Source organism: Somniosus microcephalus, chromosome 6 (assembly GCF_052327205.1).
Source record: "Somniosus microcephalus isolate GS21.2 chromosome 6, FLI_Smic_1.0, whole genome shotgun sequence".
Lineage (NCBI taxonomy): Eukaryota > Metazoa > Chordata > Chondrichthyes > Squaliformes > Somniosidae > Somniosus > Somniosus microcephalus.
Genome location: NC_140992.1, coordinates 228,058,372 through 228,177,395, shown reverse-complemented (window position 1 = coordinate 228,177,395; position 119,024 = coordinate 228,058,372). Strand labels below are relative to the sequence as shown.

At 42.6% G+C, this 119,024-nt stretch overlaps 2 protein-coding genes across 5 annotated transcripts; one reads left to right on the top strand and one right to left on the bottom strand.

Annotated features, from left to right (window-relative positions):
* Positions 1-36,854: 36,854 nt before the first annotated feature.
* Positions 36,855-73,463, bottom strand: hdip1 (HDAC and MIER1 interacting protein 1). 3 transcript variants are annotated; one of them, XM_085991523.1, is made up of 5 exons: positions 73,364-73,454; positions 48,945-49,053; positions 47,628-47,727; positions 40,198-40,380; positions 36,855-37,592 (listed from the first exon to the last, which is right to left on the bottom strand). In XM_085991523.1, the coding sequence occupies exons 2-5, from the start codon at positions 49,011-49,013 to the stop codon at positions 37,474-37,476; spliced, it is 471 nt and encodes a 156-aa protein (XP_085847649.1). In that variant the 5' UTR covers positions 49,014-49,053; positions 73,364-73,454; the 3' UTR covers positions 36,855-37,473. The 3 variants fall into 3 exon arrangements, with proteins under 3 accessions (XP_085847649.1, XP_085847647.1, XP_085847648.1); XM_085991521.1 differs by lacking the exon at positions 48,945-49,053 and having other exon boundaries at positions 73,364-73,463; XM_085991522.1 differs by lacking the exon at positions 73,364-73,454 and having other exon boundaries at positions 48,945-49,193.
* A 134-nt stretch (positions 73,464-73,597) lies between these two features.
* On the top strand, positions 73,598-112,603 carry gpt2 (glutamic pyruvate transaminase (alanine aminotransferase) 2). Of its 2 annotated transcripts, none has more exons than XR_015078823.1 (11): positions 73,598-74,019; positions 85,571-85,660; positions 92,673-92,781; positions 93,795-93,928; positions 94,099-94,342; positions 96,007-96,086; positions 96,238-96,374; positions 98,597-98,771; positions 99,706-99,861; positions 102,614-102,782; positions 104,276-104,365. XR_015078823.1 is itself a non-coding variant. In XM_085991517.1 (11 exons), exons 1-11 carry the CDS (start codon positions 73,732-73,734, stop codon positions 104,364-104,366), a joined length of 1,617 nt encoding a protein of 538 aa, XP_085847643.1. In that variant the 5' UTR covers positions 73,599-73,731; the 3' UTR covers positions 104,367-112,603. The 2 variants fall into 2 exon arrangements, 1 of the variants encoding a protein (XP_085847643.1); XM_085991517.1 differs by having other exon boundaries at positions 73,599-74,019; positions 102,614-102,726; positions 104,276-112,603.
* The last annotated feature ends 6,421 nt before the right edge of the window (positions 112,604-119,024 follow it).

Here is a 119,024-nt window from a genome sequence, read left to right as displayed (position 1 = left end):
TAATGTACTGCATTTCAGGCAGAGAACATTTCAGGACTGGGGAGAAATAGAAACCAGAAGCTGTGTGTAATCGAATACCTTTTTATAAATAGTACAACCAAAGTGTCAACAAAATCATTGCAGCAGGGGTGTCTCAATGGGAAGACAGGGAGCTGCTCCCAGATTGGGCTTGATAACACAGCCAATAAGACCTGGCAACAGCTAATACTGAAATTGTTCATTTTTGGAGGCACGCATTGACACGTTTAAGCATACACACAACTACAAAATCTCTGACTATAACAAACTAATCTGCCATTCCTGTAGGAACACGCCTGACATTTACAGTTGCAGCTCCCAAAGCTGGCCTGACAGCATTTCATGGAGAATAAGAATGATTCACATATTATTCACCAAACCAGCTGTGTATAATCGATTCAACTTGATAAACCTTGTTTCAAATACAAAAGGTTAAGATGTACAAAAATAAATGGCTGTGAAAACTAAGCCTGGCAAAACAAAGTAAATATTATCTGCTCTCTGTTACTGGTGGCAAACTTCAAACACATTGCACACGGGCAAAGTTTAAGCACTCTGACACCGTAATAAGTCTGTTAATTTCCAACACTGGTCACTAGGCTGTTACTATTTCGGTATTATATTTTTATATATTGTTATATTTTTGGTCTTGTTGTATAAACTGTTTCAAATGTTGCCAAATATTCTTATTACTGTGCTGTTTATTTGACGGATTCCAATAAGAGATTTACATATGAAAATCTTAGCCAACTGGCATTTTTCATTTTGACAGCTACTTAATTTAAAATAAATTGCCATGAAGAATTGTCAGATAGTTCAATTTGATGTGAGTTTGCTCCATTTTACATTCTTGCAGTGACACAGATGCACATTCAACTGTGATGCCCTCCATCATCAGATAAACGTCCAACATTCACGGCCTAAGTTCATACATGAAGTGTGGTCAGTTGAAGGAAGGTACGAGAGGGCTACCAGGGCCTGTGAGCCCATTCCCAAGCAAGAATCAGTGCCTACAAGAGGGGAGAAAATTAGCAAAAATAAGTTGGTAGGGATATAGGAGCTTGAGGTAGACAACATCATGTAACTGATACAAGAGTAATCTCAGTTTATAGATATAGAAAAAGTACACTATTGTGTACTGATATTGATAGATTAAGTGGGCAAAACTATGGCAAATGGATTTCAATGTAGGCAAATTTGAGGTCATCCACTTTGGACCTAAAAAAGATAGAACAGGGTACTTTCTAAATGGTGAAAAGCTAAAAACAGTGGATGTCCAAACAGACTTGGGGGTCCAGGTACATAGATCATTAAAATGTCATGAACAGGTACAGAAAATAATCAAAAAGGCTAATGGGATGCTGGCCTTTATATCTAGAGGACTAGAGTACAAGGGGCAGAAGTTATGCTACAGCTATACAAAGCCTTGGTTAGATCACACCTGGAGTACTGTGAGCAGTTCTGGGCCTTAGGAAGGATATATTGGCCTTGGAGGGAGTGCAGCGTAGGTTTACCAGAATGATACCCAGACTCCAGGGGTTAAAATACAAGGAGAGTTTACAAAAACTAGGGTTGTATTCCCTGGAATGTAGAAGGTTAAGGGGTGATTTGATCGAAGTTTTCAAAATATTAAGGGAAACAGATTGGGTAGATCGAGAGAAACTATTTCCGCTGGTTGGGGAGTCAAGGACTAGGGGGCATAGTCTAAAAATTAGAGCCAGACCTTTCAGGAGTGAAATTTGGAAAAATTTCTACACACAAAGGGTGGTAGAAGTTTGGGACTCTCTTCCGCAAATGGCAATTGATGCTAGATCAATTTTAAATCTGAGATTGATAGATTTTTGTTAATCAAAGGCATTAGGGGATATAGGCCAAAGGCAGGTATATGGAGATAGGTTGCAGATCAGCCATGATCTCATTGAATGACAGAATAGGCTCGAGGGGCTGAATGGCCCACTCCTGTTCCTATGTACACTGTGGAGAGCATATTTACCAAAACATGATACATTCATTTTCACAATAATAATATTAGTTAATTATATTACTGTAAGATGATAATATTTTAAATCCAGTCTTTTCTCCATTCAAAAAATCTGTTAGACAAACATTGGCACCCATGGAACCATAAGGGCTGATTTTCCACTCCTGGCTAGGTTTAGGCTTTTCTGCCCAGCTACTGGCACAAAGCTAGCTAAAGCACAGTCTGCCTTCAATAGTGAGCTCATTGGCCTTTTTTTTAAATGTTCTTGAAATGAGGACAACATTGGTAAGGCGGTATTTATTGCCCATCCCTAGTTGCCCTCAGGAGATTAAGAGTCAACCGCATAGTGTGGAACTGGAGTCATATGTAGGCCAGACCAGGTAGGGGAGCCATACTCCCTTTCCAGAAGCACATTAGTGAACCAGTTGGGTTTTTATGACAAAGCATCAGCTTTCATGATCATTTTCTGGTGCTAGGCCACAATTTATCAGATTTAGGGAATTCAATGTCACAACATGTGATGCTGGGATTATGAACTCACAGTCCATGGGTTACTAGTCCAGTACCACAACCACTAGACTACCAGACCAATGCAAGGAGTTGGTCTAAAGCAGAACGCTCAAAATCTTACTGCCCGTCAAATGTAAAGGGGCGTCAAACTTAAAGTCAAGTGGCTGCATATGGGTACAAATATTGGCTTCTGCCTTTATAAAGGTACAAAATTAATTTTAACTATTTGTCAGACTTTCCAAGGCTGGGGAAGGGAAGGGGTAGGAAAGAAGAGCCAAGCAAAACTGAAATACAAGTAAACCCAATTCAGAGGCAAGTGATAAGAGTGGTGCAGCACCTGACCCCGCTTGATTGTTGGTCAAATGGACATGCAGCTGCATGAGATGGGTGGTCTTTAGCCCAGCCTTCTCATCATTCCTGGCAGCACCAGTCCGAGCAGCAGCCTCTCTGATGAAGTGTAGGTGGCAAACAACATGCCCAAGTAGCTCTGGGGAGATCTGTGGACCTAAATATTTGAGTAATGATCAGTCTATGCAGCGCCCCTCAGGTGCAGGTAGACTTTCCTCTGCTCATTCCTGTGGACCTCCTCCTTCTCCTCTAACTCCATGAAGGCAAGCGGAATTCCCCACAGGAACGTCCATCGTATCAGAGGAGGCTGTTTCAATTGACAGTGAAACTCCCTTGTGGTGAAAAAAGAAAGTAAAATGCACAAATTATATTTCTAAATGCAGAATACTAACAATGCACCAAACAGAATACAACAAAAACAAACCATGAGGCAAAATTAATAGTAGCTCTCACTCACTCAGAAATCAGCTAAACACACCTTTAAGAAACTCAATTCTGAAGACCAAGAAGTGAGTTTGTTGTTTTATATGACAACAAAGAATATAGGGGATGGAAGTCCAACCCCTATTTGCATTGCTCACCCTATTTTTTACACACTTCCACCACCATCAATATAGCAGCCCTGCTAGAAAATAAGGGGCAGCACATTGCAGGTGCCCTTTTTGGAGCAATGATTTCCCTCCCTGAATTTTCCAACCTCTCATGCTGAGTTTGCACATATGTCACCAGTGCAAACTAATGGGTAAAATTCCCTTCTCCCAACAAGCATTAGCGGCTTCAGGTGAGAATTAGAGAAAAATTGGGGGAAAAATATTAAATTATTGCTTTTGAGAAGATTCCAAAAAGACCAATATGCGTTTTTCTCTTTCCTTATAATACGGTGGCCCAATTAAAATAAAAGCTTGTTGACAGTAAGCACTGCAGACTAGGGTGCCGTGCGAGCTTCAGCTGTGTAGCCTATGACTCCATTCAGAGAGCATAATCCCCACCTCAAATCTCATTCAAACTTAACATTTCTCACTCATTATTTTGACAATTTTGTGGTAAAACTGGCAGGACCAGTGTTACTGTTTGTCAGCCAATCACAAAGTAACATTCATGGCAACCTGCCTTCCCAGAAGCCAGGGACATTGCACAAAACATTGGTTTAGATTGCTGTCAAAACAACAGTAGGGAACACAAAGGGAAATAAATGAATAAATATAAAAACATACAAGGTGCATTAGTGACATGGGGCTGGATTTTGGGGGGGGTGGTCAGCAGGCGCGATCGGTGGCGGGTCGGGTGGGAAAGTGTTTTTTCTCCCCAGCGGGCTGGGACCCCACTGTGAACCCATCACCACGCACCTTTACCAAATGTCGGGCCTGTCAGCGCTGAGCAGACCTGACACGCAGTGGCGGGGGAGGCAATTAAAATCATTAGTGGCTTGTTTACAGCCACTTATCCATGGTTTTGTCCCAGCTTTTTGGATCTGACCGGTTGCCCACCGGTTTCCCACAGTGCCTAGACCTCGTCTGTGAAGCTGAGGCAGGAGGTCAGTGGCCATTGAATCAGCTGATCAGTTGACAGCTTCAAATGTCAAGTCAAAGCTCCCAGCTGATTGAGAAAAGTTCCCTTAGTCACAAGCTTTTCTAAACTGCATTTCCACGACAGATTCAGGATGCTGCAAGTCTTTACACAAGTCTCCATCCAGTCTGACCTCATCACCTCGCCCACCATTGACAGATCGCTTCTGCAATCTCTACTTCACCTGCCATCTATTCCATCAACATAGGTACCCTTGAAACTCTCTCACCTTGGTCCTCAGAAACCCACCACGATCAGCCCCAACACTAGCATCACCAGGCACACCAGCAGCACCAGGCACATTAGCTGCACCAACAACAACACCAACCTTCTCCGCAATCAACCGATGCTGCACAGGACACAGGGCATCAGCACCCGACTACAATGCTGCCCGGGAGGCCAGGGATGGCCTCGCCATGGACAGATTTACTTCACTTGACGCTGTACACCCTGGCTGCCACATGATGCGCCAGGTTGGCACCACCCCACACCAGCACCATAAAGCATCCCTACAATGCCCAAGCCATTCCTTTCACACACATCGCCATTGCAGGGGGTATCCTTATGTCTCACCATTCACTGCAGCTCACTAAGCCACTTCCAAAGGTGCACACAAATCTGTCTAAGAATGCAAAGTGTTGAAAATAAAGGTTTCAATGTTTGACACCACATTAACAGAAACTTTACATGAACATTGCATAAAACACCCAAGTGCCTACCCTTGTGTGTAGTTAGTTGGTATGATTGCATTAGGATGAGGTGAAATGGGGATGTAATAATGTAGATAAAGGGGGATGGGCGGAGGTGCAAGGTAAGTTGGTGTGAGTAAGGATGTGCAGGAGTAGGGTAGGGAAGGCAGAGTGATGGGGATGTGATGAGAGGCACAGCAGGATGAAGTTGGTGTGGCTTTGTACTAACGTTTCGTGATCTACTGAGATCATTGAAACGTTTGCGACACTGCACCTAGATCCTCCTGACCACATCCCTGCTTGTGCCCTCCTGTGCAATGTGCAACCAAGCTGTGTTGATCACCTAGGGAGGTCTCTTTCGCCTATGGGAAGGGAAGAGGACCTCCCTGTGCGCTGTGACTCCCTCCATCAGCATATGGAGGAAGTCATGGGGGAGCCTGGGTGCAGCCCTGCACATCTGTGCAGTGCTTGTCAGTGTTTGCAGCACCTCAATGCTGTAGAACACTACCAGCACAAATGTCAAAAGAAATTTGGCCATGGTCCCTTTAAGGAAACTGGCTGATGATGCGTCATCAAATGACATCATCAGACCTGCTTCCTCTAATTGGCCGGGAAATGCACTGGGTGGGCTTAACTAGCCCCATCACGGTAAATTCATTTCAGAGGCCGGGATGGAGACAGCAGCGGGGTCGGGACCCGTCACCAACATCGCCCGCCACGGACCCGCCGAGGTTCGTAAAGTCCAGCCCAAGGATACTGTGGTTGTCCCACCCAAATAAAAGTACAGAGAAGATGACATGAGGGACACTGTGCAGTCTGCAGTCTATTAATGTTGTATATCATTACTCAGAGAGAAATGAAGCAGGTGGCCCTTTGACAGGAGAAATAAGTTTGAAAATAATGGGCAGAAGAAAACCATCTGATGCCTTCCAGATTTCTACCTTCAAGGATAATTATAGCTACAGCAAAGTAATTAAACTCAAGAGCATACTGTTTAATGTCAAGAGTGGGCACATTGCAAGAATCACCATGATATGTTCTGAGATGTGACAGTGTACAGCAAAATCAGAATTTAAATCACACCTTCGGACATAAATAATTTCTTCAGCTGGAACTTACAGCAAGTTTAATTATATCTTTTAGTAAATAGTAAATTACATAGAATTATATAGAATCTACAGCACATGAATAGGTCATTCGGCCCAATGATCTGAAAAATGAGTAAATCACCCAACAACACATCTAATGGCCAGTGGAGTCTGCTGCGCCAAAAAAGTGTAAAATTTGATGGGAATAGTGGGGAACATTGCACATCATTGCAGCCATTTTATGGGCGTAAAACGGGCGCAATGATGACAAATTTAGCAGTGCGACGGCCCGCGCCCAATCTGCGCATGCATTTAGGTGACTGTTAAATTTGTCAGCAACATTCTTTAGGCAACCCTGGCTCCTTGAATATGTTAATGAGGGGCCTAATGCCTCTTCAAGGACCCCTTGGAGAAATCTGTTACCTAGGTTTTCAGGAGTTTGCTGTGGCCTAACCAGCGGCCACCAACAAACAGGTAATTTTGTTTTTGAAAAACTTTAGTGGAGCTTGGAGTAGCACCAAGGAGCCCCAGTAAAACTGAAGTCAACGGGAATCAGAGGGAAAGTTCTCCAGTGGCTGGAGTCATACCTGGCACAAAGGAAGATGGCAGTGGTCATTGGAGGCCAATCATCTCAGCTCCAGGACATCACTGCAGGAGTTTCTCTGGGCAGCGTCCTAGGCCCAACCATCTTCAGCTGCTTCATCAATGACCTTCCCTCCAATTCACAATTCCTGAGATAATCAAGCAGTCCATGACCGCATGCAACAAGACCTGAACAACATCCAGGCTTGGGCTGATAAGTGGCAAGTAACATTCGGAATTACAATCAGCAAGAGAGCAGTAGCATAGTGGTTATGTTACTGGACTAGTAATCCAGAGGCCTGAACAAATGATTTCAGTGAGTTCAAATCTCACCACGGCAACTGGGGAATTTAACTTCAGTTAATTAAATAAATCTGGAATCGAAAGCTAATATCAGTAACGGTAACCATGAACATAAGAAATAGGAGCTGGAGTAGGCCCTTTGAGCCTGCTCTGCCATTCAACAAGATCATGGCTGATCTTCCACCTTAATTCCCCAAAATTTATCAACCTCTGTCTTGAATATACTCAATGACTGAGCATCCACAGCTCTCTGGGGTAGGGAATTCCAAAGATTCACAACCCTTTGAGTGAAGAAATTTCTCCTCATCTCAGTCCTAAATGGCCGACCCCGTGTTCTAGATTCCCCAGCCAGGGGAAACATTTTCTCAGCATTAACCCCGTCAAGCCCCTTAAGAATTTTATATGTTTCAATTAGATCACCTCTCATTCTTCTAAACTCTAGTGAATATAGGCCTAGTCTACACAATCTCTCCTCATTGGGCAGTTCCCTCATCCCAGGAACCAGTCTAGTGAACCTTTGTTGCACTCCCTCTAAGACAAGTATGTCTTTCCTTAGGTAAGGAGACCAGAACTGTACACAGTACTCCAGGTGTGGCCTCACCAATGCCTTGCACAATTGTAGTAAGACTTCTTTACTCTTATACTCTAATCCCTTTGTAACAAAAGCTAACATACCATTAGCTTTCCTAATTTCTTGCTGTACCTGCATGTTAACTTTCTGTGATTCATGTACAAGGACACCCAGGTCCCTCTGAATGCAAACATTTCCCAGTTGCTCACCATTCAAAAAATATTCTGCTTTTTTGTTTTTCCTACCAAAGTGGATAACTTCACACTTCCCCACATTTTATTCCATTTGCCATGTTCTTGCCCACTCAGTCAACCTGTCTATATCTCTCTGCAGTTTCTTTGCGTCCTCCTCACAGCTTACTTTCCCACCTAACTTTATATCATCAGCAAACGTGGCTACATTACACTCAGTCCCTTCCTCTAAGTCATTAATATAGAGTGTAAATAGCTGAGGCCCAAGCACTGATCCTTGCAGTACCCCGCAAGTTGCAGCCTGCCAACCTGAAAAAGTCCAGTTTATTTCTACTCTCTGTTTTCTGTCCATCAACCAATCCTCAATCCATGCTAATATATTACCTCCAATCCCATGAGTCCTAATTTTATTCCATGAGATATCAAGAAATGGCTGAGCGCACTGGATACAGCAAAGGCTGTGGGCCCCAACAACATCCTGACTGTCGTGCTGAAGACTTGTGCTCCAGAACTAGCTGCGCCTCTAACCAAGCTGTTCTGGTACAGCTACAACACTGGCATCTACACGACAATGTGGAAAACTGCCCAGGTATGTCCTGTCTACAAAAAGCAGGAAAAATCCAATCCCGAATTAGTCTACATAAGAACATAAGAACATAAGAAATAGGAGCAGGAGTAGGCCAATCGGCCCCTCGAGCCTGCTCCACCATTCAATAAGATCATGGCTGATCTGATCCTAACCTCAAATCTTCTATCACTCTGCATCCACCCGAACCCATGTGATCTCCCGGGAGAGGCGAAAAACCAGATAAAGACCCAATGGCCAATTTGGGAGAAAAAAATCTGGGAAATTCCTCTCCGACCCATCTAGGCGATCGAAATTCTTCCAGGAGATCACTCTGTCCCTATATTTTCTACAGTACTTACCTTCTGTAAAGGCGATCTCCACCCCAGCCAGGAACAGGAATAAAACCATCTCCTGAAATCTAACAGAATTAGAACACAGTAGGAGCAGAACAAGGCTACACGGCCCCTGGGCCCGCTCCACTACCCACAGGGCCATGACCATTCCGAACCCAGACTCATGTCCAATTTCCTGCCCGCGCCCCGTAACCCTTTATTCCCTTTACTTCTAGGAAACTATCTATTTCTGTTTTAAATTTATTTAATGATGTAGCTTCCACAGCTTTCTGGGGCAGCAAATTCCACAAACCTACCACCCTCTGAGTGAAGAAGTTTCTCCTCATCTCAGTTTTGAATGAGCAGCCCCTTATTTTAAGATTATGCCCCCTAGTTCTAGTTTCACCCATCATTGGGAACATCCTCACCGCATCCACCCGATCAAGCCCCTTCACAATCTTATATGTTTCAATAAGATCGCCTCTCATTCTTCTGAACTCCAATGAGTAGAGTCCCAATCTACTCAACCTCTCCTCATATGACCACCCCCTCATCCCCGGGATTAACCGAGTGAACCTTCTTTGTACTGACTCGAGAGCAAGTATGTCTTTTCTTAAGTATGGACACCAAAACTGTATGCAGTATTCCAGGTGCGGCCTCACCAATACCTTGTACAACTGCAGCAATACCTCCCTGTTTTTATATTCCAACCCCCTAGCAATAAAAGCCAACATTCCATTGGCCTTCTTAATCACTTGCTGCACCTGCATACTAACTTTTTGAGTTTCGTGCACCAGGACCCCCAGATCCCTTTGTACTACAGTACTTTCCAGTTTCTTGCCATTAAGATAATAACTTGCTCTATGATTTTTCCTGCCAAAGTGCATAACCTCACACTTTCCAGTATTGTATTCCATCTGCCAAATCTCTGCCCACTTACTTAGCCTGTCTATGTCCCTTTGCAGGTTTTTTATGTCCTCCTCACTCACTACTTTCCCTCCCATCTTTGTATCATCTGCAAACTTTGATATGTTACACTCGGTCCCCTCCTCCAAATCGTTAATATAGATTGTAAAGAGTTGGGGACCCAGCACTGACCCCTGCGGAACACCACTAGTTACTGGTTGCCAATCTGAGAACGAACCATTTATCCCAACTCTCTGCTTTCTGTTAGAGAGCCAATCCTCCACCCACGCCAGAATATTACCCCCAATCCCGTGATTTTTTATCTTGAGCAATAATCTTTTGTGTGGCACCTTGTCAAATGCCTTTTGGAAGTCTAAATACACTACGTCCACTGGTTCCCCTTTATCCACCCTGTATGTTACTTCCTCAAAAAACTCAAGCAAATTTGTTAAACATGACTTCCCCTTCATGAAACCATGCTGAGTTTGCCCTATTAAATTATGTTTATCCAAATGTCCCGTTACTGTCTCCTTAATAATGGACTCTAACATTTTACCAACCACAGATGTTAGGCTAACAGGTCTATAGTTTCCAGCCTTCTGCCTACTACCCTTTTTAAATAAGGGTGTTACATTAGCAGTTTTCCAATCTGCTGGGACCTTTGCTGAGTCCAGTGAGTTTTGGAAAATTATTACCAATGCATCCACAATCCCTACCGCTACTTCCCTCAAGACCCTGGGATGCAAGCCATCAGGTCCAGGGGATTTATCCGCCTTGAGTCCCATTATTTTACCAAGTACCACTTCCTTAGTGATTTTAATCGTATTTAGTTCCTCCCCCCCTAGAGCCCCCTGTTTGTCCAGTGTTGGGATATTCTTAGTGTCCTCTACTGTAAAGACTGATACAAAATAATTGTTCAGTGTTTTTGCCATCTCCATGTTTCCCACCATTAATTTCCCGGTCTCATCCTCTAAGGGACCAACATTTACTTTAGCCACCCTTTTTCTTTTTATATAACTATAGAAACTTTTACTATCTGTTTTTATATTTTTTGCTAATTTACTTTCATAATCTATCTTCCCTTTCTTAATCAATCTTTTTGTTATTTTTTGCTGTCTTTTAAAGACTTCCCAATCTTCCATCCTCCCACTAGATTTGGCTACCTTATATGCCCTTGTTTTTAGTCGGATACTATCCTTAATTACTTTACTTAGCCACAGATGGCTATCTTTTCTTTTACACCCTTTTTTCCTCAGTGGAATATATTTTTTTTGGAAGTTGTAAAATAACTCCTTAAATGTACACCACTGGTCATGTACCGTCTTACCCTTTAATCTATTTTCCCAGTCCACTCTAATTAATTCCGCTCTCATACCTTCATAGTCTCCTTTATTCAAGCTCAGCACGCTTGTTTGAGATCCAACCTTCTCACCCTCTAATTGAATATGGAACTCAACCATGTTATGGTCACTCATTCCAAGGGGACCCTTTACTAGGACATTTTTAATTAATCCTGTCTCATTACACAGGACCAAATCTAAGGTTGCTTGCCCCCTGGTCGGTTCAGTTACATACTGCTCAAGAAACCCATCCCTAATACACTCAATGAACTCTTCCTCAAGGCTGCTCTGCCCAATTTGATTTGTCCAGTTAATATGATAATTAAAATCCCCCATAATTATAGCTGTTCCCTTATTACAAGCCTCAACTATTTCCTGATTAATACTCCGTCCAACAGAGTTGCAACTGTTCGGAGGCCTATAGACTACACCCACTAGTGTTTTTTTCCCCTTATTATTCCTTACCTCCACCCAAACTGTTTCACTATCCTGCTCCTTTGACCCAATATCATTTCTCTGTATTATAGTGATTCCTTCCTTTATTAACATAGCCACCCCACCTCCTCTCCCTTCCTGCCTGTCCTTCCTGATTGTTAAATAACCTGGTATGTTTAATTCCCAGTCATGGTCACCCTGCAGCCATGTTTCTGTAATGGCCACAAGATCATACCCATATGTCATTATTTGTGCCGTTAACTCATTCATTTTGTTACGAATGCTACGTGCATTCAGATAAAGAACTTTCAAATATGTTTTGTAACACTTAGTTCCTGTTTTTTCCCTTTTTAGTACTTTACTTTTTACTCCATACCTTCTGTCCCTTCCTGACACATTCTGTTTTTTAATTCCCCCACTGCTACCTAAGTCTATGACCTTCTCTGTTGTCATTTCTATTATTTGCTCTCTAGAAACCTCCCCCCCACTAATTAGTTTAAAGCCCTCTCTACAGCCCTAGTTATATGATTCGCCAGGACTCTAGTCCCAGCACTGGCCAAGTGGAGTCCGTCCCAACAGAACAGCTCCCTCCTGTCCCAGTACTGGTGCCAGTGTCCCAAGAAGCAAAACCCATTTCTCCCACACCAGTCTTTGAGCCACGCATTTAACTCTTTAATTTTATTTACTCTCAATCATCAGCAAAAATGATCGACAGTGTTATCAAGCAGCACTTACTCACCAATAACCTGCTTACCGATGCTCAGTTTGGGTTCCGCCAGGACCACTCGGATCCAGACATCATTACAGCCTTGGTCCAAACATGGACTAAAGAGCTGAATGCCAGGTGAGGTGAGAGTGACTGCCCTTGACATCAAGGCAGCATTTGACTGAGTGTGGCGTCAAGGAGCCCGAGTAAAACTGAAGTCAATGGGAATCGGGGAAAACTCTCCACTGGCTGGAGTCATACCTAGCACAAAGAAAGATGCTGGAGGTCAATCATCACAGCCCCAGGACATCGCTGCAGGAGTTCCTCAGGGCAGTGTCGTAGGCCCAACCATCTTCAGCTGCTTCATCAATGACCTTCCCTCCATCATAAGGTCAGATGTGGAGATGTTAGCTGATGACTGCACAGTGTTCAGTTCCATTTGCAACTCCTCAGATAATGAAGCAGTCCATGCTCACATGCAGCAAGACCTGGACGACATTCAGGCTTGGGCTGGTAAGTGGCAGGTAATATTCACACCACACAAGTGCCAGGCAATGACTATTTCCAAAAACGAGAGTCTAATCACCGCCCCGTGACATTCAACGGCATTACCATCGCCGAATCCTCCACCATCAACAACATCCCGGGGATCACCATTGACCAGAAATGTAACTGGACCAGCCACATAAATACTGTGGCAACAAGAGCAGGTCAGAGGCTGGGTATTCTGCGGCAAGTATCTCACCTCCTGACTCCCCAAAGCCATTCCACCATCTACAAGGCACAAGTCAGGAATGTGATGGAATAGTCTCCACTTGCTTGGATGAGTGTGGCTCCAACAGCACTCAAGAAGCTCAACACCATACAGGACAGAGCAGCCTGCTTGTTTGGCATCCCATTCACCACCTTAAACATTCACACCATCCACCACCGGCGCACCATAGCTGCAGTGTGTACCATCTGCAAGATGCACTGCAGCAACTCGCCAAGGTTTCTTCCACAGCACCTCCCAAACCCGCAACCTCTACCACCTAGAAGGACAAGGGCAGCAGGCACATGGGATCACCACCACCTCCAAGTTCCCCTCCAAGTTACACAGCATCCTGACTTGGAAATATATCGCCGTTCCTTCATCGTCGCTGAGTCAAAATCCTGGAACTCCCTCCCTAACAGCACTGTGGAAGTACCTACGCCACACGGACTGCAGCGGTTCAAGAAGGCGGCTCACCACCACCTTCTCAAGGACAATTAGGCCTTGCCAGCGATGCCCACATCCCAGGAATGAATGAAAAACAACAAGAGCAAGCATAACCACCTTGAGCATGACATTCAATGGCATTACCATCACCAAGTCTCCCCATCATCAACATTCTGGGGGTCACCATGGACCACAAACTGAAATGGACCAGCCACATAAATGTTCAAGAATAAGGCCCACCACCACCTTACCCAAGGCGACGAGGAATGAGCAATAAATGCTGGCCTTGCCAGTGACGCCCACATCCCGAGAATGAAAACAAATATATTGGGCCTGTAAAAACTGTATTGTAATAATTTCATTTTTAAAACACATCAAAATTATCTATAGTATTGTTTCTTGTTATTGGCCAGAGCTATACTAGATTATTTTTAAATGAGTACTAGCTGTGCTCATACTTTTGACATTTTTTCTTTGTATAACCAATCCCTGTTCTGAATATGAATTTATTTTTGATTCACTTCCTTCCCCACCCCTATACAATTCAGCTTCATTTTCGCAGCATGGGCCTTTAACAAGATCGTAACAATCCTTACCAAGTAATATTTTCACCATTAATTTCCTTATACTCATTTTAGGATGGGATCAAGACTCGGAATTACACTAATATTGGACAAAAAGCCCATTCCCGCATTCTACCAGTCTTGCTCACCTGTTTACTCACATATACTTTTTGTTAAACTTAGCACCCAGAGGAAAATATACCCCACAGTATCTAGTCTGCAGCATGGATGATAGTGCATAGCATAGAACAATTTCATACTGCATCAACAGGAGTAAATTCTTTCTCTGTATGTTTAGCTCCCAGTGTACCACAAGACTGGGATTTCAAATTCCAGTACAAATTGTAGAAGAGGGCCTTGTATAATTAGTTGTAATTCGAGCTATTGCCATTCTTGTGATAAGCTGCTGGATCTTTCCTCCTGGATTTTAATATTACGTTTTATGATGTATCCCGTGACAATTAGTTTGTGTACATTTCACTATAACGAGCATATCCTTTGATACTTTGTGTGTGTTTTATAAATTCATTTGCATTTTAACTTTAAATATAGATTTAAAAACACACAAGGCCCATGATCATTCAGTATGGTGCAGTACCACATTTTTTACTGACTACATGTACCTAAAGCTACTTTTTCAAAAATATTTACGCTAGCACATAAAATGTTTCTCAAGTTGCAGCCAGTTATAAAGGCTGGTATATGAACAGTTCATTAGCTGTGAAAAGCCTACAGACTGTCTTGCTTCATGCAATTCAGCCCCAATAAATAAAAAATATATATTTTATTTAATAAATCCTATTCATGTATTTTGTATCTGTGTGCACATATATACTTGCAATGAGATTATAAATGTTTAGTTCATTCTGACTTCATTGTGAACTGAGAAATCTTACCTGCTTCTAAACATGTGCGGTACTGAGCATTATAAAGTGCTGGCCCTTTACAATGTTCAGCAAAATTATCAACTTGTCGAAAATTATTTTATTTATGTTGTGTATTTTATGTGTGTTACGGCAAAATTTATTTTGGATTTTGGAAGGAAATCCCATTCAAGCCTAGGCTTTATTAAAATAAACCTGAGATATCTTCCTTCCCCCTCCCCCCCATGGCTCAGTGGATAAATGCACCACCACGTCTTAATCATATCGATCAGAAAGGTCAGGTTTCTATTCCTGACCTGTCCTAAATTAGGTGTTTTCAGCCAACATGGCAGTCACTGCGCTATAAATGACCTCAGAATCTCTGGCCTAGGGAGAGGAAGAATCAGCCAAGTTCACACTCGATACAAAACCAGAAAATGCTGGAGACACTCAGCAGGTCAGTCATCATCAGTGGAGAACAGACAAGCCAATGTGTCAGGTATGGATCTTCATCAGATCTGGAGACATGGAATGTGTGTGTGTGTGTGTACGTGTGGATTTCCGTGTGTGTGTGTGTGTGTGTGTTTTGATGTCAGGTGGAAACAGCATTGGGCTTGGTTGTGATGGCCTCATTGGGTGAATAGCCCATGGCAGTTACATGTGAAGAACTGTCACTTGGATGAGGTACTGGATGACTGCTGGTGCCTGTAATTGCCTTCAGGAGAAGAGATGAGAAAAATGGAGAGAATTAATCTGAGATTATTGCAAATGATGTCTCTCTTTACAATTTTGTATAAGTTTGTATTTTACAATTGTTTTCGAACTGTAGCATATCATGACTTGTTATATGGTTGAAGGAAAGGGGAATAAAAGGGAATTGAGAACAGGATGGGCACATAGGATTAGGCCTACTGTTTGGCTGCAGGATAAACACCAACACAGACTGTTTGTGCCAAACGGACAGTTTTAATGTTGTAAATTCGATGTAATTCTATGTGTCCTTCATCTTATATCATTGAGCTGCCTTACATATAAAAGTTAGCACCAGATATACAATTTAAATTGGCTAGCAGATAACTCAGGTAGTTTGAGTAGGATGTGAGGCAAGATCTCTATCCCGATGCGCTATTTTTCTGATTATGAAGTTAGAGATCTGCTAATTCAGCTTCTCTTTCTATTCACTTTTATTAAGATATAATGACTGATTGTAGGAATGTGCTGGTGGGGAGCTTCACCAGCTGGGAGCACATTACAATTGGTCATTAGAAAACTGTGGGGAGCGCACCTGACCTGCGATTTCCCAATATGCAGTTCAGCAGGCGAGGCTCCACATTATAGGCAAAATCAGCCCTATAAAATCCAAAAGGTTCACCATAAATATATAGGGCATAGATTATGAATGCCAATCTGAAGAAATGTATCTGCTCCAGGCTCTGGATTGTAAAAATGTTTCCATGTAAACAACAATATTCTCATTATATAAAGCAAGCACACACTGCCAACAATTTATATTTATAACTAAACCTCTTGTTGGCATGTTCTGTGATATCATGGAACCCTTTCGGTATTATCTGTGTCTCGTACAGACTGACATCTTATGAAGAAACAGCAGTGTCTTTGCTTGTTTTTGTAGATGTTCAACATGCATTTGCACATGCTACTTATTTGTGAATGTCCTTTTAACCACGCTTTGTATTTTTACCTGCTGGAACCTTCCTGTTTTTATTCCAAGGCAGCACATGTCACAATTGGCATTTTGCTTTATTTTCCAGCACAGATTCTTAAAATAGGCAGAATGGAAATGTCCTTAAAATATGACCTTATATACAGCACATCACAGCTACACCGTGTCAGTTAAAGCAACTTGGTACTTGTCCAACATTTGATCTCAGCAGCATTGCAAAGTATGCTGTCTTGCATCAGAACGAAAACAAACCACCAAATGATAAGTAACTCTGTCACTTTTTTTCGATGATCACGTAGGAGGTTTGCTGCACTCCGAGTCAGGTGGCATACAGGTCTGTGCAGCCATTTACTGAGAACATACAGTTGGTCATGAAGATTGTTCTACGACATGTTGACGTTGTCATTCACTGTCAGTGAAATAATTAAAGTTAATTTTGCCACTGAATGGACTTTGTGGGTTTTATTAGAAATGTGCAATTGGCTTGGATTTGATTTATCCCTTTAAGGAAATAGTCAATTAATCGCATTCCAATGACACTTTTCCGATGTAACAAAAGCACATGATTTTATATCAGAGTACAGTATATAGCTCCAGCGTTAAAGAACTAACATTGGCACCAGCACAATGGGTCGTCAAAACAAAATAGATCGTCCTTCACATTCTACAACAGTGTAATGGTAAGGTATTGTTGTCAGAGCTTTCACTCTTTCACGTCGGGTTATTATGCCTCCTGTAAAAATATATTCGACCAGCAAGTGACACTGCTTTCCTAAAAACACCACCACAGCAGTTCCCCTTTCACTGGTGTTCATTTGTAATGGGACCAAAGGGATGAGCCTGAAGAAGTTGCCACGTCAAAGCCCAAATTCTGCACATTTTTAGCTTATGTTGTGCAAAATTAAATATAAATTGTCTAGTTTGTAAAAGTAATTCATGACAGCAATGAGCATTGCAAATATTCCCAAACCTGCTCTTTCTAAGAATATTCCTGCAAATCCCCATTCACTCATTATTTGTGGCCTAATGTGGACCAATATTATAGATAATTGCATTTTAAATCCTTTATACTGTTCTGCGATGATTATATTGAGTCTGGCCATCACTGACTTTCTCCCATTGTGTACAGATTTCAATTAATGCAATTGAGAGAAGAAACTTAAATTGATAAAATATCATGGAACTGGTACAAAATAAGCCCTTAAGAATCAAAGGTATTTAAAGCAAATAAACTGCTTTTCTAATGTGTCCATTAAACTGACTGTTCCTTCCTATCTTTCTCTTTTTCTTTAATTAGGCAATGTGAGATTTATTCTTCCCTTTCCACCATTGCCCAAGGTTTACTATTACAACATGCACCACCTAGTGGTCTGAAAATGAACAAACAAAATTCATTCCTAGCAGTTTGAAACAGTATACAGTCCTAGCAACTACAAAGCACTTGAATTTATATAGCGCCTTTAATGTAGCTAGACATTCTAAGATGTTCATAAAGATATAAGGGATAAAAAGACGCCATGCCAAAAAAGGAAAGATTAGGTGGGGTGACCAAAAGCTTGGTCAAAGAAGGGTCTTATAGGAGGAGTGGGAGGTGGAGAGGCAGAGGAGTTTAGAAAAAAACTAGGCAGCTCAAATCACAGCGACTAATAGTGGAGCAAAAGGAGTTGGGGTTATTTAAGAAGCTGAAGTCAGAGACATGGCAAGTTTGGGGGAGGGAGGGTTGTAAGGCTGCAGGAGATTACATAGATAGAGAGAGGCAAAGCCAGGGAGAGATTTAAACACAGGGGTGAGAATCTTAAGTTTGAGAAGCCAATGTAGGTCAGCGAGGACAGAAGTGAAAGGGACGGTGCGGGATAGGATGGTCGCAGCAGAAATTTGGATGAACTGAAGTTGATGGAAGGTGGAGAAAAGGCCAGTCAGGAGAGTATTGGAGTAATCGACTCTAAAGGTGACAAAGGTATGGGTGAGGGTTTGTGCAACAAATAGGCTGAGGTAGGGGCAGAAGCAAGGTTGTGAATAATCTAGTTCAGCCTATGGCAGTGGCCAGGGAGGAGGATTTAGTTGATAACAAGGAGACAGAGTTTATGCAGGGGGCAGGTTTGTGGGAATGAGGATGATGATTTTAGTTTTCCTAATGTTTAGATGGAAGAAATTAAATCACGTCCAAGAATGGATATTGGATAACACAGAGACAGTAGAGGGGTTGAGAGAGGTGGTGGAGAGGTAGAACTGGTGTCATCATATAAGCTGACCCCATGTCCATGGGCAACATGTTCAGAGATCTTGCAGCAACTTGTAGCTTGTAAAAGGATTATCCTGTCATTACCCATTGTGAAAAAAATAAACTGTATCCACTTATCTCTGCCAAAAAAGAGGTATGCTTCCTCAAATTTACTGAATCATGTACCACAAAGCTTATGTCAGGGGTTTAAACGGCACACACAATAAATGCCATAGAAAGGAAATTTTTTAACATTGATTTCTTTTTCATCACTTCTGTTATTTTGTTTAGTGAAGACTGGAGCCACTGTCTTCGGTCCCCATCACAAACTCTGTTCCCTAGCCACCGACTCCATCCCTCTCCCTAGCAACTGTCTGAGGCTGAACCAGACCGTTCACAACCTCGGTGTCATATTTGACCCCAAGATGAGCTTCCGACCACATATCCGCTCCATCACCAAGACCACCTATTTCCACCTCTATAACATCGCCCGCCTCCACCCCTACCTCAGCTCATCTGCTGCTGAAACCCTCATCCATGCCTTTGTTACATCTAGACTTAACTATTCCAGCACTCTCCTGGCCGGCCTCCCAACTTCCACCCTCCATAAACATAAGCTCATCCAAAACTCTGCTGTCCATATCCTAACTCGCACCAACTCCCGTTCACCCGTCACCCCTGTGTTATCGACCTACATTGGCTCCCGGTTAAGCAACACCCCGATTTAAAAATTCTCATCCTTGTTTTCAAATCCCTCCATGGCCTCGCTCCTATCTCCAGCTCCCCCCCCCCCGCACCCCCCGAGATATCTGCACTCCTCCAATTCTGGCCTCTTGAACATTCCCGATTTTAATTGCTCCACCATTGGCAGCCGTGCCTTTAGCTGCCGAGGGCCTAAGCTCTGGGATTCCCTCCCGAAACCTCTCTGCCTCGCTTTCCTCCTTTGAGACACTCCTTAAAACCTACCCTTTTTCTGTCCTAATATCTCATGTGGCTCAGTGTCTAATTCTGTTTGATAATCGCTCCTGTGAAGTGCTTTGGGACATTTTACTACATTAAAGGTGCTATATAAATGCAAGTTGTTGTTGAATGTCCATTAACACAGATATTTTGAGGTCATTATACATTTAGGTGTATATTGCCATATATAATTTATGAAAGAGAACATTTCCACATTTATTTTATGAAAATGGATATTCATATATATATATATATATATATATATATTACTAATTGATCTCCCAAGACCAAGGGACCTTTTAAAAGTCAAGCAGAGTTAGAGGGTGGGAAGCTAATTGGCCCAAGACAGGGGAGGAAAAAAAGGAGGGCGTGGGACTAGTGATGGGGTGAGGTAAGAGGAGAGAGAAGAGAGGAAGGAAGAGGAAGTGAGAGTGGAAAGGGAGGAGGGGAGGGGAGCATACGGGAGGGGACGCTAAGGAAGAGGGAAGGAGAAGGAGGGAGAGGATGGGAGATTAGAGGAGAGAAGAGATGGGAGGGGAGAGAGGAGGAAGGGAGAGGAGCTGGACAGAAGGGGAGAGAAAGGGAAAAGAGGGAAGGATGGGAGAGGAGTGAAGGGGGAAGGGAGGGGAGAGAAAGCGTTTGTGTGCAAGAGAGTGACTTTTGCTTCATTTTGTAAGAGCCAGAGAAGGATTTTTGCCTCACGAGGGTGCGGGCAATATGAGATGCTTTTCTGCCTCAGTGGTGGGGTGGGGAGGAAAGGGGGGGAAATGGAGGTGGATTTTTGCCCCCTCTGTGGGTTGCAGTTCTGGTGCCTGATTTTAGCCTCAGTGGGGATGGGAGGTTGGTTCCTTGAGGTGGAATTTTGCCTCATCGGAGCGAGGGGATGAGTTTTCATCTCGGCAGTGTGGTTTGGAGAGAGATTTTTGCTTGAGCATCACAAGGGTCTAGATTTGGGACTCAAAGGCGCCAGGGTTAGATGATGAAGAGACTACTGACCATGTTTGTTATTCTTTTGGTTAATGCGTCTTCAGTCTTTTGAGATCATAGACTGTCTGCCGGAGATTACACATTCGGCTGTTTGCTTTCTTTTTCATTTGCATGTATATTCTTTCCTTTTTCATTCATATATATACTTTATGAAACTGTACATGCACCCATTTATTTTATTACAGTGCACATTCACATACATATTTCACAAAAATGGGCATTAACTAATTTATTTTATGAAAATGTGCATTCTCACATTTAATTTATGAATGTGGAAATTCACAAACATGTTTTATTAAAGTGTACATTTACACATTTTATAAATCTTTTATTAAAGTGGATATTCACAAAAATTTTATGAAACTGTACATTCAGGTACTGTATATATTTTAAGAAAGTCAACATTCAAAAATATCTTATGAAAGTATACATTTGTACAGTTACTTTATGAAAGTGTGTATTCTCATATATTCAGATATATATTTTATAAAATGTGAATATTTACATATATATTTTATGAATGTGTAAACACACATATATATTATAAATATGTACATTCACACATTTTATGAAATGGACAGTCACATACTGTATATATTTTATGATGCCACAGTACATTTTTATTGCGTGGTGCTTGTATAAGCAATGTATAGATGCATTAATGAGTCATTGAAACTATTCTCGGGTAAATACATTTGAATGTGACCATTTTAATATTTCTAAAGAAGAACAAAATAAATAAGATCACATGCCGCTTAACCTACACTATTCAGTTATTTAATGTTTTCTATCAGTAAGATATGAAGTTTTCACTTCATAAATAATGCTTAGTGAGGATGGCAGGCTGTAAAAAGCTTGGAGGCAGTGCAGATAAGAGCCGTAAAACTGATCCCCAGTGTCAGTGGTCTGAGTTACAAGGAAATACTGAAAAGACTAGGGTGGAGAAATTCAGTATCGCCCCATTTGAGGCGGTAACTTTTGAAAGCTGGGAAACTGAGCGCCAGGCGCTAATGATTGCCAGCTTTATCTAAAATCAAGCGCTCCACTTCCTTTCTGGAGCAGTAAAGGACACAGGCGGGGCAGTAGTGGTGCAGCGCTGCACAATGTCCCGTGCAGCGCTGCCGAGATCAGAGGCGCCTTCCCTCCCTTAAAGGGAAGGGCCATCGCTGCAGAATCTGCATTGGGACCAGTTAGCTGGTCCCTGATGGCAGCCGCGACCCGGCCCGATCAGCTCCATGCACTCCAGCAGAGTGTCGGGCTGATCGATTGTGGCCTTGGAGCAATCAAAAAAAATCACTTGAATCTCCTGCCCACGCCAACATCCCCTTTTATTTGTGCCTCTGAAGCTCCCGGCCTCCCGAAAAACGCCTCCTGCAGCTGTCGGTGTTTTCGCCCGGCGATGCTGTAGGGGGCGGAACTGAAGTAAGGGTCCGGGGCACTACCGGGGACGATGCGCAGGAAAATTACGTCACAATCTCCGGGCGCAGGAGATCATGCCGCAAAATTTTACCGCTGCCGCAAACCTCTCGGCCAAGTTAGCGGGAGTCGTTCATCTCGCCGTGACCGGTCGGTAAGTCATTAGCGCCCCGTTATTGCCTCTGGAGGCGATAATGGGAGGCGCTAACCAACCGAATTTCTCCCCCTGGGACTTCTCAGCCTGGAAAAAAAGCATCTGAGAGGTGATCATCAAAATATATTCAAGATACTGAATGGGATGGAAAAAAGTTATAGAATCTACTGCACAGAAACATGCCATTTGGCCCAACTGATCTATGCCGGTGTTTATGCTGCACACGAGACTCCTGCCACAATGTAATTCTATGAAAAAAGTTAATCTGGATAGCAAATTTAATTTAAACTGTAATAGTAGGACAAGAGGATACAAGCTCAAAGAAAGAAAAGAAGGAATGTGCACAGGATATCCCAAAGCACTTTACAATCAATGAAATACTTTTGAAGTGCAGTCACTGTTGTAATGTAGGGAAATGCAACAGCTAATTTTGTGCACAGCAAGCAAGGTCCCACAAACAGCAATGAGATAATGATGATATGATCTGTTTTAGGTGTTGGTTGAGGGATAAATGTTGGCCAGGACACCGTGAGAACTCCCCTGCTCTTCTTCAAATAGTGCCATGGGATCTTTTATGTCCAATTGAGAGGGCAGACTGGACCTCGGTCAAACTAGTAACAGGTAATATTAGGATTGATATCAGGCAGGTCTTCTTCACCCAGACGGTGATCAATACTTGGAAGTGACTTCTAGGCAGAGTGATGGAGACAAAAACCTTGGAATCGTTTAAGAAACAATTGGGTGTTGCAGTTGGGGGGAGGGAGTGTAAGATTGTCTTGGATGAATGAGTTAAGATGGACCAAATGGCCTTCCTCAGCCGTACATTTCTTGTGTGAATAAAAGGACAGTGATCACTCCAGCAGTGAACAGGAGGGATATCTTTCAGCAGGCACTCCTGCAGACTTCAAGTGCAGTTTCTAAATGTCGCCCTCTTGAGGCGAACAATCAAATAGCAAGCTGCTGTGTGAAGGTGGAGTTTCTTACAGGTGTAGCAGAATCGGAGGACAGACTTCACTTCAATCCTGCAGGTCATGGTTACGACTATGAAAATATTTTGTGTCAATACCATTGTACGGATCCTGGAAATTTATTATAATAAAAGTGTTTATATCGGCAAACCATCTTCACCAGGGGTTAACAGATCCTTTTTTTCAATTGCTCCATATGCTGTAATCTGAATGGAAGCACAGATTGTTTTCCCAGCTGGCTTAATCTGTAAGTGCATGGCCAGTTATGCTACTGAGACAGATATATAAATCCACCACCCCCCTCCCTGTGCTGAGCTATCTGATCTCAACTAGGACAGCAGTGGGGATGCTACAACTAACCTCACTGGCTTTGGGCTACACAGGGGAAATAATTAGCCAGGGTTTTGTCCTCAATCGCTAGCAAGTGACTCCTGCTGGAAAGTGTTCATATGAGGATACTGGTCAAGGGCAAAATCAGGCTCGGCAGTGATGTCCCAAATGATAGAACAATCTGTCGCCAGTCACTGTAAGGATTCACCTGTAAAGACTGGCCATTTTGGTGAAGTACTGGAGGGGCACCTAGCACCCATGAAACTATACCCTTAGATGAGCCAATACCTTGAGAGGAAGGGAAATAAAATACAACAGCTAATTTCCTTGCCCTAGAGATACCTTAATTTCTTGCTCATTTCTCTTTCTGTGGCGACAGCAAAAGTGAAATCAGTAATTATCTGCACCATGGCTTGCATTTACCCAGTTATTTAAAAAAAAGTGTTGGTGAGTTTGGAGCAAACACACTGCCAGTGACCTTATTACTACCCTGCCATTCTCCAGCAGTTGCTCTAAACTGAGTGGGGGAAGAGAAGTGGGCTTTACCAGCAGGAATCTCACATCTACCCAGCTCTGTGCTGCAAATATAGTAACTTACATCCATCTGCCTATTATGCATCGCTATATCCTTTTACCTCCTTGTTGGATATTTTTCTCTCTTTAAATATATAAAAAGAGTTTTGTTCTTCTGTAAGACCGCTTAATAAAACTGGCAAACTGGATTCATTAAAAGGAAAGATACATTGTATTTTGTACTAAGTGAGGATGTTGTTTTGCTGTAAATTATGGTGTTACTGCCCACTACCTCACTCCCACTCTTTCCATTAAATTTGGATACATAACTACATCAAGATGCATTGCAATACTTCAGTGATCAAAGTCTGTGCTTTACTAAGAGGTACAAAGAATACCATTTTCCAGTACGATAGCATTTTAAAACATCACAGGTTACTAATAATCAAAGATGCTGCACAATATCAATCATCCTGGCACTTTGCTTAAATAAGCTCTTGGCTCTAGAAAAAGGCCTGTTCCTTCGCCTAAGTCCCCATTACTCCACCAGATTTAATAATATCATTGTGGGTTTGCAATCATCTTTACTGGGTGGGGGATGGGAGAAATGAGAGTACAATTGTGTTTATATTTCATAATAAATTTGATATATGTTACATGGTCATATATTTGATTAAATTTTATGCCAAAGACACAACAATCGGTCACATCAAGGCATGCTGCTTATAGCCATTCTCCTTTTCTGTCTCCCCTTCATGAGGCCTCTCTCTTGCAATCCCTTCTTTAAGGCTGAACATTTACGATTAAACAGTTAGAGATACTGTGTAATTTCAGCTCAATTAAGGAAATTAGACAAAGGCAATATTCCAACTCCACTGAATTAATACTAAGAAAAGTTAGCCAGCATTTTGACATAACACAGGAACTTGCCAAACACTTTACCAAAAGGGAAGTAGTGTTATTACTATTATTAAGGCACGCAACAAATACTATTAAGAATCCGTATAAAATTGTTGGGAACATGAGAAGGGTTCTGACTGGCTGAGAAGATTTATAACATTTTATTTGCTCCCAGGAACTCCCATTGCTCTGCACTGAGCTGCTGCTTTCAAAGGGCGTCACACAACAAAGATATAATATAAAAACACCACTAGTTATAATATTGATAAATACTTCAGAATGCAAGTAGGAGATTGAGCTTTTGTGAGCACTTTTGTCCTCCTGTGTACAGTACCATGTGCCAATGTTGCCCCGAATTTTTTTGGGGGGTGCACAGCCTGTTCAAATTCCCGCGCATGCGCAGTTTTTCCATTGTGAATCCGGCAAGCGGCCTGTGCGGGAGCTGCAGAGCACGGCCGCGCGGCTTAACGGGAACATCGCCATGTACTAAAGCAATGCTGAGTTCCCAGTCTCACACTCTATGCGGGGATAAGCTGAGCAAAGGCTATATATCGCCACCTGCAGGAAGATAAAATCAAACAGGGAGTCTTCATTGCACCCTCTTGCAGAGGTATTAACAGCATGCAGTTCTGGTCACCATATTATAAAAAGGATTCAGAGGCACTGGAGAGGGTGCAGAGAAGATTTACAAGGATGATACCAGAAATGCAAGGGTATACATATCGGGAAAGGACAAACAGGCTGGGTCTCTTTTCTCTTGAAAAGAGATGGCTGAGGGCTGACCTAATAGAGGTCTATAAAATTATGAAAGGTTTTGATAGAGTGGATACAGAGACAATTTCCACTTGTGGGGAAGAGCATAACTAGAGGCCATCAATATAAGATAGTCACCAAGAAATCCAATGGGGAATTCAGAAGGAACTTCTTTCCCCAAAGAGTGGTGAGAATGTGGAACTCGCTACCACAGGGAGTGGTTGAAGTGAATAGTATAGATGCATTTAAGGGGAGGCTGGACAAACATATGAGGGAGAAGGGAATAGAGGGTTATGCTGATAGAGTTAGATGAGGAAAGACGGGAGGAGACTCGAGTGGAGCATAAACGCCGGCATGGACTGGTTGGGCCGAACGGCCTGTTTCTGGGCCATATATCCTATGTCTCCCTATGTAAGCTGGCTAAGAGCAGAATTAGCAGTGGAGCAGACCGACCCCTTGGGGCTAATTTTGACTTTGTGCAATAACGAATTAAGTCAATAGAAATAAAAATCAGGAGAGATGTAAAACGAGCTGCAGATTCGCTATCACCCAGTTTACATTATTGTACAAAGTCAAAATTACCTGCCCACCCCACCGTCTCGGACATAAGAGATACATGGGCCAGTACGAATCTGCAAAAAACAGGAAAAGGAGGGAAAAATAACTTAAAATGTTATAAATATTTTAATTGATCTTGATGATTATTGATATAAATGGTGCCAACCAACCAGCTCATATTTATGTAGTAAAAGAGTGCATTTTATCCTTTCCCTGGGCAATGTACCATCCTGCTCTGAAATAACAGATTGCCAAGTCTCTACCATTATCACTAGGTAGCACACAGGAGTGGGTATTAGTGGTTCACTCTGATTTTCCTTCTTGCCCTCTTGTTATACTTGCCTCCACTCCATGCCTCCCCACAACAACATGACTGAATTTAGTAACTCACCATTTGGGCAAGGGTACAAAGCTATGTTCCATCAAAAACATATTAGGCCATAATTGGCTGTGACAGGGCATTAACAGGGTCTACCAGTGGTTAGACTTGCCCTTGCACGTTTAGGTGTTTACATTTTTTGCGTGCCAAGTTGCTGAAAGCTCGAGCTGATAATGGGACAGCGAGGGAAACAGGGCACCTAGTGAACAGTCTGAACTGAGTGAACAGGGAAAGCAACTGTGCAACTTCTTAACCAATCAGATTGAAGGATCATGAAATAAACCGTGCGAGGACTGAGAAGGAAGTGTAAATTAGAGGGGGTGAATTCAATGTTAAATCAGGTACAAAAGAGAAATAAAGAGAGGGAAAGATAGATTGGATTAAGAGAGAGAAAAAGAGACGGAAAAGAAAACTTTTTTAAAAATTAATTTTTAATTTTTTTAAAATCTCCAACAATTAAAATCTATCGCACAAATACAGCAACTTCAGGCCATTCAATTCATTTCAATGGTGAGGCAGACAGCGAGATGCAGTTTTTTCAAAAGCTAATGGCAGAGTGGCGCAACTCGGACAGCAACTTCTGGATTTCCACATTTAACCGCGCAGCTGCCCCTCGCTTGAAGTTGCTGTGCTATTTGTGCATAAATTACAGCGAGTGCGATTAGCCTCACTACTACTTTGACAGCAAAATCTGGCCCAAAGTTTCATTGGAGTGCAATTCATACAGGAATTGCTAGGCTGTGGTGATGTCACTTACTCATAATTCTTAGCAAGAAAAATCAGGTTTCCCTGGACGGGGTAAATAAGTGAGCACGGAATGCTTTTCCCACAGCAATAAGAAACAGCTGATGAACGTTCACACTAAATAGAAAGACCAGTCAGTGATAAATTCTTGACCAGGGAAAAAGAAACTTGGTTATAAACTTGGGCCTAGAAATTGAGTTTTGGCGCAGCCAGGGCTTTAGCGCCGGAAGTTAGTGCCGGAGCTAAGTCGCGCTGGTCGGGCCCAAAATTCAATAGTTCTGCGCCCAAACGGCTGCCGGCGCTGCTGAGAGGTGTTTGCGCCTGAAAACTGGCACTACGTGCTGAATATCGGCGCTATTCTGGCGCTGCGGCAGGTTCGGGAAGTGCAGGCCTCCTCCTTCCCTTAAGGAGGAGCTGCCTGCACCCGGCCGCGGCCCGCGAAAATCGTTCTAAAAATGAGCCCGGCACCTCGGACAAGTGCCGGGCTTGCTTCTGTTCTGGGGGGGGGGGGGGGGGGAAGTCCGGGGAGGGAGCTGCGGCCAGGCGGCCGGTGGGAAAGCGGCCGGCCGCCGCGGGGCCTTTAATGCGCCGGTGCAAAGTCAGGTAAGACTCTGTTGCCAGAGTCTTAGTTGCGGCTGCCACGGGCGAGGCGGCCGCAACTGAATTTCGGCGCTGGGGCCCGTCGCCATGGCAACCGGGACGCTGCGCACACCGATGACGTCATCGGTGCCGGCGCAGCGCTACCGGTCTAGCGCGGCGGAAGGGCCCCAGGCAATTTCGGCACCGGCGCCAATTGCAGCGCTAGGCCCTCTAGCGCCGCAAAAGCGGCGCTAAGGCAACTCAATTTCTAGGCCATGGTGTTTTAAAGCGTCAGGTTAGAGAGAAATTGGATGATGCAGTTGGCTAGACATTTGCTGGTCACCTACAGGACCTGGGTTCGAATGCAGCCCAGAATGTCAAGATGAATGTCTTATTGCCTACTAGCTTTAAGAGTCCTATGTGAAATGAGTTTGGACGTATTCAAAGCAGTTCCTAGATGGCACCAGTTAGCAATATTACTCTGCCGGGGTATTGGGATAAAATGCCACTTTGGACATGGTGTTGTGCTTGGAGCTGGGGCATGTTACTGGAGGAAGAGTAGGCTGTGTTATATTTGGCCTCTTCCCCACCCATCCCTCACTTTGATAAGAACAAAAAATTATTTTAAAGGAGCAGTAGCACTTTCTTAGCTCTGATCGGAGTTAAGCTTTTGGGTTTCAGTTCCTGCTCCATTTTCAGGGACGGCATTCTTCTGAAATATTAAACTGTGGGATCATCTGCTCAGTGGCTCAGGTTGAGTCAAAAGTTTGTAGGTTCACAGTCCCACTCCAGGGACTTGAGCACATAATCTAGGCTGACACTCCAGTGCAGTGCTGAGGGAGTGCTGCACTGTCGGAGGTGCCATCCTTTGGAGGAGACGTTAAAATGAAGCCCTGTCTTCCCTCTCAGGAGAATGTAAAAGATCCCACAGCACTATTTGAAGAGGAGCTGGGGAGTTCTCCTGGCCAACCTTAATCCCTTAACACCTAAAACATATTAGTTGGCCATTTAAATAATTGCTGTTTGTGGGACCTTGCTGTGCACATATTGGCTGCTGCTTTTCCTACATTACAACAGTGACTATATTTCAAAAGTACTTCATTGGTTGTAATGCACTTTGGGACATACCAATGTCGTGAAAGACGTTATATAAATGCAAGTGTTTCTTTTTTTTTCCAGGTAGATGTAAAAAGTTCCATCCAAGGAAGAACAGGGAATTTTCCGTGCGTTCCGGAAAACATTTGTCCTACAATCAGTATCACCAAAAAAAAAAAAACTGGTTATTGATCTGTCTTTGTGGAATCTTGTCATAAATCATGGAGTGCTGAGTAGACCAATGCAAATCCAGTAATCTTTCTTTTCTTTATAATGTGGTTTGCCAAGCAAAAATGTTTTTCTTTTAAAAGCTGTAATGGTTCCATGTCAAAAATGTATCTTCCAGGTGTCATTTTATGCTGATGGAGATAAGGAATGTGTGGGTTGGATGCAGAGCGCTGAAACCGGACTCCATCTCTGGGTTTGGAATGAGTGAAGAGAACAGGTCCATGACACGAGTACATAACAATGTATTCCTAATCATGATATATATTACAAAACATTTAATATTTTCAGAATGAATAGGAAGATTAAATGAAATTTACATGTCATTAGATCAATTTATTCAGAAAATTGTAAATGAGACACACTGCAGCTTTTAATCATTTTTAGTTTTGGTATCACTAATCTGTGTTACTTTGGAGAACTGAAACATGCTATTTTATATATTGTACATTTTTGCATTTTTTGCAACAGGCGCTGGTCAATCATTTGATTATATTATTTACCAAATACTTTTAGGGTGAATTAACATCTTTGCTGGTTTTGATATTCTCAAAACTAATCCTAAATCTACTGCATTAACTAGAAAACCACCAAATTATTAATACTGTGGAAGTAGATCATTTCCCTTAAATAACTATTTTTGTCCTGTTAGAATTTGCATTCTATTTAAGTATCCCTAGTTGTTAATTTCTTTTATTTATTTTTTTTTAAATTAGTTTTACTCCAGGTTTTAATATGTAACAGATGTTTATAATTTCTTGAAAGCGAATAAAAAAAATATAAATTGGTTATTAACTTAACCGAGTGAGGAGAAAGGCTAGCTGTTTCAGCACCATATTAAAATGTTTCAGTTTTCCAACTGTTTTTGAGAGCACCTACTGCAACCCATTGCTCCCACGAGGGCTCGGTGAGTTTGTCCATGAGTAACACAGCTGTACAGACAAGGAAGATCCCAGATTTGAACCCTGGCCTTTGCTAAATTAAGCTGCTTTTACATGGTGCTCAAACTCAGGCTAGTGATGCCAGCTTTCGACATATGGTGCCCTCAGGCTGCGAGCTGAAATTTGGGTAGATAACTGCCAATTAAAAAAAAATTCTCATTTACCATTTCTACCATTGAAGTTTGATGTTATGTTCATAGATTTGCAGATAGTAATTATCTTGCTTTAATACAGAACATCTCAGTGAGCCAGTCCTTCAAATCTCTCATCCCAGGGAGCCCATTATATGTTAATTAGGACCAACACTTCCCGATTAGTAAGAGTTAATAGTTTTGTGGCTTGTTCAAAAAAAATAGCAAAATCAGGCAGCTGCAAGTATTTAATTTTCCAGAGCCACACACAAACTCCAATCTGACAGTTACTTTGCATATCATTAACAATGTTTCCACAACTTCATACCAACATACATTCACTGTTGCAGCAAGAACGAGCAGTTAGAATTACTAGCCGAGATCCAACACACTGCATCCTTTCAAAAATAATCTTTTTTTTTTTAAAAAGCACTCATTTCATGTTCTGCTCCTTTCATGGGTTCGAGTACATAAGTTCCCGCATTGGAAAATTTTACATTGAAAGTTTTCTCATTTACAGTGAATGTAAGAGGAGCCCAGGCACGTGAATTGAATGCAAACACTGCAGTGCTTTGTTGGCCTGGACTACAAAGTATAGCAGCTCTATCGACAGCAACAATGTCTCCTCCAGCACTTTCACCCTCTAATCTGTTTGCAAGGATTAGGCCCCCATATTGAGGCCAGCAATTTTAATGCAAAATTCCCTTTCCCTAGAGGTACAAACCAAAATCACTCACAGTACAGACATTTGTTATTAGTTTTTGTTCCTTATGAAATCATTCTAGTGTGAAATGATTTCCACTTGGTAAATGAAATGAATATAATCATTAACCAAATGGTAATGTTACACACTGTAAAGATCCAACTGGCAATGGGGGGAAACATGCTCTAAATTAGAATCTATTCTAACCTGCTGTGGAGGAGCTGTGTTTATTCCTCCAGTAGAGATTAAGTGTGTGTTTAAATACATTGTTCTATTTTCCAGAACATTCTCAAATAAGTCTGAAAATCTTGAGTGATGCAGTATCTGGATACCTTCTTCAGGTGTCCAATGGCAATTTGGAACTAGAAAGAAGTATCCAAGAGGTTTATTACAGTAAGTAAATACCAAAGAATACAAAAATAAAAATGAATTTGACTCAGGTATAGGGGGGACAATATCAAAATTTGCAGAAGACACAAAAATAGGAAATGAGGTTCATAGTTGCCAATCATTCACTTTCTAAGCAAACTGTCATCTTTTTGACCCTCTGTTCAAGCTACACACATGGTAGCACATGTTCAGGGGCCTTTAAAATCCACTCAATGCTTTGTGAGTTATCTTTCTGCCAATGTGCAGAAGAGATAGTTGGTGAGGCATTAATCAGCTCCTAGGGCTCCTACACAAAGGTAGATCATTATGGATTTCTGAAGTACGGCTCTATAATCTCAGATCTTTTCTCTACATGTAGATGTGCAAGATATTTATAACAGATCACAGGTAAGGCTTTACGTAAGTGTACAATACCAGCAATAAATAGAAGACATGGATCACATATCAATGGGATGTAACATTTAACACCAGAATAATTTGCAAATGCATTGTAATTTTTTTCACTAGCTTAATATAAATTTCAAACAGGAGTCCTTGATGTGCTTTCTGTTTATATCATTGGTATAACATAACTTCTTTTTAAAGAGTACGTGCTATAAAATAAACTCCTAATAATGAAATAGTAGAAACCTAGTAGTGAATTGTTTTTTTTTAATTATTATTAATTCACGGGATGTGGGTGTCGCTGGCAAGGCCAGCATTCATTGCCTATCCCTAATTGCCCTCGAGAAGGTGGTGGTGAGCCGCCTTCTTGAACCGCTGCAGTCCGTGTGGTGAAGGTACTCCCACAGTGCTGTTAGGGAGTTCCAGGATTTTGACCCAGCGACAATGAAGAAACGGCGATATATTTCCAAGTCAGGATGGTGTGACTTGGAGGTGGTGGTGTTCCCATGCAGCTGCTGCCCTTGTCCTTTTAGATGGTAGAGGTCATGGGTTTGGGAGGTGCTGTCGAAGAAGCCTTGGCGAGTTACTGCAGTGCATCTTGTAAATGGTATAAACTGCAGCCAGGGTTCGCCAGTGGTGGAGGAAGTAATTTAAGGTGGTGGGGCGTAGAGATGCACAGGGCACAGCTGTATTGTTTCATCAGATTCAACGGCAATTTGAGTATAACAGAGCTCCCTAAGGTTATCCAGTGGCTAGATATGACACAGACACAGTAACAAGGTCAAGAGTCTGAAGACCAACCTTATAGACTGGAATATCTGAGGTATTCACCCCTAGTACAAAGCACATTAACCAACTGGCAGGACATGGCATCAGAAATTGCTCGCAATAACCTTTTTATGGTTGAGCTGAGCCGAGGTGAAGCCAGGAAGTCGGTGAGGCTCCTCGAGCCATATAAGAGAACTAGATTAAAAATTCCCTACTAAAATTGGCTGTTGGCTCCATGTAACATGGATTTCATTAAGCCATTGATGTTATTTTCAATGGATTTTAAAGTAGCTTAAATATAAATTAAAAATATACATTTTAATTTTAAGCTTCAATTTGGATCGTAAGGTATTCATGCAAGAGCGCTGCAGAATTTTGGCTTTAAATTCAGTGTCTTGATGAAACAGCACAGGTTTTCCACAAAATCTAGCAACTTAACTAAAATCAAACAGATAAGTGTTGATTTTGCAAACTAAACTATTATAACAGGGCAACAGTTAATACTACTACACAAATAGACCATCATTATCCATGATGTCAAAAACAACCTGCTGTAGCCATACAATAATACAAATGAAAAAAGGCCAGTAGCGGACTTCAAAACAATCAGGTTAGCAGGCTCAAGAGCATAATCTTCAAACAAAGAGGCTGTTTAGCACTAATAAACTAGCAACTTTCTGTTGTAAATTGACCAGCAGGAGGATCAGGATCCTGTTAATAGCAATATATTCTGGGAGCAGCAGTTCTTGTAATCTGATCATCGTGCACTCCAAAATGCTGGAAAGTGCAACACAAAACGTGTCAAAAAAAAATCAAGATTTCATGGAAAATTTTCCCCAAATGGAGCTCATTTCCCAGTTCAAAACAAATTCTAAACCCACTGCAGCTAAAATTATGCTTTTTGTGTGTAGTTTTTTTCCTCCGCTAGTACAACTGATGGAATATTGGCTATAGCTGCAGTTTAAGTCAAGATTAGTTCATGTCCCACGGCACTCTTTGCCTACGTTACACAAGATATCCTTGGTTTTTTTTTCCTCTGAATGCTGAAACCCAAATTGTGGAACGTAATCCCAATACACAAATTAAAATTCTGAAATCCAATATAATAAAAAGGAATTTAACTTATTCAGTCACCTTGAAGCAGTGCCTTGGCCACGGGTCTCTATAAAGGGCAATTTTTCAGTTGCATGCATTTTCAGTTCTCAGATTTATAGGGACTGCCAGCTTTTCTGAGTTTTGCATGTTGCCATGTAGGATGGTCAACTGCGAGGACTGTAAGCAACTCAGGCACTCAAACAGGGTAGCAAATTGGGCAAAAAAATGTCAGATGAAAGTTAATGCAATGAAATGAGGCGATATATTTTGGAAGGAAGAATAGGGGTGAATATATACACTAACATTTTCAAAGTAGTGGGGTGGAGACAATCTTTAAAAGTGGGAGTACAAGTACATAAAGCTGTAAAAAAAAAACCTGAGATCCTATGTTTTATAAATAGGGCCATAGAGTGCAAAAGCTAAGAGTTAATGCTGAACCTATGGAAATCATTTGTTAAGCCACAGTTAGAATACAGTGTCCCATTTTAGGCATCCTACTTTAGGAAGAATATGAACATACAAAAATGTCAGACAGGAAAAGAGCAGCTGGCGTATCTAACCTATCCCATAGTCATGATCCCAGGCATCGTATTACAGACACTCCCTACGCGTAATCTCCTGGGAGGGGTGAAAAACCAGATTTTTTTAAATTCATACCAGTTAGGGAAACAAAAACCTGGAAAATTCTTCTCCGACCCTTTTAGGTGATCAAAACTAGTCCAGCAGACCACATTGACTCTCTTACACTATAGGGAACCTACCTCTTGTACAATGTGATCTCCGGCCCAGCCAGAAACAGTTCCAGCTCTCTCTTGAATATGTACAACAAATTAGCGTTCATCACATGGGCCAGCAGTCTGTTCCACAGGTCTTCTGTTCTCTGGGAAAAGAGTAACTGCCTAATATCCAACCTAGTTCTGCCCTTACATAAACTGTAAACAAGATCCCTGGTTCTTACTAACTTATCTGGTTGAAATATTCACATGTTCACTTCTCAACCAGTTGGCCAAAGGTATAATCTCAGGGCTGCCAAACATTCTTATGTACAGGGCACAGTTAAGTATTTTGCAAATCAGCCAAGCTGAAACAAAGTTTTCTTAAAATTTCAAACAAGCAGCATTTTCTACAAAATGTTCAAATGATAATTAACAAGAAAAAATTAACAGATCAAAAGGACAATCTGAATAGGGATATTTTACTTTTTGCAAGTGTGCAACCCAGTAGTTCTGACTGACTATAATTACTGTTTCCTGTGGACTAGTCAGGAAATAAAGGCCAATCTGCTCATCTTTTGGGTATAGGAAGGTTATTACCTTCCTATATCTGGATTAATTTTTAATTATTCAAGTGGCAAGTCAGCAATCATCATGCCTATATATAGGCAACAGGTAGCTGTCCTTCTGGAAAGCCCAGTTTTGAATGGAATGCAGTTGGATACAAGACCCACTCAAGTTTGTTGAAAATGGAGTGTGGCTTTTGCAAACTTGTTCCCATTTTCACCACAATGTCCCACTATCTTGCGGACATATCCTTGGACATTATCAATGCTGCTCCTTGGTAAGCCCACCAAATGTGCTCAAGGAATACAATCTCCCTGAGCCAACTGTGCCTGAATTGGGGAAGTAGAGTTTCAGGGAATCCCAAGTGAGACTATCATTGAGAGTGCAATTCAAAATAATCTCCTGGTTAAGAGTCAAATACTTCAACATCATGGCTTTTTAAAAAATCATTCTAGTGACGTTAGATGGATGTTATTACACAAGTTCCCCATGGTCACTCATACAGATTTCTATATTTAATTATGGATGAAACAAAGTGTTTGAAACATCACTGTGGAACATGGGTTTTATTCAGTGATGAATGACCTTCCACATGAGTGAAATACACCCCAATAAAACCCATAGTTCACAATACAAATCAAATATTCCATTTAAGTAGTTCCTCCAATGATTCAAGGATAAAAACCTGTTGTAATACCGAGGCATACATACCAATTAAATCCAGGTGTGATTCATCATCTCTAACTGAGCCAAACACAGCCAAAATAGCAACGAGCCATGACAATTGTCCTTAGTAGCTGCTGACTAGGGAACAAAAACAATCTGGGTTTCCTCCTCCTGATCACTATTCAGTGACCCCTGCTGGAAATTATGCATATGTGGATCGCTTAGAAGGGCAGCATTTTGCTCAGTTATGATGTCCCACAATTGAATCTGTTGCTGACACAAGGGACTGAGATCCAGATTCAAACTGCCCAGGCCTCACAGTGCCAGGGGTGGAGAGGGGAGAATGGTTGTGGCACTCAACCCGCTTCCTGCCTGCCTGAATCCTAATCCAGACAAAAATCAGGGCCTCTGACTCATAGCCAAGAGTCTTACCACTGAGCCAAGACTGATACTATATAGGTGCAACGGTGTCTATGATGGGGCGAAATTCTTCTATGGAAAGACTGGGCTTTTAGGGCCAAATAACCTTATCTTATTCCATGCTTTATGTTCTCATCTGGAGTTATTAAAAGTCAACAGACATAGCACAAAACCATTCCAGAAACAACTATAAGACTAAATCTACACCACCTTAATCTCAAATCCCCTCTTGCACACAGATCTAATGCTCTCCTCTCCTTAAATTATAGGTTTGTAGGTCACAAAAATCAGCTTTGAAATGCAACTTGATCAAATTTTACAGTAATTTTTCTATGTAGATTTCAGCTAAAACAGAAATAGATCAATATACTCTCAACTATATATAAACATAAAACACAGGCCAGATAAATGCAACATTTATACAATTTATGAAGCAAAAATAACAGATTTGTGACACCATCTCTTGTACACCATTTGGTTGGGCCCTATGGTAACAAGTATTATACCCATCACAGTCCCACCATGCCAGCAATACCCTCATGCCTATGATATAAATATGGTAAGACCCGAAAGTAAACATCCATGAGGGAGGCTGAACATACGGTTCACAAGTAGAATTTCCTATTTCAGTGCTCATGCCAATAGTCTATTTATCCCACACACTTATATCGTATATAAATGAACTATTTATTACGTAGGAAAGTTAATTATATGAAAATATCTCCAAAAATTCAGATCACATGTAAAACATTTCTGGGCTTAATTAATTTATGCTAAACAGATGTTAAATTATATTAGTTAAAAATAATAATTCAAAATGTACCATTTACACTGAAAATTGGAAAAGGAAGAAATGGTGTATGTAACATTTTTTATTGTAGTATTTTATGATCATTATTTGCAGTGTTTAGACTAATTACACAGACCAGAATAGAGAATACCTGTATGCACTCAATGTCATAAATAAGGTAAAATACCAAACGAAACGTGCATCTGGATCAGGAATTAACCATTTCTAGGTCCTTCCAAATACACCACAGGAACAGCTTCTGCTGCCTTTCCTGGCTTAACCTGTTCATCTGCTGAAGTGGATTGGGGAAGCAAGTGTTTCACACACTTTTTCCTGTTTCTTGTTTCAATGCATCGACCTACGTAACTCCTCTTTGTTCAACATAGCATAATTATTTCTGTACAAACAAAATATCTGAGATTGGAATTTAAAGAAAGAATTGTCTTCTTCCACTTTGGTGTACAAATTCAAGCCACTGCTTGTCCACATCCATGGCCTCAAAGAGTTTTGCTGTTAGAAACAGTCACCTGACAATTCAGCAGGATAAAGGAGTCTGACTGCAAGATTCGGGCTTCCACAATAATGCTGGAAAATGTCGCAGTACGAGGTCCATATTGGTGAAACAAACTGTGCAAGAGTTGAGTCCTGAGTTGTGGTTGTATTTCACTTTAGTGTGCTTTGTCAAAGAATTAATTTTTGATTGATTATTTTTCTGTTTATTTCTGCCAATGCCACTGAAAATACAAAGGCCCTTTCATCTGAAAGACTGGCATATACATCAACTTCCTTTTCTTGTCTTTCTATAAAACAAAAAGTATAGTACAGTAAATAATGATCAAGTCCAAAGAAATGCAGTTTCTCCAACTATCTAAATCTTACACTTCAACTTCATCATCTAACCCCACCCTCCCAAGTTAATAACCAGGCTGCGAGAGCTGAAAACACTTCCATCAACTACGGTGGGGCGAAAAGGTCAATTGTGAATTCAATCAGTGTGGGAACTTCCTAAGTAACTGCTCGCTTTCTTTTCCATCTGTAACTGAAAAAAAGTTCTCCGGTTTTAATAAAAGGAAATAAAAAAACAAAAGGCAACCAGGACTAGTATGTGGTCAGGATTATACATTCTCTTGGCACTGCTCAAGGAAAAACAATACTTTATGCAGCATTACACAACTCCAGTGTTTACACATTCATTAATAACAGTGGGTTTCTAGGCCTCAAGTTTTGTTTGACTATGATGTTTTCTTTACACTTTAGCTACAAAGCTACCTCAATGTACCCAAGAATTTGCGTAAAAGAATCGACTAACATTTGGCAACATAGGAGCTAGATGTTTTCTATTCTATTTGCATCTTTGTAAATGTTCCTGCCCAGCTGAAATCCTGAACCTTCTTAGAATCTCATATAAACACCAATCACTTCTGGACTGTAAACACGCAATGCCATTTTACAAATAAATACCAAGAAAACTGCAAATGCTATTTTACTATTTGTTAACCTTTTCACTGCCTGACTTTGATTTCAGCTTGATATTTTTTGGGCCAGTCTGTATGGCCAAAAGGAGATGGCTCACTGTTTGGTTTCTGTGCACAGAAACCAGAGTGCCTCATCAAGGGTTCAGACAGAATAGGGAGTAATCTTATTAAAAAAGTTTACCTCCCACATATGAAACATAGAAAAATAGGAGCAGGAGTAGGCCATTCGGCCCTTCGAGCCTGCTCCGCCATTCAATATGATCATGGCTGATCCTCTATCTCAATACCATATTCCCGCTCTCTCCCCATACCCCTTGATGCCTTTTGTGTCGAGAAATCTATCTATCTCCTTCTTAAATATATTCAGTGACTTGGAAATATATATATGCAGGTGCCTTTGGAGACTGGTATTAATGCTAGTTTATTTAGTATAAGATATTAGATTGATTGAAAAAAATTGGGCGAGGTCGACAACCAGGGTGCTGAAGGTATTGATGGCATGTGGCTATTCTTCATCACCTATTGAGAAAATGCCCAAAGAGACACTATTTTTACATGGTTTCTCAACAACATCCTACGGATGTTCTGTCAGTTACTGCTTGGCCAAGAGGAACGTATTCAAATTGTTTTATGGCAATGAAAAGTGTATATCTTTTACTGCAAGTCTGTTTTGCACAACGGATCAGTGGGCATCACCAAGCAGAGACCAAGTGCTTCTCCAGAGAAAGAGAAAGAGAGAGAGAGAGAGAGGGGGGGGGGGGAAGGCTGCAGAGTCACCCTGGACCCTTTCACAAAAGGAAAGATTGGATTTTTATAAACCCACTTACTAGTGGAGAAAGAAACCCAAATGTAATTAGTATGCATTCGTTTCTATAAATACAGTATGGAAAAATGGAAAACCAGATGATGGACATTAAAAATGTTGTCAAATTTCTCAAATCAATTATTCTTCATTTTTGCTGGAAATGAAAAACACTTTTTTTTAAGTTAAAACTGAAATACATCACTATAATTTTTTACAGGAAACTGGTATATTCAGCAATGGCAGTGAAAAGGTTAGCTGTTAATACAATGACTTCCACACAAATCAGTTGAACTGCCAGAACACTTTCAGCAGTTTTCACTGATACGAGTGAAACTCAATACTTATTTTGGCAAAAACACACCGGGCAGTCTTGGATTAGCAGCAGCAAATTCTAATAAACAAAGCAAAACTGTGTTTTGCCAATCTTCCCAAATTTGTAAGCTTTTACATCCAGTTCTCACCACTGCATGTTATTCATTATTAAAAGGGTAAAGTTGAACCCCCTCAATTAGCAAAGACAGAAACTTACAGACCTAATGTCCCAGATTTAAATTCCAGTTAGCCGATTATTACCTGGGTAACAAGAGATGTGCTACAATTGGCCTCAAAACCCCTGCGAGTCAAAAAATCAGCTGGAAAATGCATCTTTGTGGATGTCTGAAGACAGATCAGCTCGCCTCCTCTCCATTCAATTTACTTGCTGACACTCACTTTCTAGGCTCATTCGTGAATGAGAAAGGTACTGGGATGCAATTACTTCACATGGACCCATATCCCAGCATTAGTCAACCGCTTCAGGAAAGGAGGAGGGCTAAACAAGAGCAAATTGGTTAAAAATAATACCATTCACAAAGGGGGCAATACTGTAGTTGTAATGACCCCCATTCCCCCTGCTCCTTAAGATGCTGGGTTATGATTCTAAGAGCAGCACCAGTCCTCTGATTCTTCGCACAAGAGCCTGGCAGAACCCAGTTAGATTTTTTTCCCTCTCTAGCCGAGGCCAATTGTAGCATGTCCACCATGACTTAGCTGATGTAGCCAACAATAAAGGATTGAACCTGGTCTGCAAAAGCTCAATACCCCTCCCCCCGCCCCGCCCCCCCAGAATCACACACGTATTTTCACCTTTCTCATCATCGTGTTTTTTGCTCGGGGTGGTCTTGGGTCGCCCTCGTCGCCGCCGAATCTGCTCAGAATGGCTGTCTGATCTGGAACGTTTCCTGTTTTCCAAGTCTTTGGTCAGAGGAGAATTTGCTTTCTCTCGCCGTGCCCTTTCTGTTCTCCTTCTCTTAGCTGCTGCCTTGTTGTCTATCATAAAATAAAGGTTTGTAAAATCCCGTCAGACCCGCTGTATAGCAAATAAACTAATGTTTACGTTCCATTAAAACGGGGCACGTAAGGTGACATTCAGTCACAGATATTAGCTCCAAGTCCTTTCTAAAACTGAAGCTGCCCAGTTAGGATCAATCTGAAATTCAGGTGCCACCTCTGCCCATACCATGTAAATGCAACCATGGTGGCAGCAATAAATATTTGAAGCTAGCTGCTAATACAACAAACTCCCTTTAGGATTTCAGAATCTGGGTTTAAATTTCAAAAGCTAGATTAGAATCTCACTCACCATAATCTTGTTAAAACAGGACTCTAAAAGGAAGTAAGGAAACGCAAGAAGACTAACGATATGATTATTTGAACCCTGCAGATTTTTGGACCATTCCCAAATAAGTCAAATTTAAAATGATTAATACTGCCCTGTCCTTTTGGACAATATATATTTAGTAGAGTGGTTTCACTACAGTAATTTAGAAATACAATATATAATAATCTGTATAGATTAAAAATTACATCTATGCACATTTCCCGTCATCTTTTCCATTATAAATGCCTTTGTTTACATTTATAATGGAAACTGCCTATATAAACTTGTCACACTGTAAATACCACCTCTCCTTAATAGAGGTGTTGCAGCACTAACACTGACAAGAGGTTATAATTACAACATGTCAAGTCATATAGGCATTTTCCATTATAAATGTGGACACAGGAATTTATAATGGAAATATAAAAATAATAAGGACTGAATGTAGAACTTTAAAAAGTGACTGAATAATGTCTGCACACCCTGGTCCAGTTATCGCCTGTCCTCTAACCTCACTTCACTTAAAGACAACACCTAGCCTTGACTCATGTGCTACACCTTGGGAGCTCAACTCCTATACTAAAATTATGTTAACTTCCCAGGAGTGTATCTGTGCTTACATCACACTCGGCAATAACAAGGTTTACCCAAGCATGCAACTGAACGGTCTTGCATGATATACAAAAAGGGCTAAATTGCCACCATAAGAAGCTTAGAAGGACCACAAAGTACAAGGAACTGCATAGTAGAAATCCTAACAAGAAAGGAATCCAGGTGAAGCACAACTGCCCAGGAGAGTTGAGTAGTGCCCTAGGTTTCTACATAGCAAACAAGTTATATTTAGCAATCAACGTGATTTAGTAAACACCACTAAAAAAGAACTACACGTGTTATTGTACATGGATCTCTAAGGAACATCTGAAGGTAGCAATACTCTATGCTACAAATGACAGTGAACAATGCAAAGGGCAGGTTACTATAGAATGTAGTGTCATCTAGATTATGTTCAATTAACATATCTCCTAAATACAGATACACAAAAGTATCTGCTGTGCATTCACAAATGGAAATTATCAAACCAATACAGTAAGCACATAACAATCTGCAAGTGGCCAAAGACACTTAAGGATGCGTGTCATATCTTGCAGCACATAATGCAACTAATCCTCAGTACCAAACGATAATAAAATGTTTCCTTGCTGTTAGCGAGGAATAGGTAAATAGGCATGTTTTTTATCTTCAACTGAAAGGATTTGAGAGGGGATTGCGGTAATAGTGAAGAATGGGACTCAAAAGAAAAGGAGCAGCCATGACCATTTTGAGGAATAAGATCATCTGGTTGAGGGTCCAGATACCACCAATCAACAATGTTCAAACCAGTGGCAGGACCACACATCTATCCTTCCAGTTCATCATTAGTAACTAATCCCATTGAGATCAATGCACTGGGTCTTTCTGGCATACATCATAATCTTGAACAATTAATAGATAGTAATGACAATTGTTTGAATAGGTATGAAGCAATTGGCCAAGTAGGTATAATGTTCTGGACATTACCTAGGGGAGACTACTGATCACCTGGTAAACACTAGTGCTTTGTTTTGTAATATCGTACCACTATCCAGGTTATTTGTCAAAGGTCACCTGATGACTTTGAATAAAGATGGAATTTCTGGATGTAGAATAACACTAAAACAAGGGTATCATCAGAGGCTACCAAAGTAAATCACATTAAATTTACATCCTTCTGATCCAAGTAATGAAATTTAGAAAAAGCTATCAGATCATCCTCTGTGCCTTTCTGATCAAACAAACATCAGCTATGCAGTTTATGGCAACCTCAGCCCTTCTGCAGCTGAAATCCTCATTCATGCCTTTGTCACCTGCAGACTCATTAATCCAAAGCTCTCCAGACTGGCCTCCAATCCTTCACCATAAAATATAAAAGTCGAGATTTAATGGTGAATATATATAAAACCGTAGCAAGACTATTTAAGCATGGTGGTGAAACAGGGGCACTTCCAAAGGAGAAGCAAATGCTGGAGGGAGGAAAAGCTGGTGAATAATTGAATTCAATTCATCCTCTTCCACTTCCTAGCATTGAGGTATGGTGGTATAGTGGTTATGGTGCTGAACTAGCAACCCAGAGACCCTCAATTCAAATCCCACTATGGCAAATGTGTGGGCTATCACTAGATTAAATGTGCATGTGTGCAGTTCTAGGCACTACACAAATAGGATGTTGGAGGCGAGAGAGAGGAGATAGTGCAGGTTCACTAGGATAAAGCCTGGTATGAGGAGATACAAATACAAAGAAGGATTTGAAAAATTAAAGCTGTTTTTGTTAGAACAGAAGGGATTAAGGCATGATTTGATAGAGGTGTTTAAAGTTATGAAGGGATGGGACAGAGTAGGTAAAAACAAGCTCTTTCGAGTGATCGAGGGGAACAAGGGCACATCGATATAAGATTAAAGGTGAGAAAATTAGGACAATGAGCAGGAGAAACTTTTTCTTTTATAGAGGTTTGTGAAACTGTGGAATGCACTGCCAGACTTAGTAACTGAAGCAGAAACTGTGTCAACATTTAAGAATAGGGTACATAGTTGATTGAAGGAAAGGAGAATAAAAGGGATATGGGAACAGCGTGGGCACATAGGATTAGGATTAGTTTGTGTGGCAGATAAATAACAACAGGGGCTGGTTGGGCCAAACGGCCTGTTTCTGTGTTATAATCTCCATGTAATTCTATGTTTTTTTCAGTCCTTAATGAAGCCTTTATATGGTTTTTCTAACCTTGCTGCACTGATTTAAGGAGACCAGTTCTGTACCAGGCTTCCATTACCATCCTCCCCCATTCACTTTTCCACCTGGTGCTATAGTGCACCAGGCACCAAACAGCTGTAAAGCTGGAAATGGGTCGCCACTGCTACCAGAACAAGGCGAATTAGAATGTTTACATTCCGATGTGTAGCTGATCAGTCCTGTGTGCCACCTGCCTTACTTTCCATTCATGGCCAGAGAGAAGCAGAGAAGATAAAGAGAGTCAGTATGTGACTGGGTAATGAGGGAGAGAAAATAAAATGCAAGCATGAGTGCACGAATGAGTGAGAGATACAGAGCGCATCACTGTATGCAAGATGTTGCACTTTGTTGTGGAGATGCAAAACAAGATTTTTAAAAGGGGAAAAAAAGCTAGTTACTTAATGGTGTGCACATCAGACCTGGAACTGAAACTTACCAGCACTTCACAGTTTGCAAAGTTCCATGACCAGACAATGAAACTCTGAATGAGCGAGACTTAAAACAATTAGAATTTCTGGCCTTAAAGGGACAGGCCACTTAAAGCATTGCTCCATCTTAGCAGAAGGATAATACATACCGCATTACATGGCATCATTTTAATACAGGTCATCATCCAATTTACCATGAGCAACACTATGGGAGATTCGTTATCGATTTTGAAAAACAAGTCAGCGTGCACATGGCATACATCATACTGCAAACATACTTTGTTACAGATACAAAATAATCTTAAAAGGGAGAAAAAAAAAAGCTTGCTACTTAGCACTGGATGCACGGACCTGAAACTGACTAGCACTTCACTACTTGTAAACATTCCCTGACAAAATAAATTGCATTTCCTGTATATAGCATATTTAATGTAAACAACGTCTCAAGGTGCTTCACAGAAGTGTAATCAGACAAAAATGGACACCGACCCAAAGGAGCGATTAGGAGAGTTGACTAAAAACTTGGTCAAACAGGTAGGTTTGAAGGAGGCTCTTAAAGGACAAGAGGAAGATGGAGAGGCAGAGAGATTTAGGGAGGGAGTTCCAGAGTGTAGAACCTAGGTGGCTGAAGGCATGGACTCCAATGGTGGGGCAAAAGGGAGTGGGGGGGATGCACAAGAGGCTAGAGTTGGAGGAATGCAGAATTACCAGAGGATTGTAGGGCTGCAGAAGTTTATAGAGATAGAAAGGGGTGATGCAATTAAGAGATTTATAAATCTCTAAGAGTGAGAATTTTAAATTGGTGGTGTTTGGGGTCCAGGAGCCAATTGGATCAGTGAGCATATGATTGATGGGTGAGCAAGGCTTGGTGCAGTCTAGAATATGGGCAGCAGAGTTTTGGATGTGCTGAACTTTATGGAGTGTGAAACATGAGCGGTCCCATTGGAAGATTGAAATAGCAGAGTCTGGAGGTGATAAAGGCATGGATGAGGGTTTCACCAGCAGATGCACTGAGGCAGGGTGGAGGTCAGAAGTAGGTGGTCTGTGACAGAGAGAATATGTGATCATAAGCTCAGCTCGGGGTCAAATAGCACGGCGAGGTTGCAAACAGTCCGATACAACCGGAGAGTGGCTGAAGAGAGAGATGGAATGCGTGGCAAGGGTTGGGAGATTGTGGTGGAAGCCAAAGCCAATAGTTTTGATGTTTCCAATGTTTGACTGGAGTTAATTGTGTCTGATCCAGGACTGGATTTTGGACAAATAGTCTACCAACAGAGGCAGTGAAGCAGTTGAGAGGGGTTGTGGAGTAGTAGAGCTAGGTGTCATCAGTGTATATGTGAAAGCTGACACATTGGCCCAGAAATTCCGTTTGCAGGCCTCCCGCGGGCGGAGGGCTGCGATCTTGAAAAATCTGCGACTAGGCTAGAGGGCTCCCAGGAGGCGCAGAGTTCCGTTGCTGGGCCTCTTCAAACTGCCAGTGTGCAGGGCCCACGTATCCTAGAGGCGCAGGCGGTTCGCAGTGTCACTGGGATCACGTGGGCTATGGGGAGCCAATCAGAGAAGGGAATCTCCCTTCACACATTTGACAGGAAGACCTGTCAAATATATGAATGGAAATCACCCCCAAAACATAGTAAAACTTTAAATAAAAAAAATTTAAAATCACATTTTAAAAGTCACTTTAAATTACATAAATTAAGTATTTTAAACAAAAATTTTATTTTTTGAAAAAAATAATTAAAGTTTGTAATGGGGCTAAAAATAAACTTATCTTTCTTTAAAGTATTTTTAAATGATAAATCAGTGGAAATTTTTTATTTTTTCAACTCTTTTCCTGGTAAAAGCAGGCCGTGCACCTGCTTTTCCAGGTGCAAGAATTGTAAGTGTTTTCTGCGGGCGGAGGGTCTCCAAAAAACGGAACTCTCCCCCCGCAGAGGCCCTGCACCAGCGCAGCCGGAGGATCTGTCAAGAGCTTTCTTGACAGATCGGAAATGTCGGTTTCCAGCGCATGCGCAGTGCATGCCTAAATCCGGCATTTCCGTTGGCCCTATGGGTGAGTACACAGCGCGTACACACCCGTAGGGAACGGAATTTCTGCCTCAACGTGTCTGAATGATGTTGCCAAGGGGCAGCATGTAGATGAGGCAACAATTGAACGGTGAGTGACCAAGCTTGTGCTTACTTAACAATTAGATTTAGTTGCCTTAAAGGAACACAGTTCCCCCTCAGTAGGATAATGGCCCTGAATTTGCGGTCAGTATGACGGCGTACTCTCAGAGTACGCCATCATACCGCCTTTAAAATTGACCGCATGTGCTAAATCCTGAACTTGCAATCGGTCAAATTCCGAATAGACAGATGATCTGCTGCAACTTTCAAGTCCTCATTCAAATGATGCGCTGGCGAAAAGTTGGGCTAATTGCCCACCAACTGCACGTTAATTACCCTGAAATTTTTTATGGCTGGTGCAAACAAGCGCAGGAGCCTGTTGCACAGTGTAAGGGGGAATAATAAAATTGTATGCATACTAATTGAGTTTTATGGTTCCTATCCAGAAACATTTAACTATCTTCTAAAGTGCACGGAAGTATTAAAATTACTTTAATATCTATGCTTTTAGGTTAAACTGTACAAATCAAAATAACTTCAATTTACTGTGTTAGGTAAAACTTCAGGCTTGTTCATCTTGCCAATCCTTTTTATTTAAAATGAGTATTTTTTAATAGTCATCAATTAACAAAATGCATATAACTTGCATTTACTAATCACATTCACTTCTTTTGTGATTCACAAAGCACATTATTAAATGAAAACATAAATGTTTTAATATCATGCAGAAAGTCATGGATACCCACAAGCTAAGGAAAGGGTCTTCAATAATCAATTAGAGATAGCAGGAGCAATTTAATGGACTTTCTGCAAAGCTTAATGCTGTCCCGTCGGAGATTTCTAGGTTTCCTGATTGGCTAAGAGTCAGGAAGTGAAAGGAGCACCGCGCCCACGTGATCCCAGGAACACTTGCGCACAACGATGTGCCCCTGGGATCCCTGGGCCACTATGCTGCGTGCAACTCCGCAGCGTTTCAAAGCAACTTCTCGAAGGGGGGTTTGCAGCAGACAAGTGCAGATTCCGTTCGGAGGTTGGCAGCGTGCTCTTTAGCTACTCCACTGACTGTAAATTCAGGGCCATTCTTCATTACATGCTATATTACTCCTACTGTTATGAAACAGATCATCATACAATTAACCATGAGCAACACTACAGGAGATCCTACTAGTAATATAGTCGTTAGAGATGCAAAACAATCATAAAATGCTGGGCACTTCTGAACTGCACTTTCAACTCACAGCTGGAAACTGGCAAATACAGTCCAATTTGCAAAGTTCTCTAATAAAACAATAATTAAACTAAATGTCGAGTTACTCAACAATTAGACTCAGGGGCCTTAAAGAAGGACAGCTACATCTTACTGGCATAATGATACATTGTGCTTTCATAAAACCTTTGCTGAAGGTTTTCAATCCAGTTGTGTTTCTACAGTCAAAATAACAGAGCAACTAAAACAGATACCAATTTGTAATCTAACAATGGATGGATGATGCATTTGTATCGCTTACTCATTTCTTTGCTCCCACCCCATACAGTTTTTCTGCTCGGCAGTCTGACAGGTTTTCTTATCATTTACCTAAATTAGGTGGCGGTGATTTCTCAGACTGTTTAGCATTCAGTAGTCTTCTACTTATAAAAATGAATCCACAAGGGCATGATTTACAGGCGACAGGAATCTGAAAAATTAAACAGTTGAAATTAGATGACGTTTTTCTGCAGTCCATCTCAGTAAACATTTTAATCACAAGGGAAATGCAAACGTTCACATATGTAGACGTTTTTCTATATTTAAAAAAATATTTTTTAATCGCAAACCGATAAACTACTCAAAATTATTGTAGATTCTGGTACATTTTTTATATCCAACTCATACTAAAAGGATTACGTAGCACCGATTCATTTGAAAAATATTCGTAATGTTAGGAAGGTTATATACTAGGCAAGGCAGTTTGCCAAGAATGCAGTCTTTTGCATTTTCCTTTTGATGACGAACTGACATTTCTTATGCAAATATTTCTAAGAATTGCCGTCCGTGCGTCCTACATGAAACAATTACTGTAAACCGCCTACATAATCAAACGACATTAATAACACCGAGCTAAGAAGCAGAAATCCTCAGCCAATTGATGTTGAATACAAATGGCTGCAAGATTTGCAGCGTGAACTCAAAGCTCAAAAAGCAAATATGTATTTTGAAAGTCGAGGCGTAAACCCATGAATGTCTCCGTTGTGATTAAGCCTTTGGCAACTCGTCATCACTTTACCAGTATTCATGTTTGGGAGAACTGCCCGCACTGCATATGCCACATGACAACAAAGATTAAATTCTACGTTCAAAGAGGTCTAAAAATGTCTAATTTCCCCATTAAAAGTTTATTTACGACTATGTCGAATAGGAGACTTAGAGCGCGACTATTTATCAACGTGGAAGTAATATGTATTTTTGCAAATGTGGTATTCGGCTGACGCCGAAGCATTTTAATCACTTTCAGATGAAAGACATTTGCTCAAGGGCTCTATTCCACAGTCATTTACAACCCAAATGCCATCCTTTTATTGTCTTACATCTCCAAATAGAATACGTGACCATACCGTAGCAAAGACAGGGGGGTTGATATTATGCAATATTCCTCACGCCTAAAGCTTGCTGAAAGGTCCTAAAGTCATCAAAGGTGTAAATTCATTTCTTTAAAAAAAAAATTATAAATCGTGTCAGTAGCGAGGTCACACAAAAAATAATCGAAAATATTAGGCCAGTGTCTCTGAATGATGCTTCAAAAAGACAACCTCAATAATGCACCCTATCAAACCGCACAAAGAAAGGCTCGCTCCTCACCCAGAATCGCGAAATGAATGTGAAAAACACAAATATTTATAGTCTGATATATCCCACCTGTTGGTCGCATTCCGGACATGCTTTCGTAGCCATTTTTGTAACTTTCTTCGCCTTATTTGCAGCCATTTTCCCGGTTTGATTGCGAGCTCTGATTCATAAGGGCTGTCTGTGATAAAAAGTTCGAGTGGAACTTCATTACAACTCCAGAGTAACAATGTATCCGGCTGCCATCGCCCGCGAGCCCAGCGGCGACCTGCGCGGCAACGCTACGCGCGCCACCTGCCGCGGGCACCAGCACGTAACGCCGCACATGTGCGTGCACGCGCGCAAATTCGCAAACACACACACAGCTACCCGGAAGCATCTCTCATAGAATAGAATCATAGCACAGCACAGGAGGCCATTCGGCCCACAGTGCTTGTGCCGGCTTTCTGAAAGAGCTATCCTGTTAGTCCCACTCCCCTGCTCTTTCTCCAGAGCCCTGTAATTTTTTCCCCATCAAATACTTATCCAATTCCCTTTTGAAAGTTACTATTGAAAAAGACTTACATTTATATAGCGCCTTACACAACCATCAGACGTCTCAAAGAGCTTTACAGCCAATGAAGTACTTTTTTGGAGTGTAGTCACTGTTGTAATGTGGGAAATGCAGCAGCCAATTTGCACACAGCAAGCTCCCACAAACAGCAATGACCAGATAATCTGTTTTTGTTATGTTGATTGAGGGATAAATATTGTCCAGGACACCAGGAATAACTCCCCTGGCTCTTCTTTGAAATAGTGCCATGGGATCTATTTACATCCACCTGAGAGAACAGACAGGGCCTCAGTTTAATATCTCATCTAAAAGACAGCACCTCTGACAGTGCAGCACTCCTTCAGCACTGCACTGGAGTGTCAGCCTAGCTTTATGTGCTCAAGTCCCTGGAGTGAGACTTGAACCCACAACCTTCTGACTCAGAGGCGAGTGTGCTAACCACTGAGCCACAGCTAACACAGAAGCTGCCTCCACCGCCCTTTCAGGCAGTGCATTCCAGATCACAACAACTCGCTGATTTAAAAAAATCTTCATGTCTTTTACCAGTCGCCTTAAATCTATGTCCTCTGGTTACCGACCAGCGTAGTTTTTTGGGGGGAAACAATTGCCTCCCCTCTTCTGTTGAAGGCGCTGGTTTTCTGCTCAGGTACTGGCACCTTACCCCGTGACTAATCCTCATGCGTGAGCAAAAATCAACCAAAAAAAATCTCCAGGTGCTGGAAATATGAAACAAAAACAGAAAATGCTGGCAGCACTCAGCAAATCAGGTAGCATCTGTGGAGAGAACAAGTTAAGGATTCAGGTTTTGACCCTTCATCGGACCTGCAAGATATTACAGATGAACATAATTTAAAAGAGAATAAAAGGGGAAAAAACAAAAGCACACACACACACACACAAGAAATAGATGCAAAATACTGCGGATGCTGGAAATCTGAAATAAAAGCAGAAAATGCTGGAAATACTCAGCAGGTCAGACAGTATCTGTGGAGAGAGAAACCAAGTTAACGTTTCAGGTCGAGGTACCGGGGGAACTGTGATAATGGTCACTCCCAGGCCTGTATGATGGTAAAACTCTGTTCAAAATACAGCTGTCAGAGATTCATTTGTAACTTCAAACCAGTGATGAATTGTTTCATCAACACCTTCCTGCTAGTCTTCATCTGATGAGGACAAGAAAAATAAGCACTGTATCCCAAACATTAACGATGTTGGCATTTATGTAGCTGCACTTTTCTTAGAATATTCAGTAAGTTTTAACTAGGTATCAAAATCATGAGGGGTCTAGACAGAGTAGATAGAGAGAAACCGTTCCCATTGTCGGAAGGGTCGAGAACCAGAGGACACAGATTTAAGGTGATTGGCAGAAGAACCAAAGACGACATGAGAAAAAACTTTTTTATGCAGCGAGTGGTTAGGATCTGGAATGCACTGTCTGAAAGGGTGGTGGAGGCAGACTCAATCGTGGCTTTCAAAAGGGAATTGGATAAGTACCCGAAGGAAAAAAATTTGCAGGGCTACAGGGAAAGGGCGGTGGAGTGGGATTAGCTGAAGTGCTCTTGCAGAGAGCCGGCATGGGTTTGACGGGCCGAATGGCCTCCTTCTGTGCTGTAACCATTCTATGATTCTAGGTAACATTTGTATTTGAAAATGAACATTTATATTTGGTATTATTCCTTGATTCATTGACTGGATGCCTGCAGTACAGCTTAGTGGTAAGAATCTTTGTGTACTCTTCTGGTTGGGTGATTAAACGAATCATCTGTAAATTAATAAAAATTTAAAAGGACCTTAACAAATTAAATTAAAATGTAATTGGCCGCGGTGATGATGCACTCCAGTCCCCGCGGCGCCCACTGGTCATGGAAGGCCTCAAGCGTGCCAGCAGATACCGCGTGCTCCATCTCCAGGGCCACCCGGGTGCGAACATGGCCACGGAAGAGAGGCAGGCAATAAGAATATTTGTGTAAGGATTGAGAACAATACATTAGCGTAATGACAGGTGCCAAGCAGAAACACAGTGTTGCAAGTAATTGGCAGTCTTTTTTACCCCAGTTCATTAAACACTTGCCAAAAATGTAGATGGCCCTCTAGGGATTTACATTGTTATCATTCAGTGCATGTAGTTTTTCAGTATCTTTGAAACAATATGGGCTTTGCATTCTTCAAACAGAGACAGTTACATATATTTGTCTCCCATTCTGCCAGCGCATTTCACACCTAATCTAGAGCCGTCTTTTGTCTCCACTAGTCCTATCACCATCTCGTCTCGTTTTGAATACCTCTTAATGTCTCTTCACTTCTCTTTTGTTCTCTCCCTGCCCCCAAACTGGCCTTTTAATCTGTTTAATTTCCTGTGCTTTTTCAGTCTTGACACAGGGTTTCGACCCGAAACGTTGACTCTATGGGGTAGATTTTCCCGAACCTATCGGGAAGAAGGCAGGACTTCCCCTTTTGGGTTTTTGACCCACCTACTTTGACGTCTGGCCAATCCGTGCGATTTTCCCTTGATTGACCTTGTTGAGCCCACCCAGCGAGCTCAGCAGGCCAATTAAGGGCCACCCGGCAACAGGTGACGTCACAGACTGCAATTTCATCTGTCAAGAGTTTTTGACAGATGAAATATCAGTGTTTCACAGCTGTTTGAAGCTGTGAAAGACTGACACTCTGAGTTCTACCATGAGTCATTCTGCACAGACTCAGTTAGAACTCTCACCGGCACTCAAAGCTGAAGGCTGTCACTTTTGACAGATCGCAGCCGTTCAGCTTTAAGTTCCGGGTGAGTGATGGACTCCCGACGGCTACAGGAAGAAAGGCTGTGAAGGTAAGTACAGGTAAGTAAAAGTTCTTTACACACTTTAGACACACCAAACACACTTACCTTTACACTCATGCACCCATCACTCACCTGATCACCGACATCGCGACCCCTCCAACTCCTTCAACCCGACAGCCCACCTGCTCTAACCTGGTGTGGTTTGGAGCCATCGGGAAACCCACACGAAACCCCTCAAAATAGGGATTAAGCTAAAAACTGCCTGTTCCGCAGTTAATTGGCACTAATCCCTTCCCGCCTGGTTTCGGCGGGTCCCAGTGCGGGGCGGGTGCCCGCTGCCCCTGAAACTTACGTGGGGCGGGGTTTTGGGCGGGATGGTGTCGGGACCCCCAAATTCGAGATTTCCCCCCCCCCACATGCCTGAAACCCTGCCTGACGGCTCCACGAAAATCTAGCCCTATGTCTCTCTCCACGGATGTTGCCTGGCCTGCTGAGTTTTTCCAGCATTTTCTGTTGTTATTTCGGATTTCCAGCATCTGCAGTATTTTGCTATCGTACATATATTTTTCTGTTGTGTTGCTATATATAACCCTTCTCAAATTCATGCATGTACTGTAGTAATAACAAAAGACTTCTATTGAAACATGTAGAAAGCAGGTTACTTAACAGGATACCAGTAACATGCTAGTGTTATCAGTCCCCAGAGTTGCTATGGTGGTGATGACAGAAAATGTCTCTCATTACTACTTCCATATTTGATAATGCCAGAAGATCGCTAGGAGCCACAAATAAAGGGACCCAACAAGATAGATCCCCACCCAATTTTCCATCTCAACTCACCCAGATAAATTGACGAAACTCAAGACAAAAATTCTCACTTAAGTGTTATCAGCTGAAACTATGTCGGCTTTTCATAAGCACACACAATTGTAGTCCCAGATCATTGTACAGTAGCCAGGATGGAGCTTTTTTTTTATCATTAATTATCCTGTTGACATAAAGCAGTACATGCTCACCAAGCAGAATAATTGGAGCAGTCAGCAATGGTTCACCATTTTTGGGGCTAACGGTTTTATGTTTGGTTTACTTAAGCAACAATACAGTAGAAATCTTACTGTGTAATACTAGCTTAAAATAAACAAGTTAATCCTTTTGTTAAATTAGTGCTAAAGGAATTTTAAACAAATGCATTACTAATATCAACCATTCTAATTTTGACCCAATTTTTTGCAAAACAGTGTGGTTACCACTAACATATTGATGCTTGCCATTGTTGCAGTGGATGATGCAGTGTGCTGTGAAGTACTTGATTGAGCCTGTACATTACATCAGAGGAATGACAGAACCTGGCATGATGTCTCTCAGAGTGATGTCACATCTGCATCACCGTAACAGTTGCTGCACTCCAAGATTAATAATGCATTGTTTCTGAAGTGCTTTGAGACATTTTGTTGCAATGACGCACTGTAAAATGCATATTATTAATTTAATGTCAATAGATTATACACAGTAAACATTGGATGCATATTCTGCAAAAGCCTAGAGAAAATAAATTAATAATTCTCTGACGGTAGGATTCTCTGGAGAAAAAGATTCCACTTCTGCTTTTAAATAGGATATGGGATAAATTTTACAATGTTGTAGTCCTGATGCAGAGCTTCACGTAATGAGAATATATATCAGGAATTCAGGCATTGATGTCATCAGGCCTAATTCGTGGTTTACATGATTTTCCAGCCATTAGTTTTAGTGGATGAAAATGGTGCACGCCGCAAAGTTCATACAGGTAGACTATCCTTTATCCGAAAACCTCGGGACCAGCCGTGTTTCGGTTTTCGGAAAATTTCGGATTTCAGAAGGTATTTTATAAGACTGGGAAATTTGTCGGGGGCGGGGGTCGGGGTCAGCGTCGGCGGGGGGGTTTGGCGGGGGTCGGCGTCGGCAGGGGGGGTCGGCGGGGGTCGGGGTCGTGCGCACGACTTACGCTGAACGAAAAAACTTTCGGTTTTCAGAGGATTTCGGTTTTCGGAAGTGCGGATAAAGGATACACTATCCCTTATCCGAAAGGGTGGGGGTCGGGGGTCGGGGGGGGAGAAAAGAAAATCGGACAGGCCGCTGCAGCTATCGGACGGGCCACTGTATTGTTGGGTTCACTCTCCCGGTATACCTCCTTCACACTGCCCGGCTCGGCCTGCAATCTCCTACCCAGGAGGGAACTCAGTGACCCTCTGCCCTGCTCAGCGTAAGTCGTGCGCCACTCTGGTCATGTCGTACGCACAACTTACGCTGAATGAAAAAACCTTCGGTTTTTAGAGGGTTTCGGTTTTCGGAAGTTAGGATAAAGGATAGTCTACCTGTATAAGGCAAGTACAGATAAGGGAGGCTATTCAACACGTTTAACTTGATGTTCCATCGAAACCTATGGTTCCACCATCACAGCATCCAACTGCTCTGGAATCATTCCTGAGATTTTGTCTCTGCTACCCTACCTTCCTGCATTTCAATAACAGACTCCCTCACAGTGGCTCTGTTTTTGTGATGGTGCTTGTCATTGTAGCAGTGGATGATGCAGTGTGCTGCAAAGTGCTTGATTGAGTCTGTACATTACATCAGAGGAATGATAGAACCTGGCATGATGTCTCTCAGAGTGATGTCACACCTGTATCACCCAACTGCCCTGCTCAAATGGCTCCACATATGCCAGTTAGCGTGCAGGCCCAGTAGCCACTGCAGCAATACCTGTGGCGCCTGCAGTTGCAGAGCCACGTCCTAACCTAAGACAAAAAGGAATGGACTGTGATGAAATATATGCCTTCATCAGCCCCTGTGTTTTACCTGCTTTGTATTGTGTGTACCGCCCCCTATTTCCAATTGTGTGTATTGGCTACGCCCCTGTCTTTTGTCATATAAAGGTCTCAAGAGCTGTATGAGTCATTCTATCAGATGAACCTGATGTGGAAAGACCTGCAATGTTCTTAGTGATTAAAAGCCTTCAGTTGAATCCTTTAAACTCCTTGTCTTTGAGTTATTGATGGCACATCATGGACCACTTCCATCCCACAAAACAGACACTGACACACAGCAGCCAATCCACCTCACTTCCTCCTCCCACTCTGAAACCACTTAGAAGGAGCGCATGGTTAGGAGGTAGAAGACACACATCATGCATTTTTACTACGGGCAGGCACTGTAACAAAACATACTAAACATACATGTCAGGAGTTAATAAAAGTTGGGTTGATTGATACTGTAATGTGCTCTGACAGTTCTTTTGGTTTGATGCAGGTTAAGATCGTTAGAGAAAATAATGTGGCATTCATGGGTCTTGGTGTTTTAATCACTCCACCTTCAGCTGCCGGGGCCCTAAGCTCTGGAATTCCCTCCCTAAACCTCTCTGCCTCGTTACCTCTCTCTCCTCCTTTAAGATGCTCCTTAAAACCTACCTCTTTGACCAGGCTTTTGGTCATCTGCCCTAACATCTCTTTATGTGGCTCGGTGTCAAATTTTGTTTGATAACGCCCCTGTGAAGCGCCTTGGGACATTTTACTACGTTAAAAGGGCTATACGAATGCAAATTGTTGTTGTTGTTTGATTGATTTAACCCTGCCTAGTGACTCCTGCTGATGATACTGTCCTTGAGCATGAAAGTCTTGTCTTGTGATTAGGCTCATCATCTTCTGATGGCTGTTGTTGCTTGCTCCGTGGCTATGCCCCTTCATGGGGCAAAGTTGCACAGAACACAGGAGGTTAATCATTGAGACCTTTACTGGGCTGAACTGCAACACTCTCCCTGGTCTGTTTCGGCATCCAAATCATTGAATGAAGGTTGGAAAGGTTAGGACTGTTCTCCTTGGAACAGAGAAGTTTAAGAGGTGACCTAATGGAGGCTTTCAAAGAGCTAGCGCAGGCACGGCGAGCCGAATGGCCTTCTTCTGTGTTGTAAGTTTCTATGGTTCTATAAGCAGTGTTATGTGCACTGAGGATCGCATTATTGGCTCACCGAGTGAGAACAGGATTGGATTCAGCTGTAATGTAATGGACAATTAAATACCCTGTCAACACTCGCTGTATAGGCTCACACATGGGCAAGAATCTAGGGGACTGTTAGCACCTTACTCGAACATGAATAACCAGCTTTAGGAGAGGAGGGGCGATATAGGCTGGGGTGGAAAGAGGACAATAGATCCTCAAAGGGTTCGAGTAATTTGAGTTGCACTTTTTGTGTGTAAGCACTTTTCACATGTCGGAACAATACAAATACACAAAATTGCTAATAAATTTTGTATTCCGCATGAGTAAAGCTAAAAATAACAAATGAACTGCAAAATTCCAGTGAATAAGAAAAGTAATTTGAATTCCATGTGCAAGGATGTATTACCCTATCAAGCAATGATGCCGTTCAGAGAAGAGCCAAGGAGCTAACTCCTGGGATTTAAGACGTTACGAATTTGGGTCTGGCGTAGATACTTTCACGTGTTCAGTGGTGTCAGTCACTCCTCTAAGCAGTCCAAGTGTCTTGTGTTTCTAGGAGTTGAGTCACACTGACCAATATTTACTTGTACAATAGCAGGATCTGGGGGTGTAATAATGAACCTCCCCTTGTCTTTTGCACGTGTATTTCTTCAAGCTCTCTGAAGTTGAACCAAATTAACACTGGAGGAGGCAAGGCTTGGTTTGAATCATTAAGCAGCTTTATTTCCAAATAAGATGAACACACAATGGAATAGTTATGATCAGATTCACTTAGTTCAATCTCTGCATGACAGCATGAAAATAAAGCTCATGATGCACTACCCCATTTCAATGGTTCATTTTGCTTGACTTAAACAAATTAACTCCTCTACATCCTGTCCAATAGCCCAGGGCAAATCTATCCCTGCAAACCCCTGTCTTTTGCTGTCTGACTGTCTGTGCAGCATCTTCTTTTCAAAAGCAGCCTACCTTTTAGGTGTTTGACATTCTTCTTTATTTACTGCCTGTTCACAGTCAGAAAGAGATCAGAAACTTCCAACACAATGGGTGTGAGATGTTCATCATTTATGGAGACAAGCCTTATTATTTTCAGTCTATCAAGAAACATCACCAAGCCTATCTTATTAACTTAATAACTACCTACCAGCTCAGACCCCTTTTTGTTACTTGCAATAATACACTATGCTTTTAAAACACCATTGAAAATAATAATTTTTTCCAAATCCTTTCTATGGAAAATTGATCAAAAAAGTCCTGAAATCTGACAAAAGGAGTGAATTACAAGAAAGCACTGGAAAAGCTGGGGCTGTTTAGCCTTGAAAAGAGGCAACTGAATAGGAACCTCATAGAAGTAAAGACATTTTTTTAACTAGCATTTATATACCTTTCACACCCTTGTGACCCAAAGCATTTGAATTGCTATTGAAATGTCGTCATTGTAGTTTTGTAGGAAATGCAGCAACCAATCTGTGCATAGGAAGATCCCATGAACAGCACTGAGATGAATAACCAGTTAATCTGTTCTGGCGGTGTTGGGTGACAGAGGAATGCTGGCCAGGATACTGCGAGAATTCCCTTGCTCTTTAAAAAAGCATCATTGGATGATTATAGCCACTGAACAGGCAGACCGGGCCTTCGTTTAACATCTCATCTGCCATCTGAAAGACAGAACCTTTGACAATGCACCATTCCCTCAATGCTGCACTGAAGTATCAGCCTAAATTATATGCTGAAGTTCTGTAGGAGGATAAAGGACATTAAACGATATAGTAAAACTGTAGCGCCAATTCAAGAGCAAAAGGGAATCATCTAAAATTAGTGAAAGGACAATTTAAGATGAATGTTAAGAAGAAGTTCTTCACACAAAGAGTGATTAACACTTGGAATAGTATTTTTGGTAGTGTAGTCGAGGTGAAAATCTAAGGTTCATTCAAGATACAGTTAGATGATGTAATGAGGGGATGGTTTTGATAGATGAGATAAAATGCACCAAGTGGCTTCCCTTGTTTGTATTTATCTTGTGATTTTGCAATCTTATAGTGACATAGTTGCTATTTTACAAACTGAAGCTGTGATATTGCATCCTTACTCTTTAGGTTGCTATGCTGGTAATGAGCAATAGAGGGCACTGACTAGAAAGGAACACAACCGCCTCTGCCAACAGCTGTTCAATAAATAACCTATTCACAACATTTTATTTATAAGAAAGCATCAGTTATCAGGAATTCACTGTCAGAATTAGATAGAATTTTCTGTCTTAAAATACACCAACTTCCTGATAAATAAAAATGAGGGAGGCCATTTGGTGCATCTTAGCTTATCCATCAAAAAATGACTGCCTCCTCATCACATCATCGAACTGTATCTTGAATGAACCTTAGTGTTTAGTAAACGTTCTTTTGTTTGATGATGGTGAAGAGCCAGATGAACCACGCCACGTTTTCATTATTATAAGATCACATGCAAGCAACACAAGATGTGCCTCTGATGTAATTTGCACCATTGTGTTGAGCATTTGTAAACAAATGAAAACGGTTGCCAAACTAGAAAGGAACACAACCAACCCTGCTAACAGCTGTTCAATTACTAACCTATTTACCACAACCTTTTCATGAAGACCATACCCCTTAAACATTTATACCATTATTTTTAATTTTCTGGAGCTTGGTAGAAATAATAATCATTATCACATCATACAGAAGGTGACTGAGCTATAAAATATAGAAATATTTTCAAACTGGGCAAAATATTTAGTGAACAGAAATTACACCTGAAATCAATTTTTATAGCTAGAAACATAAAGAGCGCAGATCAAATTGTTTGAGGTCCTCAATTTCCTTTCTTGTAATATAACTATTCAGTTATCAGAAATTAATTTAAAGGTAAAGTAATTTTACAGATGCAAGTCATTCAAAGGTAATGTGTGGCCATCTATAAGTAATCTGCTTCAGAAGCTAAGAAGCATAAGAGCATACAAAATTCAGCACACACTTATTTTGATTGATAAAAAAAGTGAAGTAGACACACTGGGGAGGTCAAGCAAGAGGAATACTATCCGCATCTGCTATCAAATATTGACATGAATTTAGTTCATTTTTAGGCTAATCAGAAGGTGTCTTTCTGCTGAGCATTTGCTAAAAGGAGAAGTGCTGATGGCTGTAATCCATTGGATAAGTATTACTTCCAAGTCAATATGTTCCTTATGCCATAAATAAGCAATTCCATTCAACTGAATCAAAAGCCTTTTCCATGTTACAGTCCTCCAACAGTGTCTTCAAAATTACATATATTACATAGAGTTACATAGGATATACAGCACAGAAACAGGCCATTCGGCCCAAACAGTCCATGCCGGCGTTTATGTCCCACTCAAGCCTCCTTCCATCCTTGCTCATCTAACTCTATCAGCATATCCCTCTGTTTCCTTCTCCCTCATATGCTTATCTAGCCTCCCCTTAAATGCTTCTATACTATTCACCTCAACCACTCCCTGTGTTAGTGAGTTCCACTTTCTCACCACTCTCTGGGTAAAGAAGTTTCTTCTGAATTCCCTATTTGATTTCTTGGTGACTATCTTATATTGATGGCCTCTAGTTTTGCTCTTCCCCCACAAGTGGAAACACTCTCTCTGTATCTACTCCATCAAAACCTTTCATGATTTTAAAGACCTCTATTAGGTCACCTCTCAGCCTTCCCCACGTATCCATCCTTTCCTGATGGGAATAACCTCTCATTTCTGGTATCATCCTTGTCAATCTTTTTGCACCCTCTCCAGTGCCTCTAGACCTTTTTATAATATGGTGACCAGAATTGTGCACAGTCCTCCAAGTGTGGTCTAACCAAGGTTCGATACAAGTTTAGCATAACTTCTCTACTTTTCAATTCTATCCCTCTAGAAATACGGGGGGGGGGGGGTGGGTATCGTAGCATAGTGGTTATGTTCCTGGACAATCCAGAATTGGGAAGGATGTCATTCCCAGTGCTGGGATTCTGCTGCTGATGCTGTCTGCAGCTGGGTCTCTCTGTTCATTCCTCCTGAGACTTCCATTTCTGTTCTGCTCTTTAGCTGCTTCAACCTTCTCATTGCTCTGCCATTGCCTGCTACTGATTGCTGTTCCTGCCAGGCCTGCGTGCAACTGTTCCTGGTGCCACTAAACTGCCAGTTTCTTGTCCTACATGTGACTTGCCCTCAACTGACCAGCCTCTTCTGCTAAGCGAATTGTGGTATGGTAGCATATTGGTTATGTTACTGGACTAGTAATCCAGAGGCCTGAACTAATAATCCGGAGACATGAGTTCATAATCCCACCATAACAGCCAATTAATTAAATAAATGTGTAATTTAAAAAAAAGTTAGTATCAGTAATGGTAACCATCAAAATTACTGGATTGTCATAAAATTGTCCTTTAGGGAAGGAAATCATCCTTACCTGGGCTAGCCTATATGTGACCCACATACCCACAGCAATGTGGTTGACTCTTAACTGCCCTATGAAATGGTGGCTCACCACCACCTTCTCAAGGGCAATTAGGGATGGACAATAAATGCTGGCCTTGCCGGTGACGTCCACATCCCATGAACGAATAAATTAAAAAAAATAAACCCTAGTGCTTGGCTTGCATTTTTAATTTTTTTTAATTGTACCCCGTTTATTCAATAGAGTAACTTGCATGTTATAAGTTTATAAGAAAAATAAAGTATTGTACTTCTTGGGATCAAACACTGAAATAAGACTGCAGGTCACTTCCGTTTGAGCTGTGTGACACATATTTTTCCCCACATATTATATTGAACAACAAATATGTGAGCATGTTTCAAGCACAACTGCAGCTCCCTGGTTCAGATGAACTTCATAAACAACTCTTTTGGTTTTATAACGTATCATCAGAGCCCCGCCCCCACCCCACAAACTCACACTACCTTGTAACATACATCTCATCTATTATCCTATATATATATAGCTGACAATTTATAAAGCCCTCTTGGACTTTATGATTTAGAAAAGGAATAATCTTTCTCGGTGAGGTGCTAAATACTCAAGTAAATTTTGTAATCTGCACTGAACAATGAAGCCTATCTGCATCTCTTAGAGAGGCCCAGTTTATTAAGAGTACATAGAATCATAGAATGGTTACAGCACAGTAGGAGGCCATTCGGCCCGCCGAGCCCTTGCCGGCTCCCTGCCAGAGCAACTCAGCTAGTCCCACTCGCCCCGCCTTTTCCCCATAGCCCTGCAATTTTTTTTTCCTTCAGGTACTTATCCAATTCCCTTTTGAAAGCCATGATTGAGTCTGCCTCCACCACCCTTTCAGGCAGTGCATTCCAGATCGTAACCACTCGCTGTGTAAAAAAGGTTTTCCTCATGTCATCTTTGGTTCTTCTGCCAATCACCTTACAACTGTGTCCTCTGGTTCTCGACCCTTCCGCCAATGGAAACAGTTTCTCCTTATTTACTCTATCAAAACTGTTCATGATTTTGAACACCTCTATCAAGTCTCCTCTTAACCTTCTCTGCTCTAAGGAGAACAATCCAGTCCCTCTACATAACTTAAGTCCCTCATCCCTGGTACCATTCAAATAAATTTCTTCTGCACCCTCTCTAAGGCCTTGACATCATTCCTAAAGTGTGGTGCCTAGAATTGAACACAATATTTCAGCTGAGGCCTAACCAGTGTGGTATAAAAGTTTAGCATAACTTCCTTGTTTCTATTAATGAAGCTAAAGATCCCATATGGTTTTTTAACAGCCTTCTCAACTTGTCCTGCCACCTTCAAAGATTTGTGTGCGTACACCCCCAGGTCTCTCTGTTCCTCTACCCACTTTGAAATTGTACCATTTAGTTTATATTTCCCTGTCCTCATGTATGGCACAGTATCACACTACAACACAGCCAAAACCCTGCTGCCTAGAAACATAGAAGATAGGAGCAAGAGTAGGCCATTCGGCCCCTCGAGCCTGCTCCGCCATTTAATGAGATCATGGCTGATCATCCAAATTCAGTACCCTGTCCCTGCTTTCTCCCCATATCCCTTGATCCCTTTAGCCTTAAGAAATATATCTAACTCCTTCTTGAATATATTTAATGAATTGGCCTCAACTGCCTTCTGTGGTAGAGAATTCCACAGGTTCTCCACTCTCTGGGTGAAGAAATTCCTCCTCATCTCAGTCCTAAATGGCTTACCCCTTATCTTTAGACTCCCCCGCCATCGGGAACATCCTTCCTGCATCTAGTCTGTCTAGTCCTGTTAGAATTTTATAAGTTTCAATGAGATCCCCTCTCATTCTTCTAAACTCCAGCGAGTATAAGCCCAATCGACCCAATCTCTCCTCATACGTCATTCCTGCCATCCCAGGTATCAGTCTGGTGAATCTTCGCTGCACTCCCTCCATGGCAAGAACATCCTTCCTCAGATAAGGCGACCAAAACTGCACATAATACTCAAGATGTGGTCTCACCAAGGCCCTGTACAACTGCAGCAAGACATCCTTGTTCCTGTACTCGAATCCTCTTGCTATGAAGGCCACCATACCATTTGCCTTCTTAACCACCTGCTGCACCTGCATGCTTACCTTCAGCGACTGGTGCACAAGGACACCCAGGTCTCGTTGCACTTCCCCTTCTCCCAATCTATTGCCGTTCAGATAATAATCTGCCTTCCTGTTTTTGCCACCAAAGTGGATAACCTCACAGTCCCCCTCCCTTATCTGACTTTGCCAACCCTCCCCCAATGCACTTATTCAAAATTCTTGGCCAGGATTTTCTGGGGCCTATGGATGCATACGCAGTGAGTACATGCCCGTAAGGGCCCCGCAAGTTCTGGGTTTTCACGCGCAAAGCACATGCGCAAAAACCCAGAACTTGTGATTTGTCAAGAATCTTCTTGACAGATCATCCACATCTCTGGGAAAAGGGCATCTGCGGGCACTGCCCAGTGAATGCCCATGAAATTCTTCCGCCTGGTAAAAGCAGGCGTAAGGCCTACTTTTACCAGTGCAAGAGTTTAAATGAACAATAAAAATAATTTGAAAAAAAATATTTAAACATTAAAAAACCTGTAAAATAAGTTCAGCTTATTTTTAGCCCCTTTAAAATGTTTAAATTTATTTTTCAAAAAATTAAATTTTTGTTTTAATTATTTAATTAAATTGTTTTTAAAATTAATTTTAAATATGTATTTTTTTAAACTTATTTGGTATGTAAATGTGTTTTTTATGTGATTCCCCATTCATGCTAATGGGGTTTCCATACGAAAATGGATCCCCTTTTATTGGTTTGGCCGACCCACGTGATCCCAGGGGTGCTTGCGAACCACGTGCGCCCTTGGGATATGTGGGCCTTTACCCAGGCGTTCCCATAGAGGCCCAGGAGCGCGAGTCTCTGTGGATCCCGAAGCAGAAGGTAGGCGCGGATTTTATTTGCGGATCGAAGGCATTTCCCCGTGGGAAACATCTTACCGCAAATTTAGGCCCATAGTCTTGTCTACAAATTGCTCCATGGCCAACGCTCCCACTAAGTTGCATGGCCGTGCAGCCAGACTGGAGATCCCGTGCAGGCCGCTCACAGGCCTTTCAATGTAAATAACTGTGCATGCGCGAAAGATTGAATGGGCCACGCAGCCAGTTAAAGGGCTTCGACAAAAATTACAGAGAACATTGCCTATGGCCCTGCCCCTCCCTCTCTCTGCAAATCCTTTTTTCGACCAAGCTTTTATTTTAGTCACCCCAACTAATATCTCTCCCAATACTTGGTGTCCGTTCCGTTTATGTTTTTTTCCCCATTTCTGTAAAACCACTTGTGATGTTTTCTACATTAAAGACACATCTAAATATATAAATGCAAGTTGTTGTTATCCAAGCCCAGATACACCACACAGTTTATATGCACCGAGCACCAGTAAGCTTCCTATTGCTTGTCCTAGGACTATCCTACCCATTAGGGCATTGACTTGCAGGATTATCTGGAGCCAAGTGGGAAGAATCCCAAACCCAGGAGTGTAGATACTAAATAACCATCCAATGTTTTCATTGATTATGTGTTGGATGGCATTTCTGAAGGAATGATCATAATTGACAGACTTGCCTGGAGTCTAGTGCATTTTTTGACGTGCCCCAGTACATCTGCAAATGAATATTAAGAGAAAAGTTAATGTTCCATAATTCTTGTCGACCAATATCTACTATAAGCCCACCAACTCCCACAGCCACCTTGACTACACTCCCTCCCACTTCGCATCCTCTAAGGACTATTCCATTCTCCTAGTTTCTCCATCTCATCTGTTCTGATGATAGCACCTTCCATACCAGTGCTTCCGACATGTCTTCCTTTCTCCTCAACCGAGGATTCCGCTCCACCGTATCTGTCCTATTTCCTGCACTTCTGCTCTCTCCCCTTCCCCTTCCTCCCAGAACCATGATAGGGTTCCCTTTGTCCTCACTTTTCACCCCACTAGCCTCCACATCCAACAGACCATCCTCCGCCATTTCTACCACCTTCAGAGTGATGCCGCCACCAAACACATTTTCCCCTCCCCTTTCAACATTCCGAAGGGACCATTCCCTCTACAACACCTTGGTCCACTCTTCGATCACCCCCAACACCACATCCCCTTCCCCTTCCCACGGCACCTTCCCGTGCAAGCACAGGAGATGAAACACCTGCCCTTTTACCTCATCCCTTCCCACCGCCCAAACACTCCTTCCAGGTGAAACAGTGATTTACTTGTACTTCTTTGAATTTAGTATACTGCATTTTCTGCTCTACACTGGGGAGGCCAAGCGCAGATTGGGTGACCACTTTGCGAAACACCTCCGTTCAGTCTGCAAGCGTGGCCCTGAGCTTCCGGTCGCCTGTCATTTTAATTCCCCGCCCCACTCTCATTCTGACCTCTCTGTCCTTGGCCTCCTACACTGTTATAATGAAGCTCAACAGGGAAAAGAGGAAGGGGGGAGCCAGAGATGAGAGAAAGAAACTGAGAGGTAGTGGGAATAAGACTGAGAAAGACAGGGGAGAGTGACTGACGGAGAGATGTGAGGGAGAGAGAAGGGAAGGAGGGGGCAGAAGAGAGAAACCAGTGTGGTTGGGGAGCGAGACCCGAGGCAAGGAGGAGAAAGAAAAGGGAGAGAAACAAAGGGGCAGGGGAGGGGAGAAAAGAGGAGAAGGGAGGAGACTGGTAAATGGATGGGGGGATAAGAAAGAGGAGGGCGATAAGGAGGGTGTTCTACTTTTTAGGCTGCACCAGATGGTTTTCTTGAGTCCAGCGTCAAAAATCATTCCTGTAGGTAGGCCCACATGCGTAGTTAACTGAGGTGACTTTATATATCAATATCTGGTAATGTAGCATTGCCCAAGGTCAATCAGAACACTTGTTGTTGTAATTTGTTAATTAGATATGACAGCAACCCTCCCGTGTATATTTGGATAATCGAAGAATAATCCACTTGTTCTCAAACTGGGGTCCGTGCCGACAGGCGGTAAACAGCAGAGGGGGAGGGGGGGGTACCCTGAAACACTCATCAGCTGTGCAGTGAGTAGGCAAGCAGTGGAGGGTTACACCTGAAACTGTGCCAGTGTTCCCAACAGGTGCCACTGAGCCTAATCTCACTCCAGGAAGAGCAGGGCAGTGTCATGCAGTGAAAGAAAGAAAGACTTACATTTATATAGCGCCTTTCATGACCTCAGGATGTCCCAAAACGCTTTACAGCCAATAGAGTACTTTTGAAGTGTAGTCACTGTTGTAATATAGGAAACGCGGCAACCAATTTGCAGACAGCGAGCTCCAACAAACAGTAATGTGATAATGACCAGATTAGTGACGTTGGTTGAGGGTAAATATTGGCCAGGAGACCGAGAAGAACTCCCATGCTCTTCTTCAAAATAGTGCCTTGGGATCTTTTACATCCACCGGAGAGCAGACAGGGCCTTGGTTTAACATCTCATTCGAAAGACGGCACCTCCAATAGTGCAGCGCTCCATCAGTGCTACACTGGAGTGTCAGCGTAGATATTGGTGCTCAAGTCTCTGGCGTGGAGCTTGAACCTACAACCCTCTGACTCAGAAGGCGAGAGTGCTACCCACTGAGCCATGGCTGACAACTAATTCAACAGGAATGTGAAGTATTCAACAGGAATGTTGCCGACCCTGTAGGGTTATCTCTCAGCTGAAGGGAAGAGAAATCTGAAATCTGGAACTCTGTTTCTCTCTCCACGGATGCTGCATGGCCTGCTGAGTGTTTCTAGCATTTTCTGTTATGCCAATGGGAACAGTTTCCCTCTGTCTACTCTGTCTAGACCCCTCATGATTTTGAACACCACTATCAAATCTCCTCTCAATCTTCTCTACTCCAAGGAGAACAACCCCAGCTTCTCCAGTCTATTAACGTAGCTGAAGTTCCTCATTCCTGGAACCATTCTCGGAAATCTTTTCTGCACCTTCTCTAAAGCCTTCACATCCTTCCTAAAGTGTGGTGCCCAGAATTGGACACAGTACTCCAGTTGGGGCCGAACCAGTGTTTTATACAGGTTCATCATAATTTCCACACTTTTGTACTCAATTCCTCTATTTATGAAGCCCAGGATCCCATAAATCTTTTTAATTGCTTTCTCAACCTGCCCTACCACCTTCAATGATTTATGCACACATACCCCCAGGTCTCTCTGTTCGTGCATCCTTTTTAGGATAGTACCATTTAGTTTATAAGTCCTCTCCTCATTCTTTCTACCAAAATGCATCACTTCACATTTTTCTGCGTTAAATTTCATCTATCACATGTCTGCCCATTTCACCAGCCTGTTTATGTCTTCCTGAAGTCTATCACTCCTTCTCACTGCTCACTATACGTCCAAGTTTTGTGTCACCTGCAAATTTTGAAATTGTGCCCTGTACACCCACGTCCAAGTCATTAACATATATCAAGAAAAGCAGTGGTCCTAGAACCAGCCCCTGGTGGAATTGAGACTGGTTCAATCACTGAGATGTTTGGAGAGTTTCGTACTGGGAAGACCCAGCTCTGTCACACACTGGCAATGACATGTCAGTTACCTATTGACCGTGGTGCTAGAGAGGGAAAAGCTATGTACATTGATACTGAAGGTACATTCCGCCCAGAACGCCTTCTAGCTGTTGCTGAAAGGCATCTCTTCGTATTGAAGTCAAGATGGCGGCGACCGAGGCGGTCCGGCACTAGTGCGCTCTCCCTGCTTCGGGCGGCCCGCTCTCGCCGCTCGCTCCCGCAACCGGAGCGAGGTGTTCGGCGAGTCGGGCGGAGGCAGCGCAGCGCATCGGGACGCAGCAGCAGCCACGTCGACCCGCTAGAGCACGTCGGCTGGTTGCTCCTCAGCGGGGACGTATTCCGACTGGGAGGAGGGGAGCCGAGCATGGCGGCCAGAGGCTGGACCAGAAGCGGGAGAAGCAGGCCCAGGCCGTCGGACCGTGGAGCCGGCGACGGTGAGGTGGAGGATGGAGGATGTGTTCGGCAAGTCGGGCGGAGGCAGCGCAGCGCATCGAGCAGCAGCAGCAGCCACGACGACTCGCAGTCCGACTGGGAGGAGGGGAGCCGGGAATGGTGGCCAGAGGGTGAGCGGGAGAAGCAGGCCACCACACGTGGAGCCAAGCCGGCAACAGTGAGGAGGAGGCCGCAATGACGAGGAGGACGGAGCGGCTGAGGGACATCGTGCTCCCACTGCCACTGGATGTCAAAGAATTGACTTTCTGAACACGGCGCTGTAAAAATAGCTGACGTGTCCCTACGGGGAGTAAGCATTCCATTGTACTAGTACATATGGCAAATCAAATTGAATTGAATTGAATTGGGGAACACCACTGTATACCTTCCTCCAGTTCGAAAAACAACCATTCACCACTACTCTCTGTTTCCTGTCACTTAGCCAATTTCATATCCAGGCTGCCACTGTCCCTTTTATTCCATGGGTTTCAATTTTGCCTATTATGTGGCACTTTGCCGAACGCCTTTTGGAAATCCATGTACACTACGTCAACCACATTACCCTCATCAACCCTCTCTGTTACCGCATCAAAAAACTCGATCAAGTTGGTTAAATGCGATTTGCCTTTAACAAATCCGTGCTGGTTTTCCTTAATTAATCCACCCCATTCCAAGTGACTGTTGATTTTGTCCCTTTTACTGTTTCTAAAAGCTTCCCCACTACCGAGGTTAAACTGACTGGCCTGTAGTTGCTGGGTTTACCTTTACACCCTTTTTTGAACAATGGTGTAACATTTGCAATTCTCCAGTCCTCTGGCACCACCCCCGTATCTAAGGAGGATTGGAATATTATGGCCAGTACCTCCATGATTTCCGCCCTCAATTCCCTCAGCATCCTAGGATGCATCCCATCCACTCCTGGTGATTTATCTACTTTAAGTACAGCCAACCTTTCTATTACCTCTTCTTTATCAATTTTTATCCTATCAAGTATCTCTACTACCTCATCCTTCAATATTTCTATGGCAGCATCCTCTTCCTTGGTGAAGACAGATGCAAAAGTACTAATTTAGTACCTCAGCTATACCCTCTGCCTCCATGCATAGGTATCCTTTTTGGTCCCAAATCAGCCCCACCCCTCCTCTTACTACCCTTTTACTATTTATATGCCAATAGAAGACCTTTGGATTACCTTTTATGTTGGCTGCCATTGTATTCTCATATCCTCTCTTTGCCCCTCTTATTTTCTTTTTCACTTCTCCTCTGACCTTTCTAATATAGCCTGATTCTCAGATGTATTTGTAACCTGACATCCGTCATACACGCTCTTTTTCTGCTTCATCATATTCTCTATCTGTTTCATCATCCAGGGAGCTCTGATTTTAGTTGCCTAACTTTCTCCCTCGTGGGAATATACCTCAACTGTACCCGAACTATTTTCTCTTTAAAGGCAGCCTACTGTTCCACTACAGTTTTGCCTGCCAATCTTTGATTCCAGTTTACCTGGGCCAGATCCGTTCTCATCCCACTGAAATTGGCTTTCCCCCAGTTAAACATTTTTACTCTAGATTGCTCCCTGTCCTTTTCCATTGCTAATCTAAATGTTATGATATTATCATCACTGTTCCCTAAATGTTCACCTACTGAAACTTGCTCCACTTGATTTATCGCTTTCCCAGAACCAGATCCAACAATGGGAAATGATAGCACAGTGGTACTGTCACTGAGCTAGTAATCCACATGCCTGGACTAATTGATCCAAAGATATGAGTTCAAATCCCAGCATAGCAGCTAAGGAATTTAAATTCAGTTAATTAAATAAATCTGGAATAGTATCAGTAAGGGGAAACTGTGCAACTTCTCCTTGGATTGTTGTTAAACACCCATCTGGTTCACTAATGTCCTTCAGGCAATCTACAGCCTGGTCTACAGCAACGTGGGTGATTCTTAACTAGCCTCTGAAATGACCTAGCAAGCCACTCAGTTGTAACAAACCCCTACAAAAAACATAAGAATGAAACCGGACGGAGCACCTGGCATCGACCTTGGCACCGGCTACGGACACGACAACGGCACACCCAGCCCAGTCAACCCAGCAAAGTCCTCCTCACCAACATCTGGGGACTTGTGCCAAACTTGGGAGAGCTGTCCCGCAGACTAGTCAAGCAACAGCCTGCCATAGTCATACTCACAGAATCATACCTTTCAGCCAATGTCCCAAGCTCCTCCTTCACCATCCCTGGGTATGTCCTGTCCCACTGGCAGGACAGACCCACCAGGAGTGGCAGCACAATGGCATACAATCAGGAAGGAGTGGCCCTGGGAGTCATCAACATTGACTCCGAACCCCATGAAGTCTCATGGCTTCAGGTCAAGCATGGGCAAGGAAACCGCCTGCTGATTATCACCTACTGCTCTCAGCTGATGAATCAGTACTCCTCCATGTTGAACTTCTTCTTTAGGCAGTCCCTCGGAACCGAGGATGACTTATGTTGAACACCACTTGGAAGAAGCACTGAGAGTAGCAAGGGCTTCAAGAATGTACTCTGGGTGGGGGACTTCAATGTCCACCACCAAGAGTGGTTCGGTAGCACCACCACTGACTGAGCTGGCCGAGTCCTGAAGGATATAGTTGCCAGTCCTGGCCTGCGGCAGGTGGTGAGGGAACCAACACAAGGAAAAAACCTACTTGACCTCATCCTCACCAATCTACCTGTCGCAGATGCATCTGTCCATGACAGTATTGGTAGCAGTGACCACCACACAGTCATTGTGGAGACGAAGTCCCGTCTTCACACTGAGGACACCCTCCATCGTGTTGTGTGGCACTACCACCGTGCTAAATGGGATAGATTCAGAACAGAGTTAGCAGCTCAAAACTGGGCATCCATGAGGTGCTGTGGACCATCAGCAGCAGCAGAATTGTATTCCACCACAATCTGTAACCTCATGGCCTGGCATATCCCTCACTCTACTCATTACCATCAAGCCAGGGGACCAAACCTGGTTCAATAAGGAGTGTAGAAGAGCATGCCAGGAGCAGCACCAGGTGTACCTAAAAATGAGGTGCCAACCTGAGGAAGCTACAACACAGGACGACATGCATGCTAAACAGCGGAAGCAGCATGCTATAGACAGGGCTAAGTGAGCCACAATCAACGGATCAGATCAAAGCTCTGCAGTCCTGCCACATCCAGTTGTGAATGGTGGTGGACCATTAAACAACTAACGGGAGGAGGAGGCTCCATGAATATCTATCTTCAATGATGGTGGAGCCCAGCACGTGAGTGCAAAAGACAAGGTTGAAGCGTTTGCAGCCATCTTCAGCCAGAAGTGCCGAGTGGATGATCCATATTGGTCTACTCCTGAGGTCCCCACCATCACAGAAGCCAGTCTTCAGCCAACTCGATTCACTCCACGTGATATCAAGAAACGGCTGAGCGCACTGGATACAGCAAAGGCTATGGGCCTCGACAATATCCCAGCTATCATGCAGAAGACTTGTGCTCCAGAACTAGCCACGCCTCTAGTCATGCTGTTCCAGTACAGCTACAACCCTGGCATCTATCCGACAATGTGGAAAACTGCCCAGGTATGTCCTGTCCACAAAAAGCAGCACAAATCCAATCTGGCCAATTACCGCCCCATCTGTCTACTCTCAATCATCAGCAAAGTGATGGAAGGTGTCATCGACAGTGTTATCAGGCGGCACCTACTCACTAATAACCTGCTCACTGATGCCCAGTTTGGGTTCTGCCAAGGCCACTCAGCTCCCGACCTCACTACAGCCTTGGTTCAAATATGGACAAAGGGGCTGAATTCCGGAGGTGAGGTGAGAGTGACTGCCCTTGACATCAAAGCAGCATTTGACCGAGTTTGGCATCAAGGAGCCCTAGTAAAACTGAAGTCAATGGGAATCGGGGGGAAAACTCTCCACTGGCTGGAGTCACACCTAGCACAAAGGAAGGTGGTTATGGTGATTGAAGGTCCATCAACACAGCCCCAGGACATCACTGCAGGAGTTTCTCAGGGCAGTGTCCTAGGCCCAACCATCTTCAGCTGCTTCATCAATGCACTTCCCTCCAACATAAAATCAGAAATGGGGATGTTCGCTGATGACTGCACAGTGTTCTGTGCCATTCACAACTCCTCAGATAATGAAGCAGTCCATGCCGCATACAACAAAACCTGGACAACGTTGATAAGTGGCAGGTAACATTCGCGCCACAGAAGTACCAGGCAATGACTATCTCCAACAAGCGAGAGTCTAACCACTGCCCCTTGACATTCAACGGCATTACCATCGCCAAATCCCCCACCATCAACATCCTGGGGGTCACCATTGACCAGAAACTTAACTGGACCAGCCACATAAATACTGTGGCAATAAGAGCAGGTCAGAGGCTAGGTATTCTGCGGCGAGTGTCTCACCTCCTGACTCCCCAAAGCCTTTCCACCATCTACAAGGCACAAGTAAGGAGTGTGATGGAATACTCTCCACTTGCCTGGATGAGTGCAGCTCCAACAACACTCAAGAAGCTTGACACCATCCAGGACAAAGCGGCCCGCTTGATTGGCACCCCATCCACCACCTTAAACATTCATTCCCTCCACCACCGGCGTACTGTGGCTGCAATGTGTACCATCTACAAGATGCACTGCCGCAACTCGCCAAGGCTTCTTCGGCAGCACCTCCCAAACCCGCGACCTCTTCCACCTAGAAGGACAAGGGCAGCAGGCGCATGGCAACAGCATCACTTCCAAGTTCCCCTCCAAGTCACATACCATCCTGACTTAGAAGTATATCGCCAATCCTTCATCGTCACTGGGTCAAAATCCTGGAACTACCTCCCTAACAGCACTGTGGGAGTACCTTCACCACACGGACTGCAGCGCTTCAAGAAGGCGGCTCACCACCACCTTCTCAAGGGCAATTATGGATGGCCAATTAATCACAGAATCACAGAAACCCCACAGTGCAGATAGAGGCCATTTCGGCCCATCGAGCCTGCACCGACACATATCCCACCCGATCCCCGTAACCCCATGTATTTAATCCCCCTAACACTAAGGGTCAATTTATCATAGCCAATCAACCTAACCCACACATCTTTGGACTGTGGGAGAAAACCGGAGCACCCGGAGAAAACCCACGCAAACACGGGGAGAATGTGCAAACTCCACACAGACAGTCGCCAGAGGCCAGATTTGAACCCGGGTCTCTGGCGCTGTGAGGCAACAGGCCTTGCCAGCGACGCCCACATCCTATTAGCAAATCAAAAAAAAAATGCCTCCTCTCTCCTCAGGCCGGAAACATACTGATCAAGAAAGTTTTCCTGAACACTTCAGAAATTCTTGCCCTTCTCTGCCCTTAACACTATTACGATCCCAGTCTATATTAGGATAGTTGAAGTCCCCCATTATTACTACTCTATAGTTCTTGCACCTCTATAATTTTTCTGCTAATTTGCTCCTTCATATCTTTACCACTATTTGATGGTCTATAGAATATTTGGTGATCCTTTTCATAAAGATGGACAATTAAAAGTCACCAATTTTAATGTCAGTATGTTTTATAAAATATTTTGAACAAGTATTGGAAAGTTTTTTTTAAAGCCTTTCCCTCTATTGGTCACATTTGAGTAGCTCTGCAGGCAAGAATTTAATTTATATAGCGCCTCTCACGACCTCAGGACGTCCCAGAGCGCTTTTACAGGCAAGCAGATAGAAACATTCCTGTCCACTTACACTTTCCATTCCTGTTCTGCGAGGTATGTTATGGGTGTGACTGACTGGTTGCTCCAATTGGTCCAGAATGTCTGTGGCTTTCATTGGGGGCATGGGAGGTGGAGATTTAAAAAAAAATATTGGTGATGCGCATTCGTAGCCGCCAGACGGCCTGCTGGGAGTTGTAGTTTCTAGCGTCACATGCGGCCATGATGTGGACCTCGGCGACTGGTGTAGTATGGACTACAATTCCCAGAGTGCCCGGCGCATCGGCGTCTGGCGCTGAGCGTAAAAGGAGCGAGTTTGAATCCAATGCCGCTGTCTGAGTTGGTTTGTTGTGAAGAGGGTTGGGTGTCGGCCGAAAGGCGACCAGGGAGGCTTGGGTGGAAATGCACGGGTTAAGCGGTGTGGCGAGGCAGGCAGCGGCCGGCGGCTGTGCGCGGCGCCTGGCCGGGGTGTCGGTGAGCTGGCGGCCGGCCGGCTTCAGGGGTTTCGCCGCCAGCCTGATGAGGGTGGGCGCGACCTCGGTTCTCCGGGACAACGGGGCCGCCCCGACCAGGAATGGCGACAGGGTGCTGAGCCTCGGCAACATGAACCCGCAGGTCCGGGCAACCGAGTACGCGGTGCGGGGACCCATCGTCATTAAAGCGGGGGAGATCGAGAAGGAGCTGCAACAGGTGGGTGCGAGGCGGCACCGAGCCACATACTGACACGTGTTTGTAGAATGACATAGCACAGAAAGAGTCCATTCGGCCCATTGTGCCGGTGCTGGCTCTTTGAAAGAGCTATTTTCTAACCCCCCATAACCCTGCAAATTGTTCCCCTTCAAGTATATATCCAATTTTTGGAAACCGTTTCTCCCTATTTACTTTATCAAAAGTGCTCATTTTGTTTGTAGGGTTGGAGCTGGAGCCCATGGGTGTCCAGAGGGCCAGTATCCCTGCCAGTGACCTTGGGCAGAAGGAGGGCCAATCCATGTGTCCCTGTCAGAGACTGGGCAGCTGGTGGGCCAGACTTGGTCCCCCTGCCAGTGAGCTTGGGCAGAATTGTGGGCAGCTCCCTGGCAGAAGAGGGCTTCTGTGAGGATTATGAACATAGAAAGGGGTCTTTGATCTTGTCTGCACATTGTGGACCTAGTAAAGAACTAGTTAAGTGTTTCTAGGATCCTCTCTAACTTAAAAATGGAGCATAAAAGAGATCCTCTGAAATTTCTACCAGATGTCAACACAAAAATTATGTTCTTGTGTTGTCTTTACAGTTGTGATTGTGTAGTAGAAGCATCGGTGTATCAAAGTCTGTTCACAAAGTTCAGATGAGGGAGGCTATTTGGCCTTCTAGCTTGTCTTTTTTGTAGAAAGCAATGACCCTCCCTTCCCCCCCCCCCCCCCCCCCCCCCCATTTAGCGGCTATTATCGTTGCTAACATATCCTGCATAATTTTGCAACATTTTGACAAAATAAGCCTGACTGACTAAGACATTTTAATTTCTGCAAAAATTTTTTGGGATAATATAGATTTGGTGGTGAGTGGTCTATCAGAGTTGTTTCTTCACCTTGAGCACACCCCTCAGTCAAGATACTCAAAGTTTGATATCTATCTTTTACGTTTTGAGGATTTGCAACATACCTTTTTTATCCAATTTTTAAAGATTTTTTTAGATTTTTTGAATGCTATCAATGGTAGGTGAAGTGACTTGGTGCCACAGTCCACTGTACCACATAGGATGACTTACAAACAAAAATTTCTTTGGATGTGACTGATTCTGGCAAGGCTGCCTTTATTGCCCAAGCCTAGTTGGTTGCCTTTATCATAGTGATAGGTTTTTACAGTTGAGTGGCTTGCAAGGCCACTTCAGGAGGCATTAAGAGTCAATCATGCAGTGAGGAACAGAGTCCTGTGTAGTCCAGACCAAGCAGTGACAGGTTCCCTTCCTTGTAAGATGTTAGTGAACCAGCTGGGTGTTTCTCAAAATCTGGCAGCTTTGCAAGTTTTGTTTTCCTGGTGCCAGCCCACAAATCACCACACTTAATAAAGTTGTGAAACTGAATTTATGATGATGGGATTTGAGTTTGTACTCTCAGGGTTGTTAGTGTTGATACAGTTGATAGTGAATTCACAATCTACTTCAGTCAGGAAACCGTGAGAGTCAGTTGTCTGACTCCATGCCTGTTTAGCTAGTGTAGGTTGGTGAAGGCAGAAGTGATGAAGTGGGATAGGAGGATACTGTGGCTGCATCTTGGACAAGTTTGTGTTTGTGGCGGATGGGAGGCCAACTACGAGGGCATTGTAGTAAGTCTAGAGCTGATTTAAAAAAAAAAAAAAAAAAAAATGGATATGGTTTAGGTGGCAGTGATGCTGAGATAGGGGCAGAAAATGTTATGTAGGAGGACTGAGGTGGTCTTGATGGTGATCAGTTGTGGGGTTTGAAGCTTTGTGTTTTGGGTCAAAGGATGCCAATTTTTTGCATGATCAAGTTCAGCCTGAGTGAGTGGTTGGGGGAGGGGATTGAATCTGGACAAGGGAGCTGAGTTCATGGGGGTGGGTGTTGAAAATCATGGCTTCAGTCTTCCTGAGGTTCATATGGAGGAAGTTGACTTGATGTTGAACAGGCAGTCTGATGTCATGGAGGTAATCATGAGGTTGGAGAAGTAGAGCTGTATGTTGTTAACAAGGGTTATTTGTTTGGGTTCATTCAGTGCAGACTGAGGATCAAATCTAGGATCCTCTTCCTGACTTGGGCAACCACTTGCTGGAAAATTTTTGCTGAGCTGTTGGAGTCCTGTTGAACTATTTATTATTGTGGTGGTCTCAGCTAGTGTCCATACATGCAGATCCAGTAATAGGAACAGTAGTCCATTCAGCCTCTCGAGCCTGATCTGTACCTTGACTCTTCCTCAGCTGTCTTTAATCCATATCACTTGATGCCCTTGCCCAAGTGAAATCCTGATCCCAGTCTTGGAAAAATTTCAATTGACCCAGCATCTGCAGCCTTTGTGGGAAGAATGTTCTGGGTTTCCACTACCCTTTGGGTGTGGGGTGGGGAATGCATCCTGGTTTCACTCTTGAATGGGTTAGCTCTAATTTTAAGATTGTGTTCACTTGTTCTGGATGCCCCCACCAGAGACACTAGCTCCTCTGTTTTTACCCTATCAAATCCATGAATTATTTTAACACTTCAATTAGATGAACCCTGAATTGTCTAAACTTAAGGGAATACAAGCCAAGTTTATGCAACTTATCCTCATAATGTAACCCTTTTAAGCCCTAGTTTTAATTCTGGTGAATCTGAGCTGTACATCCTCTAAGGCCAATATATCCTTCCTGAGGGAGGCCACTGGAAAGAAATGAGAAGTAGGAACCACCCACCTTCACCCCTAATCTGGAGACAGAGGCCCAGTGTACTGTCCCCTGACCCTATTGCCATCTGGCTGAGATTGGCTAATTTTGCACTGATTGTGAATTAAACCTAGAATTTTCTTCGTCTGGGCAGTTTAGTGCCACACCCATGTGGTGTTTTTACCCACTAAACTATTAAGGGGAGGAAGGGGCATAGTAATTTCACATTATCAAAACTTATCCTTATTTTAAACTATCCAGAGACTTGAGCACAAAAATCTAGGCTGACACTCGAGTGCTGTACTGAGTGAATATTGTGCTGTCTTTTGGATGAGACATTAAATCAAGGCCCCGTCTGCTTTCTCAGGTGGACATAAAAGATGCCATGGCACTATTTTGAAGAAGAGCAGGAGAGTTATTGCTGGTGTCCTGGCCAATATTTATCCCTCAATCAACAGCAGTGGACAAAACCGATTACCTGGTCATTATCACATGGTTGTTTTTAGGAGCTTGCTGTGTGCAAATTGGCTGCTGCGTTTCCTACATTACAACAGTGACTACACTTCAAAAAGTACTTCATTGGCTGTAAAGTGCTTTTGGGACATGCAGTGGTTGTGAAAGGTGCTATATAAATGCAGGTCTCTTTTTCTGTAGGGTTGTACAGTGGTGTCGGAGGTTAGTGGATTGGCACATTGGGTTCAAGTTTTAAACTCGCTACATCATAAATCACAAGTTTAGTCTTTTCCAGAGCTGTCTGGGCAGGCACCAAAATGGAAGCAGTTCACTTCCTCTGAACTAAAAGTGGTGGTTTGGAGGGGAGAGTTTACTTGGGGCACTGGCTTATGCTGGGTAGTGTGTGCGTGCACTTTTTTTTGTATACATATCCTATATCTGCTGAGGAGACCAAGTCATTCTAGATTTATAGATCCACTGTGTATCGGATTTATAAACGTCTAACTTGATAACACCAGCACTCTTAAGAATGGTCTTCAACATGACTTATTTGCTGTAATATGAATCTTGTGGGAGCAAATGTTTTTCATTTCAACCATCTCGGCTTTAAAATTCAATTCCCCTTGAAGTAAAATATTGTCCTTCTGTGAAGTGAAGAAATACCATAGTAAATTTGCAGAGTTAACTGAATCCGCATTAAGAAAGATTATGTCCAGGTTTAAATGATATTCAAATACACTCCTAATTTCAGCCTTTGTCACTTGTTGATGTGACCTGTTTTGTAATCTAGCCTTTTTGTAGGTAAACAAGGCTTCTTCAGTTTCAACAAAGGTTTCTTGTAATATGAGGCTGTCTTACTGTATGTATTGTGTTTCAAATCCCTGTGTAAGAAAGATTCATGTAGCTTCAGAAATGGTTGGATGGTGTTTAATAACACTGTACTTGAACATAAAGGCAAGATTAATGAGTGGCCTTTTCATTAGATTCCCATTCAGTAGAAAATTCTATTGAATCTCAGTGCAATGAGTACTTTAAAGGGTCAGTGAAACTTTCAGTTTTAGTATATATATATTTGTCTGCCATTCCTTCTGTCACTTTTTAAACTTTTTTTTGTTACGGAATGACTTTCAGCATTTCTGTAATACCCTGGCATTTGTTTGAAAGTCACAGTTTGCGACTATCGCTAGCCATAAAATGTTCCCCAAATCGCTCTGAATGCATTTATGATGTGCATGAGTGGGTTGAGCCACTTGGCCTATGCTTGTCAGAAGAAAATAGTAGCTGCCTGCATTTTGAGAAGACAATGCCTTGAGAGGCACTGGTGGAAAACTACCTCTTTGTGACACTGCATAACAGCAGGTCTGTGTGTGTCCTGGGAGAATTTGCCAAGTAAAAATAAGCTTGTTTTTGGAGTTGAGGGCACTTGTATTGGGAAGGATGTCATTCCCAGTGCTGGGACGCTGCTGCTGATGATGTCTCTCCAGCTGGGTCTCTCTGTTCATTCCTCCTGAGACTTCCATTTCTGTTCTGCTCTTTCGCTGCTTCAACCTTCTCATTGCTCTGCCATTGCCTGCTACTGATTGCTGTTCCTGCCAGGCCTGCGTGCAACTGTTCCTGGTGCCACTAAACTGCCAGATTCTTGGCCTACATGTGACTTGCCCTCAACTGACCAGCCTCTTTTTTGCTAAAGGAATTGTGGGGCACTCAAGAGTACAGTAGCATAGTGGTTATGTTACTGGACTACTAATCCAGAGGCCTGGACTAATGATCGGGGGACATGAGTTCAAAAAAAAAAATAGTATCCCACCATGGCAGCTGGGGAATTTAAATTCAGTTAATTTATAAAAAAAAAAAATAATAATCTGGAAAAATAAAATCTGGAATGGTGACCATGAAACTACTGGATTGTTGCAAGAACCCTTCTGGTTTGCTAATGTCCTTTTTTAGGGAAGGAAATCTGCCATCTTTACCTGGTCTGGCTGATATGTGACTCCAGACCCACAGCACTGTGGTTGACTCTCCACCATTTTCTCAAGGGCAAATAGGGATGGGCAATAAATGCTGACCTTGCCAGCGACACTCGCATCCTGTGAATAAATAGTGCTTGGGCTCTGCTGTAGGTGATTAGACTCTCCTGTTTTGGCAAGAATGCAGAGTGAAATCCTGATCTCTTGCCAGACACTGCACATTTCAGCACCCACTTCTTTCTCTTCTCCACTGCCTCTTTCTTCCTCCCTGCCCCCCCCCCCCCCCGCACAAAACAGACTAACCTGGGTCACTACTGGACTGTACCAGACATCAAACAATCCTCTGCTACACATTCCACCATGCCTCTGTCCAACTGCCATAATGACAGCATAGCTTTCACTGCCAAGTTCTATGTGGGCCTTTGCATATACTGCTCTGGCATCTTCTCATTTAAGCACATCACTATTGTTGTCTGCTTTCCCTTACCTCTGTCTTTGCCCTTGTCCCCTCTAACTCACTCATAATCTCCAAAGCACAGCCTCGAGTGGACCTGGTACATGACCAGTCTAGTTGTTCCTTCCTCTTCATCATGGCCAAATATTCCTACTACTCCAGGATCATCTTCGAGGGCAAGGACATTCACAGACTCCCCCTGTACTTGTTAACTAACTGCCTCCTCTGACCACATCCATCCTCACTCCTCATCCAGTGCAAGGAGCTTATGACTTGCTTCAGCTGTTAAGATTGAGGCTGCCTCAGCTGCTGTTAGCTCCTCCCCCCCCCCCCCTCCCCCACCATTGCAGTCTTGATCCCATATTACTCTACAAAATCTCTCCCATCTTTTCTGCCCTCGCCTCTCTCCAGGCTCATCTCCTCCTCCATGAGACTCTCCTGCTCTCATCCATTCCAATAACTCTACCTTATCAAACCTCCCTTTCCTCCAGTATCCTTGAAAGCATTGTTGCCACCCAGCACATGTCCAACTCTCATTCTACCTAAATCCTCAGCTAGTTTCCTCCTGACAACAGCACTGAAATAGTCTTGATCACTTACTATCCACCTTTACTGACTGGTGGTGCGCTTGCTTCCTTTTTCTGCTTGACTTCTGTAGCCATCAGCACAGTTAATCATGCCACCTTCCTCCATTGTTTCAGGGGACCACCCTCAACTGGTTCCATTTCTAACTTGACCAGCCAGCATGTTTCTAATAGTCGCTTCTCTTGACCCTGCACAGTTGCCTCCAGGGTACCCCAAGGTTTCATCCTTGGCACCCTCTTTGTACAACTTGTACAGAACTTCACATCCAACCTGTACCTTGTTTGCACTAGATCTCTTGCCCATCAGCCCTACCCTCCCTGCTTCACCCCACACACACACAATCTCCCCCCACCCTCGAACCTTGCCCCAGCCTGTTCCTGCAACTTGTCGATACCGCACTCTCTACATTGCTCAAACTCTGGGCCCCTGTACAGTTCCCTCATCCCTAGCTTTCCTTACTTGATGATGGCAGAACTTTCAGCTGTCTTGGTCTTGCCCTCTGGAATTCTTTCCCTAAACTTTCCCCTTGCTGATTCCCTCTCCAAATTTTTTAAAAACCTCCTTAAAGTATATCTTTGCGTGTAACTTCAGCCAACTCTCTTAAATCCTCTGCTGCAGGGGTTCTCAACTTGGGGTCCATGTGAAGGTTTCAAGGGGTCCGAGAACCCCTGACTTGTAGGACATGTTTTGAGCAGCTCACTGACCCTCCCCAGCAAGTGTCACTTTCATCCCCTGCCTTGGCTCCTGAGGCTCATGGTCATCGGTCCGCTGTGTTGTCAAGGAGACGGCGTCCAGTCTCAGTGGGCGCACTCGGCTCATTAGTAACAGACCAGAGAAGCGAGAGCTGGTATGGCCCTCCACACCATCGGTCTCCTCGGCCCTCTGTCAGCTCCAGTGACACTATCAACTTCAGGACAACTCTACTAACTGGAGCAGAACTCTACCAGCCTTGGCAACAGTCTCAAGTTCAGCACCAGCAACAAGTGTCACATTAAGTAAGACAAAAATAATAAATATATATGATTAATTGTGTAAGTAATTTTTATACAGAAAAAAATCTTGTGTTACAGGGGGTCTGTGGAATTTTTATAACACGGAGAGGGAGCCTCAAGCAAGAAGGTTGAGAACCCCTGCTCTACTGCTTGGTCTGTCGCTCTCTATTGAAGCACTGTGGGACATTTTATGTTAAAGGCACTGCACAACTGCAAATTGAAGTAACAGCAATACCTCATTTATCTTGCAGAACTGGAGTCTAAGTCAAGATTGTCAGTAGCATCACTGACATTCGAAATGTTGCAGATGTTTCTCTACTGAAGTGAAACTTCAGTTTCAGAATTTACATAGTCCCTTTATAAACTTTAAACCCTGTTTTTTACATTTTGTCTTATGCAAAGTCGTTGACGACAACTTTTGTATTGTTTTTGATTTTTGTTGTTGTATCTGGTAGTTTTTATTGTGGGTGCAGTGTAAATTATAGAAAGTAATACTTTTAAAGTGAGATATTTGTGTTTTAAAGGAACTTCAGGTTTGTGACAAAATTGTCAAATGAAAGCATGAAATTAAATCTTTGTTTTTTGTGCAGTACTTTCACCTGCTCCCAAATCATTCCTGTTAATTAGGTTTTTAAAATTACATTTTCAATCTGATGAAATAACAGGTAATTCACCTGAAATAAAAATGGTTCTTTTTAAACCGCTTTCATGCTTGTCTGTGTGATTGGTAAACAGTATCGTGAACCCTGCTACCTCTCCTAGGAGTCTCTTAGTATATAGTGCCCAGTGTGACACAAAATCCAAGGCATGAAAGAGCAGTCTGTAACTTTACCCATAGGCTGCCATATTTGTTCAGCTGACACATGTGTTGAAAATGATCACACAGACTGTTTGCTTAGTCTATGCAATCTGGATTTTGGCTTGACCGAGTTGGCAAGCTTTTGAGAATGTGTTTTCCACACTTAAATCTCAGCTGAGACTGATTTACATTATGAACAGCATTTTACTTCGTTATATTTCTCAAAATATGGCATGAGTCCTACAGTGATATCTCTAGTGTACTGTGAAATAGTTTGCTACATTCACATTAGAATTATTGGTACCAAATCTCAATGTTCATGTTTCTCAATGTTTGTTTAAAAAGCCAATGTCTTTCTTTTGGTATTTATATTTCAACTGAACCAGACCAGGTGATTTCCAGTAATGTTTGTGTGCAATGTTAAATCTCTCATGTAGTTCAAAACCCAGAATAAACTTTCTGATGTTTACTGCAGTCCCATAATAGCTTGCCGAGGTAATTTTATTGAAGTAATATGACGTGACTGATTAGTTAAAAGTATTACACATCTTGCTAAAATTGCAAAATACAGGCCTCTGATATATATATTTATAAATAAATACTGTTTGCATCACACTTCAAGATTCAAGTAGCTTTGATTTCCCTCCTTCCTGATCACAAATCTCATTCACATTTACTTGTACTATAACTTCTTTTGTGTGCTCTATGTTCCATGGTGGATTTACATTAAAGTGCAAGTATTTAATTGGTTTATTCTCAGTTATTTACGTAAGAGATTTTCTCCCCCTTGCTTCCCATGGTGGTTTTTTTCTTGCTGAAGTTATCATTGTGGCACAAGGGAGATCGTTCCCGTTGTTTAGTCTTCAGCAACCAGTATCTGAATGTGATTCTTTGCTAAGGTGCTGTCCTGATGATGGCAAACTGGCAGCGTTAGCCGTCATTCCGCCTTTGAAACTGACCACATCAGGATTTAGTGCACGCTCAGCCTAATGAAGAAATCCTGAAGTTGCAGTCTGTCATTCACTGCCCCTCCACAGGCTGCGCTGTCTCTCCCCATATTTTTTCCCCCTACCTCAACAATGATAACTTGCATTTAAAGAGGACCTCTCTTTGATGTAGGAAAATGCCCCAAGGTGCTTGACTCGAGCAGTTATTTACATGATTATAAGAGAGATAATCAGATAAGAATTGACAGCCAAATATATTAGGGGTGACTAAAAGCTTGGTCAAACAGGTAGATTTGAAGGAGGGTCATAAAGTGGGGTGGGGGGGGGTGGGGGAGAGAGATTTATAGAAACATAGAACATAGAAAAATAGGAGCAGGAGTAGGCCATTTGGCCCTTCGAGCCTGCTCCGCCATTCAATATGATCATGGCTGATCCTCTATCTCAATACCATATTCCTGCTCTCTTCCCCATACCCCTTGATGCCTTTTGCATCTAGAAATCTATCTACTTCTTAAATATAGTCAGTGACTTGGCCTCCACCACCTTCTGTGGTAGAGAATTCCACAGGTTCACCACCCTGAGTGAAGAAATTTCTCCTCACCACAGTTCTAAATGTCCTACCCCGTATCATGAGACTCTGAATTTTATACATTTCAATGAGATCCCCTCTCATTCTTTAAACTCTACTGAACACAGGCCTAGTCGACCCAATCTCTCCTCATACGACAGTCCTGCCATCCCAGGAATCAGTCTGGTGAACCTTTGCTGCACTCCCTCTGGCAATTTGGTAAGGAGACCAAAACTGCACACAGTACTCCAGGTGTGGTCTCACCAAGACCCTGTAGAACTGTAATAAGATATCCTTGCTCCTGTACTCAAATCCTCTTGCAATGAAGGCCAACATACAATTTGCCTTCCTAACTGCTTGCTGCACCTGCATGTTTGCTTTCAGTGACTGGTGTACAAGGACACCCAGGTCCCTTTGTACATCAACATTTCCCAATCTATCACCATTTAAATAATACTCTGCTTTTCTGTTTTTTCTACCGAAGTGGATAACTTCACATTTATCCATGTTATACTGCACCTGCCATGTATTTGCCCACTTACTCAACTTGTCTAAATCGCCTTGAAGCCTCTTTACATCCTTCTCGCAACTCACAATCCCACCATCGTGTCGTCTGCAAACTTGGAATGAATACATTTGGTTCCCTCATCCAAATCATTGATATATATTGTGAATAGCTGGGGCACAAGCACTGATCCCTGTGGTACCCCACTAGTCACCGCCTGCCACCCTGAAAAAGACCCATTTATTCTTGCTCTCTGTTTCCTGTCTACCAATTTTCAATCCATGCCAGTATATTACCCCCAATCCCATGTGCTTTAATTTTGCACACTAACCTCTTATGTGGGACTTTATCAAAGGCCTTCTGAAAATACAAATACACCACATCCACTGGTTCTCCCTTATCTATTCTACCAGTTACATCCTCAAAACTCCAGTAGTTTTGTCAAATATGATTTCCCTTTCATAAATCCACATTGACTGTCTAATCCTGTTATTTTCTAAGTGTCCTGTTATCACATCCTTTTATAATAGATTCTAGCATTTTCCCTACTACAGATGTTAAGCTAACCGGTCTGTAGTTCCCTGTTTTCTCTCTCCTATTTTAAATAGTGGGGTTACATTTGCCACCTTCCAATCTGCAGGAACTGTTCTGAAATTCTATAGATTATGGAAGATGACAAACAATGCATCTACTATTTCCATGGCTACCTCCTTTTGGTACTCTGGGATGCAGATTATCAGGCCCTGGGGATTTCAGCTTTCAGTCCCATTAATTTCTCCAGCACTTTTTTGTTACGAATACCCTTTAATTCCTCCTCTCAGAAATGCTAAGGAACCAAGGGTCTCAAAGTTATTTGTGTCCTCTACTGTGAAGACAGAACCAAAGTATTTGTTTAATTGCTCTGCCATTTCCTTGTTCCCCATTATAATTCTCCCATTTCTGACTAAGGGACCTACATTTGTCTTCATTAATCTCTTTCTTTTTCCATTACTTGTAGAAGCTTTTACAGTCTGCTTTTACTCTCGTACTCTTTTTCCCCTCTTAATCAACCTCTTGGTCCTTTTTTGCTGAATTCTAAACTGCTCCCAATCCCCAGGCTTGCAACTTTTTCTGGCAACTTTATATGACTCCTCTTTGGATCTAATACTATCCTTAGGAAGGGAATTCCAGAATTTGTGGCACGACTGAAGGCATGGCTGCCATTGGGGCAAAGGGAGTATGGGATACATAAGAGGCCTAAGTTGGAGGAACGCAGAGTTCTCCAAGGGACGCAATGCCTTTGAATGGCCTGGGGCAACAGATATGCTATAGATGCAAAATTTTATTATATATTTCCATTCAATTCTTTTTTTTTAATTAATCATTAACTTATAAAGAGGATACATGGAGTTCAGTGGATTTAGCATTTATTTTCTACTGATATCGATCATTAATGACAACTTTTCTTGCAAACTGTTGGGTTAGCCCACTGATGGAATATAAATTGAATCATATGATGCATCTAATGTATAACAATTATTACATGGAACTGCTAAGTTTAATTGGCTCCTATTCCAGAATGTATTACAGCAAATAGTCACATTACTTGACTGATTGCATTGTTCTGTATTTCTTGTACCTAGGGAGCCCAGAAGCCCTTCACAGAAGTAATCAAAGCTAATATAGGAGATGCTCAGGCTATGGGGCAGCAACCAATCACATTTCTGAGACAGGTAGTGTATGTGTGTGTGTAAAATATATATTACACTGCTTTCTAAAGATTTTTTTTAATTTTTTTTTTTAATCCATTTTGTCTTGAAAGAAAAGGTTAATCCCTGCAGGATCCTATTAACATTGAATATTTGCTGTTTTGCACAGTGTTTGTTGGTTTCGGTTGTAGCTGTAAATTTAAGTGCTATTGTATTGGAATGCTATTTTTAAACTGGGGGGAGGGGTTCTTCTGTTTTTGTTATTCGTTCCTGGGATGTGGGTATCGCTGGCAATGCTAGCATTCATTACCCATCCAGAATTGCCCTTGAGAAGGTGGTGATGAGCCACTTCAACTGCTGTGTGGTGAAGGTACTCCCAGTGCTGTTAAGGAGGGAGTTCTTGGATTTTGACCCAACAACTATGAAGGAATGGGGATATATTTCCAAGTCAGGATGGTCTGGAACTTGGAGGTGGTGGTGTTCCCATGCACCTACTACCCTTGTCCTTCTAGGTTTGGGAGGTGCTGCCGAAGAAGCCTTGGCGAGTTGCTGCAGTGCATCTTGTAGATGGCACACACTGCAGCCACGGTACGCTGGTGGTGGAGGGAGTGAATGTTTAAGGTGGTGGATGGGGTGCTGATCAAATGGGCTGCTTTGTTCTGGATGGTGTCGACCTTCTTGAGTGTTGTTGGAGCTGCACTCATCCAGGCAAGTGGAGAGTATTCATCACACTCTTGACTTGTGCCTTGGAGATGGTGGAAAGGCTTTGGGGAGTCAGGAGGTGAGACACTCACCGCAGAATACCCAGTCTCTGGCCTGCTTTTGTGGCCACAGTATTTGTGTGGCTGGTCCAGTTAAGTTTCTGGTCAATGGTGATCCCCAGGATGTTGGTGGGGGATTTGGCGATGGTAATGCTGTTGAGTGTCATGGGGCAGTGATTAGACTCTCTTGTTGGTGTAGTGTATGTGCCTTTAAGAGCCCCCTGTGTACTGTAATACCGGTAATGGCCACTCGGGCTATATAAGCCTGTATATTGTGTTGTATCAGTTAGTTACCCTCCAGACTTTGTTCAGTAAACACCTGTGAAACCAACTCCGGTCTTCCGTGTCTCTATTAAAACACGGATACAACAGTTGGAGATAGCCATTGCCTGGCACTTAAGTGGCAAGTAACATTCACACCACACATCAGCTCAAGCCTGAATGTTGTCCAGGTCTTGCTGCATGCAGGCATGGATGGCTTCATTATCTGGGGAGTTGCGAATGGAACTGAACACTGCAATCCTCCGCGACCATCCCCACTTCTGACCACCTGATGGAGGGAAGGTCATTGATGAAGCAGCTGAAGATGGTTGGGCCTAGAATGCTGCCCTGAGGAACTCCTGCAGCAATGTCCTGGGGCTGAGATGATTGACCTCCAGAAACCAGAACCATCTTCCTTTTGTGCTAGGTATGACCCCAGCCAGTGGAGAGTTCTTACCCCCCACCCCTGGATTACCATTGATTTCACTTTTACTAGAGCTCCTTGATGCCACACTCTGTCAAATGCTGTCTTGATGTCGAGGGCAGTCACCCTCGCCTCCACTCTGGAATTCAGCTCTTTTGTCCATGTTTGGACCAAGGCTGTAATTGAGGTCTGGAGCTGAGTGATCCTGGCGGAACCCAAACTGAGCATTGGTGAATAAGTGCTGCTTAATAGCACTGTCGACACATTCCATCACTTTGCTGAGGATTGTGAGTAAACTGCTGGGGCGGTAATTGGCTGGGTTGGATTTGTCCTGCTTTTTGTGGGCAGAACATACCCAGGCAGTTTTCCACATTGTCTGATAGATGCCAGTGTTGTAGCTGTACTGGAACAGCTTGGCTAGAGGCGTGGCTAGTTCTGGAGCACAAGTCTTCTGTACGACAGCTGGGATGTTGTCGGGGCCCACAGCCTTTGCTGTATCTAGTGCGCTCAGCCATTTCTTGACATCACGTGGAGTGAATCGAATTGGCTGAGGACTGGCTTCTATGATGGTGGGGATGTCCAGGTGGAGGCTGATATGGATCATCCACTTGGCACTTCTGGCTGAAGATGGTTGCAAATGCTTCAGCTTAGTCTTTTGCACTTGTGTTCTGGGCTCTGCCATCATTGAGGATGGGGATGTTCATGGAGCTTCCTCCTCCTGTTAGCTGTTTAATTGTCCACCATCATTCATGACTGGATGTGGCTGGACTGCAGAGCTTTGATCTGATCTGTTGATTGTGGGATCTCTTAGCCCTGTCTATAGCATGCTGCTTCAGCTGTGTAGCATGCAGCTTCCCCAGGTTGGAACCTCATTGTTAGGTACGCCTGGTGCTGCTCCTGTCATGCTCTTCTACACTCCTCATTGAACCAGGCTTGCTGGTAATGGTAGAGTGAAGGATATGCCAGTCCATGAGGTTATGGATTGTGTTGGAGTACAATTCTGTTGCTGGCCCACAGCACCTCATGGATGCCCAGTTTTGTGCTGCTAGCTCTGTTCTGAATCTATCTCATTTAGCATGGTGGTAGTGCCACACAACATGATGGTGGGTGTCCTCAGTGAGAAGAAGGGTCTTTGTCTCCACAATGACTGTACGGCGGTCACTGCCACCCATGCTGTCATGGACAGATGCATCTGCGACAGGTAGATTGGTGAGGACAAGGTCAAGTAGGTTTTTTCCCTCGTTGGTTCTCTTCCCCACCTACCTCAGGCCCAGACTGGCAACTATATCCTTCAGGACTCTGCCAGCTTGGTCAGTAGTGGTGCTACTGAACCACTCTTGGTGGTGGACATTGAAGTCCCCACCCAGAGTACATTTTGTGCCCTTGCTACCCTCGGTGCTTCTTCCAAGTGGGGTTTGACATGGAGTACTGATTCATCAGCTGAGGGAGGGCGGTAGGTGGTAATCAGCAGGAGTTTTCGTTGCCCCATGCTTGACCTGAAGCCATGAGACTTCGTGGGGGTCTGGAGTCAATGTTGAGGACTTCCAGGGCCACTCCTGACTGTATGCCACTGCCTCTGTTGGGCCTATCCTGTCTGTGGGACAGGACATACCCAGGGATGGTGATGTAGGAGTCTGGGACATTAGTTGAAAGGTATGATTCTGTAAGTATGATTCGGGCTGTTGGTTGACTTGTCTGTGGGACAGCTCTTCCAATTTTGACAGTCCCCAGAGGACTGGGTGTGCTGTTGTCGTGTCCCATTCCGGGTGGTCCATCTGGTTTTATTATTTTTGTTTCTCGTAGCAGTTTGTTACAACTGAGTGGCTTGCTAGGCCATTTCAGGGCAGTTGAGTCGACTACATTGTTGTGGGTCTGGAGTCACTTATAGGCCAGACTAGGTAAGGCCGGCAGATTTTTTTTCCTAAAGGACATTAGTGAACCAGATGGGTTTTTGTGACAATCCAATAGTTTCATGGTCACCAGGGGCGATGTTAGGAAGCACTTCTTCACACCTGTTCATAATCATAATCAACTTTATTGTCATTGTTAGTGCACAAGTGCAGTACAATGAAATGTAGGCTTGCGGCTCCCGAGAGTGTACATTTAGATTAAGACATTTAAACATTCAACATTCATTTGGCTTGTAATACATTAACATAAACATAACCATAATAAAGTGCATTGGCAGATGTGCGGGCTTTAGAGTTTATTTGTGGAGTTCAGTAGGATGACAGCCCTGGGAAAGAAGCTGTTCCTAAATCTGGTCGTTCGGGTGCGAATGCATCTGTAGCGTCTCCCAGATGGCAGGAGGGCAAACAGACTGTGGCTGGGGTGGGTAGGGTCTTTGATGGTTAAAGAGGAGATTAACATAATAGTAAGGAAGGATATTAGTTCTGATGTGGAATCTGTATAGGTAGAGCTGAGAAATACCAAGGGGCAGAAAACGTTAGTGGGAGTTGTATACAGACCCCCAAACAGTAATGCTGAGGTTGGGGATGGCATTAAACGGGAAATTAGAGATGCGTGCAATAAGGGCACAGCAGTTATCATGGGTGACTTTAATCTACATATAGATTGGGCTAACCAAATTGGTAACAATACGGAGGAGGAATTCCTAGAGTGTATACGGGATGGTTTCCTGGACCAATATGTCGAGGAACCAACTAGAGATTTGGCCATCTTAGACTGGGTATTATGTAATGAGAGGATGAATTGGCAATATTGTTGTGCGAGGCCCCTTGGGGAGGGGCGATCATATGGTCGAATTCTTCATTAAGATGGAGAGTGAAGTATTTGACTCCGACTAGGGTCCTGAATTTAAATAAAGGAAACTACGATGGTATGAGGCGCGAGTTGGCAAGGATGGATTGGGGAACGTTACTTAAAGGGTTGATGGTGGATAGGCAATGGCAAACATTTAAAGATCGCATGGATGAACTACAGAATTTGTTCACCCCTGTTTGGCATAAAAATAAAACAAAAAAGGTGACTCAACCGTGGCTAACCAGGGAAATTAGGGATCGCATACGATCCAAGGAGAGGACATCTAAATTGGCCAGAAAAGCAGCAAACCTGAGGATTGGGAGCAGTTTAGGATTCAGCAAAGGAGGCCAAAGGGATTAATTAAGAGGGGGAAAATAGAGTATGAGAGTAAGCTTGCAGGGAACATAAAAACTGACTGTAAAAGCTTCTATAGATATGTGAAGAGAAAAAGATTGGTGAAGTCAAGCATAGGTCCCTTGCAGTCAGAATCAGGGGCATTTATAATGGGGAACAAAAAATGGCAGACAAATTAAATACATACTTTGGTTCTGTCTTCACAAAGGAGGAAGCTAATAACCTCCCGAGATGTTGGGGAACATAGGGTCTAATGAGAGGGAGGAACTGAATAAAATCAGTATTTGTAGGGAAATGGTGTTGGGGAAATTAACGGGATTGAAGGCCGATAAATCCCCAGGGCCCGATAATCGACATCCTAGGGTACTTAAGGATGTGGCCCTAGAAATAGTAGATGCATTGCTGGTCATCTTCCAAAATTCTATGGTCTCTGGAACAGTTCCCATGGATTGGAGGGTAGCTAATGTAACCCCACTATTTAAAAAAGGAGGTAGAGAGAGAAAACTGGGAATTATAGACCGGTAAGCTTGACATTGGTAGTGGGGAAAATGCTAGAGTCCATTATAAAAGATGTAATAGCAGAGCACTTGGAAAACAGTGACAGGATTGGACAAAGTCAACATGGATATACAAAAGGTAAATCGTGCTTGACTAATCTACTGGAATTTTTTGAGGATGTAACTGGTAGAATAGATAAGGGAGAACCAGTGGATGTGTATTTGGACTTTCAGAAGGCTTTCGATAAGGTCCCGCATAAGAGATTAGCGTGCAAAGTTAAAGCACATGGGATTGAGTAGAAGGTACTGACTTGGACAGAGAACTGGTTGGCAGACAGGAAGCAAAGAGTTGGTATAAACGGGTCTTTTCCGAGTGGCAGGCAGTGACTAGTGGGGTACTGCAGGGATTGGTGCTAGGACCCCAGTTATTCACAATATATAAATGATCTAGACAAGGGAACTAGATGTAATATATCCAAGTTTGCAGACGACACAAAGCTGGGTGGGTGTGTGTGCTGTGAGGAGGATGCAGAGATACTCCAGTATGATTTGGACAGGTTGGGTGATTGGGCAGATGCAGTATAATGTGGATAAATGCGAGGTTATCCACTTGGGTGGCAAAAACAGGAAGACAGATTATTATCTGAATGGCAATAGATTGGAAAAAGGGGAAGTGCAACGAGACCTGGGTGTCCTTGTGCACCAGTCGCTGAAGGTAAGCATGCAGGTGCAGCAGGCGGTTAAGAAGGCAAATGGTACGTTGGCCTTTGTAGCAAGAGGATTCGAGTACAGGAGCAAGGATGTCTTGCTGCAGTTGTACAGGGCTTTGGTGAGACTACACCTTGAGTATTGTGTGCAGTTTTGGTCACCTTATCTGAGGAAGGATGTTCTTGCCATGGAGGGAGTGCAGCAAAGATTCACCAGACTGATGCCTGGGATGGCAGGAATGACTTATGAAGTGAGATTGGGTCGATTGGGCTTGTATTTGCTAGAGTTTAGAAGAATGGGATCTCATTGAAACTTATAAAATTCTAACAGGACTAGACAGACTAGATGCAGGAAGGATGTTCCTGATAAGAACATAAGAAGCAGGAGTAGGCCATACGGCCCCTCGGGCCTGCTCCGCCATTCAATGTGATCATGGCTGTTCTGAACCTAGACTCGCGACCACTTCCCTGCCAGCTCCCCGTAACCCCTAATTCCCTTATCAGCTAGGAAACTGTCTATCTCCATTTTAAATTTATTTAATGTCGCAGCTTCCACAGCTCTCTGAAGTAGCAAATTCCATAGATTTACTACCGAGTGAAGAAGTTTCTCCTCATCTCAGTTTTGAAAGGGCAGCCCCTTATCCTAAGATTATGCCCCCTAGTTCTAGTCTCGCCCATCAGTGGAAACATCCTCACCGCATTCCTGATGGCGGGGGAGTCCAGAACCAGGGGTCACAGTCTACGGATAAGGGGTAAGCCATTTGAGACTGATGAGGAGGAATTTCTTCACCCAGAGTGGTGAACCTGTGGAATTCTCTACCACAGAAGGCCATTGAGGCCAATTCATTAAATATATTCAAGAAGGAGTTAGATATATTTCTTAAGGCTAAAGGGGTCAAGGGATATGGGGAGAAAGCAGGGACAGGGTACTGAATTTGGATGATCAGCCATGATCTCATTAAATGGTGGAACAGGCTCGAGGGGCCGAATGGCCTACTTCTGCTCCTATCTTCTATGTTAAGGCCTTTAAATTGAGCTCTTGTGTGATATGCACGAATTATAAATTTGAGGATTTTTTTGTCTGCAATAAATGTTTTTGTGAAATGGGTGGCTGTTCCTGATAACTTCACAATATGAAATGAATGATCTTTGCTGAGACCATTTTGAAAACAAAGTTTAGGCTGCTTGTTAATGTTTTTGGCAGAAGGAAAAGTACTAAAAGAAGTCCATTTAAATACTTAATTGGGTTATATTTCTTGCCCAATTCAGGTTGTTGCTCTTTGTACTTATCCAGAACTGATTGGGAGTCCGCATTTCCCTGCTGATGCAAAGGAGAGGGCCCAACGTATCCTGCTGGACTGTGGAGGACAAAGTCTAGGTACTTCTGCTTCATTCCCATTTGTACTAGTTCATTCGCATTGAGAGGCATGCTGTTCAGTCCTGAAGCCATCACAGTGAGTGATAAGTATGAGATTCTGTGGAGGGTTAGTTGTGCAACTTCCATGTAAGATTATAGTCAGGAGCTGTGATTCGGGTCCAGTGTCTGCTGGGTGGTGGCGGGCAGGAGGAGGAGGAGGAAATGGGCTAATGTGTCTGGATTGCAAAATGTGGGACCGGATCAGCTTGAGAGACCAGCTGGTCTTTTCCTGAACTGTTTCATATGACTGCTGGGCTTGCTAGAATTGCCTATTGGCCAGATACTGGCACACTGGTTTGTGTGGAACAAGGTTTGCTATAGGAATGGTTGTTGATTCCAACCCAAGTAGAATATTTGAGGTAAGAAGCCTAAAAGTTGTAACAGCTTGAGAGGAGAAAGCAATTGATCAACGGTACATGCTGATCATCATCCAGTGATCATTGCTAGTCGTGTGTCTGTGTGGATAGAGGGTGAGAACATGATTAATCTAGGTTTTGATGGCCTCTCACAGATGAGTGACCTGCTAAAATATGACAAATTCCACTTGGATGAGGTACAGAAGGGTTGGTGCCATTTGTGGGACTGTAGCCCAGCAATACTACTTGTGTTCAGTAGAGGACAGCAAAGATACACATTGAAACATTTTTTGAGGTTTTGGCCAGTTGTGATCATCAGGTCAAAGCTGAGCACTCCAACAGCAGTTTTCAGTTGACCTTTGAAAAAGCAGAGAGAATTAACCAGCTAACACAGCGCTAACTTTCTCTTCTAAACCAAGGTGCTATTAGAAGTTGAAAATGTTTTAGATGTTGGCTCGTGCCCTCATCTGTGTCCACTGCTGGACCAGATAAGGCCCTTAGTGGTATACACAACCAAATGTCATTGCACTTTCTAGAAAGCTTAATCCAATGAAGTTTTAATGAAATATTAAACTCCAGTATGTATCACAGGCACTTTTTAAAAAACCATTTTGTCAGGTTCCTATAGTGCAAGCCAGGGTCTGGATTGTATACGTCGAGATGTTGCGAAGTACGTGGAGACAAGAGACGGAGGAGTTCCTGTGGATCCTGATAATATTTACATTACCACTGGAGCAAGTGATGGAATAACTGTACGTATTCATTTGCGGTTCATTTGCCAAAAACAGGAGTGCAGTCACCACTGTTAAATAGTTTGCATTAAATAATTTTGGAATTGCTCTACTGCCTGACTCTATGTAAACCAGAGTACCTTTAATGGGTATCGTTCTGAATAACCTGCCTCTCCATTTTTATTTTATAGACCATTATGAAACTTCTGTTGTTTGGAGAAGGGAGAATGCGGACTGGAGTGATGATTCCAATCCCACAGTATCCCCTGTACTCTGCAGCCATCTCGGAGCTAGGTGCTGTCCAAATCAACTATTACCTGGATGAAGAAAAGGGCTGGGGTCTAGATAAAAATGAATTGAGGCGAAGCTTGGACAAGGCCAGGGAATATTGCTGCCCCAAGGTTCTTTGCATTATTAACCCAGGAAACCCAACCGGTACTTTGCTTTAACCATTTCTATTTAAGGTGCTTGCATACATTTGAAAGACTAGCGCTTGGTAGATTCTAGGGCATAAACTGAGGTGCTTTTACTAATGGTAAAGAACAACATTAAAAACCTGTTTTTATTAGTGGAATTAATGTCATTACAGGCATACTGGACACTTTGTTTCAAGAAGGCAGCTTTTTATTTATAGCTCAGTTGTAGCGCACTCTCCTCCTTGAGTCAGAAGGTTGTGGGTTCAAGCCCCATTCCAGATCTTGAGCACATAATCTTGGCTGGCACAGTGCAGTACTGAGGGAGTGCTGCACTGTTGGAGTTGTCCTTCAGATGACTCATTAAACAGAGTCCCAATCTATTTGTTCAGGTGGATGTAAAAGATCCCATGGCACTATTTAAAGAAAATCAAGGGAGTTCTTCTGGTGTCCTAGCCAATATTCCTCCTTCAACTAACACCATCAAAAACCTATTAAGTGAGCATTTATTTCATTGCTGTTTTGAGTCCTTGTGTGGAAATTGGCTGTTGCATTTGCCTATGTAACAGTGACTACACTTCAAAAAGTACTTCATTAGCTGTGAAGCACATTGGGTTGTCCTGAGGATGTGAAAGATGCCAAATTAATGCAATTCTTTTACAACAAGTCTATCCCATAGATTGCAGTTATCTATCTCGTTCTGTGACATAGATTTTCCAATTGGTATTTTACTACCAACCATAGCCCATTTAAAATGAATTTAGATTTAAAATAACGCTAATTGTAAATCTAGGTTACTATGCCACAAGGTGGCACAGGGTGCATTCATATTCTCCTTGGATATAAGATATTAACACCCCCACAACAGGTGGGAATGGGGGGGGGGGGGTAAAAAATTTAAAATTGCAAAACGTGGCCCTGACCTGACATGTACACGCCTGCTGCCGTTTTTGCGGCGGCGGGTTGAGTGGTATTGTAATACTTAAATCAGGCTCCCACAGTGCAGTTGGAAACCTGATTTAAATTTAACGGTTGTTGGCTGAGTTTCCCAGGGCTCTGGAAACCTGGCGGCTAACTAGAGACTGGAGCGGCTGGCTGCAGAAGGCAAGTGCTTTTTAAGAGCACTCCTTGTGAGCCAGGAGTAGCGGGCCCCTCGAGCAAGCCTTCTGCTGATCGTGGCTTCTCATCTGCTGACGCGCCCCTCCCCCAAACTAACCTCCGATCTGTCCCTCCTGATTGCTGGGGTCCGTCACCAACAGTCCCTGGTTGCCGCCTTCTGCCACTGGCTTTCCTGTCCGCTTGTCAATCTGGCGGCTGGGCGGGAAACTTTAAGTTTTTAAATTTCAAAAATGGTCCTGCCATTAAATTTGGCAGAACCTCCATGCCCCCAGGATTTCTGGGTTTTACCCCACTGCTGCTTTGAGTAAATATTGGGGCCCTTGTCTTTGTGCAAAACTCCATCTAGTGGCTTATTTGAGAACTGCTGTAATGTTCTGGATGGAAGTAGGCAAGTTCAGGTGACTGCTTGAATTAAATGATCACCTGGCTACCAGTACAATGCCACTACTTTAATGTTTAGACAGTCATAGTGATGGGTGAACGTGCCAGAATGAGGAAAGCAATTTCTGAATCTCAATTGCTCAAAAATGTGTGTTTTATATAAGCAACTTTTTTTGAAACACGCAGGCCAGGTGCAAAGCAAAAAATGCATTGAGGATATAATTCGTTTTGCTTATGAAGAAAAACTCTTCCTTCTGGCTGATGAGGTGAGATGCACCTTGTTTGCTTACTTATGGAATCTATCAAACAGTCTGAAAGCAACTTTCTGATTTTTGAGGCAAAGTCATATTTTCAGTCGTGTATTGTTCAGCCTCAGAAAACAAAGTATATGTAGATGCTTCCTTTTTTCTATTCTAGGTTTACCAGGAAAACATCTATTCAGAGGGATGTAAATTCCACTCATTCAAGAAGGTGCTGTATGGAATGGGTCCAAAGTACTCCAGTATAGTGGAACTAGTCTCTTTCCACTCCACATCCAAAGGGTACACAGGAGAGTAGGTGGTTCTATTCTAATCAGTATTCTAACTTTTTTGTGTTTTTAAAAAATTTATTTTCTTGAAGTTTTTAACTTTTTGCTTTAGGAGGTTTACTTCATTTAGCATTTGTTCACTCTGTTCTTTGCAGAGACAAATTTCCACTCGTCCGGGGGGGGGGGGGGATCCAGAAAAGGGGGCACAATCTTAAAATTAGAGTTAGGCCATTTGGGTGTGAAATCGGGAAGCACTTTCTCACACATGGCAGTGGAAAGCTGGAATTCTCTCTTTCCCCCAAAAGGCAGTGGATGCTGGGGCAATTTTCAAGACTTGGCTCGAGTTGGGTAAGGGGATCAAGGGATATGTATCGGAGATGGGTAAACTAAGTTGAATTGCCAATGATCTGATGGAATGGTGGAACAGGCTCGAGGTGCTACATGACGGCCTCCTGTTCCTGTGCACCTCTCGGGCACTTCCTATCCAGGATGGAAAGGTCAAGTTTCTCCAGTCTTTCCGTTGTATCTGAGACCTTCTACAATAGTGATCAACCTTGTGGCTCTTCTCTTCACCCTATCCAGTGCTTGAGTGTTTGTTTCTTGGCAACCAGAACTGGACGCAGTATTCAAAGTGCAGTCTGACCAGAGCACAACATAGTTTAATGACCACCTTCTCTAACTTGTATTCTGCTTTTTTTAAGCCATGTAGTTCAGCATTTTATTGGCTGTGCATTGATTGCTGCTCTGCATTGGTTGGACATGTTGAGCATCATGTCTACTAATATTCCTTGGTCTCGTTCAACTTTTTCCATGATTGTTTAATGGAGTATCTTTTTTCCCTTCCTGCACTCAGTACTTTACATTTGGCAGCATTAAATTTCACCTGCCAATTTTCTATCCATGGTACAGATTTTGTTCAACTCCTGTAATTTCTGAACTGTTTCCTTTTCACTGCACTGCCCTTGGTTTGATTTAATTTGCATTAAGGTTCCAAGTCTTTAATATAAATTTAATATGTCTGTTCCCAACATTGAGCCCTGGGGCAGCCGACTTGGTATTCTCCCTCCCTGACATAACCCCTCTAATAAGTACCTCCTGTTTACTACCCTTCTGCTAATTTCTTATCCATTACCAAGCTTTACTCTGGATCTTTGACCTTTTTTAGAAATTTCATACCTAGTCTCTGCCTTTTCTGTTTCTCTATGCATGCATACTCAGGACTAAATCAAATCTATCCCATGGGCTTTTTGTTTTTAGCCCTTTTAACTGCTCCAGGACCTTGAATATATTTATAGTTATCCCTGGTTGGTCAGGGCACATTATTGATTATTTCCTCCTTCATATTTATAAGGAAGAAATGAATCATTCAGAATATTTACTATTGTTGTCGTTCTGTTTTGAACTCATTTGCATTTTTTATGGTGTATATCTTTCTTTCTTACAATAGTAACAGTGAGATTTTTTTAACTGTTTTGTTTTGCCATTGTATGTGTGTGTGTGACTGTCCAATTGTCCCCTACTGTGTTGTTCAATATCCACTTCCAAACAGTTTGCTTTAATTGTTCCCTCATTTCTTTGAATTTAGCACTTTTATAAAGTCCTATACGTGGCTTCTGATCTTTTAGTGTAACTGAATTTGTGACACTTTCGGCGGCCACTGTGCCCCAGTGGTGCTACAACTTCCTGACCATGTAGAGGAAATGGATCGTTAACAAAAACCACTGAGAGAACTGCACTCGTGGCTTCCTTAACTTACTGGGTCATGAAGCAATTGTGCATTACATTTACCAACTCTGATTAAAAACCACTTGGGTTTTCCCACTTCATTTGAAGTCCCCCATTAAAATAATTTTCCTGTTCTTACATACCCATTTTATCTCCTCAAAGTAAATTATCATCCTTATGCTGACTTGGTAGCTGGGACTTGTTAAGACCTAGAGGCTATTCAGCAACTGATCAACTAACTCAGCATAGACTGATAATTGAATTAGGACGGTTTGGTATCTTGCTTGCTTGCATGTGCCAACCTTAATCCCTCTTTATGTAGTATTTATCTTTTTGTTCCTCTTGACAATATTTTGCATTATATTTTTTAAATATTATAGCTGATTATCCTGAAGATTTGGGATCTAAGCATATTTCACAATATGATTCATGTAGTTTGCAACAAGAAAGTTCTGAATCTGCTATTTGTGCTGTCACTGTATAAACAAGCTCAACATTTAACCTAACTTTCCTGTATTTTAGGTGTGGATTTAGAGGTGGCTATATGGAAGTTATCAACATGGACCCTGAGGTTAAGGCTCAGTTTGAGAAGCTGCTGTCAATTCGGCTGTGTCCCCCTGTTCCAGGGCAAGTAGCCATGGATGTTGTGGTAAACCCCCCAAAGCCTGGAGAAGAATCCTATGAGACGTTTACAATGGTTAGTCAGTTTTATGATTTCACTTGCATTGGCTCTGTTCTTTCTCCATTACTAGTGCTCTACTCAGAATGGCATGTATTTTACTCCATTTGTTTATTAGTGATGAAGTCAATATGTGTATAAAACAGAAAAATCTGCCAGCAATTTTACTAACATTAGCAATCTTGCTTTAATAGTATGACGCTCTTTATCTGTGCTACTTTGTGGTCAGTTAGCAGAATGTGAGATTCAGTGGACATAATTGACATTGGCAATACTGTTAAAGGACCTGCCCAACTGTAGATGCAGAGCAAAACCAAAGCATCTAGAAGAAAAGCGAACTACAACCTCACCTGTGACTTTACCAAAATCAATAGAGCTTAAAGATTTCTACAATCCCTGTATGCCTCAACAGCCTAAAGTAAAAGTACTATCCAGTGAATATTTCCAGCTGTTTTTTCCTCCCTCTCCTAAAATGCTCTTTTTGTTCAGTCCAACTATGGTGATTCAAACAGCAGTAAAAGGGTTGCAATCTAGAGAAGCACATGGGTCTAACTGGTTCCCAGCTAAATCCTAGAAATCCCCACTTTGAGGTAATCTCTTGTTGAAACTCTTCCATCCATACATATAAGACACATATGCCCTCCAAGGCACACTTCAGACAGCCATAACCACTAATACACAAGGCATGCAAAATCCCCCTTTGTGCACATCCTACAGGTCCATACTCTCAGTAACTACTATAAATATTGGCCAAAACCTTGGCCTCCAGATTGGATTTAGGGCTTAATTAAATGGGAATTATATATTTATTTTTCTTTTGGGGGGGGGGGGGGAAAAATGTTCTGCCTTTTAGTCTATAAACACAAGTCAAGTTAATGATGCTTTGTCAACTGAAATAGAAATGTTTCACAAAGTAATTTGATCATTAATGAGGTGTTTGTTTAATATGTAGGAGAAGATGAGGGTATTGCATAAGCTTGCTGAGAAAGCCAAGTTATCGGAGGAAGTCTTGAATACCATTCCTGGAATGCATTGCAACCCTTTGCAAGGGGCTATGTATGCATTTCCAAGAATCTTTATTCCTTCCAAAGCTATCCAAGAAGCCAAGGTTTGTAATTCTAGAAATAGCAAATATACAACTGTTTCTATATTTACTTATATAATGACTTGAGTAAATTTAAATAATTTGAGGATTATTTGCTTACTGTTCACTTTTTTTCAGGTTACTGTATTTTGGGTGAGTCATTCTTTTATGTTTATCTTTATTTTGACCTGAATATGGTGGGTGCATGACCTAATAAGTGTCCTCCTCAACCAATTCCCAGGTTTGCCAATCCCCATGACACTACTATCTAATTTCCCCTTTCCAAACTATAAGATGCAGCTTTCACTCCATTGCTGAACATTAGGACTGAGTAGAGTGAGATTCAAACCTGTGTCCATCTTTGTTCCATTGTGCAAATAAGATTGCTCAACATGAAAGTTGAAATCAGTTGCTAGAAGCATAGTCTAGCTTTGCTGGTTTTTTTAGGAGCTGGATAAGTTGAATGATTCCCCTGCATTGCCATTACCGGCACATTATCTCCTTGCTGTTCAGCCATTTTTGTGTTTTTCCACCTCTTGGTTGTATACCTTTAGCAAAGATTCTCTTCACTTTTTTTACTCTTTATATTTTGTAATATAGATGTGTAGCATGTTCAAAATTACGCTTCAAACTAAAGGTAATGTTCAGTTAGACATTGTAATTCAGCAGAAGTCTAAAGCATTTTGTTTTTAAGAATAGAAGATAAATGTAAGATTGATTTCTGTGCACAGGCTTCAAAAAGTTGTGCATTTTAGAAATGAGTGGTGGTGCTCCAGTTAGTGTATACCAGTTTGGACTGTGTAAATTGCTTATTGTTCAGATGCATGTCCCCATTTCCCTTTTACATCCTGCATTTGTTGTAGCTTGATCCAGGGTTTGTGCAATGGATGGATTCAGGAACAGAGACTGTCCACACACAACTGTGTATAGTTTTGGTCTCCTTACCCAAGGAGGGATATACTTTTTTTTATTCATTCACAGAATGTGGGTGTCGCTGGCAAGGCCAGCATTTATTGCCCATCCCTAATTGCCCTTGAGAAGGAGGTGGTGAGCCACCGTCTTGAACCGCAACAGTTCATCTGGTGAAGGTACTCCCACAAAGCCATTGGGGAGGGAGTTCCAGGATTTTGACCCAGTGACTTGAGGAATGGTGAGATATTTCCAAGTCAGGATGGTGTGTGACTTGGAGGTGGTGGTGTTCCCATGCACCTGCTGCCCATGTCCTTCTAGGCGGTAAAGGTCATGGGTTTGGGAGATGCCGTCGCAGAAGTTTTGGCGAGTTGCTGCATTGCATCTTGTTAATGGTACACACTGCAGACACAGTACGCCGGTGGTGAAGGGAGTGAATGCTTAAAGTGGTGGATGGGTTTGTCCTGGATGGTGTCAAGCTTCTTGTGTTGTTGGAGCTGCACTTATCCAGGCAAGTGGACAGTATTCCATTACACTCCTGACTTGTGCCTTGTGGATGATGGAAAGGCTTTGGGGAGTCAGGAGGTGAGTTACTTGCTGCAGAATACCCAACCTCTGACCTCTTGTAGCCACAGTATTTATGTGGCTGGTCCAGTTAAATTTCTGGTCAATGTGGATGATGGGGGAATTTGATGATGGGAATGTCATGGGGAGATGGTTATAGCCTGGCACTTGTATGGCACAAATGTTACTTGCCACTTGCTTGCCTTGGCAGGGGTGCAACGAAGGTTCACTAAATTGATTCCTGGGATGAGAGCTGCCCTAAGGGCTTGACAGGGTAGATGCTGAGAGGCTGTTTCCCCTGGCTGGAGAGTCTAGAACTAGGGGTCATAGCCTCAGCCATTTAGGACTGAGATCAGGAGAGATTTCTTCAGAGGGTTGTGAATTTTTAGAATCCTCTACCCCCAGAGGGCTGTGAATGCTCAGTTGTTGAGTATATTGAAGACTCCAATCGATTTTCGGGACACTAAGGGATAGGGTGGGAAAGTGGAGTTGATTTAGAACTTTCCATGGGGCCTTGTTTGGGGTGGAACCTTGGCTCCCCTGCTTCAGAGGGAGGGAGGCGGGGGGGCGGCGGTTGTGGCAGGTGACTCCCAGGCTAGGATTTCCTAGTCCACAGCGTCGAGGAAGAATGGCAAACCAGTACACAGTGAATAAGTGTACTGGTCAGTGGAAGTGGGGCCTGCCTGGGTTGTGACCTGGACCTCGAAGAATTTGAGTGCAGTTCTTCAGCTCTTTTACAAAGGCAGCAACCCGTACCCCACTTCTTTAAAAAGTACAGCTTCTGTCACACTTTGTGGCTTCGCCCTCTCTGGATGCCCAAAATACCCCCTAGTAGTCTGGGTGCCCATCTGGTTTATTTGAATGACGTGACCTACCTCTGACCCCTCAAACTTTGGCCGGCTGAGCACCAGCGGTTCTCAATGGGCGCATCCTGACATGTTTTCTAGAATGGACAGTCTGTTGGTTTTTGGGACCTTTTGTTTTCTTGGACTGATTTTAGAGCTGGTTTCTAGGGAAGCAGTATTTCCCGTCATTCAGCTGTTTGTTCCTAAATCGATAAAATAGGCTGTGTCTTTGGCTTTGGCCGTATGATCCATTTTTTTTTTTTAAATTGTGGGGTGGGTGGTTAGAGTTTTGGCAGAACTGCCATTGAAACTCTGCACGGACCGTACAGTAAAAGCCCTGGGGTTTTGTTGGACTGCATACTTGCAACAATCTTTCAATTGGCTCGCAAGCAATTGATTTTGTAGTGCTTTATTGAAGTCTGTTTTGATTGTCCTAATTTAAGTTGTTCTTGGTTTAGGCCCATGGTATGGCTCCAGATATGTTTTACTGTATGAGACTCCTAGAGGAGACTGGAATCTGTGTGGTACCTGGCAGTGGATTTGGACAAAAGGAAGGAACTTATCATTTCAGGTGAAGTCCAAAGTCTCTGCAGGCAAAGCAAAACCATGTGTCTGACTGCTTTAAAAGTAAATCTTTATAGTTTTAGCTAATTGTATACTTAAATACCTGAACAGTTTGAATCCCACTGGATATTTTTTGTGTTCTAAGATAAGTGACTACATGTGAGAACTTGGACAATATACATTTAGCGCTGTTGTATATTCTATGCACAACCCTTCTGGTGACCGTGTATCACTTCAATAACCAGAGTTGCTGAAAACTATAAAACAGGAGATCACAGACACCAAGGGCAACTTAAGGCATGTTAGCGGGCTTTAGAGTGGTGTTGTCCTCTATTCTGGCGCCATCTATGGCATCTAGCAACAGTGCAGGCAGGTTGATCAGATTGAAGAATTCTCAAGACTGCAAAGCTGGGATTATAATTCGCCTTTTAGCACATTGTACAGAAAGCAAAATAAAGAGTGGGACATGCACATGGGATTAAGATAGAAGCTGAAATATCAAACTTCAAAAAATAAAATATTTTTAAAAGTCAAACTGCAAAAAAATAAAATATTTTAAGTTATGGAATTTTGAAATGTGACTTTGTAAAATTAATTTTTCTGGGCCAGAGAGGTTGTTCAGCAGTAATTATGACTTGGTACACCATTAGTTACACTTCACTCAACAAGGCTTAACTTTTTCAATAGTTTTTACAATGAGAATAGTGCATTAAAAAAAAGTTTAACATCAAATCACTGTTGTTTGCATCTGCAAAGACTGCAACAGCGCACCCTGTGGAGGAGCAGGGTATCACCGACAGCAACTTCCAGATTTCCACATTTAACTGCGCATGTGTGAATGCCAGAAGTTCCTGTCCATTTTGCACAGTAATGCTGGCAAGCGCTGGCAGTATTGCCGTCATTGACCCGGAATTTGTGGTTGTAATCAGTCACTTGCCAGCACAATTAATTCACTGTCCTTTTCTTCCTTGAAGCTTGCACTTCCAATCATTACTGCTTCATTTGGCCAGAGTTTTTTTTAAATATTTTTCAATGGAAATCTGAGCTGTTGGCTTTTCTTTCCATGACTTAAAGCTGCTAGTCCACAACAGTGTGGCTGCAATTGGAAGTTAGTCTATAAAGATTGGCGGCACAAAGCCCCATTCTACCAGTCAATGGAGCGATGCTTTGATTGCTTCCAACACATTGCTGTGCTGTTTTTTTTTTTAAACTTTCGTTCTACAAACCTTCTACAAATTTTAAAGGACCATTTATTTACTGCCCCTTCTGACATTTTACATTTTGATTTCCCTCTGAACTGCAAGTGTGACTTTCTATGGAAAGCCCCCATCAATAATTGACATTTCTGCAGTTTTTATACTGATCCAGAATTCCATCAGTGGTAGTAAATTATTTTTGAAAGTGTCTTTTTTTTTTAAGTAGGGGGATGAATTAAAAGGGAAATAAAGAAAAATTCGAGTGGAAACCTGAATGAATTGATAGAGATAAAATTTGGCAAATTTATTTTTATCAAAATTATGTACTGGTATTTGCAGCTTTTTGTTTTTCTCCTCCAGAATGACCATTCTTCTTCCAGTTGAGAAGCTGAAAGTGCTGTTGCAGAATTTGAAAGACTTCCATACTAAGTTTCTTCAGAACTATGCATGAACACAAAGTTAATTTTGTTTGCCAGAGAAAACAACATGGTAGATGTTCTATTAACACCTCTCCCAATCCTACCAAAATGTCAAGTTAATGTTTACTGAAATGAAATGGTAAAACTGTTGACCTGCAGGTCACGATTACTAGACCTGGTTCAGTTTGGTATTGTGAATACCACTATTATGTACAACTTGTGCTGCGCTTTTTGATAGTACTTCTGTTTACAATGAAATAGTACTTGTTGGAAAGTTTGGTTGTGTTGTACTTTGAGAAGTTTGTTTTTTTTATAGTACAAATTAACATTTCTAGTACCAGATATTATGACATCACAAACTTTTCTAGGTTCAAGCCTCTAATCTCAAATTGCCAGAAATGTGCTCTAGTTTCAGGCAGTTATGTTTGGGGATGTCTTTTTTGTCAATATCTGTTTCCATGTATTGTGGGAAGATAATGCATTAATTTGACTAGTGAGCAGCTTTATAACACATTAATGTAGCAAAACCGTATCTCCTCTCTAGGTAGAGACTTTGCTGTGTACGCAGATGGATTTTCAGCAGGCTAAAAGCTAATAAAACCGCTGTCTGGATTGACTTATCAAATGCTAACTTGTAACACTGCCAAGCAAATGGATTTTATAATAATTCAAAACATCTGGTAGTAAGAGGGTTTTTTCCCCCCCCATGAATAATAGAGATATAACGTTTACAGTTTTACTTTTGTGAAGTTTGGAGAACAAGCTGTTACAACTGGCTGGTCTTGGTAAATTATGTAATTCTGAATTTGTTTTCTATTCAAGGCCTTCCAAGTAGGTAAATTCAGAACTACCAAAAATAATGTTGGCTGGGGGTGGTGGCAAGGAATGACTGCTTATCTGTAAGACGTTGTGTCTTTTAAAGAAAGTGATTTTCTTATGACTTTCTCCTCTTAAATGTTCTCAGCTTATCTACATTAATGTCAACATTTGAGGAAGAAATATCTGTTACAATAAATTGCCTATTTTTGCTGGGTTTTTAAAAATATAATTGGCCTTCAAAGGAGTAAATGTGCAGTAATGTTTCTGTCTTGATATGTCCTGCCCAGTTGAGTTTGTCTAGTCGTCCTCTCCTAAAGGTGTGTTCCGATTACAAGAGGAGCTGTAGCCCTGGAATTTCCTGGGGGGAGGTTCTCCTGATCTTCAGCAGAACCCTTGGAGAAACTGAATACCTAACTGCTCTTATTTGTCTCAAAATACCAACTATACACCTTGTTAGTTACCATAGACTGGACAAGTACATCTGCTTTTCTTCAAAGAGGATGCCTTCAGTTACCAAGATGCAATAAAAAATTTAAATTTTCAACCTCTTAACCAACAAGCAAATTCATTAAATAGATGAGCAAGTGAATATATAACTAATAATTATGACAAAATTCAAGCAGGTCTGCCTTGATTTAGCTTTGCAGAGGTTCATTTTAATTTAGTCATAAGTTTAAACAAAGATCTAGCTAGTCAGAATATTTTTTCACACTTAACTCAAGATAACTAAGTTTCATGGGTTGTCTGCAAAGCTTGAAGGAGGAGCCAAGCTACTTTTTAATTTGGTTTGGAGGGTGGGGGAGGGAAAGAAACTTTTATGATTGATTTTCTTCTTACTCATGCCAGTTATTCCAATCTAGGAAGTTCCATGTATTTGTTTCAGGGAGATTATTGGAGCGGGCGCTGTTGGCATTTGAGTCCGTTTGGAATTTTATACAGCTCCCACTAGTAAGAAATATCAGAAAAGAAACTTATTTACAAAGGAATAATTTGGATTGTGATCTTTTTTCTTTTCCAAGGTGCTAAATAGAAGAATTTCTACTGTAAATATTTGATCTTCAATTGTTCATCTTTCTGTTGAATACATTTGCTTAATAGTTTAAACCTGAAATGACATCTGATGTGATGCTGTACCACTTATTTAAGACCACACTCTGGAGGCATTGGATTCATTCCAGTAACTAAAAGAATCCATGAAAAGTTGTCACATTTCAATATTTTCACCTAGTTCACCACCTAGTAGGGTTTTTTGGTTTAGTTTGCATATTTCTAATATAATGGGCGGAGCAACAGAGGCAGGCAGGAAGTGCAGGGAACCCCTGCGGACATCCCCCTTTCAAACAAGTATACCAAGTTGGATACTGTTGAGGGGGATGACTCACCAGGGGAAGGCAGCAGCAGCCAGCTTCCTGGCACCAGGGACGCTTCTGCTGCTCAGAAAGGGAGGAAAAAGAGTGGGAGAGCAATAGTGGTAGGGGATTCTATCGTAAGGGGAACAGATAGGCGTTTCTGTGGCCGCAAACGTGACTCCAGGATGGTTTGTTGCCTCCCTGGGGCCAGGGTCTGGGATGTCACTGAGTGGCTACAGGGCATTCTTAAGGGGGAGGGTGAGCAGGCAGAGGTCGTGGTCCACATTGGGACCAACGACATAGGAAGAAAGGGGGATGAGGTCCTGCATCAAGAATTTAGGGAGCTAGGTAACAGATTAAAGAGCAGGACCTCGAAGGTTGTAATCTCTGGATTACTCCCAGTGCCACGTGCTAGTAAGTATAGGAATGGGAGGATAGAGCAGATGAATGCGTGGCTAAAGAGTTGGTGTAGGGGGGAGGGTTTTACTTTCCTGGATCACTGGGCCTGCTTCTGGGAAAAGTGGGACTTGTACAAGTCGGACGGGTTGCACCTGAACCAGAGCGGGACAAATATCCTTGCGGGGAGGTTTGCTAGCACTGTTGGGGGGGGTTTAAACTAACTTGGCAGGGGGATGGGATACAGAGGGGAGCTGAAATAGGGGGTGATGTGCTGCCAATTATAGAGGAAAAAAAACAAGTTCGCTTGGTAGACAGGGCAAATATATAAGGGCAAGGCTGGATGGCATCTATTTTAATGCAAGGAGTCTTGCAAATAAGGTGGATGCACTGAAGGTGTTGATAAACACATGGGAGTATGATATTGTTGCTATCACGGAGACATGGTTGAGGGAGGGGCAAGACTGGCAGCTCAATATTCCGGGGTACAGAATCTTCAGGCGAGACAGAGGGGGAGGTATAAGAGGAGGGGGTGTCGCAATATTAATTAAGGAGTCAATTACTGCAGTAAGGAGGGATGATATATTAGCGGGTTCCTCTAATGAGGCCATATGGGTGGAGCTTAAAAACAAAAAGGGGGCAAGCACTTTGCTGGGAGTGTACTATAGGCCTCCAAACAGTCAGGGGGAGATAGAGGAACAGATATGTAGGCAAATCTCAGAGAAATGTGCAAATAATAGGGTAATAATAATGGGGGATTTCAACTTCCCCAATATTAACTGGGATAGTCAGAGTGTGAAAGGCTCTGAGGGTGTAGAATTCTTAAAGTGCATCCAGGAGAGCTTTTTGAGCCAGCATGTAGAAAGTCCTACAAGAGAGGGGGCGGTACTGGACCTAATTCTAGGGAATGTGGCCGGCCAAGTGGAAAAAGTGCTCGTAGGTGAGCACTTTGGTGATAGTGACCATAATATGGTAAGATTTAAGGTGGTCATGGAAAAGGACAGGGATGGGCCGGAAATAAAGGTTCTAAATTGGGGGAAGGCCGATTTTAATAGGATAAGGCAGGATCTGGCCAAAATGGACTGGGATCAGCTACTTGTAGGAAAATCCGCATCGGAGCAATGGGAGGCTTTCAGAAGGGAGATTGAGATCATACAATGGCAACATGTTCCCGTAAAGGTCAAGGGTGGTTCCAAAAACCACAGGGAACCTTGGATGTCAGGGGATATACGAGAATGGATTAGGAAAAAAAGGAGGGCTTTTGGTAGATACAAAAGGCTAAAGACGGAGGAAGCCCTAGAGGAGTACAAAAAGTGCAGGGGGATACTTAAAAAAGAAATTAGGAGATCAAGGAGGGGCCATGAAATAACACTGGCGAGCAAAATAAAGGAAAATCCTAAGATGTTTTATAAGTATATTAAGGGTAAGAGGATAACTAGGGAAAAAATAGGGCCCATTAGGGACAAAAGTGGCAATCTGTGTGTGGAGCCGGAAGATGTAGGAGGGGTTCTAAATGAATTTTTTGCATCTGTTTTCACTATGGAGAAGGACGATATAGACATAGAAATAGGGCGGGGGGACTGTGATGTGCTTGAACATATTAACATCGAGAGGGAGGAGGTATTGGCGGTTTTAGCTGGCCTAAAAATGGATAAATCCCCAGGCCCGGATGAAATGTATCCCAGGCTGCTGTGTGAGGCAAAGGAAGAGATTGCGGGGGCTCCAACACATATATTCAGGACCTCTCTGGCCACAGGGGATGTGCCAGAGGACTGGAGAACCGCTAATGTAGTACCATTATTCAAGAAGGGTAGTAGGGAAAAACCGGGGAACTACAGGCCAGTGAGCCTAACATCAGTGGTAGGAAAATTATTGGAAAAAATTCTGAGGGACAAAATTTGTCTCCACTTGGAGAGGCAAGGATTAATCAGGGATAGTCAACATGGCTTTGTCAAGGGAAGATCATGTCTGACTAATTTGATTGAATTTTTTGAGGGGGTGACTAGGTGTGTGGATGAGGGTAACGCAGTGGATGTGGTATATATGGATTTCAGTAAGGCCTTCGATAAAGTCCCGCACAGGAGACTGGTCAAGAAGGTAAGAGCCCATGGAATCCAGGGTGCCTTGGCACATTGCCACTAAGCCAGTTTTGTATCCAAAGGCAGAGGGTGATGGTCGAAGGTTGTTTTTGTGACTGGAAGCCTGTGGCCAGTGGGGTACCACAGGGATCGGTGCTGGGTCCCTTGCTGTTTGTGGTCTACATTAATGACTTGGATATGAATGTAAAAGGTATGATCAGTAAGTTCGCGGATGATACAAAAATTGGTAGGGTGGTAAATAGCGAGGAGGGTAGCCTCAGTCTGCAGGACGATATAGATGGGTTGGTCAGATGGGCGGAACAGTGGCAAATGGAATTTAACACGGAAAAGTGCGAGGTGATGCACTTTGGGGGGACTAACAAGGCAAGGCAATACACAATGAATGGAAAGACCCTAGGCAAGACGGAGGGTCAGAGGGATCTGGGTGTGCAAGTACACAGATCCTTGAAGGCGGCGGAACAGGTGGATAAGGTGGTAAAAAAGGCATATGGGATACTTGCCTTCATTAGCCGAGGCATTGAATATAAGAGCAAGGAGGTTATGATGGAGCTGTATAAAACACTGGTTAGGCCACAGCTGGAATACTGTGCAGTTCTGGTCGCCACACTACAGGAAGGATGTGATCGCGTTAGAGAGGGTGCAGAGGAGGTTCACCAGGATGTTACCAGGGCTGGAGCGCTTCAGCTATGAAGAGAGACTGGGCAGATTGGGTTTGTTTTCCTTGGAGCAGAGGAGGCTGAGGGGGGACATGATTGAGGTGTACAAAATTATGAGGGGCATAGATAGGATGGATGCTGAGGAGCTTTTTCCCTTAGTAGAGGGGTCAATAACTAGGGGGCATAGATTCAAGGTAAAGGGCAGGAGGTTTAGAGGGGATTTGAGAAAGAACTTTTTCACCCAGAGGGTGGTTGGAGTCTGGAACTCACTGCCTGAAAGGGTTGTGGAGGCAGGAACCCTCAACATTTAAGAAGCATTTGGATGAGCACTTGAAATGCCATAGCATACAAGGCTACGGACCAAATGCTGGAATATGGGATTAGATTAGACAGGGCTTGATGGCCGGCGCGGACACGATGGGCCGAAGGGCCTCTATCCGTGCTGTATTACTCTATGACTCTGAGGATTCAAGTGGTTAATTGCCAAGAGTTCCAGCATGCTATTTTGACTTGATAGCAAAATGTCTGGAGCTGGATACAACAAAGGATGGCTAGGATTTTAATGGGCTGTTTCAAAGGGAAATGAGTGATCCATCTATTATACCATATTGGTTTGAAACCGGAGAGATGTTTATTAGTACATGCCAGAAAGAAATTGGATATAATGTTGAATTGGTTTTATTCATTGAGCACAATAGGTGGCCTACCTGATGAAACAATGTAGCTACCAGGTGCTGTGATAGTTTTGATAGGTAGCTCAATGAGTGGATCTTCACAACAAAGGGGCAGAAGTTGAATCTCTTTCTCTTTTTCTCTTTCTCTCTCTCTTTCTGAACCTAAGTAACAGTCTGCAATAAATGGGAGTTTGAAAGCCAGAGAAACAGAACTTGCTGAGTGTGAACTGTGTGATACTGGGAGTAGGCCCATACAAAGAGCAAATTTTGCATAATTATTTTTTAGTTTAGAATTGGTTTCAGTTCACCACCTAGAAGATAGAGATGCATGTGGACCATATGTAAAATTAGAGTATCCAGTACACACAATGAGGAGTCTTGTTACTGCCCCTGGGTTATATTGTGCAACTAGATATTGGACAGTAAAGGTATTCTCCAGATCATAGACAATATGTCCTCTACTTACAAGAGTAACTGGTGATGCTGAACCTGAGGGAATATCTAGTGCACACCTGAAATTTGTAGCACTCGTTCTGTTTGTTATCCTGGGCTTGTTGCCAAAAAGCTAGTCGCGGCTAATCAAGATTAATAAGAGGCGTAGGAAGTTGAGATTCACCTGAGTGATTTGATATGGGGTTGAAAAATCTAGTGTAAGGAGTGTAGAAAAGACTCAAATGTAGCAATAACACATAGTTTCAGAAGATAAACTAACCAGTCCCTTAAACGAATAATAATTGGCGACAATCTCTATGCTAGGCTATGTTTTAGTTAACTTTTGTGCAGCATTCCTTTCTTCCTGGCATCTTTCTAACTGGGAGCCTAACCTCTCTTTCTGAAGTTTGCAACTAACTTGCCTCAATTCAGATTGTTGAACAGCTTCAGCTCATTAATGTGCCTGGGGGAATAAAAATGTTGCTGTGCCTTCCTGAATTTGAATAACTGTCAGCTGCATGCAAAAGTAACTGCAGGTCATGTACATCACCCAATGTAGTTTAGTTTCTAACCTCAAACTTTGGAGACCGATGACTAGACTGATTCCAGGGATGAGGGGACTGACCTATGAGGAGAGATTGAGTAGACTAGGCCTATATTCTCTAGCATTTAGAAGTATGAGAGGTGATCTCATTGAAACATATAAAATTCTTAAGGGGAGGATGTTTCCCCTGACTGGCAGTTCGAGAACTCGGGGTGGTGGGGGGTTACAGTCTCAGAATAAGGGCTCAGCCATTTAGGACGGAGATGAGAAATTTCTTCACTCAAAGGGTTGTTAATCTTTGGCATTCTCTATCCCTGTGGATGCTCAGCTGTTAAGTATGTTTAAGACCGATCAATAGATTTTTGGATACTAAGGGAATCGAGGTATATGGGGATCGTGCGGAAAGGTGGAGTTGAGGTAGAAGATCAGTCATGATCTTATTGAATGGTGGAGCAGTATGGCCTACTCCTGCTCCTATTATGACATTGTAACGTTTTTATCCCACTAGACTGGATATGTGATTGGGCCATAGTTTGTTATTTAAAATAACAGTGAGGCTAACGGAGCTCCCCATTATGCTAAAATGAAACCGCAACTCTAGACGAGAGGCAGATGCATGGTTAAACTCAAAAATCCAAAAGCTGCTGACTAAGATGTGCTGCTCTACCATTTAGCTTTATGAAAATGGCATCTTGCTGACTGGCTCATCATTGAATGGTGTGAGGTTGCTGTACTTGCGTGGCAGATACAAACTGAACTCACGACAATAAGTAAGTCTTGTACACTTCAGTCTATGTACCCTTTTAAATGATGTAGTAAGTGTTAATCACTGCCAAACAACCTCTCTGGTACTGCAAATTAATTACTCCATGTGTGGAGTCTCATTTCTTCAGGTTTAGTTGGAGATTTTAAAAGTTAATTTTAAGTTCTACATTTTTTAAAAACTTTTTGTCTGCTTCTCTCTCTCTCTCCAATCTTTCTTTCCCTTTATTTCTCTTTCTATACCTGATTTGATATTGAAGTTACCCACTCTAATTTACACATCTCAGCCTTGTGCTGTTAATTTTATTATCCTTCAATCTAATTGGTTAAGGAGATGCACAGTTGCTTGCCCTGTTCATTCGTGTCTCAGATGTTTCCCTCGTTGTGATATTATTAGCTTGCACTTTCAGCAATATGCAATACACAAAATTTAAAAACACCTAAATCTGCAAGGGCAAGATGCCCTGGCACAGTAAATTATGGCCCATTGAAACTGCAGTGTCCTGTTTTGTTCCTCCTCTTTCTCCCCCCCCCCCCCCCCCCCAAAAAAAAAAAACTGATGGCTTGTGACTGTTACAGGGAATGCCATAAAGCTAAGCCTATACAAAAATGGTCCTAAGTGCTGCTGATGCAACACTTCTGGTGCTTAAATGTGAACTTCTTCCTGATGTGACAGTGTCTTACTGTCCTGGAAATCACAATGTTCCATGACCATGTTGTATCCTTGCAGGGTGATGCTTCATCACAAGACACATTTTTGTCTCGAGTGGAAGGATCGTGGTCACAATACACCATAACTGCATTTCCATATAAGTATGTTTGTAGCTTCCCCAGATAATGCATAAACTTTTTTCAGTTGTGAATAAGGTATTTTTTTTCTGGCAGTATCTTGAGTAAATAACTAGGTGTTCCTTCTTTACTTGGGTCAGTGAAACACAGATGCCTCTGTCTGCTGAGTTAATGTAGACTCAAGCATAATCAGGACAAGCTTGCACAAAGGCAATTTTAAGCCTTTCAAAAGCATTTACTGCCTTGGCATTTGATTGGCCTTCATCTTCCACAGTGTCAGTCAATGGAATGACTGTTACTACAATTGGGAATAAACTTGAATTGCTGGTCAGCCGGACGATTGCACATAACTTGTTTAGTTGTAAGGCAGATCTAGGCTCCAATGGAAACCAGCTTCACCTAGGTGGATTTCTGTTTTTCCTTCCTCCTAGTGCAGGAAAGTGTTATGCCAATTCTGCATTTTAATAACATTTAAATGGCACTGCATACTACTGTTGTGGAGGCTTGGCATAATGGGTTTCTGCCCACTTTTCCAGCGTAATATCCAGATCTAAGCACTAACCGGGCACAAACCTGAGGAATATCATAAGTCCTTGGCCGGATTTTGCGGTGGTAATGTCTGCAATTAATTGAAATGATATACAAGGATGAAAACTTGCCTTATTATGTTGGAATGTCGCTGTTAACACCCCACCACCCCCCAGAAAAAAAGTGAAGCCTTGTTGAGCGGTGTAACTGGGTTTTTAACAGCGTAGTGTTGAACAACCGTTCTGCCCCTGAAAAACTAATTTTATATTTGTAGCATGTCAAATTTTTCTATTATGATTAAGAATTACATTGTTCTTTAAATTTTTTTTTTTTTTTAAATAAAGTTTGATATTTCAGCTTCTACCTTAAACTTGTGTATGTTGCAATCTTTATTTTGCTCTCAAATTTATAAAAAAGTAAATTAGAATCTGCATTTTACTTTCTGGTTTGCTGTCTGAGAATTCTTCAATGGGATTGGCTGCTTAGCCAGCTTGATGACATCACTGTTGCCGGATGCTAAAGATTCGCTTGATTTGGCGCCAGATTCAAAACAGTTGCCAGAGCTGCACTGGACACCAGTGATCGCACTGTTGCTTCACCACTGACCGTAAATTACGGGCCATTTACAATGAAAGACTAATCTAATCTACTGTTTTATTTCAAAAGCCACTAGGGGAATTTCTCTGATTAGAATGATTTGAATTGTTTCTAACATCTGCACAAAGCAGACAAACACTACCATACATAGAAACATAAAAGATGAGAGCAGGAGTAGGCCATTCAGTCCCTCGAGCCTGCTCTGTCATTTAATGAGATCAGGGCTGATCATTATGCTGAGTGATTTGACGTGTTGGCATGTTTATTGCAGGTTATTTGCCTGCTTGCAAGATGCAAAATAAAAGATTGCATCTGGTCTTCTATGACAGTGTTGCCCAAGAGAAATTGCTGACACTTTTAGCCATATACACTCATTTTAATATAAAATGCCTTGCATACACACACACAATATAATTAAATGTACTTCATGTGCATATTTATTTAACAAACCTCAAATACCATTCCGTAACCAAGGAATTAAAGTACTCAATAATCACACTTTGCTTTTCATCTTACAATGTTACCAACTAACGCACAAAAAGGTTAAAGCACACATGCATAGGCTGTGTGAATAAATACTGAGATCACCTGCCCAATTACATTTTTATTTACGAATCAGAAATGCAATTGGCTGATATTGCACAATACTGTTCTATGTGATTATGGCAGGACATCACAGGGTGCAGAACATTTTGAGGAGTGAGGGGGAAAAGCTGGAAGTTGTGGTCCATGTGGGAATGAATGACATAGGGAGGAAAAGGGTTGAGGTCCTGAGGTCAGGAGCTCGGGAGGAAATTAAAGAGCAGGACCTCAAAGGTAGTAATCTCTGGATTACTCCCAGTGCTACGTGCTAGTGAGTATATAGGAATAGTCGGATAAGACAGGTGAAATGGTGCAGGAGGGAGGACTTCAGATTCCTACATAGATTTACTAGGATTTTACCAGGGATGAGGGTTACTGTTAGGAATAGATGTTTGAGAAGTTGAGGCTTTTTTCATTTGAGCTGAGAAGGATAAGGGGTGACCTGAAAGTGGTCTTCAAGATTATGAAGAATTACGATAGGGTAATAAATGGATTGTTCCCACTGGCTAGCAAGATGTTAATGTAAGGCTATAAATTAAAGGAAATCACACAAAAATAGGTGGCTCATGTTGAGAAAAACACTTGCACAGACTTGGGCCAAATGGTGTGTTTCTGTGCTGGAACATTTTATGATTCAAGTGGACTTGTCGCTCAGTAAGATGTGCCTGACACGTGTTTAAATAGCTACCCTAGCAATAGCAAAGCCACTCCAAAAAGATTACATGACAGAAGGTTAAATATAGCAATGAATACATTTGTTATTCATTCAACCAATATAGTAGACAGTCCAGTTTTTGAGTGGGTTGAATTTCTAAAATGTAAACCAGTCACTTACTCTGTGTCTCATGCTATAATAAGCTTATTACAGTTTATCAGCAAAGCTAACATCAGAAATAAAGTGCTGATCTAACTTCTTTGCTTGGTTTTAGTGGCAACTCTTTTTTATTAAAAAAAAACGAAAAAAAAAATTGGTATAGCACTTTTGATCAGAGTGATTTCTTCACAGGACTGGCAACAGTGTGGCAGTAACAAATGAAACGCAAGGATATATTTCTGGCCTTTAGCTGACATGCATTAGCTAAAGAGTAATCGAAACCAAGCTTTAGATCATTCAGTTTGAAGTTGCTGGTTTTGTATTTTTACGCTCTTTGGCGAGAATAGTGTGAAGTAGTAGAAGAATTCGCAGACTGATGAATAGGTTGTGACATGAACGCTCCTTCCATGGCCATAACCTTTATACCAGCCAATAGGGTGGTTAGCCCTATAGTGAGTTTTATGGGATCCCACAACCCATACAATGAGGGGGACCCACCCATGCCCACCAGACGTGAGTATCTCACTGGATGTCAACTAGTTTTCAGAGCCGGAGCGCTGGTCTCCACTTGCCAGGATTGTCTGGAGTGGGGTTCGAACCCTACACCTTCTGACTCGGGCAGGAATGCTATTACTAAGTCAAAGGCTTGCTCCAGTCTGAGGTTATAGTGCAAGACACTAAATACACGTCTCCACTGTAGTAGATTCACTCTTTATAAAGTGGTTTAACATATTCAGCTGGTAGATCAATCATCCAAATATCATTTTGATTGGTAAATAATATAATTCAACTAAGGATTTAAAAAAAAAACACCAGTGGAATTTGTCCGTGTGAGAGGTGTTTTGCTGCGGTCAGAGAAAGGAACACTCTGTTCTTATCAGCACAAAAAATGAATGAAACATTGTTTTCAATCTACAAAACAGTTCCTACTCTTGCCATCTATTAAATGGAATAGCATTTGATCAATTAGCCACAAGTGTTTCAGCTGTTATGCTCCTATATCTCATGTCTACTATTTGAATGAAGCAGATATTATTAAGCCAAGTGATTTGGCATTGTAAATATTGCGGAACAGTTGCAGGAGAAATGTCTAGAGGCGAATATGTTTCTTGTAGTCCCAGTCTGACTTTCCCCTCACGGCAGCTTTAAATTTAATTAGCAGTATGTTTTAAAGTATTGGTGTTCAGCCTGCCTAAAAGTGAAGAACGGTTACAGCTGGCTACAGTAACAGCTACTTCTATAGTCAGCAAGCACTCCGGTCATCAGTACAGTTTATAAATAAAGTGCCACTAAACAGAGGGCATGACTGTACAAACTGGTTACATTTACATGTTTATATGGTTGAAACATCAAATAGTAGCTATCTATTTTTATTTCACCTTTATTATGTAGTATATTTACTGTCTATTTCCTTAAAAATGTAATGAATCGTATATTTTAAAAAGCTATGAAACTAGCTGCTTCACTTTAGTGCTCCATTTAAAAAACTTACTAAATATCATAGACCTGCTGTCAAGTATTTTTTAATTGAGCAATGTCTGTCTGGAAGCATTACATATCAATAATGATTGTGAAAAGGCCTGTTTGCAATAAGTGATATAAAAATAGTTGGCAAAATGATAAGCAATAGGTAACAGGAGTAAATGGATTGAACGATTGTCTTGAAATATCGATGTTATTAGAGTATAGGAGCCGTACGACAAGTCAGAAACCAGCTTTCTGTGCTTTAGTTGCACTGAACTCTTGTATGATATCAGAGTAGTCAAGTTCCTGATAAATCTCATTCAGTCGAGATCTCTGTCAGGCCATTTAGATGCTCTTGTGACACAGTCGACCTTAAATAGTTCTGTCAATTTTAATTGTGTAAAGCTTCTTTCGCCTGATGCAACTGTCACAGGCACGGTCAACAGCAATCTGAACACAACAAAATAGAGGGTCTTCCTCAGCTGTGCCAGGCTCAACCATCACCCCTGTCCTGGCAGTCCCTGGGGTAAGTGACAGTAGCAGCTAATGGAAGTGAAATCGGGTGGTTTCCCAGGCTATGACTCCCATCATCATTTATATCAGTACAGGCAGTCGAGTGGTGGCTGGCCACTTCACTGCTGTGATTGGAGGAGGAAATCTATGGTACATAAGAACATAAGAAATAGGAGCAGGAGTAGGTCATATGGCCCCTCGGGCCTGCTCCGCCATTCAATAGGATCATGGCTGGTCTGAATCTAGACTCGTGTCCACTTCCCTGCCCTCTCCCCGTAACCCCTAATTCCCTTATCTGCTAGGAAAATGTCTATCTCCATTTTAAATTTATTTAATGTTGCAGCTTCCACAGCTCTGGGGTAGCAAATTCCATAGATTTACTACCCTCTGAGTGAAGAAGTTTCTCCTCATCTCAGTTTTTTGAAAGGGCAGCCCCTTATTCTAAGATTATGCCCCCTAGTTCTAGTCTCACCCATCAGTGGAAACATCCTCACCGCATCCACCCGACCAAGCCCCCTCACAATCTTATGTTTCGATAAGATCGCCTCTCATTCTTCTGAACTCCAATGAGTAGAGTCCCAACCTACTCAACCTTTCCTCATAACGTCAACCCCCTCATCTCTGGAATCAACCAAGTGAACCTTCTCTGAACCGCCTCGAGAGCAAGTATATCTTAAATATGGAAACCAAAACTGCATGCAGTATTCCAGGTGTGGCCTCACCAATACCCTGTATAACTGCAGCAAGACTTCCCTGTTTTTATACTCCATCCCCCTTGCAATAAAAGCCAAGATTCCATTGGCCTTCCTGATCACCTGCATACTAACTTTTTGTGTTTCATGCACCAGGACCCCCAGATCCCTTTTGTACTGTAGCACTTTGCAGTTTCTCTCCATTTAGATAATAACTTGCTCTTTGATTTTTTCTGCCGAAGTGCATAACCTCACACTTTCCAACATTATATTGCATCTGCCAAATCTCTGCCCACTCACTTAGCCTGTCTGTCCTTTTGCAGGTTTTTTATGTCCTCCTCACTGCTTTCCCTCCCATCTTTGTATCGTTGGCAAACTTGGATATGTTGCACTCGGTCCCTTCCTCCAAATCGTTAATATAGATTGTAAAGAGTTGGGGTCCCAGCACTGACCCCTGCGGAACACCACTAGTTACTGATTGCCAGCCCGAGAACGAACCATTTATCCCAACTCTTTGTTTTCTGTTAGATAGCCAATCTTCCACCCATGCCAGTATATTACCCCCAATCCCGTGATTTTTTATCTTGATCAGTAATCTTTTGTGTGGAACCTTGTCAAATGCCTTTTGGAAGTCCAAATACACTACATCCACTGGTTCCCCTTTATCCACCCTGTATGTTACGTCCTCAAAGAATTCGAGCAAATTTGTCAAACATGACTTCCCCTTCGTAAAACCATGCTGACTCTGTCCTATTAAATTATGTTTATCCAAATGCTCTGTTACTGTTTCCTTAATAATGGACTCCAACATTTTGCCAACCACAGATGTTAGGCTATCTGGTCTATAGTTTCCAGCTTTTTGTCTACTTCCCTTCTTCAATAAGGGTGTTACATTAGCAGTTTTCCAATCTGCCGGGACCTTTCCTGAGTCCAGGGAGTTCTGGAAAATGATCACCAATGCATCCACAATCCCTACCGCC

Excerpts from the sequence above, each read along its gene's own strand:
- hdip1 (XM_085991521.1), bottom strand. The coding sequence starts at position 73,456 with ATGCCCCCAATGAAAGCCACAGACATTCTGGACCAATTGGAGCAACCA. Across the intron at positions 40,381-47,627 it reads ATCACCGCCACCTAATTTAG|ACAACAAGGCAGCAGCTAAG; the intron begins GTAAATGATAAG and ends ATTTTATGATAG. Across the intron at positions 37,593-40,197 it reads AAAACACGATGATGAGAAAG|AAAGACAAGAAAAGGAAGTT; the intron begins GTGAAAATACGT and ends TTTGTTTTATAG.
- gpt2 (XM_085991517.1), top strand. The coding sequence starts at position 73,732 with ATGCACGGGTTAAGCGGTGTGGCGAGGCAGGCAGCGGCCGGCGGCTGT. Across the intron at positions 94,343-96,006 it reads TAACCCAGGAAACCCAACCG|GCCAGGTGCAAAGCAAAAAA; the intron begins GTACTTTGCTTT and ends TGAAACACGCAG. Across the intron at positions 99,862-102,613 it reads AAGCTATCCAAGAAGCCAAG|GCCCATGGTATGGCTCCAGA; the intron begins GTTTGTAATTCT and ends TTCTTGGTTTAG.